This window comes from Rissa tridactyla, chromosome W (genome assembly GCF_028500815.1).
Source record: "Rissa tridactyla isolate bRisTri1 chromosome W, bRisTri1.patW.cur.20221130, whole genome shotgun sequence".
NCBI lineage: Eukaryota > Metazoa > Chordata > Aves > Charadriiformes > Laridae > Rissa > Rissa tridactyla.
The window spans coordinates 18,742,672-18,854,999 of NC_071496.1; the positions used below are offsets into that span (position 1 = coordinate 18,742,672).

Consider the following 112,328-nt stretch of genomic DNA (forward strand, 5'->3'; position numbering starts at 1 on the left):
TGTAGCAGATAGTGGGACATCATGGCATCCTCATTCGTGCATGGCTTGTATGCAAGCGGCTTTTGTGACGGCTGTGGATAACTCACTTAGAGATTTGATGGGGATTATGGAGGGTTCACCCCACTCCATGGTGTCGATTCCTCCAGCCCAATAAGCTACTCGGCTGGTGATAGAATGGGGGGTATCTGTCAGGTCAGGTCCTAAATTTAAGAAAACTCCCGGACCCCAGTAACCACTGGCTTCGTCCTGACTTGACATTATTTGGTTGCTGCCACTTCAGCATACTCTCCACAACTATTCAGTTTCAGTTTCCTGGGGTTTCTGCTATATCTCTCTCGCAAGTTCATCAATTGCAATGGATCCCAGGGGCTGGTTCGTGTAGTATGCCGCAGATTACCACCCCGAGGTCTCGCAGTGTCGTGGGTTTGGCCAAATTGGCCAATGGCCAGCGACAGATGCTCCCCCCCAACCTCTTGTACACGGAGAGGAGGAGGAGAGATAGATTTACGAGTTTAGAAGAAACTAAACTACTTTAATGAAATATTAATAATAAAATAAAAAGGAAAATAATGAAATAGATACAGTATATACAAAACCATATCAAGCTCCCAGGATGACGTCACTAGCAGGCACTGGGGAAGTCCCAGACTGGACTCAGTGATGGGTGGGAACTGGATTCCACAGATGGAGTCAGGAACACATGGATTGGGATCAAAGGCAGATGAACAGGCAGGGTCCTCCTCAGACGTCGGCCATTGAAGAAAGAGACTGACCCTTTGATCCCTCAGCTTTTATACTGAGCATGGGGCAGATGGGATGGAATACCCCTGTTGGTCAGTTTTGGGTCACCTGTCCTGTCCGATCCTCCCTGCAGGTGGGACCCCTCTATGCTTTTCTGTTTCCGGTCCTCCAACAGGGCAAATAACGAAATTAATGGCTGGGAAGATTATTGCCCTGCTTATTATATTCAGTATCTCTTTTAATCTCATCCCGTTTTGCAACTAGATGGGGTTTAAGAATTGCTGGGACTCCTCTAATTAGGGGTTTTAACACTGCAAAATCTACTGTAGCAGATAGTGGGACATCGTGGCATCCTTTTTGGTTTGATAGTGAATGTGATAGTATTTTATGAGATTCGATGGCAAGGTACACTTGGTTATTTACTGCATAGAGGAGAAGGTCAGACAAAACTGTCAGGGAGACCCTCCCATTGAGTCATGGTTTCAGAAAGGACCCCCTTGCTTTCTAAACTCCTTCTCAGAGAGGAGTCTAGGTGCATCTGGATCCAATCCTAGTCCCAGACTTGGTCAACGGTTTATGTCTAAAGGATTATATATGTGCAATCAATCCTTTATATCACTTAGCTAAGGTTTCACAGTTTAGCATGCTATTAACCACTTACCAAGAATCTGTTGCAGCAAGGAATCTCTAAACCTCGAGGAGTAATCTTGAGCGGGCGTCCCTGCTCAAGGGGAGATCCTATCGTGCAGTCCATTGCCATGCAAGAGAGCTCAAAGGGCTCTTGGGCTGTCCACTATTTATGGAGTAAGATAATTGACCTATAGTCATATTCTCATGGGAACAAGATACCTAGGTTCCCACTCCAGACAGTGTTTTGGTTATGTTGCCAGCCATTCCCCGTAGTTCAAGTGCAACTCATAACAACTCCCGCTGATGGCCATGGCTTGAGCAGGAGCTGGGGGGGTGGGGGGGGGAAGGGGAAAAGGGGAGAGCACACCGCCACAAGGGCTGGCTCCTGTGAGAAGAGATCAGGTGCTGCCTCTATGTCAGACTGAGCCAGTTATAGCCGGTTCCAAGACGGACCCACTGCTAGCCAAAGCTCAGTGAATCAGCAAAACTAGTGGCGTCTCTGTGATAACATATTTAAGAAAGGGTAAATAATGCTGTATAGCAGCTGTGAGAGAGAGGAGTGAGGAAAATGTGAGAGAAACGACTATGCAGACACCAGGGTCAGCGAAGGAGGGTGAGGAGGTGACTCAGGCACTGGAGCAGAGATTCCCCTGCAGCCCATGGAGAAGGCCATGGTGAAGCAGATTGTCCCCGTTTCATCCCTGAATGAGCAGACAGTGAGGTGGATTGAAAACTGGCTGAATGGCTGGGCCCAGAGGGTGATCAGCAGCACAAGGTCTAGTTGGAGGACAGTGACTAGCAGCGTACCCCAGGGGTCAATACTGGGTCCAGTCATGACCAAGGCCCTCAGTAATGAGCTGGATGATGGGGAAGAGCATACCCTCAGCAACTTTGCAGATGGCACCAAAACTGGGAGGAGTGGCTGATATGCCAGAAGGTCTGTCACCCAATGCTAAAGGGACAGACAGGTTCTTTTAGGGATCCTTGGCAGAATGATGATGGCACTAAATCATAGTTACAATTAAAGCTTTATTTTCTTAACAGGATTTTATGATTAGTATAGCACAGAATTTATGATTAGAATGGCACAGTATTTCTACAAGCAGAATCAATGTAGCACAACTTATAAGCAGCGTAATACAGAATTTATAATACAACTTAACTTATGATTTCTAAAAAGCTGGACAGTCTGCAGATTGGGTCAGATCTTATTATGTGTTTTGCTGTACCAATATAACAATCATAATCTAGACTCAAAAATCATATAAAAGAATACAAGTCACTCAGTCCTCAGAGGAAGCAGATGACAGTGAAGGCATCCCTGGCCACTGGGGATTCATGGGTCTTACTGCCCAGCAGCAGTTCCAGTTCAAGTTCCATACTTAGGACTTGTAACTGCTTGATTTTATAGACAGTGCTCTGTATGCTGTTATGCTTCCCTGTTCTGTGATGGGGTCATCAACAACACCTGGTTGGCTGGGTGTCTGGGACCTTCAAGGCTGATAAGGAGGGAAGAAGTCGGCCTGGCACCCAGGAATCTTGAGGCCAGTACAGAGGGGACGAAGAAATCTGTTTGGTTTGTCAACTTGGTTCACAGGACCTTCAGGGCCTGATAATGAGGGAAAGGGAACGAAAACATGACCTGCTCTGTCAGAGAGACTGGCTGCTTGCCTTATAAAATGGTGTTAGTTATGCTGACCGCATTACCAGGGGTCAGGAGCAGGGGGTACCGGTTACACCTGTGGAATAAATACTAAATTGGCTAAAAAATACAAAAATACAGCATTGTTCACACATTAAGGAAAAGTATAAAATCAAGAGGCTTCTGAGGTAGAAAATAGCCGCAGCTGGCATGAAGGACACAACATCTGTGGTTCCCTGATAAGCTACATGAGGTACGGGACGGGATGCAATTATTCCGTGGCTTTACCTTATGATGTATAGCGGATACAGGAATGGGATGATACCATGAAACAGATAAGCTGCCAATTAGCTGCCCGCTAGATGCTCAGAGCCAACATTTTGTCAAATTTTGATGAAATGCTGTCCTTTGTGCGAACTTTGCTCATTATAATGTCATTATAATACCAAAACACACCTCCATCCCGAAGGCTACCCGCCTCCAAGGTGCGACCACTCCTTCTTGAGTCTGCGCCCTGAATTTCTCGTAAACTATACCTTTAATTGTGAAGCGAGAGAAATTTACACCAATCATGATAAAAGTATGTATGACTAAAGTCACTCAAACTCCACCTTGAAGATAACAAATAGTATAAAAATAGCCCGAGAGAGGGGGGATACCGAGGGAAGACACCATCATAAAGAATTACATCACTGACTTCTGGGATCAGTCGACGGGCTGAGCCTCTCTTCCCCCCCATAGGGACGCCTTTGGGTAAGACTTAGATTATACCGAGTGCTTCCTCGGGAAACTTAGAAATTTCTCTAGAGACTCTCTTTTTCTACATTTAAAGCCAGGCTGTATCGTTTATAACTTTGTCGCGCGTTTTGTATATGTAACAATACTTTCATTTGCACGTGCTTTGCAGACAGTGTATTTATCACCGGCAATCCTAAGAACCTATATATCTGTTGTTTAAATAAACTGCACTTTTTTAAGTAGCTAGTCGTTTCGCTTTCTCACTGAACGCGACCAAAAACTCAAGAGTGGCCGTGCTAGTTCATGAGCACGACTAGACTGAAGGTGCAGTCCACTATTAGTGTATCCAAATCGTAATAGTTTAATATATATTAAACGCGATTGGACTGATAGTGCTGAATTGGGCATCACTCAGAATTTAAACCTAGCCGCACCTAGCCTCCCACCTCGGTGAGGAGTGTTAGAACGCAAGGGGGTTTATCTTCTGCTAAAACCGCTTTGCCCCTTTTCACGCAACAACACCCCACCCCCTGACACTGTCACAAACAGGGAAGGATGTCAGTGGTGGCGGTACTGTCACCTCTTGCCCATGGCCTACATTACAGTAATGGGGTCATAGGAGGACTCCACGGCAATAATAAGCTGCTTGTTGTCTGACTGTTATTCATCCGAGGAAGAAGGAGAGTATAAAACGTTGATTTTAGTAACTGATATGCATAAAGATTTAAAGCAAGATATAACACAAAATAATGTAATTCCAACAGCCTAAACAAGAGCTAACATTAACAAAACGCGATGGGCCCATGCTCTGAAGTCAGGTAACCAAGACCACAGCCAAAACCAAACAGTTGATAGACCTTCTGACAAGGGTTGTTCTTGTGTTATTTGCTGAAAGGTACAAACTTGTCTTTGAATAATGTTTATATCGTGTTCGATTTGTTTCATAGAATCATAGAATAGTTTGGGTCAGAAGGGACCTTTAAAGGTCATCTAGTCCAACCCCCCTGCAATGAGCAGGGACAAAAGCAGTTTGGCTTTGTTAGCATAAAAACAAGTGCTGTTTAACAGCGTACATACACGTCCTTCTGAAGCCAGAATCTAGGGCCCAGTGGTTTCGAATAGCTAATTGCAAAAGTGAACTAATTTCCAATTGCAAATTCTTTAAACCACCTACAGTAGCATTTTGGACAATTTCAAGCATAGCAGAAATGTTTACAATAGCTTTTTCCAACTCAATAACACCTAAAGTTGGAAACAACGCACGCATAAATTGATGGAATCTTGTTGATCTTTTTACCAGGGGATTGATCACAAAGCTCTTATGGCGTACAGGATAATGTTTGTGTAAAAAGGTAGTAATTGTAATGCATAGGGAGCAAGACGTGCTATGGTACAAGTACCTGCCCATTGTGGTGGTAGACTTTCATAGGCATTTGTGCCACAGAGCCAGAACCATCCAGATGCTAGAATGGTAGGCCACCAATTTGATTCCACAAGATTTCTAGGAAAATATTCCTTGCACCATTGATGAGCCTCTTTTTCATTGTCAGGATGATCAAATTTGAGTAGGCAAGTGTGTCTCATTCAAATGGTGTGAAAAGGAATTGGCATATATACAGCCGGTACAATTGTTATTAGTATTTAACCGACCGTTACTCCGTAGAATTAGGACCAGTGAGATTATAGTATCTTTGGCAAAATGCACTATTAATATTCCATGTGAGATTCCAGAGTGGTGAAACATTTAAAACAGCAGTGTTTGTAATCACTGATTTGTTTTTACAGATCCATGTGGTTCTTAAATTGGATTAATTACAAACTCTGGTTCGATTATGGCATATAAGCTGAAACCAGGTTTGTGTCCAATTGTAAAGCAGAGTATAGTCACAATGGCTTGTTTCCCCCACCATGTTTAATTTGTATATTCGGGCATTGTAATGCACCATGGCATTTTAACATAAGAATGTGCCTTAAAAGGTTGAGCTTGATAAACTGGAGGGTTGGGAAGTGAGTATGCCAATTTAGATTGGTACCAAGACGTTTCAGGAACAGGTACAGCTAACCATCCAGAATGAGTAGCTGTGGAGCTTGAATAATGAGGTGAAGTCTCCCTGCTCAAAGAGCAATTAAGACTGGCCTTGCTATCTCTTGTGCGACCCAGGAGAGTGGAGACTCAGCTGTGATATGCAGATAAGGAGGGAGTCCTGTGTAGGCAGGACAGCCCTGCTTTTTGTCAGCAAAGACATTCTCTTCCTCCACCCCAGGCAGGGATGCCTTTCCGGGTAAGCACTGTACCTTTCACCCTCTGGTGAATGTTACTCCCGGGTTGTTGTATTATTGTTATTTTTGCTAGCAATATTAACCTTAATTAGTAGTGCTATTGTAATTACTGAATTTATCAACAGCAATCTCAAATCTGTTATTACTCTCAATAACTAACTAATTTCAATTTTTGTGAATCTGACAGTGAAAGTCCTTAGCTGGGACTCTGACAGACAAATCAGTGGAAGTCCTAGGACTCTGACAGACAAATATTGAAACTACATTCCTTTTAACGTGACAGTATCTGAAGACTGAGGGTGGTGTAAACAATACCAGCAGTTTGATTCATTACCTATTTGTGAGATTATGATCATGAACTGAATTACATGATTACTGTTCCAGTCGTGAAATAAGGAAAAACAGGGTACAAATAAGGATAAGTACAATACAATGGGTGCTGTGATCATCATTTTCCTGCAGTTGGAATTTCCACAAAGGTAAAGTGATGATTCCTCAGGTGCCTTCTGGATTTATTCAGGCCAAAGAATTCATCCAAGTATGGTTCATTACCTGAAAGAATAAGAAAATTATCCAGTCTTGGAAATTATCCAAGCCTCGGCGATAGTTAGAGGGAGTCTCCATTTAGAAACAGTTTTCCATATGCCCTTTTCTTGGGGAGTTAGTAAAGTGACAGGTATTTTACCCATTGAAGAGCGGTCAATAAGAACAGTGTCACCCTGAGAAAAATGACAGGTTTACAATGAGGGTTTCAAAGGTTTTGTGGGTTGGAGAGCAGGAAAATGAACTCGTTCCATCAGACATCCGGTGAGTGTCTGCTGGTTATTTAAGTGTCAAACAGCTTCAGGTAGGGCTTTACCCCATTTTCCTGTATATAAATTTTGCCCTCGAGCTCATTTTAGAAAACTGTTCCATCTCTCAACCATGCCATTGCTTTGGGGTCTGTAGGACAGATGGAAAACCCACATGACTCCATTGCATTCACGCCATTCTTGTACGATTTTATTTTTGAAATGAGAGCCATCGTCAGACTGCACAGCACAAGGCATGGGAGTATTAGCAAACCATTGATTAATTCCTGCCACAGTGGAAAGACCATCAGCTTTCCTGCAAGGAAAAACTTTCCCTAACCTGATATTATTTCAGCTTCAGTAAGGATATAACACCACCCTTCGGATGTTTGAGGGAGAGGTCCAATGTAATCAATTTGCATGGGAACTTTACCGTCTCCAGGATTAGCAAAGCTCTGTTCTTCCTTGCAGTGTTTTCGGATTTCTGCACACATCTCACAGCTAGAAATCAAATCACACGCTTGTCGAGTTGTTAGTGGTCACCCCCTCATATAGAATCATAGAATGTGATGGGTTGGAAGAGACCTTTAAAGGTCGTCTAGTCCAACCCCCCTGCAGTAAGCAGGGACATCTTTAACTAGATCAGATTGCTCAGAGCCTCATCAAGCCTGGCCCTGAATGTCTCCAGGGACGGGGCCTCCACCACCTCTCTGGGCAACCTGTTCTTCGAGGAGAAGAACCTTAAGCGAGCGTCCCCACTCAAGGGGAGATCTTGTCGTGCAGCCCGCTGCCGTGCAGAAGAGCTCAAAGGGCTCTTGGGCTGTCCACTATTTATGGAGTAAGATAATTGACCTATAGTCATATTCTCATGGGAACAAGATACCTAGGTTTCCACTCCAGACAGTGTTTTGGTTATGTTGCCAGCCATCTCCCACAGTTCAAGTGCAACTCATAACAACTCCCGCTGATGGCCATGGCTTGAGCAGGAGCCAGGGGGAGGGGAAAGGGGAAAAGGGGAGAGCACACCACCACACTCCACCCCGTGACTATAGACAATTCATCTTACCTTCACAGAGTGGAGGTACGGTCACTTCTTGCCTCTGTGCCATAAATAGTATGCTAATAGTTTGTGCGCTTAGAGATTCACGGTAAGTAGATAGTGAAGCTATTTGTTATTTGTTAATTTGTATGTTTTGGGTGGTTGAAGTTGGGTTATTTGTTTGGTCAAGTACCAAACTTTTATATACAACATAACTATAAGCAACAAACATATTAAAATTAGAACTAGCAAGATCACAACTGGGTGAAGCATACAATTAAACAGTCCCGTTGCTGTTGGTGACCATCCAAGAAGAATTTCCCACCAATGGTGTTCTCCATCCTTTTTCACTCTTTCAAAGACACGGTGTATCTCTTCTGTATCATGCTGAACAGTGATTAAAGTTTTGCGTCCATTATTTCGAATTCGTTCCAGCAGCTGACACAGGTCATCATGCTGTAGTAGTTTCTTCACCAATGTAAGATTCATTCCGATAGGTGTAGGCAACAAATCTTGAATCAATGTATAATTAGATTGTAGCAACTGATAAGACATAACAGGAGCTAAATAATTGAAGTCACATCCCATAATTTTAGTGAAATTACAAATACAAACATTTGAGTGATTACTTGTACCTACAGTGACATTATCTACAAATATAGTATTACAAAGGGTTCTCATACAAACGCATCCTTTTCCAACATATATAAGTACAGTTTCAGGATTTTCATCAAGATGTATCTCAAAATGACAAACATTCTGTTCAGTGTCAAGACAAACATCTTGGGCTTTGATGGTGTTACTCTCACAAATAAATCCTTGTTGTTCTCGTACAACGCAGGCATTAACATCAATGGTCTGCCATTTGTTCCCATTCCATTGGGCCCACACTCTACGTTCTAATGGATAGAGTATAGTTCCATTGTGATTTAATCCTAGTGCAATGATTGGGTATATGGTGTATACCGAAGCATTGCGTATTGTTAGGACAAAAGCTGTAGCCTTGTTATTGATGGGGTTGTAAGTAAAATTGACTAAATACCACCAGGATTGAAATTCCCTTTCAAATTCAGTTGCATTATCCCAGATTACTTTTCGAATTTCAGTGGGTAAGGTACCTTCATCACCCTCTCGTACAATTGCTGCTACCGTAGATTGCATCCACAGCTGAGCTTGGATACAACTAAGAGCTAGAGAAACATTGGTTTGGGCTACACCAAGGGCATCCACAATCAATTGGTGATCCCTCTTATTAATTCTTTCCCACTGAGGCAACACATCAGATAAGAGCCATTGGTTAGTTCCCAGTGCTAATAGGGAGGATCACAATGGGTGTTCCAATTTGTTTAAATCACTTATTGTTGTGCTTAGTTTATTTGCAAGTACTTCAGCATCTATACTATTTAAGGCTCCCAGTCCTGTCCCTATGATACCAGTTGCATCTCTCCTTGTTCGTCTCGGAGAGGTGAATGTTCGCCCATGTAACCATGCTAACCATCCTGCATAGGATGTAGTCGGGAATGACGAACAGGCTGGTTTGATGGTGGAGATGTTAATTTGCATCACTAATTCTACTCGTTTAAGAGACCATGATGGATTAAATAACACTCGTTGTTGGCCTGTATATTTGATTACATATGGTCCAATTTCAGAAATTTGTGGGGATAGAGTTTTCTCATCATTTACAATTGGTGTGGATGTTGCTGTACAAGGCTCAGTAATGTCTATTTTAAATTTAAATGATAGTCCCACACTATGGCAAGCCCAGAGACAGACTACAAAAACAGGTTGTACTAAGGTAAAATTGTACCAACAGTCCAATCTTTCAGAGGCGCACTGTTTTGTACCATTGATTATTGGGTTTGATACAGTGTTATACACTGAAATCTGAGATGCTTTCTCATGGGTAGACCCATTGATCATCCGGCCCCCTATTTGAATTTTTTTTCCCTGCTGTTCCCTGAAGTCGGAGAACTCCATTAGTTCCATCTGTATCCCAGCTCCATTCCTTTTCTAAGTATACTTTGTTTCCATGCATGACTACAGTGGAAAGATTTAAGTCTCCCTTCCTAGAGTATATTCCCATACTCCCGGTATACTTAACATGAGCTTGAGACCATGGCCACTCTAGAGTTCTTCGACCACAGGTTAGAAGCAGCATTGCTGAGGTTTGGAATATTAACACAAACACAGCACTTCCTTTTGCCATCCTGCAGGCTGCTGTGAGAGAAAACAAAGACTTGTTTCGGTGGGGAGAGTATGAACGGGTTACCCCATTAACAAGAAGGAAAAATCCATCGTGCACTAATTCTGTGTTTTGCACCACTGCTATCAGTAGCTTCCCAGGCACGTGAGCCATGAGGTTTAGTTAAGGTCATAGGCACAATACCTAAAATCCAGGCACATGCTTCCTCCAATATCCTAAAGTTCCCATGAATTGTTGTAACTCCTTCCTTGATTGGGGCATTTGCAGCTCTTCAGTTTTTCTTAAGGTATCTGGAGGAATCACAGCACTGCCCAATATCCAGCAAGTACCTAAAAATTTTACTTCTTTACTTGGTCCCTGACATTTTCCAGGTGGAACCTCAATTTCTGCTTTATTTAGTGCTTGACACACTGCTGCTGCTGCTGCTTCCCCCGCTGTCTTAGGAGAAGTTTCTCCAATCAGAATATCATCTATATATTGGTACAGTTTTACACCTTGGGGGAGTGAGACTGTCTGCAAAAGTTCGGCAAGTGCGGCATGAGCAATTGTGGGTGAATGTTTATACGCCTGTGGGAGTCTGTTAAAGGTATATTGTATTCCCTCCCAAGTGAAAGCACACTTCTCTTTATCCTCCTTCTTCAAGGGAGCCATGAAGAACATATCCTTTACATCTAATGCCGCCATCCATGGGTGGGCAGCTGCTTGCAGAGTAGCTGTTAAAGTTGCAGTGTTTGGTACGGTGGCCGTTAGCGGGGCTGTATTAGCATTTAGACGGCAGTAATCGACTGTTAAATGCCACCTCCCATCGGCTTTCCGAACCGGACAGATGGGTGAGTTATACGGGGAGTGGGTTCTGGAGATAATTTGTCTTTTCTCTAAATCAGCTATGACTTCAGAAATGCCCTTTCGTGCCTCAGTGTTCCAGTGCCTCACCACCCTCATTGTAAAGAACTTCTTCCTAATGTCCAATGTAAACCTACCCTGCTCTAGTTTAAAACCATTGCCCCTTGTCCTATCGCTACATGCCCTTGCAAACAGCCCCTCCCCAGCTTCCTTGTAGGCCCCCTTCAGGTACTGGAAGGCTGCTATAAGGTCTCCCCGGAGCCTTCTCCTCTCCAGGCTGAACAGCCCCAACTCTCTCAGTGTGTCCTCATAGGAGAGGTGCTCCAACCCTTTGATCATCTTCGTGGCCCTCTGCTGGACCCCCTCCAACAGGTCCATGTCCTTCTTGTGCTGAGGGTTCCAGAGCTGGATACAGTACTCCAGGTGGGGTCTCACGAGAGCAGAGTAGAGGGGGAGAATCACCTCTCTGGATCTGCTGGCCACAGTTCTTTTGATGCAGCCCAGGATGCGATTGGCCTTCTGGGCTGCAAGCGCACATTGTTGGCTCATGTCCAGCTTTTCATCCATGAGTACCCCCAAGTCCTTCTCCGCAGGGCTGCTCTCTATCACATCATCCCCCAGCCTGTATTGATAATGAGGATTGTCCCGACCCAAGTATAGGACCTTGCACTTTGCCTGGTTGAACTTCATGAGGTTTGCTCGGGCCCACCTCTCTAGCTTGTCCAGGTCCCTCTGGATGACATCCCATCCCTCTGGCCTGTCAACCGCACCACTCAGCTTGGTGTCATCGGCAAACTTGCTGAGGGTGCGCTTGACCCCACTGTCTATGTCATTGATGAAGATATTGAACAGCACCGGTCCCAGTACGGATCCCTGAGGGACACCACTTGTCACCCCTCTCCATCTGGACATCGAGCCAGTTCCTTATCCACTGAACAGCCCACCCATCAAATCCATCTCTCTCCAACTTAGAGAGAAGGATGTTGTGGGGGACTGTGTCAAAGGCCTTGCAGAAGTCCAGGTAGACGACATCCGTTGCTCTTCCCTTGTCCACTGATGCAGTCACTCCATTGTAGAAAGCCACCAGGTTGGTCAGGCAGGACTTGCCCCTGGTGAAGCCATGCTGGCTGTCTCGAATCACCTGCCTGTCCTCCATGTGCCTTAGCATAGCTTCCAGGAGGATCTGTTCCATGATCTTCCCAGGCACAGAGGTGAGGCTGACAGGGCAGTAGTTCCCAGGGGCCTCCTTTCTACCCTTTTTAAAAATGGGTGCGATGTTTCCCTTTTTCCAGTCACCAGGGACTTCACCTGACTGCCATGACATTTCAAATATCATGGAGAGTGGCTTGGCAACTACATCAGCCAATTCCCTCAGGACTCTGAGGTGCACCTCGTCAGGTCCCATAGACTTGTGTATATTCAGGTTCCTCAGGTGGTCACGAACCTTGTCTTCACTTACAGTGGGAGGGACTTTGTCCCCCAGGTCCCCATCTTGCAGTCCTTCAACTTGGCAGGTGTGAGGAGAGAGGCTGGCAGGGAAGACTGAGGGGAAAAAAAGTTGTTGAGAACCTCAGCCTCCTCCTCGTCTGTTGTTACCAGTTTGCCATTCTTGGTCATCAGGGAGGGTATGCTTTCTTTAACCTTCCTTTTCTGGTTGACATACCTGTAGAAGCCCTTCTTGTTATTCTTAGCACCCCTTGCCAAGTTCAGCTCCAGCCGCACCTTGGCCTTCCTGACCTCATCCTTATACTCTTCCCAGGACACCTGATGCTGCTTGAACTGCCTGTGCAGTTCCTTCTTGCCTTTTAGTTTGACCAGCAGGTCCCAGCTCAGCCATGCTGGTCTCCTCCCTTTCTTGCTTGATTTCTTACACCTGGGGATCGAGAGCTCTTGTGCTCTGTGGAAAGCATCCTTGAAGATCTGCCAGCTGTGTTCTGCCCCCTTGTCCCTAAGGACTGTTTCCCAGGGGGTCCTATTGACTAACTCCTTGAAGAGCCAGAGGTTTGCTTTCCTAAAATTCAGGGTCCTGACTAGGCTCCTCATCTGGCACATATCCCTCAGGACTGTGAACTCCACCAGTGCGTGGTCACTGCAGCCCAGGCTGCCTCCAATCTTGACATCCCCAATGAGCTCACTCGCATTGGTGACTATCAGGTCCAGTATGGCATCCCCTTGGGTAGGGCTGTCTATTTCCTGTCTTAGGAAGTTATTGTCGAGGCACTCCAGGAACCTCCTGGATTGTCTACAGCTCACCATTTTCCAGCAGATGTCAGGGTGGTTGAAATCTCCCAGCAGGACAAGAGCCTTCAAGCACGATGCCTCCTGTAGCTGGAGGAAGAAGGCTTCATCAGTAGGCTCCCCTTGATCAGGCGGCCTGTAGTAGACACCAACCACAAGGTTCCCCATGTTGCCTTGGTCTCTAATGCCTACCCATAAGCTTTTGATTTCCTCTTGGCTGTTCTTTAGGGACATCTCTTCACACTCTATCCCTTGCTTAACATAGAGGGCAACACCTCCGCCCCTCCTTCCTTGCCTGTCCCTTCTGAACAGCCTGTAGCCATCGATAGCCACGTTCCAGTCATAGGATGTGTTCCACCAGGTTTCAGTAATGGCCACTATGTCGTAGCTTTCCAGCAGCATGGTAGCTTCCGACTCCTCCTGTTTGTTTCCCATGCTGTTTGCATTCGTGTAGAGGCACTTCAGCCGGGCTGTTGGCTGTGATGCCTTCTTGGAGGAGCACCCCTTGGGGTGTTTCCTGACTACCTCAGGAGCCCCTGGCTTGTCTCCATAAGACTTTGGCTGTGAAGTAGCATCCCCAGCATGCCTCCAGGCAACAGGTCGAAGGTCCTTACTAGTACCCCATCCCTCTAACCCTGACGTGTTATCCCACAGCCTGTCACAGACAAGCCTAATATTATTATCCCCCTCCCCCTTCACATCTAGTTTAAAGCCCTGTCGATCAGCCCCGCAATCTCTTGGGCAAAGACCCTCTTCCCCCTTTGAGAAAGGTGTTTCCCATTTGATGCCAATAAGCCTGGTGCTGTGTAGGCCATCCCATTATCAAAACCCCCAAAATTGTGGCGGTGACACCAGCCACAGAGCCATGTATTAATGGACTGGATGTGTCTGTTCCTTCCAATGCCACTGCCTGCAACTGGAAGGAGTGAGGAGAAAATAACCTGTGCCCCAGACTCCCTCACCAACCTTCCCAAGGCCCTGAAGTCCCCTTTGATTGCCCTTGGTCTACGAGTCGCAGCTTCCTCTCCACCTACATGGAAGATCAATAATGGGTAATAGTCTGAGAACTGTATCAAGCTAGGGAGTTTCCTGGTGATGTCCTTAACCCGGGCTCCAGGAAGACAGCAGGCTTCCCTGTGAGGAGGGTCTGCCCAGCATATTGGGCCCTCTGTTCCCCTCAGGAGGGAGTCACTAATGACTATAACCCTATAACTATAACCCTCCTTTTCTTCCTTGTGGGTGTGGTGACGATACAAGCAGTACGCCTTTCTGACTGTGGAGAGGTCTCTGGTGTAGATTGTCCACCATCCACATCCTTATTTGACTGGCCTTCCTCATCCAGTACCTCATATCTGTTGTTCAGAGGTATTAGGGGGTGGGCAAGGAGCAAGCTTGCCCACTGCCCCAACTGTGAACTCCCCTCCATTCACTCCCTTCATTTAGGCTTCTGCCTGACAGGCACAGGGGCCCCTTGATCCCAGTTACTTTCTGATAGGCACTCCTATTTCTGTTTCAAGGAGGGCAGAGCCTGGCTCCACCAGTCTATTTCTTCTTTAGCCTCCCTAATGCTCCTTAACCTTTCAACTTCCTCTCGCAGTTCTGCCACCAGGCTGAGCAGATCGTTCACCTGTTCGCAATGTACACAGCAGTTCTCATAGCTGCCTCCCATTGCCAGTGAAAGGCTCTGGCACTCCCTGCAGCCTGTGACTTGGACAACTGCATGTTCCTGTGGGAGCTCTGTCTGGGTTCCCACATCCATTCGGGCTAAGGCTGAATGCACAACTTTCTTCCGGGTGGATGCCGTAGCTAAACTCCTTGGCTCCTTAGAGAGTGTAAAGACAGCCCTTGTCGTGGTGGTGCTCCCAGGTACGCCCTGGACGACGCCCATTCACTGCTTACTTGCTTAGCGCACAACGACCTGGTTACTGCGTCCCTGAAAGGCTTCTTTTATGGGAGTGGGTGGGAGGGGAATTAACACCTCGTTTAGATCTGCCGCCGGGGGTGCTGGCTCCGCCCCACTCCTCCTCAGCTGTCACCACCCCCCGGAAGTGCCGGGTACCGGCCCGGGCTTGATGCTTTTCCCGGCTTCGAAAAGCCTCAAAAAACGAGCCCCTAGGCGGTCCTTTTTTTGCCGTGATTCCCTTCCCCAGTGCGGACTTACCTGCACTGGAGCTGGTCTCCTCGGGGAGATATATTGTTTATCAGAGACTTCAGACATTTCCCCTTCTATTTTATTATACTGCCTAGAGTAGTGAATCAAAAGGTGGATTTTTTTCTGTTCTGTTTGAACTATCTACCGCAGATGTAATGGGTAACATCTTAACACCTTAAAGGATTACATCTTAACACCTTTTCTCTCCTTTTCTCCCCTTACCCCTCTTATTTAGCAGAGTAATAGAACCCAAACAGCCTTGTTACAAAACTTGCACTTCTATTTCTGAAATGCTGGTTGGTGATTTTGCCAAACTTGAACAATTTTCTTTCCTTTCCCCAATATGAATGAAGCAAGCTGTGCAGAACATGAACTCAATTCAGAGAGCTCGCAATTTACTACCTCATCTCATCAGTATCAGTGCACATTTTCAACACACATATATCCTTTTTTTTTCACCAGTTCACAGATGAGAATCTAACAACCATCTTTTTACAAGATTCTCAAGAAAGGGTTAAGTGTTACACTCACAGAGTTTTAAAGGTGCTTTTTTTTAATCTGCTTTTCTGGCTTGAGCCTGTGCTGTCAGTCTGCCTCTCTCCTCCTCACACTCCAAAAAAATAATGCATTTGAACTTAGCTTCAACCTTTGCAGTTATTTCTAATTCAAACATGCAAAGTTATACAAGTTTGGAGAAGAATCAACAGCTGGGCAGAGGACAGAGATGTGAATGTGTCTCAACCAAGGGAAAGGCCAGAGAACTCAGGTGTGAGATACTCTGCTTGGCAGCTGCATGCATGCCCTTGTTGACCAAAGAGCACCCACAGACTAGCCACAGCATGTTCATACTTTTGTCAGCTTGGAGTGCCCCAAGAAACATGGGAGGTAACTGGGTATTCTGCACTGAAAAGAAATTAAGAGATCAGGAACACATACTCATAGGAAGTCAGACTTCATTAGTCTCTTGTTCATGGAACAACTTGTTTTTGAATGTCCTGGAATACATGTTTAAACATACATTATTGTAATTTAATTGGATAGACTGCATTTTTCAGTCTATTCAAATAAATTCATGACTTTCAAACTTTTTTTCTAGCCATGCACAAATACATAGAATGTACACACACCTCCCTGCTGCTCAAAATATGGCTATTATCTTTATGCTGTAATCATATGGTCAAAATTTTCCGGCCTGGTTTGTATTGTCATTTCCAAAAAAATAATTTGGTTTTCCCAATAGCATATGAGTAAATGGCTTCTCCTGACATTTACTCATATGCTATACTCTGTTATGCCATTCTGCCATACCAGAAATGACATTAACTAATTCCTGCAAGAGGTGATATGGACTATAGTTTTATGGATGCAATTGTGGATGTATGGTTTACGTATATATCTACAGCTATTTTACTATGTACTAGAACAATAAATAGTCACATGTATTTAAGAACTATGCAAGTGATTGGCATATGGGATGGGTTATCTGTCAAAGTGTAAGGTTTCCGATGGCTGTCTGAAATCAGGAGAGAGAAAACAGGCAAAAAGGAAGCCTCTTTCTATAGAGAGAAAAAAGAAATGGAAATCACAAGCAAATAGCAAAACAGACACCTGCATATGGCCAAGAAAGCTGAGTCTGAATGCCAAGAAAAATCTTCCTGTCACTTAATTTGTTTTCCTGGTGGTCTAGTTAGTAACAGGGGGCTAGTCCCAAACAATGAGTGCTATGTGGATATCTGCCTTTCTTAAGAACCAACAATGAGGGGTGAACTAGATACATCCATGTGACTGAAGGCATGAGCACACCACACTCGGAGGAAGAGTGGTCCAAAGTTGAGGATAGAAGGAAATGATTTGCATACAAAATTATCCCCACTTCTTTGGCTCATTCATCTAGGCTACAGTATAAAGGCAATGATTAGGCAAATATATGGAGATAGGGGAGGGATGAGAGGAGACAAAAGACTGAAGTAAATTAGGCAAAGATTACTGGAACACAAGTCCTTCCAAATTTGTCACCATGTGGGTCTGTGGATACCCTCATGTCCTACTTGAAATGCTTAGCAAAACAGCACGTTCAGATTTTGTATTGCAGTGATGTGGCCTGTTTCAGAATAAGCTCAGAACTGAACTTCTCCTCAGCACATGTAATGGTTACTTGGGAAGACAAACACCCTAACGATGAATATCTCCCCTTCCTCCTCCTTTCCCCGAGCTTTTATCGCTGAACACAATGTCATAGGGTATGGAGTATCTCTTTGGTACGTTTGGGTCAGCTGTCCCAGCTGTGTCCCCTCCTAACTTCTTGTTGTCCCCTCCTAACTACTTTTCCAGCCTATTCGCTGGGGAGGGCATAGTGAGACACAGAGAAGGCCTTGACAATGTGCAAGAATAGCTAAAACACTGGTGTATTATCAACACTGTTTTGATCACAAATCCAGAACACAGCACCATAAGGTCCCAAATGGTCAGGCATTTGCGTGTAGGAGGTGAGGAAAATACATGGGGTTTTTTTGTCTCTGTCAAATGTGTTACTGATGTTTCATTTTTTGATAAGTTCTTGTGCTTCCTTTAGGAACTTGGTATTTGTACTAGGGATAGGAGTTTTTTTCTGCCTCCACAAAAATAAGCCTAAACTTGATCATGCCATTAGTTTTAGCTAAATATCATTATGAGAACATCACAGGAGCTAAGCACCAACAAGATTTGAGAAATTCCAGAGTCAGGATTGAATATCGTATCTCAAGTCTATCTTCACATATTTAAATTACACATATTTCAGTTTTCTCTCTCACTGATTATAAAGAACACTATTTCAAATGATCTGTAACCATGTCATGTTCTGTGATTCCTGAGCCAGTACATCTTACTTTTGAGAGACAGTGGAACAAACATAGGCATTCCACATTTCTGGACAAACTATGTGCAATCTTTTGAGTAACTTTCTAGCCACACACTTGGAGATCTAAGGTACAAAAATATCATAAGTACATCCTGAAGCACGCACAAGTAAAAAGTTGATGAAAAGGGTTGAAGACTTAGTCATGAAACTCTGTAATTACCAGACTGCAGCTAATTGTAATAATGTAATACTAGCAGAATTAGTCACACGCAGTTCTGAAAAAAATGGTATTCCGTATTGCATGTGAGCCATCACCAAAATAAAATGTTTGGATGAAAAGTAATTGCTTAACTACGGTTGGTCCTTGACTCTCTTGCTTTTCATTCTTTGGAAAGCTTGCGATGCAGTTTCATGTTGGTGTTCTGATTATATCCTGCTTTGAGGAGGACGTCTCTTACAAACGGCCCCAGAACCATCTCTTCCTTTTTTTTCCTCAGTGCCCCAAAAGTGTACTTGCAAAGCAGCAGTGAATTGCCAACCTGAACTATTACTAGCAATAACCATTGCCCTTCGGAGGTGGCAGAGAACACAGCTTTGCGTACCTAAGGGAAGAAACGACACAGATTCCTGAAGCCAAGATGAAGCCGCCTCAGACAGAACAAACCTTTCCCCCGCCCCCAGCAGTCCAGGATCAGTACTTCTCAGCAGACTTTTCTCTCTGTTTCTGCACAGTTGTCGCCAGGAGCTGCCTGCGGGCTTCTGTCCGGGGCAGTTCCCTCCCAGGTAACTGCCTGCGCAAGCAGGTCAAACTTGCTAAGGCCAGTACGTCACAACCACTGCCTGGAATGGAGAAGTTACTAGACGAACATTGCAGTACTTAGTACATGCTGATCGTCTCTTCCCTCCGCCTTGCCTGAACGCAGCCGCCACTGCCTCCTCTACGGAAGTGCTTCTCTTTCCCCTATTCCCAACTGTGAGAAATACCACATCCCCTCCTCCTCTCCTCCCCTCCTCCCCAAGCAGCCGTGAAAAAAGGAATGAACGATTTCATCTGCTCTATAGGGGGAGAACACAAATTAGGGTATCTTTCCCTTCTCTAACGCAGGAAGACAATATCACTTCTTTCTTTTCCCCTTTAGCCTTCTACACGCCCACACGAGAAGGGATTAAGCTCCTTTCAGCAGGGCTTGCTTATTTTTATTTCTCTTTTTTCCTGTTTTTTTTTGATTGATTGTTTGTTTGTTTGTTTTTCTTTTCGCTCCGGTTAGTATCAACAAGCTTTCTAGAGGGAGAGAGGGAGCATAGTGGTATTTTCTACCGCAGACTGAAGTAAACTGTGGAACTGGACATGAATGTGGTAGAAACTAGACTGCAACGGTTGAAGCTATGGGGGAAGGGCAAGCAAAATTTTGTTTCTCCGCCCCTCTTCCCATTCTGGCGCGTGCGCATATGTGTGGGGTGGGGGTAGATGATACGGTGGGAGTACTGTTGGCTTCGGGGAAGCTTTAGTGGAGGGGTGTGTATATATATATATGTTGTATTTATATATGTATATTATATAAAGCACATTTATATGCGTATGGTGTTGATTGCATGGGGAAGGGGAGTGAGAGCACGAGCAGAGGGGGAAGTCACGTGTGTGAACGTAAGCAGGTTGGGATGAGGTTGGGGGGTGCTGTGCATGGGCGGAGAGGGATCTCTGGGGGTCAGAGATGAGGTTGGGTGGTGTCTGCGCTTGGAGGGGGTCTGTGCGCGTGAGTGTAGGTGTAGGTGTATTTGACAGCTTGGTTTCAGTATCCCTCTTCTAGCCAGAAGGTGGGAGGGGAGGATAATGACATGGGGTGGGGGCTGCCCTTGGTGGAGCGCTCTGTTGGCATCCTCTTCCTATCCCCTGCTGTTTTTAACCTCTAGCAGTGTGATCTTGAGCGGCTGGAAGCACCTCGGTGGCGGGAAAAAGAGGTGCAGATCCCTCCCTCCACCTTATTCGTCTCGTAGCAACAGGCGTCACATCGCTGTGAAAACATGAGTGGAGATTTCAAACCCGGAGACTTGATCTTTGCTAAGATGAAAGGTTATCCCCATTGGCCAGCCAGGGTAAGACACTCTCTCCTCTATATGCAGGCTGCTGCTACCTCTTTACCTGTCCTTTTTTTCCTCCTCATCACCTTTTCTGCTCTTCCAGTTTTGTGTCGAGAAGAGTGTTTTCAGACACCTATAGAGAAGAAAACAGATAAATTGTGTCATGCCTCTATCTTGCCAATGTGTGTGTGGGTGTGTGTCTGTGTGTGGTAGCACTGCTGTTGCTGAAAGTGACTTCTAAATCACACTGCAGATCCCACACTGTGGTTTGTTCTTGGCTTATGGTACTTTATAAGTCTCTCTTTTTTTGACATGTAGCACTGTCTAGTAGTCATTAGGTTTTTTAAGTTGTGGAAGGGCAGCTTGAATTCTATATGTGAAGATATGTATTTGGCTTGTGTTAAAGTCAAGTAGTAATTTTTGAGAGTCTTAAAATCTGGAAATGAATTAATAGCATTTTTAGGAGGAAAAAGCCCTACTGAACTTCGTATTTATTTCTTTAAAGCTTTCTATATGTCTGCAGTGGGTTGACCCTGGCCAGCAACTAAACACCCACCAGCTGCTTGCTCACTCCCCTTACAGCAGGATGTGGGACAAATTAGAAGAGAAAAAGTGAGGAAAAACATGTGGGTTAAGAAAAAGACGGTTTATTAAGTGAAGGAAAGGGAGGAAAAAAACCTGGAAGTGATGGAGAAGCAATCGCTCACCACCTCCCACCAGCAGACTGACACTCAGGCAGTCTCCAAGCAACGGCTACTTTGGAAAGACCAAACCCTCATTTTTTATTTTTTTTATTGCTGAGCATGACTTTATATGGCATGGAATATCCCTTTGGTCAATTTGTGTGAACTGTCCTAACTGTGTGTCCTCCCAAATGCTTGCCCACGTCTAGCCTATTCCCTGGGGGGGGAGACAGAGTGGGGAAAAAGAGAAAAAGCCTCCACGTTGTGCAAACGCTGTTCAGCTATAGTCAAAATATTGGTGTGTTATCAACACTGTTTTAGCCACAGATCTAAAACACAGCACCATACGGGCTGCTATGAAGAAATTCCCCATCCAGATCCAGTACAATGTCTTTTTGTGACGTGTAGATATTTTCAAATAGAAAATCTGATACTATGTTTTTGTGATAAATCAACAAAAGTACTTGAGTTTTCTCATAATGTAAGTTAATTTTTAGAAATGAAGACTGCTATACCATTAGCACAACAAATTCTGAGATTGTACAAGAATGAAATGGTACAGAAATGCTACTGCCAAATAGCCGATCCTTTGTGATAAAAAATCCTTCCCAAAATCTTAAGTTTTGGTGGGAGTACTCTTGACTATTAAAGTTAGCTATTCCTATTTCTATAGAGTAGGTTGAAGGAGCGAGTATGTAATAAGTCTTCCAGTTCTCTTTCCTGTTCTCCCTGCTCCCTTCAAGACTCACCAAAGCACAGCTAACAAAGTCAGTCAACAAGCACAGCAGTTTACGCAGAAGGGCGCAAAGAAAAGGGCCTTAGCTGAATTCATACCAGAGTAAACAGTTTCAAGTATGGTGGTTCTAGTCTAAGGCAATTTATACAGGAACAAATCCTGCTTCACTGCTCCCAGGAAACCAATTGACCCACCTTTGGGGAAATGTGCCACCTAGAAGGCTGTGCTAAGTTCTCACTAGTCATTGTGCCTGTGTCATATCATGCAGAAACACCACCATGCCATTCAGAAAGGTTCATCATATATTTTCCTCTGAAAGTGAATGCAATAGCGCTACTGCAATATTAGAGTACATGCATTTCACTAGGTTCATAGTGTAGTTTGCAGGGAAAACTTACATTTATTTACTTACAATGTCTATATAAAATAATTAAACATATAACAGAGGACAGAGTAGATATTCAATCAAACTGGTTTTGTAAGATACTCTGAAGGTGCTTTCATTCTGATCAAAAGGTCAGTGCTTTGTGTCCTGATCCTGCAGTCGCTTAACACTTGCTTATCTGAAGGTCATGATTATTCCACTGAAGCTCCATACCTGTGCATGTGTATGAGTTTGGAAAATGAAAGGCCTTACCTCCAGATTCATGGAAGCATCTTTATGCAAACTTGGAGTAAGTTCAACCCATTTAAATGCTTTCCTGATCCGGGATAGTGGTGATCGGCCTAGTTTACATATCAAATAGGCAAATCATGGCATCACTGAAGCCAGTGGCAATACCATTGCAAATTTCAAGGGGAACAAGATTTGACACATGGATATAAACATGGATATAGAATACTGTTCTTTTAAGAAAATGTACTACTGTATACCTTCTTATGGACAACGCAAAATAGGAGTTAGTGTTGAGTCACCAAACTTGCATGGGGTATGGTGGCTTTAAGCCATGATTTTTGCCCTACCAACCCAGGATGTTATTCAAGGGGTTGGAAATGCTACCAATATAAACTAAACTGAATGTACGTAAAGGATGTAGAGGTAGAATGGCACCTTGCATGTAGAATCTCTGTTATTCAATTTGATTAATTGTCCTTCCCTAACTTTAAATTAATGCTATTGCCTATTAAATATAAACACGCCTCTCTGTAGCTTGTATTGAAATACAATATTATTAATCAATGACAGCTTCTCAACAAAGATAGATAGTGCAGAAATATTTGCAAATTAACATATAACCCATCTCAGAGAATTAGACATGTATATGCTCATCAAGTAGAGAAGCTTTATATCATTACCATCTATGCAAAAAGTAATAGCACTAATAGGTAGAGAAATGCTAATTTCTGTAAGCAAGCCAACTGATACGCTAGAGCTGTCTCTTTGGAAAATTCCAACTAATTTATGGAAGGTGCCAGAGTCATTTTACATACTGTATTTGCACCATTTGTGTGCAGCTGCCAACAAACAAATGAAAAAGAAAATAGCCAAACATAATTTGTCTCTTTTTTTAAAACAAGAAAGAATATTCTGACATAACACCTTGGTGATGGTTCATTAAGAAACTCTTGAAATGTTTCAAGAGAAATATTCAAAGCTAATGCCTCGTGCTGTGTAAATTCCATATAATATTAGGGAAACTCAGTATAATTACAGCAATTATATCTGTAACTGGTATACAGCTCTGGGATAATTTTGCTTGTGTAACAGCATTCCTGATTAAAAATTAAAGAAAAAATTAAAAATTATGCCCTATGTGTCAGCCTTCCAGGGGATAATATTTTCTCTTAACAGAGCACTTATTGAGTGAAATTAGTCTGTATCTAGACTTCTCTGGACCAACTGTTCTAAATAAATGCTAAATTCTTCCATGGAAAGGAAGTATTAATACCTAACAGTTTCACAACAACAAATAAATTATGCAACCACCACAGGCAGAGAAATAACCCCTTGATATAACAAAAAGAAGCAGCTGTGTAAATAACACACCTGAGAAGCTTCCACAGGCTCTGAGTTATAGAGGCTTCTTTGTGTTAAAAAAAAAAATAAAATAAACTGACCATCAATAGGAGTAAGGTCAAGATTTCAGGCTCGGTGTGTGTATTTCACGGCATCATGCTGTAATGACTATAGATAATGTCCAGTGTTCACATGGCGATATTAGCACTCTCATTTTACACACGGAAAAGAAAAAACCCCAAACATAAATATATTTGGGTTCATCTCACTGCCCAATTTTCTGGTTTGGTTTGTTCATTTGAAATGTCTCATTCTTACTTGTCTGGCAGGCTCCTTGGTAAGATCAAAGAATCGCAGAATGGATCTTTCCACACTCTGAGAAGTGTGTTGCCTAGCACGTGATTCTGTGCATTAGTCATGGAGGCCTGGTTCCCATTCTCCAAGCTGCCTGTCATTAGTTAGAAGCCTCTGTATTTGGAACTACTTGGATAGATTATTCTGTGCAATCTGTCTTAATGTAATCATTGTTCTAGCTTAAAATTGAACAAAGCTTAAAATTCAATAAATTTCCTATTTTAGAATCATAGAACGGTTGAGGTTGGCTTTTGAATATCTCCAAGGAGGGAGACTCCACAGCCTTCCTGGGCAACCTGTTCCAGTGCTCAGTCACCCTCACAGTGAAAAAGTGTTTCCTGATGTTCAGATGGAACCTCCTGTGTTTCAGATTGTGATCATTGCCTCTGGTCCTGTCACTGGGCACCACTGAAAAGAGCCTGGCTCTGTCTTCTTTGCACCCTCTGTCCTGGTTTTAGCTGGGATAGAGTTCATTTTCTTTCTAGTGGTTGCTGTGTTTTCAGATTTGGTGTGAAAGGAATGTCAATAATGCATATTGTTTTAGTTGTTACTAGGTGATGTCTATACTAGTCAAGGACTTTTTTCAGCTTCCCATAGAAGCTGAGAAGGAGCATAGAAAGAAAAATAGAATGGCCAATGGAATATTCCATACCATAGACATCATGCTCAGTATAAAAATGAGAGTTGGCCGGGGGGCGGGAATCGGCAGTCACTGCTTGGGACGGGCTGGGCAACCAATTCACCAGGCGGTGAGAGCAACTTGTGCCTTGTATATTCTTTTACCATTATTATTGTTATTTTCCTTTTCCGTTATTGTTCTATTAAACTGTCTTTATCTCAACCCACGAGGGTTTATTTTTTTTCCCTTTCCCCTCCTTCTCTCCCAACCCTTCTGGGGGGGCAGGGGGAGCGAGCAAGCGAGCGGTCGTGTGGTCCTAGTTGCTGGCTGGGGTTAAACCATGACACCCTCCCTTCATGTATTTATATACATTTATCCCCCCGAGCCTTCTCTTCTCCAGGCTAAACAGACCCAGCTCCCTCAGCCTTTCCTCATAGGAGAGATGCTCCAGTCCCTTAACCATTTTCGTGGCCCTTTGTTGGACTCTCTCCAGTAGCTCTATATCTCTTGTACTGGGGAGCCCAGAACAGGACACTGTACTCCAGGTGTGGCCTCACCAGTGCTGAGTAGAGGAAAAGGATCACCTCCCTCGACCTGCCGGCAATACTTTGCCTGATGCCGCCCAGGATACCATTTGTCTTCTTTGCGGCAAGGGCACATTGCTGGTTCATATTCAACCTGGTGTCCACCAGGACCCCCAGGTCCTCTTCTGCAAAGCTGCTTTCCAGATGGGTGGCCACCAGCATATATTGGTGCATGGGGTTGTTCCTCCCCAGGTGCAGGACTTGGCACTTCCCCTCGTTGAACTTCATCAGGTTCCTGTCAGCCCATTTCTCCAGCCTGTCAAGGCCCCTCTGGATGGCAGCATGACCCTCTGGCATATCAGCCACTCTTCTGAGTTTTGGTGCTGTCTTCAAAGTTGCTGAGCGTATGCTCTTCCCCATCATCCAGCTCATTAATGCAGGTCTTGATCATGACTGGACCCAGCATTGACCCCTGGTGTACGCCGCTAGTCACTGTCCTCCAACTAGACTTTGCACCGCTGATCACCCTCTGGGCCCGGCCATTCAACCAGTTGTCTGCTCATCCAGATATGTTGGGGATCCCGAGTACAGTGCTCACAAGTTTGAGCTGCACATTTCTGGAGCAAGTGGATATTTCCCGAAGGAACTGTGGCCTGTGGAGAGCCCATGCAGGAGCAGGTTCTCCTGGCAGGAACTGTAGCCCGTAGAGAGGACCCATGCTGGAGCAGGAGAAAAGTGTGATGAGGTAGGAGTGGCAGAGAGGAACTGTTATGTACTGACCACAACCCCCCATTCCCCATCTCCACTGCACCACTCGGGGCAGGAGGGAGGTAGAGGACTTGGGAATGGAAGAGTGCAGTTGAGGCTGGGAGCAAGGGGTGGGGGGAAGATGTTTTAGGTTTTGTCTTTGTTTCTCACCATCCTGCTCTATAATTTCAATTGGCAATAAATTAAATTAGTTTTCCCCAGGTGCCCACCAAGCCGCGCTCTCTCTCTCACTCCCCCTCCTCAGCAGGACAGGGGGAGAAAATAAGATGATGAAGCTTGTGGGTCAAGATAAGGACAGGGAGTTTGCTCACCAATTACCGTCGCGGGCAAAATACACTCAACTTGGGGAAGATTAATTTAATTTATTGCCGATTAAAAATAGAACTAAAACCACCTTCCCCCCACTCCAGCCCTTCTTCCCAGGGTCAACTTTGCTCCTTCATTCCCAACTCTTCTAACCTCCTTCCTGCCCCATGAGTAGCGCAGTGGAATGGGAAATGGGAGTTGCAGTCAGTTCATAACAGTTCATCTCTGCTGCTCCTTCCTCATACTGTTCCCCTGCTCCACCGTGGGGTCCCTCCCACAGGATACAGTCCTTCACGAACTAATCCAAACTGAGGTGGGCCAATAACTCCACACAACACACCACCTCTCCTGAGCAACCACCAAATCATTGGACTAAATGAACTCAATGGACATTTTATATGGGTGGCCCACAAACTAAGGGAATGACGTCTGTGAGCGAGAATGGAGGGATGGTTAATGAGGATGTATTGGATAGTGTGGGTCTTGAGCATGGCACAAATGGTATGGAATAAGGGGCTAAGGTTGTTCTTGTTTTGGCTGGGATAGAGATAATTTTCTTCATAGTAGCTTGAATGGTGCTATGTTTTGGATTTGTGATGGAAACAGCGTTGATAACACACCGATGTTTTAGCTGTTACTGAACATTGCTTGCACAGTGTCAAGGCCTTTTCTATTTCTGGCTGTGGACATTGTCTACCTAGACTTTCGAAAAGCATTTGACACTGTCCCCCATAGAATTCTCATGGAAAAACTGGCGGCTCATGGCCTGGATGAGCATACGATCTGCTGGATCAAGCACTGGCTGGATGGGCAGTCCCAAAGAGTGGTAGTCCAATGGAGTTAAATCCAGCTGGCGGCCGGTCACAAGTGGTGTCCCTCAGGGCTCAGTGTTGGGACCATTTCTGTTTAACATCTTTATTGATGACCTCGATAAGGACATAGAGGGTATCACCAGCAAGTTTGCAGATGACACGAAGCTAAGCGGGAGTGTTGATCTACATGAGGATAGGGAGGCTCTACAGAGAGACTTGGATAGATTGGACCGATGGGCCAATGCTAATGGTATGAGCTTCAACAAGGCCAAGTGCCGGGTCCTGCACTTGGGCCACAACAACCCCATGCATCGCTACAGGCTTGGGGAAATGTGGCTGGAGAGCTGCCTGGCAGAAAAGGACCTGGGGGTTCTAATTGACAAGCGGCTGAACATGAGCCAGCAGTGTGCCCAGGTGGCCAAGAGGGCCAATGGCATCCTGGCTTGTATTAGAAATAGTGTGACCAGCAGAAGGAGGGAGGTGATTGTCCCCCTGTACTCAGCACTGGTGAGGCCACACCTTGAGTATTGTGTCCAGTTCTGGGCACCTCAATACGAGAGAGATCTCGAGGTGCTGGAGCGAGTGCAGAGGAGGGCAACGAAGCTGGTGAAGGGCCTGCAGAATAAATCTTATGAGGAGCGATTGAAGGAGCTGGGACTGTTTAGTTTGAGGAAGAGGAGGCTGAGGGGAGACCTCATCGCTCTCTACAACTACTTGAAAGGATGTTGTAGAGAGGTTGGCGCTGGTCTCTTCTCACAGGTAATTAGCGATAGAACAAGAGGGAATGGGTTCAAGCTGCAGCAGGGTAGGTTTAGGCTGGACATTAGGAAAAAATTCTTCACAGAAAGAGTGGTTAGACACTGCAATAGGCTGCCCAGGGAGGTGGTGGAGTCACCATCCCTGAGTGTGTTTAAGAGTCATTTAGATGTGGTGTTAAGGGATATGGTGTAAGGGAGAACTTTGTAGAGTGGAGTTGATGGTTGGACTCGATGATCCCAAGGGTCTTTTCCAACCTAAATGATTCTATGATTCTATTTTTCACACTGCCCCACCAGCAAGTAAGCTGAGGGTGCACAAGAAGTTGGGAGGGGAAAGCTGACCCCAAACTGACCAAAGGGATATTCCATACCATATGATATCACTCTCAGCAGTCAAGGGAAAAGAAGTAGGAAGGGGAGACACAGCTAACAGAAGCAGGAAACAGATGTAGCAGTTTGTGCAGCAATCTCTGCATTGTTCTTTGTGAGCTTCTAGATCTTCTGGGGACAGGGTACAGGATCATCAAGGGAACTCCTATGAAACCTCTAAGAAACTTGAGGTTTCCTGCTGCTGTCAGGTAAGGATGGGGTAAGGGGAGCAAAAAGGGTGTGGACCAGAGGAAGCTCTAGCAGCTTCTAACAAGCTTGGTAGCTGCCCTTGACCCAGGGTGCCTGGAGCCTTTGTTGCAGCTACACCCTGAGTAGGGAGGGTCAAGCACCTGCTTAGCAAGTACCAGGCAGAGGCCTCTGTAAAAGCCATGTTCAGTGCAGCAGCTTATACAAAAAGTTGCAAAGAAGGGGTTCTCCTTTTAATTCAGACCAGCCTAAGTGTTTTCACTTACAGTGATGTGTCATGGTTTGGGCCAGGTTGGCCAATGACAAGACAACAGATGCTCTCCCCCACCTCTCGCTCCAAGGAGAGGAAGAAGAGAGATAAAGAGATTTGTGAATTTAGAAAAAACTAAACTGCTTTAATGAAATATTAATAATAAAATAAAAAAAGGAAATAATTAAATAGATACAATATATACAAATATACACAAAACCATATCAAGCTCCCAGGGAGATGTCACTGGCAGGCACTGAGAAAGTTCCAGACTGGACTCAGTGACAAATGGGAACTGGGACACACTGACTGGGGTCAAAAGGCATGCGCATGAATGAATTGGACTCAATGATCTTTATGGGTCCCTTTCAACTTGAGATATTCTATGATTCTATGAATAAAAGAATTACTTTTGTAATTCTATACTTTGCATCCTAGCCTCTCTCCTCCATCAACACAGGCCACTTGCAAAATTTTCATGACAAAGGCAAGTAAAATAACACCAGCTTTTACCTGCCCTCTACTATAAAGCTGCTTAGGGAGACCCATACTGGAGATCCTTTTCTGCTAACTCCTATCAAAGCAAAACCAGACTCAGCCCTTCATAGGATATGAAGCATATGAGCTCCATACATTAGCTGTGCCTGTAAGCAGAACCAAGTAACATCTCTAGAACACCATACAGAGATGCAGAAACAGTATAAAACCAAACCACCTCTGGTAGATTTAATTTTATGGTTGGGTTGACCTTCTCTGGATGCCAGGTGCCCACCAAGCCGCTCTATCACTCCCCCTCCTCAGCTGGACAGGGGAGAGAAAATATAATGAAAGGCTCATGGGTTGAAATAAGGACAGGGAGAGATCACTCACCAGTTACTGTCACGGGCAAAACAGACTTGACTTGGGGGAAATTAATTTAGTTTATTACCAACCAAATCAGAGTAGAGTAATGAGAAATAAAGCCAAATCTTAAAACACCCTCCCCCCACCTCTCCCTTCTTCCCAGGCTCAACTTCACTCCCAATTTCTCTACCTCCTCCCCCTGAGTGACACAGGGGATGGGGAATGGGGGTTGCAGTCAGTTCATCACACATTGTCTCTGCTGTGCCTTCCTCCTCACGCTCTTCCCCTGCTCCAGCATGGGGTCCCCCCCATGGGAGACAGTCCTTCAAAAACTTCTCCAATATGGACCTTCCCACAGGCTGCAGTTCTTCACAAACTGCTCCAGCGTGGGTCCTTTCCACGGGGTCCCAAGTCCTGCCAGCAAACCTGCTCCAGCATGGCTACTCTCTCCATGGGGTCACAGGTCCTGCCAGGAGCCTTCTCCAGCGTGGGCTCTCCATGGGGTCACAGCCTCCTTTGGGCGCATCCACCTTTTCTGGCATGATGTCTTCCATGGGCTGCAGAGTGGATATCTGCTCCACTGTTAACCTCCATGGGCTGCAGGGGGACAACCTGCCTCACCATGGTCTTCACCACGGCCTGCAGGGGAATCTCTGCTCCGGCACCTGGAGCACCTCCTCCCCTTCCTTCTTCGCTGACCCTGGTGTCTGCAGAGTTGTTTCTCTCACATATTCTCACTCTTCTCTTCTGGCTACTGTCGTGCAGAAACTTTTTCCCCTTCTTAAATGTGTTATCACAGAGGCGCTACCACCATTGCTGATTGGCTCAGCTTTGGCCAGTGACGGGTCCATCTTGGAGCCGGCTGGCTTTGGCTCTATCAGACATAGGGGAAGCTTCTAGCAGCTTCTCACAGAACTCACTCCTATAACCCCCTACTACCAAAACCTTGCCACGCAAAGCCAATACAGTTACTCCAGATCCAACAGACCACACCTAACTTTCAGTCTCTGTCATGATAAAGGCAATGGTCTTGTAGGGCATCTAAGAGATCATAAAGCTGTAGGTGCACATATGCAGTAGTGAAGCACATTATAAAAATGTTAGTGTTACACTCCGGAGTCACATGTCCTTTGGAGTGCTTCCACGATGCAATGGATGCATCCTTATCAATAAAATCACAAGAGGACAAGTGGGAAAAAAGAGGTAACTACAATTTGCCTGTCTGTCTTAAAATGGTGCTTGGATCTCTGTCCAAATTTTCTCCACAGAGAATTTTAAAACGGTTTTGCAATTTGCTGTATGGCAGGGGTTTTCTTAATATGTTCAGGCCACAAAACGGCATCTTCTTTCTTCCTGTAATCTTCAACATATTTAGCTTTTTTGACATCATCTGTGTACCAGGCTGGGTAGCCTGCAGCTTCCTGCTTCTGGCAGAGGTGGAGTTTTATATAACATGAGAAAAGGCTGTTATTCCTCTGTTCAAAATGCTAAACTTCATAGACTTCCCAAACCCTGTAGCCCTTCTCCTGAAACTTTTTCAGTTCCAGGGAACATCAGGTGACCACAAAGGCTCACTCTTCACCACTGTGGGTGCCAAGGGCCTGGCAGGTTTCAGCACAAGTGCAGCACAAGGGAAAAAATAGCTTGCCATTGACCCTCATGGGAAGCACAAGGAAAAACAGCTCTCGATGCAGGTACACCTATTCTCACTCCTCTCTCCCAGCTGCTGTTGTGCAGCAGTTTTTACCCTTTCTTAAATGTTATCGCAGAGGCGCTACCACTGTCACTGATTAGCTCAGCTTTGGCCAGTGGTGGATCTGTCTTGGAGCCAACTTGAGCAGATTCTATCAGACGCAGGGGCTGCTTCCGGCATCTTCTCACAGAAGCCACTCCTGTAGCCCCCCGGTACCGAAACCTTGCCGTGCAAACCCAATACAGCAGTGTGCCCCAGCAGCCAAGAGAGCAAACTGCATCCTGGGGTGCATTAAACACAGTATAAGCAGACAGTCAAAAGAGGTGCTTATCCCTCTGTATTTAGTATTGATGCAGCCTCACCTTTAGTACTGTGTGCAGTTCTGGGCCCCACAATTTTAAAAGGTGTTGTGGTTTAACCCCAGTTGGCAACTAAGCACCACACAGCTGCTTGCTCACTTCTTCCCCACCCAGTGGAATGGGGGAGAGAATCGGAAGGATAGAAGTGAGAAAACTCATATGTTGAGATAAAGACAGTTTAATAAGTAAAGCAAAAGCCACACACGCAAGCAAAACAAAACAAGGAATTCTTTTACCCTTCTGATTCTCTTCCCCATCCCACTGTGGGGGGAGTTACCAAGTGGCTGTGTGGTGCTTAGCTGCCTGCTGGGGTTAACCCACAACATCAATGTATTTTTAAATGATAATATATGCATAGTGCAAAACAGATTAATAGAGCCCCACATACTTACCACCTTAATATCACAGGTTTTGCTTTAGATGATTTCTTTAATGATTCCTTTTCAGAAATTAAGCATATTCTGAATTAATCTTGCCTAGAAGTGTGAAGTTTATTAGCAATCAAAATATCTCGTAGTATGTTTGCTATATTTGCATGCAGTATGAACATACACTTATAAAATTTACCTGGAGCCAAGGCATGCATTATAACATTTGATAACAGAAATGTCTCTGCTATGTATGACACATTATTGCAGGCAATGGGAAAATATGGAACAATTCTTTCCTTGTTAGCACAAAATGGCTTATTTCCAGATAAAAAGGTATTGCAATCGTGTGTTTTCTTCATAGTATTGTCATGGGTGACTGCCCTGGTTTGGGGTGAAGCAGAGCCAACTTTCTGTTCAGTGAGAGAGGCTCTTGCTTACACTTGTTGCTGTGGCAACCAGGGTCAGCTGACTTGGTTGTTTACCCTGTGGAAGGGTTACACCTGTGGACAGGTCAGGTGACCCAAAACTGACCAATAGGGTATTCCATCCCATCTGCCATGCTCAGTATAAAAGCTGAGGGATCAAAAGAATGAGGTTGTCTCCTCTCTGAGGACTCTTCTTCAGTGGCGCGTGCTCTCTTCAGTGGCGCGTGCTCTCTTCAGTGGCGCGTGCTCTCTTCAGTGGCGCGTGCTCTCTTCAGTGGCGCGTGTCTGAGGAGGACCCTGTCAGCTCATCTGCCTTTTGATCCCAGCTGATTTGTTCCAGTTCCCATGGAAGATGCACCTTTTATTATTTGAAGTGTTTCCAAACACGATCATCAGAACTGTTAATGAAAGGTTTCTGTTAAGGTTTTTCTAGCTTTCTTTTTTTATTGTCATCTCAACAGTAAAACCTAGACACAAACGATTTCAATTATCTAACTTTTCTGCAGTACAGAAGGTTAGGCATAACACTCAGTAAAAAATCATCCCCATTATTGTTTTGCACATGAAATCAATGCCTTCATACTTTTAAAATTAATTATATCCTCTGTCAAGACAGGAGTGATGACATGCGGCCCAATGGCTTCATGTTGCTAGCTTTAAAGGTATACACAGCAATCTTGGAACTGAAATGATCACACTGCACGTATACCCATTCTTTTCTTTCAGACACCAATTTCCCCTTGCTATAATGTTATTTGCCTCAAGAGTTTATTCTAATTGCAGAGGCACTGGGTCCTTTTGATAGAATCATAGAATGGTTTAGGTTGTAAGGGACCTTAAAGATCATCTAGTTCCAACCTCTCTGCCGTGGGCAGGGACACCTCCCACTAGACCAGGCTCATCAAAGCCACATCCAATCTGGCCTTGAACACTTCCAGGGATGGACCTCAACAAATTCCCTAGGCAACCTGTTCCAGTGCCTCACCACACTCATAGTGAAAATTTTCTTCCTAATATCTAATCTAAATCTACCTTCTTCCAGTTTGAAGTCATTACCCCATGTCCTATCAATACATTTCTTTGTAAAATAGTCCCTCTCCAGCTTTCTTGTAGGCCCCCTTCAGATACTGGAAAGCTGCTATAAGGTCTCCCCGGAGCCTTCTCTTCTCCAGGCTGAACAACCCCAACTCTCTCAGCCTGTCTTCATAGGAGACAGGCTCTTCTTTTCCCTCAGCCTGCTGGCCACGCTTCTTTTGATGCAGCCCAGAATGCAGTTGGCTTTCTGGGCCGCAAGCACGCATTGCCGGCTCATGTTGAGCTTCTCATCCACCAACACCCCCAAGTCCTTCTCCTCAGGGCTGCTCTAAAGCCATTCTCTGTCCATCCTGTATTTGTGCCTGGGATTGCCATGACCCAGGTGCAGAGCCTTGCACTTGGCCTGGTTGAGCTTCATGAGGTTTGCACAGGCCCACCTCTCAAGCCTGTCCAGGTCCCTCTGGATGGCATCCCTTCCCTCCAGTGAGTCGACTGTGCCACACAGCTTGGTGTCGTCAGTAAACTTGCTGAGGGTGCACTCCATCCCAACATCCATGTTGCTAACAAAGATGTTAAATAGTATCGGTCCCAGTACTGATCCCTGAGGAACACCACTTGTCACTGGTTGCCACTTGGACATCAAGCCATTGACTGCAACTCTTTGAGTGCAACCATCCAGCCAGTTCCTTATCCACCGAGTGGTCCATCGGTCAAATCCATGTCTCTCCAATTTAGAGACCAGGATGTCGTGCGGGACAGTGTCAAGTGCTTTGCACAAGTCCGGGTAGATGATGTCTGTTTCTTTGCCCTTATCCACCAACACTGTAACACTGTCGTACAAGGCCACCAAATTTGTGGATGCCCCCCCTTCCAACTCTAACCACTCTATGCTTCCATGCTTCTTATCATAGAATACCAGATTGGAAGGGACATCAAGGATCGTCTGGTCCAACCTTTCTTGGCAAAAGCACATTCTAGACAAGGCGGCCCAGCACCCTGTCCAGCTGAGTCTTAAAAGTGTACAATGATGGGGAATCCACCACTTCCCTGGGGAGATTATTCCAATGGTTGATTGTTCTCATTGTGAAAAAATTTCCTCTTGTGTCCAATCGGAATCTCCCCAGGAGTAACTTGTACCCATTACCATGTGTCTATTCCATGTGACTCCTTGTAAAAAGGGAGTCTACATCTTCTCTGTAGCCACCCTTTAAATACTGGAACACGGTGATAAGGCCTTCTTTTCTCAAAGCTGAACAAACCAAATTCTCTCAGCCTTTCCTCATGTGGCAGGCTTCCCAGTCCTTTGGTCCTCTTTGTGGCCCTTCTCTGGACTGTCTCCAGCCTGTCCACATCTTTTTTGCATAGTGGGGACCAAAACTGAACACGGTATTCCAGGTGTGGCCTGACAAGCGCTGAGTAGAGTGGGATAATGACTTCTTTGTCTCTGCTGGTGATGCCCTTGTTGATGCAACACAGTATCCTGTTGGCTTTCTTTGCCACAGCAGCAGCACAGTTCACTCATATTGAGCTTGTTGTCCATCAGGACCCCCAGGTCCCTTTCCACAGAGCTGCTCCCCAGCCGGGTAGATCCCAGCCTGTGCTGCACTCCTGGATTATGTTTTCTCAGGTGCAAGACCTTACACTTGTCCTTGTTGAACTTCATAAGGTTCTTGTTAGCCCACTCTTTCGGCCTATCCAGGTCTTCCTGCAGGGTGGTTCTCCCTTCCGAAGTGTCCACTTCCCCACTCAGTTTGGTGTCATCAGCAAACTTTGTCAGGGTACACTTGATCCCATCATCCAGATCACTTATGAAGATATTAAACAGCGTTGGGCCCAGTATCGATCCCGGGGGGACCCCACTTGTGACAGGTTGCCAGTTTGAAAAGGAGCTATTTACAACCACCTTCTGGGTGTGGCCTGTCAGTCAGTTCCCCACCCACCGCACAGACCACTTGTCTAGACTGTAACGCATGAGTTTCTCTAGGAGGAGGCTGTGGGGAACCGTGTCGAAAGCCTTGGAGAAATCCAGGTAGACAGTGCCCGCTGCTTGCCCCTCAGGTTACTTTGTTGTAGGCGGCAATTGGGTTTGTCAAGCAGAATTTGCCTTTGGTGAACCCATGCTGTCTTTTCCCAATCACATGCTTCATTTGACCTGTGATAATACCCAGGAGGATTGGTTCCATAACTTTCCCAGGGACTGAAGTAAGGCTGATGGGCCTATAATTTCCTGGATCCTCCTTTAGGCCCTTCTTAAAGATGAGGGTGACATTAGCCTTCTTCCAGTCTTCTGAGACATCCCCTGATCTCCACAACTTCTCAAAGATTATGGAGAGAGGCCTTGCAACATCATCAGCCAGCTCTCTGAACACCCTCGGGTGGATATTGTCAGGGCCATTGATTTGTAGGGGTCAAGTTCCTGTAATAGTTCATGTGGAGCATGGATTCACGGACTCTGGCAGGGTACAGACCAAAGACCTTTATTGCAACAATCCGACAGGCTTTATAGCTATACACACTCTCCACGCGCAAGTTGTGTCCTGCTGACAGGTTGAAGGCTGACTGCCACGCGCTTCTCTGCTTCTTCCGATTGGTTTCTGCTGTCTGTTCACGAGGAGCAGCAACTTCATTCTCGCGTCCTGTTTCTTGCTGATTCTTACTTGTTTTTCTGTTCTCTCAAGCCCTCTCTCAAGGACGCAGCTTTATCTCATCAAGGTCGAACAGACCTATGCTGCTCTCTATTCCCACAATTCCCCCTTTTTGTTTTTCTACTACAAAAGCTTGATTAATCATTCTTTGCATTATTTTCTGTAGGCAGCCTAAGATACAGGGCACAACAAGCATTAAGGCACACATAAAGAATAGCAACAACAATCCAGCTTTTACAATTGATGATAGCCATCCAGAAATACCCGAACTGTGCAGCAGGTTGTTTAGCCAGTCCCATTCATTGTCAATCTGTAGCTGATTAAACCCTTTTTTTCAATTGCTGGATACTTTTATGGATAGACTCAGAGTGGTCAGAAAGATTCATACAACACATACCTTCAAAACCTTCACACCCGTGGCTTTGTGCTAAAAGCAAAAAATCAATGACAGCTCTATTTTGAAGCATAGCATGCCGAATAGCGTCTACATCTGCTAATAACCCACTTAATGCTAACGATGTGGCATTGGTCTGTTTAGCCAGCCAACACCCTATTTTATTCAGCATAATTAATGCCGTTGCTGTTCCTAGCGAAGGAAGAATACTTAGCCCTATTCTTTGTCCGAGATTCGGGAATGTTATATGGTCATCACAGGATGGAGTAAAGGTATGAACTGTTCTCTTGGCTCTGTGGTTACTGTGTGCTCTGCTCACTGTGTCTTTGGCCGTACGCAGGCCTCTGCTCGTAGATCTGCCACATCTCCCCCTTTTTTGTTTAACACCAGACCATTTATTAACAAGGTCGCCATGACTTGTGCTTCTACTCGTTGTGACGCTCTTAGCAGGTTATATACTAAACACAATTAAAAACAGAATCAAAAAGAACCCTGCTAAGGCAATAAATACCCAGATTCCTAAATTTAGCCCAGAAAGCCAATTTCTTTGGATTTACCCACGAGAAATCCTTTTGTAATATTTCAAATGCATTGCGGTTCATTAAGTCTTGAATCTTTAGTATTTGAGCTTTTAGCTGATCATGGAAAGGACGAATATTTTGTTGCAACGACATGTCAAAAGCACCTTGGAGATGGTGTTTAACCATTTCCCAGCCATGTAGCAACGTATTCCAGGGGAGAGATGTAACACAAAGTCTTCGAGAGTTGTACTCCCAATCCCAATACAGAGAAAGACGTGTTTTTAACGCATTTTGCCGATTCCCTATCCATAGTACTGCTGTTTTATACCTTACTCGCGTTAAATTTACACAATAAGATTGATTACATTCTTGTATACTTGCATTTTGAGCCAAAGCAAACATACGGATGAGAAGTACAAATCATTACAGAATTTTCTTGCTCACAACTTCTATTTGTTGCAGTGTTATCTGTGGTTAGCATGCACCCCGGTTTAAGGTGCTTATAGTACACCTTCGGTTCTTCAGGCCATTCAACAGTTCTTCCAAAATGTCGCTCTACTGCTGTGGATGACAAAGAAGACATGTTTAGAAAATTTAAAACATGAGTTGCTTTATACAATCACTCCTGAGGTGTCATACCTACGGGATTCCCCCTTTTTTGTTTAGCAAGCATGGTTTTTAAAGTATGATGCATACGCTCCACAATTGCTTGCCCAGCCGGGGAATGAGGAATACTGGTGACATGTTTAATACCCCATGTCTGTAAAAAAAAAAGGCCTGTACTTTAGCGGACACATAAGCTGGTTCATTATCAGTTTTTATAGTTTTCGGTACTCCCATGACTGCAATGCATTGCAACCAATGTCGAATAACATCACAAGCCTTCTCTCCTGTAGGAGCAGTAGCCACAACAAAGTGAGAAAACAAATCAACTGAAACATGTCCAAATTCCATAATGCGCGTAACATCGGATTGCCAAAGTTCATCAGGTGTAAGCCCTCGCAGGTTAACCCCTGCAAATGATGGCAGAGGAGCCAGCTGCTGACAATCGGCACAAGTTCACACAATACCATGTGCTTGTTGTTGTGTTAAAGAAAATTGCTTCCTCAATGCCTTCGCATTTTGATGAAAAAAATCATGCGACATTTTAGCTTGCTGCATAATGTTCGGAGTTGTTACCGACAGAGTGTGATAATCTGCAACTGTGTTTCCCTCAGTTAAAGGACCAAGTAAACAGCTATGAGAGCGTATGTGGACAATAAAAAAAGGAAACTGTCTTTTTCATAAAAGCAACATTAATTGCAGTAAGAGATTAAATAACAATTGGTTCTCTACTTGATTTATAAACGCTCCTTCAAGTCTTTGAACAATATCAGTAACATATTGAGAGTCTGCTACTACATTTAACGGTTCCTGTTGAAATAAGTCAAAAGCCTTTACTGTGTCCCTGAACCATCTACAAACACCGTACGGGTGCCAGCAAGAGGCTTTGGCCCTAGCAGGATGCGTGGCTGTAAAGGAATTTGTGAAAGTGACTGTAATAGTCTGTGCCAGGGCAAAGAATAATTTATTTGCCCAATATAATCTACTAAGGCAATTTGTAGGTTAAGACTTTGTGATAACCAAGGGTCAAGGTCGTCCTTTTTGACGGGGACATGTATGTGGCTTGGATCCATTCCAGAAAGCTGCTGACGGCACAAACAACCCTGGAAAAACAATCGTGGTAACATTTCAATCATCATAGCTACCGGTTTTGAAAAGGTATGTGGCAAAAATACCCACTCTAATGCAGTCAGGCTCTTTGTGAGTGCATCATCCCACTGTCCTATCAGGGCGTAAGGTTGAAATTCTTGATATATCACAAACAGTCAGATAGGAAGGTGTTCAATGCGTCTTGCAGCAGTAGTAGACTATATCGTATCTTGCAACGTGCTGTAATGCCTTCTGAGCTGTTGGGGTTAATGAACGTGGAACTTATTGGGGGGGGAGCAGGGGGGGGCCAGACACAGGGCTTCAGGGCGTCCCCTGTATCTTCAAAATGTGCTCATGTCTCTCCCCCTCTCTGACCCGAGACAGCCCCCTTACATCCTGCACTGGATTGAGTGGAGAAGTACAGGCTAGAGTCGCTGCACGCGTGGCCAGCGTATGCAGTGAGTCTCACCAAACTCATGATCCAGCTTTGCTAACAGCGGCTGTCTGATACCTGACTACACTGCTGTACTCCCTTCTTGTTATCTTCTTCTGTGAAGGTCAGGTTCTCATGGATACACACATAGTTTTTAGAGCAACATATTCTACAACTCGTACAAGGGTACGACGCAAAGCGGCATCTACAACTGATCGTATAATGCTTATTAAACACGGCAAACAGCATACTAAACATAACAGACAAATTCCTTCCACACAGGCGATGAGTATAATTTGCTTCAACCAACCCCACCCCCAAGTCCATCCAGCAAAGAGATTTCACCCAGTGGTCTCCACAAGTTGCTGGTTCGGTCGGTGCAGTTCCTGCAACTGGGCATGGATGGATTTGGAGTGGTCACTTAGATTCATACCATACAGTCCTTTAAAATCTTGACAACCATGTCTGTGAGCTGAAAGCAAAAAATTAATTGCAGCTCTGTTTTGCATGTCGAATACTATCTACATCTAGCAATAACTCAGAAATAGCTGTACTAGTAGCATTGTTAAACTTATCCTTGGCAGCAAGAGAGTCCTTGTTAGCAAGAATCCTTGGCAGCAAAAGAGTCCTTGTTAGCAAGAGCGCATGCGGACTCCCTGTTCTCGCTGGTACTGTGCTTTGATCTTCTTCCACAACAGGCCAAGATTCTCAAGCAGCTGGATAAGGTGTCTGTGAGTCCATTACAGGCTTATGTCATCCAAATGTTTTTCTTGCCAGCACCCGAGGCTGAATAACAACTGGTGTGATATATGTGTTTTCCAGCACCCAGGTGCGAGTCCCTTGAGTGTATTTACAATCCTCCTTGCCGATCTTCCATTGCTTTCCCATATTCCACCCCCTTGCTCAAGAGACCGCTTCTGCTGGGGTTCATTTTAGTCTCGCAGGGTATAACACAGAGCAATCTACTAAGGCATGCAATAACATAGACACATATAGGAAAAAAACCAAAAACATATCTCTATGGTACTGCTTTGAATCAGGTGTCCTATTTCTCTTTTTCTGCCGCTTTCTCGTAGCGCGTATGGCATACTTTTGTGCTAACGTGGCACATTTCCCATCTAATTGTTCCTGGGGTTTTTTTCCTTTTTTTTTTTCTTTTTTTCCTTTTTTCTTTTTTTTTTTCCCCCCATCACTTACGACTGACATAAAAATCTGCCTTTGCAACAAGAGCTCAGTTTCTCATTTTTCCTTAAGTTTCTCATTTTCCTACAGAGCATCCTATAGATTTTGGCTCAACTCCTTTTCCCAATCAACCATGATCTTATAGACAAACAACAAACAACTAGCCGTACGCCCTGCACGGGCGAGCCGTTCCCGAGAGCGTAAGCGTGTCGGCTGGTGAAAACTCCCCCAATATTTCAGGACTTCCATCGGTTCTACGGCCCATCCTGGTGTATCTACCTGGGGCGCGCTTGCCTTACGTCTATAAACATTGTGTATACACAAACTTCTTCACTTGACGGAGTGTCAGCCCTAGTCGCGTACGAGAACAGTACCACACCGGGCAGAACACCTGCTCAAGGGGAGTCACCTAACGACACTGCTCACAACAAAAAACAAACAGTAGCACAGATGCTGATCAGCAGGTATAAGCTGGCGCCCGCACACACTTACACAGCAGACATACAAAACCAGCACTTCTATCTCAGGGAGACAACTGGGGAGGGGAGGGGAGGGGCTGAGGCGGGCGGTGGCAGGAGCAAAACATCTCCGGCTCCATCCTTCTCTGCTGACATTCTGACAATACACCGCAATACCCCGATTCCAGCTGTGCACGTATAAGCGGTTGATAAGGAGGAACAGATGCAGCACCGGTTGCCCCAGATGGAGCAGCATCGTTATTGCTCGCAGCTTGTCTGATATCCTCCTGTTTCCTTATCATCTCTAGAATTTGCCGCCAATCTGTTTGATAAGAGATAGATCCCACTCGGTTGCAAGCTTCTGTCATATCTATTAAGCCTGGATTCTTTAAGGCTTGTAATATACGCCTACCCATAAAAAGAACTCGCTGTGTTGGGGTAGAAATAACTTCGGCTAGCTGCTTGATATCGAATGGAGTTAGTATGTGTCCTTTCATAATGTTATTTAATAGTCCTTGTGCATAAGGGGAGGTTAGTCCATGCTGCCTAATTGTTTTCCGCATTTCTCTAACCAGCTCCCACCTTATCGGTTCCCAGGTGTTCGGTCCGTTTTGATTAAACAGTACCGGACAGGCGATGTCAGCAGCGGCTTCCATATCGCCGTCCTGTAATGCCTGTTTACGTAAGTTCTGCCAGTGTTGAGCAGGATTATAAATTGCAGTGACCGCCGGACTTGGTGCCGGACTTGCCGGACCCTTGCTTTTTAGCCACGCCAGTAAAAGTTGAAAAGTTCCTTCATCGTATTGAATACCCCTTCTACTTAAAAACTTTTCTAATATACATACAATTGCTTTTTCCTCTGAGGAAATTTTCGATCCCATCCTCACACGTCCCCGGCTGCTCACCTTTTCCTGGTGATTATTCGTCCGGACTGCAGCTCTCCTTCCCGCTGCCTTTTTTCTCGTTCAGCCGGGCTGCTCCACCGGTCGTACGTTCCTACGATTTAAGTCCCTGTTCGGGCGCCATTTGTGGAGCATGGATTCACGGACTCTGGCAGGGTACAGACCAAAGACCTTTATTGCAACAATCCGACAGGCTTTATAGCTATACACACTCTCCACGCGCAAGTTGTGTCCTGCTGACAGGTTGAAGGCTGACTGCCACGCGCTTCTCTGCTTCTTCCGATTGGTTTCTGCTGTCTGTTCACGAGGAGCAGCAACTTCATTCTCGCGTCCTGTTTCTTGCTGATTCTTACTTGTTTTTCTGTTCTCTCAAGCCCTCTCTCAAGGACGCAGCTTTATCTCATCAAGGTCGAACAGACCTATGCTGCTCTCTATTCCCACAAGTTCACATACCAACTCTTCCATCACTGGTGGTGGGTCTGTGTTTGCATCAACCTGGATTTTTGTTCCCAGGGCCTGCGGCCCAACAGTGCTGGTAAAGACCGAGGTGAAGAAAGTGTTGAGAAATTCTGCTTTTTCAGCGTTGTTGGTGACTAATTCACATCTCCTGTTTAACAGTGGACCAATATTTTCCTTCTGTTTCTGCTTGTTTTTTATGTACCTGAAGAACCCTTTCTTGTAGTTTTTGACATCTCTGGCCAATTTCAATTCAAGCTCAGCTTTTTCTTTTGTAACTGCATCTCTGCACGCCCTGGCAATGCCCTTGTAGTTCTCAACAGGTGTTCGTCCGCTTTTCCATCTCTGGTACGCTTCTCTCTTGGTTTTGAGCAGACTCGGAAGCTTACAGTTAAGCCAAGAGGGTCTCTTGCTCCGCCTATTTCCCTTACCTTTAAAGGGGATGAACTGGTTTTGCGCTTCCAGGAGAGCGTTCTTGAAAAACTCTCAGCACTCGCTAGCTCCTTTATCCTCCATAGAAGCTTCCCATGGAATCCCTCCCAATTGAGCTCTGAGTGAGCTGAAGTTTGCTCTTCTAAAATCTAACACCTCTGTCTTCGTACTGACCTTCAGTGCGCTCAGCAGGATCCCAAACTCCACAATATTGTGATCACTGCAGCCAAGGCTATCACTAACTGAGATATTACAAAGCAGGTTTTCTTGGTTTGTGAGTAGCAAGTCCAGCAGTGCCTCGTTCCTGGTCGGCACATCTAACATTTGTATGAGGAAGCAGTCCTCTGCGCATTCCAGGAACTTGATGGATGACGTGTGAGCTGCTGTATTGTTCTTCCAACAAATGCCTGGGTAGTTGAAGTCACCTGTAAGAACCAGGTTCTGTTGACCTGAAGCTTGCTTAAGTGACTTGCATAATGCTTCATTGGCCTTTGCATCTTGGTTTGGAGGTCAGTAGCAAATGCCTACTGTAAGATCCCCCTTGGAGATGACCCCTCTGATCTTGACCCAGAGGCATTCGATAGGGCTTCCACAATCACTGTAGTTGACTTCTATACATTCAAGGTTCTCCTTACCATAGAGCGCGACTCCTCCTCCTCTTCTTCCCTGCCTGTCTTTACGAAACAGCCTATAGCCATCCGTTGCGATCCTCCAGTCATGTGAGTTGTCCCACCATGTTTCACTTATTCCTATGATATCATAACTTTCTGACTGTTCCTCCTGTTTGTTCCCCAGGCTCCGTGCATTGGTATACATACACTTGAGGTGGTTGATCTTCTGGTTCTCATCTTGGGAGGCAGCTAAGGAACATTTGTCACTGCTCTGCTTGGCCTGGTTTATTCCCCAGTTGGTTGCAGTAGCGTGAGCGTTGACACTTTGGACCCCACGCCCCAAGTCCTTCATTTTAAAGCCCACCTCACCAAGTTGGCCAGCCTGCTGCCAAAGATTCCTTTGCCCCTTCTAGACAGGTGGATCTCATCCCTCTCTAACAGGCCATATTCATCAAAGAATGTTCCATTGTCATAAAAGCCAAAACCCCCATGACAGCACCAGCCACGTAGCTGGGAGTTGATATGCATCATCTGCCCGTTTCTGGCTGCTTCCTTTCCTCTGACTGTTGAAATGTAGGAAAAGATGACTTGGACACTAATTTTTTTCACTTGCACCCACAGGGCTTTATAGTCTTCCTTAATTCTGCCCAGGTTCTGGTTTGCAGTGTCATTCCTGCCCACATGAAAGAGTAACAATGGGTAGTAGTTTGTGTTCTTGACGAGTTGTGGCACCCTCTCTGCAACACCTTGAATCTTAGCTCCCAGGAGGCAGCATACCTCACGTGACTCCCTGTCAGGACAGCAGATGGGCGTCTCAGTGCCCTTTAACGGGGAGTCACCCACTACTAGCACTCGTCGTTGTTTTTTACCATATCTATTGTGTGTGCTGGTGCAGGTCCTCCTGGCAGACCTTGCTCCTGGTTGTCTATAGCTGTTAAAGCTTCATATCGTTAGTTTGGTTTGATGCCAGAGGGTGGGGGCTGAAGCGTAGTCCTGCTTTTGTGGGTCACCAGGGTCCAAGGTGCCTCATTCTCGGTAGTATCCACTGCAGGAGCATGGTTATGAAACCACCTATCTATCTCTGTCTCAGCTCCTCTGATACTACACAACCTTTTAATCATTTCTTGCAACTCATCCACCTGACGTAACAGATCATCAACCTGTGCATGCCGTGTGCAAGTACTTACCTTACCGCCAGGAGAAGGAGAAGGGTCTGGGCACTCACTGCAGCCTACCACCTGTACTGAAGTTTCCCTCCTTACCAGTTCCATCTGGGTGGATGCATCACACATCCGAGGGGCCTTCTCTGTAGGAGCACCCGTTTTAGCTCTGAGGCGAGTGCCGACCATTTTGTCAGAGACCTTGAGCGCTTCCCTGGGCTGTGGACCAACAAGCAGAGTGCAGGGCCCTTCTGCGTGAACTGCCACGCAAATTGCTGCGCCACGCCCTGTTTTGCCGCCCTGTTTGCAGCACTCCTGGTCGCTAGTGCTTCCTAGGGCCATTTAAATGTCCCGTGGTTGCTTCCAACAACGTCCCCTCTGCCACTTCAACCTTGCTCGCATTAGCTGCTGGCTCCTGGCAGGGCTCTCTGCTCTTCCTTGGGTTTCCCTGGCTCTGGGAACCCCCTGTCCACCTCGATCTAGTGCCCAGCTGCAGAACTTACCATGTCCGCTGCTGTGTTCCGCGCAGACTGAATGTTACTTTTGGTTTCGCCACGTTTAATGAATGGCTCAAAGCTGCGTCAGGGGAGGTTCAGACTTGACATTAGGAAAGCTTTCTTTACCGAGAGGGTGGTCAAACACTGGAACAGGCTTCCTAGAGAGGTGGTCAATGCCCCATGCCTGTCAGTCTTTAAGAAGCTTTTGGACAATGCCCTCAATAACATGCTTTATCTTTCGGTCAGCCCTGAATTGGTCAGGCGGTTGGACCAGATGATTATTGTAGGTCCCTTCCAACTGAACTATTCTATTCTAGTCATGGTGGTCTGCTGAAGTTCCCACTGACTGGAAAAGGGGAAACGTAACCCCCATTTTCAAAAAGGGAAAAAAGGAAGACCTGGGGAGCTACAGGCCAGTCAGTCACACCTCTGTGCCTGGCAAGATCATGGAGCACATCCTCCTGGAAAATATGCTAAAAGTCACATGGAAAATGAAGAGGTGATTGGTAACAGCCAACATGGCTTCACCAAGGGCAAGTCATGCCTGACAAATTTGGTGACGTTCTATGACGGGGTTAAAGCGTTGGTGGATAAATGAAGAGCAACTGACATCGTCTACCTGGACTTATGCAAAGCATATGACACTGTCCCGCATGACATTCTGGTCTCTAAATTGGAGAGACATGGATTTGATGGATGGACCACTCGGTGGATAAGGATCTGGCAGAATGGTCGCGCTCTAAGAGTTAACGGCTTGATGGCCAAGTGGAGACCAGTGACAAGTGGTGTTCCTCAGGAGTCAGTACTGGGACTGGTACGATTGAACATCTTTGTTGGTGACATGGACAGTGGGATTGAGTGCACCCTCAGCAAGTTTGCCGATGACACCAAGCTCTGTGGTGTGGTTGACACGCTGGAGAGAAGGGATTCCATCCAGAGGGACCTGGACAGGCTTGAGAGGTGGGCCTGTGCAAACCTCATGAAGTTCAACGAGGCCAAGTGCAAGGTCCTGCACCTGGGTCACAGCAATCCCGAGCACAAATAAAGGTTGGGCGGAGAATGGCTTGAGAGCAGCCCCGAGGAGAAGGACTTGGGGGTGCTGGTGGACGAGAAGCTCAACATGAGCATCCTGGGCTGCATCAAAAGGAACTTTTGATGGGACTTAGGAATAAAAGGAGGGTTTACCACCTTTGGAAGAAGGGACAGGCAACTCAGGAGGAGTACAGAGATCTCGTTAGGTTATACAGAGAGAAAATTAGGAAGGCAAAAGCCCAGCCGGAGCTCAACTTGGCCACAAACCTTAAGGAGAACAAAAAAAGTTTTTATAAATACATCAACAAAAAGAGGGCCAGGGAGAATCTCCATCCCTTACTGGGTGCGGGGGGGAAAGTTGCAACCAAGGACGAGGAGAAGGCTGAGATACTTAATGCCTTCTTTGCCTCCGTCTTCAATAGTCACACCAGCTATCCCCAGGGTGTTCAGCCTCCTGAGCTGGAAGATAAGGATGGAGAGCAGAACAACCCACCCATAATCCAGGAGGAAGTAGTCAATGATCTGCTTCTGCACCTAGACGCACATAAGTCTATGGGGCCGGATGGGATTCACCCAAGAGTACTCAGGGAGCTGGCGGGAGAGCTCACCAAGCCTCTCTCCATCATTGATCAACAGTCTCGGTCAACAGGGGAGGTACCAGATGACTGGAGGGTGGCTAATGTGACGCCCATCTACAAGAAGGGTCGGAAGGAGGATCCGGGGAACTACAGGCCTGTCAGCCTGACCTCGGTACCTGGAAAGATCACGGAGAGGATCATCTTGAGTGAGCTCTCACGGCAAGTGCAGGGCAGCCAAGGGATCAGGGCCAGCCAGCATGGGTTTAGGAAAGGGAGGTCCTGCTTAACCAACCTGATCTCTTTCCATGACCATGTGACCCGCCTTCTGGAGGCGGGGAAGGCTGTGGACATTGTCTCTCTGGACTTTGGTAAGGCCTTTGACACCGTCCCCCACAGCATTCTCCTGGAGAAGCTGGCGAATCATGGCATAGACAAGTGTACTCTTTGCTGGGTAAAAAAATGGCTGGATGGCCGTGCCCAGAGAGTTGTGATCAATGGGGTGAAGTCCTCTTGGCGGCCAGTCACCAGTGGTGTCCCTCAGGGCTCAGTCTTGGGGCCAGTTTTGTTTAATATCTTTATCAATGATCTGGACGAGGGGATTGAGCGCGCCCTCGGTAAGTTTGCAGACGACACCAAGCTAGGTGGGAGAGTTGATCTGCTTGAGGGTAGGGAGGCTCTACAGAGGGACCTGGACAGGCTGGATCGATGGGCCAAGGCCAACTGTATGAGGTTTAATAAGGCCAAGTGCCGGGTCCTGCATTTCGGTCCCAACAACCCCAAGCAACGCTACAGGCTTGGGGAAGAGTGGCTGCTGGAAAGCTGCCCAGCAGAAAAGGACCTGGGGGTGCTGGTGGACGGCCAGCTTAACATGAGCCAGCAGTGTGCCCAGGTGGCCAAGGAGGCCAACAGCATTCTGGCTTGTATCAGGAATAGCGTGGCCAGCAGGAGTAGGGAAGTGATCGTGCCTCTGTACTCGGCACTGGTGAGGCCTCTCCTCGAGTACTGTGTTCAGTTCTGGGCCCCTCTGTACAAGAGGGACATTGAGGTGCTGGAGCGGGTCCAGAGGAGAGCTACCAGGCTGGTGAGGGGTCTGGAGACCAGGTCATATGAGGAGAGGCTGAGGGAGCTGGGCATGTTTAGTTCGGAGAAGAGGAGGCTGAGGGGAGACCTCATTGCCCTCTACAGCTACCTGAAAGGAGGTTGGAGAGAGGTGGGTGTTGGCCTCTTCTCCCAGGTGAATAATGACAGGACCAGAGGAAATGGTCTGAAGTTGCGGCAGGGGAGGTTTAGATTAGACATTAGGAAGAATTCCTTTACTGAAAGAGTGGTCAGGCACTGGAACAGCCTGCCCAGGGAGGTGGTTGAGTCACCATCCCTAGAGGTATTTAAGAAACGTCTAGATGTGGCACTTCAGGGCATGCTCTAGTGGCAGAGATTGTAGGGGGTTTTGTGTGTGTGTATGGTTGGACTCGATGATCTCAGAGGTCCTTTCCAATCATGAAGATTCTATAATTCTACGAAAAGAAGCGTGGCCAGCAGGTCGAGGGAGATGATTCTTCCCCTCTACTCCACTCTGGTTAGACCCCACATGGAGTACTGTGTCTAGTTCTGGGGCCCCCAACATAGGAAGGATGTGGACCTTTTGGAACCAGTCCAGCAGAGGGCCACGAAGATGACCAGAGGGCTGGAGGACCTATGCTATGAGGACAGGCTGAGAGAGTTGGGCTTGTTCAGCCTGGAGAAGAGAAGGCTCCAGGGAGACCTTATAGCAGCCTTCCAGTACCTAAAGGGGGCCTATAGGAAGGATGGGGAGGGACTCTTTATCAGGGAGTGTAATGATAGGACAAGGGGTAACAGTTTTAAACTGAAAGAGTGTAGATTTAGATTAGATATCAGGAAGAAATTCTTTACTGTGCGGGTGGTGAGGCAGTGGAACAGGTTGCCCAGGGAAGCTGTGGATGCCTCTTCCCTGGAAGTGTTCAAGGCCAGGCTGGATGAGGCTTTGAGCAGCCTCGTCTAGTGGGAGGTGTCCCTGCCCATGGCAGGGGGCTTGGAACTAGATGATCTTTAAGGTCCCTTACAACTCACACCATTCTATGTTTCTATGATATTCTGGAGTGTGGTAATATCTATTCTTTTGTTGTAATGTTATTTTGTGGGTACTGTAGGAAGTCTCTAGGAGGTATCTGAATAAGCATGGGGCAGACTGGCAAATTGGAAGACAGTCCTGTGTCTCTCAAATCTAGCACTTCTCAGGTCATTGTAGATGCTAATAATTTACATCACTGTGCAAATTGTGCAAGTATCCATTATAACCACAAACAGTCATATGTTTTTGCTTCCTCTCAACACAGAATTCATGTCAGCTTTCCAATATCCTCTTTGCCTCTTATTATACTGCTGTATTCTCCCAGAGTAGAGTGTGAGGTTCTTTTTCCTTTGAAATAATTTCCCATGACATTCTTAGACCTTGGTCACATTCCAAGTCTTCCCTAATCAATCTAGCATTGTAAAATGTCAGATTTCATTTTCTTTCCTATGAGCCTATTTGACTATACCTTTTATATTTGTAGCATAAGAGTAAACTTTCTGTTCCTGTCTCTTGTTCATTAGTTCCTTTCATACCCAAGAGATTTTCTTCTCTTATTCTTTGCCTTCTTACTGAATCATCACCACTTCCTTCCTCTGCATAATGTAGCTGTGAGAAGATTTTCACCTAAAGAGAAATCAGCAAGGTGTCTTTCCTGATGTTATTGCACTTATCAGAGGTTCTGTGCTCTGTCTTGGGAAAAAATGCATAAGAAAAGGGTCAGTCTACAATTTTATTTCAGGCCTGTTGCACTAAAGCCAAAAAAGTCATAAATCCAGAATAACAGAGAGCTTGTAAGTTTTCCTCTTGTGAAAAGGCTGGCACTGACTTTAGGGCTAGACCATGTCCTAGATGAGTTAGTTCCATGAAAGCTTAAGAAAAGGCCTTGGTTTAAATTTACTTTTCTTTCTTTCCTTCTTTCTTTCTTTGGCCAGCTCTTTCAGTATCCTGGGATGAATCCTATCGGGCCCCATAGACTTATGTGCATCCAGCTGGAGCAGCAAGTTTCAAATGAGTTCAGAGTCGACTGTGAATTTATCATTCTCCTAGTCCTCCAACACAGGGCTCCAGGGGTCCCAGGGCCCAGAATCTGTGTTAAAGACAGAGGCGAAGAAGGCATTAAATGTCTCTACTTTGTCTACGTCCCTATTTATGGGGTGACCGACCTCATCAAGTAATGGATCAATGTTATCTCTGATCCTCCTTTTGCTGTTAACATATTTTAAAAAGCCCTTTTTGTTGTCCTTCACAGTGCTGGCCAGCTTGAACTCTAATCGAGCTTTGGCTGCACGAATTTTCTCCCTACAGTGGTGAACAGCATCTATGTAGTCCTGTGTCACCTGTCCTTGCTTCCAATGTCCATACACTTTCCTTTTCCACCTAAAGTTCCAGAAGAAGATCCCTGCTCAGCCAGGTCGTCCTTCTGCATCTCTTGCTTGACTAATGACACTTTGGAATTGCCTGCTCCTGTGCTCTTAAGAGATGGCTCTTAAAAAGTAACCAACACTCGTGGACCCCAATACCTTCAAAAGCAGATTCCCAGGGGATCTTACTAATTAGCTCCTTCAGCAGCCCAAAGTCTGGTCTCCCCATATCCAGGGTCAAAATTTTGCTGGCAGAAAAAAAGATAAAGCAGAACCAAGAAAGACGTATTGTTCTCCCCACCCATACTTAATGTGCAGTGATTGCACACTCTAATACACAATGTAGTGATTATTTTCTTCTATGCTGTTGAGTGGTGGAGTTCATTGGCTTTATATTGGGAGCTTCTATGTTTCCTAGCTGATTTTGTAGGGATGAGATGAGTTAATTTTATAGAATCATCAGCCAGCAAGGGCTTGGTACAGCATATTCTGGCTGTGAACCTTTTCTGCTTTTTTCTTGGCCGAATAGAACTGGCAAAACCAAATATTTTCATTACTCTGTTTGTTCCCTCCACCATCCTTCTTTAATGTGTGTAAATAGTGGTTCTCAGGATGACAAACCTGACACAATCAAGAAAGGAACATCATGTTTTTATTTAAAGCAAGATTAAATTTTTTAAAAAATATAATATCTTCAAAACCTGGAGATTTTAAATTATGAAAAATGACGTTTGGGGATTTAGGTTGAAAAGTTGGTTTAGAAAGCCTTATAAATCAAACTAAACATTGTCTATAATCTATGAGCCAATCTAAGGCAACCCTATCGTGCATGGAACTCATTTATCTACATCCACTGGTATCCATCTGCCAAGATGCCAAATTCATCTTGTGTAGACTACTGACAAAATTGTGAAGATGTCCCAGAAAACCAACCTGGGAATGGTTCCAAGCTGCATCAGGGGAGGTTCAGACTTGACATTAGGAAACATTTCTTTACCGAGAGGATGGTCAAACACTGGAACAGGCTTCCTAAAGAGGTGGTTGATGCTCCATGCCTCTCAGTGTTTAAGAGGCATTTGGACAATGCCCTTAATAATATGCTTTAACTTTTGTTCAGCCCTAAAGTGGTCAGGCAGTTGGACTACATGATCATTGTAGGTCCCTTCCAACTGAACTATTCTATTCTATTCTATTCTGTTCTATTCTATTCTATTCTAAAAGGATGATGTCTCACATCTAAAACTTGATTTTTGAAGAGAAAAATAATAATTAGTTGGGATACAAACAACATAATGAAATAATGCTCTGCTCTTCTGGAACAAATTTTGTTAACAAACATTTTCACTTATCACAGGAAAGAAATAATTGCATCATCAGAGATAATTGCACCATCAGGATGTATCGAATAATACATTCATTCAAGAATATATTAATTATTTTTTTTTTAGAGTACTGCATTTCTTTTGATTTGAGCCAACATATATTTGCAGGGAATTAAGGGGAGGAAATGAGTATAAAGCAGAATGACTGGTCAATAAACACCATGGTGATCGTTTCTCTTCCTTGCTTAGTATACTGCATCACTGTACCCTGTATGATAAATTGTATTAAGGAGGACACAACTTTAATTGTAGTCACAAGAGGACACACATTCTTAGCAAAGCTGACATTTTGACAGAAAAAGAGATGAGGGGAGACATATGCCCATAGATGATGGTGGTTTTTGTTAGACAAGAGTTCAGTTTAAACTAAAAGAGGGTAAATTCAGACTAGATATAAGGAAGAAATTTTTTATGATGAGGGTGGTGAAACACTGGAACAAGTTGCCCAGAGAGATGGTAGATGCCCCATCCCTGGAAACATTCAAGGTCAGGTTGGACAGGGCTCTGAGCAACCTGATCTAGTTGAAGATGTCCCTGGTCATGGCGGGGGGAGTGGACTAGAATCATAGAATGGTTCGGGTTAGAAGGGACCTTAAAGATCATCTAGTTCCAACCCACCTGCCATGGGGTCCTCCATAGGCTGCAGGTGGATATCTGCTCCTGCTCCACTGTGGATCTCCATGTGTTGCAAGGGGACAACCTATGTCACCATGGTCTTCACCATGGACTGCAGGGGAATCTCTGCTCTGGCACCTAGAGCACCTCCTCTCCCCCCTCCTTACTGACCTTGGTGTCTGCAGGGTTGTTTCTCTCACATATTCTCACTCCTCTTTCCCAGCTGCTGTATGAGATTTAATAAGGCCAAGTGCCGGGTCCTGCATTTCGGTCCCAACAACCCCAAGCAACGCTACAGGCTCGGGGAAGAGTGGCTGCTGGAAAGCTGCCCAGCAGAAAAGGACCTGGGGGTGCTGGTGGACGGCCAGCTTAACATGAGCCAGCAGTGTGCCCAGGTGGCCAAGGAGGCTAACAGCATTCTGGCTTGTATCAGGAATAGCGTGGCCAGCAGGAGTAGGGAAGTGATCGTGCCTCTGTACTCGGCACTGGTGAGGCCTCTCCTCGAGTACTGTGTTCAGTTCTGGGCCCCTCTGTACAAGAGGGACATTGAGGTGCTGGAGCGGGTCCAGAGGAGAGCTACCAGGCTGGTGAGGGGTCTGGAGACCAGGTCATATGAGGAGAGGCTGAGGGAGCTGGGCATGCTTAGCTTGGAGAAGAGGAGGCTGAGGGGAGACCTCATTGCCCTCTACAGCTACCTGAAAGGAGGTTGGAGAGAGGTGGGTGTCGCCTCTTCTCCCAGGTGAATAATGACAGGACCGGAGGAAATGGTCTGAAGTTGCGGCAGGGGAGGTTTAGATCAGACATTAGGAAGAATTCCTTTACTGAAAGAGTGGTCAGGCACTGGAACAGCCTGCCCAGGGAGGTGGTTGAGTCACCATCCCTAGAGGTGTTTAAGAAACGTCTAGATGTGGCACTTCAGGGCATGCTCTAGTGGCAGAGATTGTAGGTTGGTTTTTTTGTTTGTTGTTTTTTTGTGTGTGTGCGTATGGTTGGACTCGATGATTTCAAAGGTCCTTTCCAACCATGAAGATTCTATGATTCTGTTACAAAACACCATCATTAATAACCTGGATGATGTGACAGAGTGTACCCTCAGCAAGTTTGCAGATGACACGAAACTGGAAGGAGTGGCTGATACATCACAGGGTCGTGCTGCCATCCAGAGGGACCTTGACAGGCTGGAGAAATGGGCTGACAGGAACCTGATGAAGTTCAACGAGGGGAAGTGCCAAGTCCTGCACCTGGGGAGGAACAACCCCATGCACCAATATATGCTGGTGGCCACCCATCTGGAAAGCAGCTTTGCAGAAGAGGACCTGGGGGTCCTGGTGGACACCAGGTTGAATATGAACCAGCAATGTGCCCTTGCCGCAAAGAAGACAAATGGTATCCTGGGCGGCATCAGGCAAAGTATTGCCGGCAGGTCGAGGGAGGTGATCCTTTTCCTCTACTCAGCACTGGTGAGGCCACACCTGGAGTACAGTGTCCTGTTCTGGGCTCCCCAGTAGTACAAGAGAGACATGGTCATGAAGGAAATAGGAGACCCGGTCACCCGGGATATGGAGAAAGCTCAGGTACTGAATGACTTTTTCGCCTTGGTCTTCACCAGCAAGGGCTCCAACCACACCACCCAAGTTGCAGGATGCAAAGGCAGGATCTATGAGAATGAAGAACCACCCACTGTAGTTAGAAGATCAGGTTCGAGACCGTCTGAGGAACCTGAAAGTGCATAAGTCCATGGGGCCGGACGAAATCCATCCACGGGTCCTGAGGGAGCTGGCAGACGAAGTCGCTAAGCTGCTTTCCATTATATTTGAAAAGTCGTGGCAGTCTGGTGAAATTCCCACTGACTGGAAAAGGGGAAAAATAACCCCCATCTTCAAAAAGGGAAAAAAGGAAGACCCGGGGAACTGCAAATCGGTCAGTCTCACCTCTGTGCCCAGCAAGATCATGGAGCAGATCCTCCTGGAATCTCTGCTAAGGCACATGGAAAATGAGGAGGTGATTGGTGACAGCCAACATGGCTTGACCAAAGGTAAATCGTGCCCGACAAATTTGGTGGCCTTCTAAGATGTTGCCACGGCATTGGTGGATAAGGGGAGAGCAACCGACGTCATCTACCTGGACTTATGCAAAGTGTTTGACACTGTCCCGCATGACATCCTGGTCTCTAAATTGGAAAAGCATGGATTTGATGGATGGACCACTGGAACTGGCTAGATAGATAAGGATGGATAAGGAACTGGCTAGATGGCCGCACTCAAAGTAAGTAATAATAGAATAATAAAAATTAAAGAAAAAAGCATACAATATATACAAAACCGTCTCCAGCTCCCAGGATGACGATTGCGTCACCAGCAGATACAGGGAAAGTCACAGACTGGAGTCAGCGACGGACAGGAGCTGAATTCCGGAACTAGAGTCAGGAGTGCTCGGATCGGGATCAAAGGCAGACGAACAGACAGTGTCCTCCTCAGATGTCAGCCACTGAAGAAAAAAAACATGAGCCAGAGCCCCCTTGCCCCTTTGATCCCTCAGCTTTTATACTGAGCATGATGCAAATGGGATGGAATACCCTGTTGGTCAGTTTTGGGTCACCTGTCCCGTCTGCTCCTCCCTGTGGGTGGGACCCCTCTACGCTTCTCCGCTTCCGACCCTCTAACGGGGCAAAACAGCGAAGTTAGCTGACCTTGGTTGTTATAGCAATAAGTCTAAGCAAGAGCCTTTGTGCATCCCATTCCTTGGTATAATCAGGCCTTATCACTCTGAGGGTGAACAGTTTCTGAACAATATGCTGTTCATTTCAGACTTTAGTCAGTTAGAAGAGGCCCAGCTAAAAAGTAAAATTACAAATCAGAAAATTGGTTCTGTTTTACCTCAAACCAGGACACCCACCAAGACGCTCTTTCGCTCACCCTCTCCAGCGGGACAGAGGGAGAAAATAAGATGAAAAAGCTCATTGGTCAAGATAAGGACAGGGAGATCTCTCACCTGTCACGGTCAAAATAGACTTGACTTGTGGAAATTAATTTAATTTGTTGCTACCAATTGAAAATAAAGTAGGATAACAAGAAACAAAACAAAACTGAAACCACCTTCCCCCCACCCCACCCTTTCTTCCCAGACTCACCTTCACTCCTAACTTTTCTACCTCCTCCACCTATGAGAAGCTCAGGAGGGATGGGGAATGGGGGTTGCAGTCAATTCATAACAGTTCCTCTCTGCTGCTCCTTCCTCCTCACACTTTTACCTCTGCTCCAGCATGGGGTCCCTACCACAGGAAACAATCTTTCAAGAACTGCACCAACATGGGTCCTTTCCACAGGGTACAGTCCTTCAGGAACAGACTGCTCCAGTGTGGATCCCCAATGGGACACAGTTCCTGCCAGACAACCTGCTCCTACTGGCTCTGGAACTGGCTCTGTCTGGCACAGGGGTGGCTCGTTTTCTCAGAGAGGTCACCCCTGCAGCCCCCGCTACCAAAACTTTGATATGTGTCACGGTTTAGGCCAGATTGGCCAATGACAAGACAACAGATGCTATCCCCCACCTCTCGCTCCAAGGAGAGGAAGGAGAGAGATAAAGAGATTCATGAGTTTAGAAAAAACTGAACTACTTTCATGAAATATTAATAATAAAATAAAAAGGAAATAATGAAATAGATAGTATATATACAAATATATACAAAACCCTATCAAGCTCCCAGGGAGATGTCACTAGCAAGCACTGGGGAAGTTCCAGATCGTACGCAGTGACAGATGGGAATTGGATTCCAGATCTTGATTCAGGAACCCACGGACCGGGATCAAAGGCAAACAAACAGACAAGGTCCTCCTTGGGCATCAGTCATTGAAGAAAGAGAGCCATTGAAGAAGCCAAACCATCGAAGAAGAGACTGACCCTTTGATCCCTCAGCTTTTATACTGAGCACGGCAGATGGGATGGAATACCCTAATGGTCAGTAACTAACCAGTTGGCTTGTGCTAAATGCTTGTCCCAGTTTTTAAAGGATCCACCACCCATTGCTTTCAGGGTAGTGTTTACCAATCCATTATATCGCTCGATTTTCCCAGAAGCTGGTACATGATAGGGGATATGATATACCCACTCAATGCCACGTTCTTTTGCCCAATTACTTATAAGACTGTTTTTGAAATGAGTCCCGTCGTCTTTCTGGAGTACCATGTCGCCACAAGACTTGCTTTTCAAGGCCCAGGATGGTATTCCTGGCAGTAGCATGGGGCACGGCATAGGTTTCCAACCATCTGGTGCTTTCTTCCACCATAGTAAGCACATAGTGCTTACCCTGGTGGGTTTGAGGGAGTGTGATATAGTCAATTTGCCAAGCCTCCCCATACTTATATTTTAACCATTGTCCCCCATACCAAAAAGGTTTTAATGTTTTAGCTTGCTTGATTTCGGCGCATGTTTCTCAGTTGTGGATAACATGCGCAATAGCATCCATGGTTAAATCCACCCCTCGGTCACAGACCCATTTATATGTTGCATCCCTTCCTTGATGACCTGAAGTGTCATGGGCCTACCAAGCTAAAAACAGTTCACCTTTATGTTCCCAGTCCAAATCTGTCTGGAAAATCTTAGCAGCCTGGTCCACTTGCTGATTGTTTCAATGTTCCTCAGTGCCCCGACTCATGGGTATGTGGGCATCTGCATGGCATGCCTTCACGACTAGTTTCCCTAGCCAGTCATCAATATCTTGCCATAATTCAGCAGCCCAGATGAGTTTACCTCTGTGCTGCCAGTTGCTCTGCTTCCACTGCTTTAAACATCCCCACAGAGCATTGGCTACAATCCATGAGTCAGTATAGACATATTGGCCACTTTTATCATTCAGCAATGTCTAATGCCAGCTGAATGGCTTTTACCTCTGCAAATTGACTTGATTCACCTTGTCCGTCAGCAGCTTCTGCGACTTGTCATGTAGGACCCCACACAGCAGCTTTCTACCTTCGATGCTTTCCTACAATACAACAAGACCCATCAGTGAACAAGGCATGCTGTTTCTCATTATCTGAGAGTTCGTTATATGGTGGGGTTTTCTCAGCAGGAGTCACCACCTCTAGTGGCATTGTGAAGTTTTTGCCTTCAGGCCAGTTAGTGATCACTTCTACGATTCCTGGCTGATTGGGGTTTCCTATTCGAGCTCGCTGTGTGATTAAGGCAACCCATTTACTCCAGGTAGCATCGGTGGCGAGATGAGTAGAAGGAACTTTACCCTCGAACATCCAGCCCAGCACTGGTAATCAGGGCACCAGGAGGAGCCGTGCTTCAGTACCAATTACTTCTGATGCAGCTCTAGCTCCTTCATATGCTGCCAAGATCTCTTTCTCTGTTGGGGTATAGTTGCCCTCGGAGCCTTTATATCCTTGACTCCAGAATCCTAGGGGTCGACCTCGAGTCTCCCCTGGTGCTTTCTGCCAGAGGCTCCAGGTAGGGCCGTTGTCCCCGGCTGCAGTGTAGAGCACGTTTTTAATGTCCTGTCCTGTTCAGACAGGTCCAAGTGCTACTGCAAGCACGATCTCTTATTTAATTTGCTCAAAGGCCTGTCGTTGCTCAGGACCCCACATAAAATTATGTAAAATCATTTTTCTTTCGAGTCACTTCATAGAGAGGTGTCACAATCTGACTCTAACCTGGAACGTGCATTCTCCAGAAACCCACAACGCCTAAAAAGGCTTGTGGTTCCTTTTTGTTAGTAGACGGGGACATAGCTGTTATTTTGTTAATCACATCCATTGGGATCCGGCGACGCCCATCTTCCCACTTAATTCCCAAGAACTGGATGTCTTGTGCAGGTCCCTTGACCTTACCTCTTTTTATAGCAAAACCTGCTTTCAGAAGAATCTTGATTATTTTCTTACCTTTCTAGAAAACTTCTTCTGCTGTATTACCCCACACAATGATGTCATCAATGTATTGAGCAACTGACGTCATCTACCTGGACTTATGCAAAGTGTTTGACACTGTCCCGCACGACATCCCGGTCTCTAAATTGGAAAGGCATGGATTTGATGGATGGACCACTTGATGGATAAGGAGTTGTCTAGATGGCCGCACTCAAAGGGTTGCAGTCAATGGCTCGATGTCCAAGTGGAAACCAGTGACGAGTGGCATTCCTCAGGGGTCAGTACTGGGACCGGTGCTGTTTAACATCTTTATCAGTGACATGGACAGTGGGATTGAGTGCACCCTCAGCAAGTTTGCTGATGACACCAAGCTGTGTGGCACGGTCGACACGCTGGAGGGAAGGGATGCCGTCCAGAGGGACCTGGACAGGCTTGAGAGGTGGGCCTGTGTGAACCTCATGAAATTCAACCAGGCCAAGTGCAAGGTCCTGCACCTGGGTCGTGGCAATCCCAAGCACAAATACAGGTTGGGCAGAGAATGGCTTGAGAGCAGCCCTGAGGAGAAGAACTTGGGGGTGCTGGGAGACGAGAAGCTCAACATGAGCCGGCAATGCGTGCTTGCAGCCCAGAAAGCCAACCGCATCCTGGGCTGCATCAAAAGAAGCGTGGCCAGCAGGTCGAGGGAGGTGATTCTGCTCCTCTACTCCGCTCTGGTGAGACCCCACCTGGAGTACTGCATGCAGCTCTGGAATCCTCAGCCCAAGAAGGACATGGACCTGTTAGAGTGGGTCCAGCAGAGGGCCACGAAGATGATCAGAGGGCTGGAGGACCTATGCTATGAGGACAGGCTGAGAGTTGGGCTTGTTCAGCCTGGAGAAGAGAAGGCTCCGGGGAGACCTTATAGCAGCCTTCCAGTACCTAAAGGGGGCCTACAGGAAGGATGGTGAGGGACTCTTTATCAGGGAGTGTAATGATAGGACAAGCGGTAATGGTTTTAAACTGAAAGAGGGGAGATTTAGATTGGGTATTAGGAAGAAAATCTTTACTGTGTGGGTGGTGAGGCACTGGAACAGGTTGCCCAGGGAGGTTGTGGATGCCCCTTCCCTGGAAGTGTTCAAGGCCAGGATGAATGAGGCTTTGAGCAGCCTCGTGTAGTGGGAGGTGTCCCTGCCCATGGCAGGGGGGTTGGAACTAGATAATCTTTAAGGTCCCTTCCAACCCGAACTATTCTATGATTCTATGATTCTATTGCAGGTGTTCTGGAGCTCCACCCTTCTCCAGTGCTGTCTGGATCAGCCCATGGTAAATAGTAGGGCTGTGTTTCCACCCCTGGGGCAGTCAGTTTCAGGTGTGTTGGACGCCCCTCCAAGTGAAGGCAAACTGTGGCCTGCACTCTGCTGCTAAAGGAATGGAGAAAAATGCATTAGCAATGTCAGTTGTAGCATACCATTTGGCTGCCTTTGACTCCAGTTCATATTGGAGTTCTAGCATGTCTGGCACAGTAGCACTCAGTGGTGGTGTGACTTCATTCAGGCCACCAGAGTCTACTGTTAGCTGCCAGTCTCCATCAGACTTTTGCACTGGCCATATAGGGCTGTTAAAGGGTGAGTGAGTCTTGCTGATCACTCCTTGGGTCTCCAGCTGATGAATCAGGTTCTGAATGGGAATCAGGGAGTCTCGGTTAGTGCAATACTGTCATTGATGCACCGTGGCAGTAGCAATTGGCACCTGCTGTTCTTTAACCTTCAGCAGTCCCACCACAGAAGGGTCATCTGAAAGGCTGGGTAAGGTAGACAGCTGTGTGATATCCTCAGTCTCTACAGCTGCTATACCAAAAGCCCACCTTTTGGGTCTTTGAAATACCCTCTCTTGAGGCAGTCTATGCCAAGGATGCACAGAGCATCTGGGCCAGTCACAATGGGGTGCTTCTCCCATTTGTTCCCAGTTAGGCTCACTTCAGCCTCCAATACAGTCAGTTCTTGAGACCCGCCTGTCACACCGGAAATAGTGATGGATTCTGTCCCTTTATGATTCGATGGCAATAGGGTGCACTGTGCACCAGTGTCCACAAGGGCTTTATACTTTTGTGGCTCTAATGTGCCAGGCCATCAAATCCACACAGTCCAATAAACTCGGTTATCCCTCTCCTCCTCCTGGCTGGAGGCAGGGCCCCCCTAACTTTGAGGACAACATCTACCATTAGCAGATGAGTTCCTGTCTGGACCAGAGAACTGCTTACCATGGACTGTATCAGCCACCCTCCTGAAAAAATTCTTTTTGTTGCCACAGCAACAAGTATAAGCAAGAGCCTCTCTCACTGAACAGAAAGTTGGCTCTGCTCCATCCCAAACCAGGACAATATGTAAATCTAATACATGTGCCTACACCCTCGTTCTGACTCTAGTAGCTGACACTTAGTCCTTGCAAGAAACATACACATGGGATAGAGAGTGGGATTACGCAGAGAGACAGTTGAGAAAAGATTTAATAAGAAGATAGGACAGACTGCAGTGGTCAGGCACAGGGCTCAGCTAGACAAGCATACTGACCAGCCCTGTATTTAACCCTTTCTTTCTATCCTCTTCTTTGTTTCTCCCTGCTTTCCATTTTCCCAACATGTCCCTTTATGGGTTTGCATAGTACTATTGATTCCCTTACCCCTCCCAGTCTGGTGTCCAGGATCTACCCTGGTTTATAATCTTAGTCCTCCTGGAAGTGGCGCCCGTAGTTTCTTGTTAGCCTATCAATTAGTGTGAGTGGCAAGGTTTGTTTCTTCTCACTCTTTCCGTGTTTGTTTTGTCAAGTCTGCCTCTTTGCATATTTTGTTTCTGGCTTCCCCCTTTTCCTTAGTTTCCCAACTGACAAGGTCCCTGATTAGATAACCTTGCTGGAATAAACATTCTCACACTCCACATGTCCTCATCAATTAGTATGACTTACCAGGTTTGGTTCTCATCACTGCCTTCCTTATTATTTGTTAGTCAGGTTTGTGTCCCTGTATATTCTTGTTTATGGTTTCCTCCTTTACTTATTACACCTTTTTTGCATTGAAAAGGTCCTTGACCAGATACCCTTAAAGGAACAGACACTCTCTTTCTACATATGCTTACAAATATCACTCATTTTTTTTGTATATAATCCTTGAGACTTGTTTTGTTTACATCTCTCTCACTTTTTCAATAGTATTTTGTTTCTTCAGGTTAATACTTAACACTTAAGTGTTTTCCCCTAGAGTGTTTTTAATTGTTACTAAACTTTAATTCTAGTTTCTCTTTCTCTTAGGTGGATGAAATTCCAGATGGAGCAGTAAAACCTCCTGTGAATAAAATGCCTATATTCTTTTTTGGCACTCATGAGACGTAAGTCCTTTAGACTAAAGGGCATATTGTTTTCATTGCAGGATGTCTTAACAGTAGCTTAACAGTTTGCATCGTGTGTTTGAAAATTATGTGATTCAGTAGCAGACTATATTTTCTTAAATTAATCTCCAGTGGTAAGATAGGCAGCTTTCTTTCCACATTTGCTATGAAATGGTGTGGTTATAGTCTACTATCCCCTGCAACACGCACTTTTTCCTGCTCAGTAAAAAAGCAGGAGCCTACCCAAAGTGGTATGATTGATATATCTATCTTTTGTAAGGGATTTTAACTATAGTCCCGTGTATCCTCAAAACTGTGTTCTAAGGGTAGATGAAATAAAGCTGAAAAATCAAAAATATGGAATAAGTAGCATTTGAGTCCTTTGAGGGGGAGAAGGGGAAGGTTTGAGAATAAGTCAAGAGGTGCATTTGAAGCCCAGGGTCTCATCCCAGTTAGTTTCATGCCTGCTATTATGTTAAGTATCCAAGAAAGACAGAACACTAACATTTTGGTAACACTAACATTTTGCAATGGAACATGACATTTCCTTTGAAAGAACCTGATTTTTCCCACTTCTAAATATGTTTTTATGCTATTCTCTGACTATTATAGTGAAATTTGTCATGCTACTTCATAATGTTGTTCTACTGTAGATTACAGAGATCTTTAATTCAGTGTTAATTTCCTGTTTGACTTTTGGGGGAAATGCTGTTTTTATTCCCTTTTTTTAATAAGCTGCAAATAGTATTGTAAAGCAGGTCACAGAGCTAGTTGTTGTCTGTATAATTGTTTCATTTCTTGTACAGCTTGCAGAAAGCTTTTTTTGTCCTCCTTAAGACCATTAAGAAATCTATAAAAATCTCTCTAAGGTGGTACTTCCTACCTATCTTTAAAAATAGATGTGGTAGAGAAAACACAGCATTCTTATGAATTAAAAATAAAGCACTATCAGCCCTCACTGACACTACTTTCTATTTGACTCTCTTTAAGAAGTGACTTCTCTGTCAGTGAGCTTTGTGCATGTTTGACTCCTATAACCATGCATTTCATTGACTGTTCACATCACTCCATATAGTTCTATATAGGTTCAATTATTTTTTGTGGTTTTGTGGGGAGAGGAAGCAAGACAGAAATGTTGAGCATTTAATGTAAAGCATTTAATAAAATTGTATATTTTTTGTTAGATTTCCGTGTCTTTCAGGATAAACTATATATCATTCTTACAAAGATCTAGGCAAATCATTCTATTCCAACTTTGTTTTGTCATCCCAGTCATACTGGTTTTAATTTAATAATTTTGAAAGATTTTTCTTTGGCTTGGAGCCATATCTTCTTATACTTGTACTCATCTTTCATTATGTTTCCAGGATTTAAGGAATCTTTATTTCTTCACATTTTAGCTTGGTTTGCTAAGGAAGCAATGGCTCTTTCTGTACATCAGTCAGTTGCTCCATTTTTAATCATTGTTTGACAGTGGTGGGTGGCTCTGTCAACTGTGATCTTAACAAGACTTAACATTCAAGACACAGCATTGGCTGTTTCTTGCTGGAACACTGAACACCGAACACCTAGGAGAGAGCAGTGGGTGTGGCAGTACTAATGGAAAACTGGATTTGTTGAAAGCAAAAGCTTAGAAGGCTAAAGACGCTTCAGTAGCAGCACTTCGCTGATTACAGACTATCACTTCAGATGCCTCATTAATGAATATTATTATTTTTTATAATATCTGGTACTAAAGTTAATTTGAAGAGTAGCAATTTAAAAATGTGATGTTTCTGGTAACTAATGTTTTAATCTCTTGAAGGGCATTCCTGGGACCAAAGGATATATTCCCTTATTATGAAAATAAAGAAAAATATGGCAAACCAAATAAAAGAAAGGGCTTTAATGAAGGATTATGGGAAATTGACAACAATCCCAAAGTGAAATTCTCTCATCAGCAGGTAAGTGATTCAGAGTCTGTGAATACTTTAATCTGTTTTGTCATATTGTTGTAAAAAAGCAACAATGGCTTAGCTGCTATAGGGGAATAATTTATTGATCTGCATCACTGAGTTGCAAGTTGGACTGATGTTGCTATTGTTATTTACAATTTACCTCAGATTTTCTGCAAAATAGGAGAAAATTGCTCTTCTGTATAATTGTGGATGCCATTTTATTACAGTAAAGTTAAGGAGAGATCCTGTTAATAGCTTCAGGACATAAGGATAAAGTTACGTTAGTTACCAGGGAGGTCCCAGTTGACTGGAGGTTAGCAAACGTGACGCCCATCCACAAGAAGGGCCAGAATGAGGATCTGGGGAACTACAGGCCTGTCAGTCTGACCTCAGTGCCTGGGAAGGTTATGGAACGGATCATCCTGAGTGCCATTATGCAGCACATGAAGGACAACCAGGCGATCAGGCCCAGTCAGCATGGGTTCATGAAAGGCAGGTCCTGCTTCACTGACCTGATCCTATGACAAGATGACCCGCTTGGTGAATGAGGGAAAGGCTGTGGATGTTGTTTACCTGAACTTTAGTAAAGCCTTTGACACTGTTTCCCACAGCATCCTCCTGGAGAAACTGGTGGCCCATGGCTTGGATGGGTGTATTCTTCACTAGGTAAAAAAACTGTCTGAAGGGTCGGGCCCAGAGAATGGTGGTGAATGGAGTTAAATCCAGTTGGCAGCCAGTCACAAGTGATGTTCCTCAGGTCTCAGTATTGGGGCCAGTTCTCTTTAATATCTTTATCAGTGATCGGGACGAGGGGATCGAGTGCACCCTCAGTAAGTTTGCAGACGACACCAAGTTGGGTGGGTGTGTCGACCTGCTGGAGGGTAGAAAGGATCTGAAAGAGGGATCTGGACAGGCTGGATCGATGGGCCGAGGCCAATGGTATGAGGTTCAACAAGGCCAAGTGCCGGGTCCTGCACTTGGGTCACAACAACCCCATGCAGCGCTACAGGCTTGGGGAAGAGCGGCTAGAGAGCTGCCTGGCAGAAAAGGGCCTGGGGGCGTTGGTCGACAGATGGCTGAATATGAGCCAGCAGTGTGCCCAGGTGGCCAAGAAGGCCAACAGCATCCTGGCCTGTATCAGGAACAGTGTGGTGAGCAGGACTAGGGAAGTGATCGTCCCCCTTTACTCGGCACTGGTGAGGCCCCACCTCGAGTACTGTGTTCAGTTTGGGGCCCCTCACTACAAGAAAGATATTGAGGTGCTGGAGAAGGACAACGAAGCTGGTGAGGGGTCTGGAGAACAAGTCTTATGAGGAGAGGCTGAGGGAGCTGGGATTGTTTAGCCTAGAGAAAAGGAGGCTGAGGGGAGACCTTATCGCTCTCTACAACTACCTGAAAGGAGGGTGTAGAGAGGTGGGGGTCGGTGTCTTTTCCCAAGTAACAGGTGATAGGACAGGAAGAAATGGCCTCAGGTTGCACCAGGGGAGGTTTAGACCGGATATTAGGAAAAAAATTTACACTGAAAGTACAAATCATTACAGAATTGTCTTGCTCAGAACTTCTATTTGTTGCAGTGTTATCTGTGGTTAGCATGCACCCCGATTTAAGGTGCTTATAGTACACCTTCGGTTGTTCAGGCCATTCAACAGTTCTTCCAAAATGTCGATCTACTGCTGTGGATGACAAAGAAGACATGTTTAGAATATTTAAAACATGAGTTGCTTTATACAATCACTCTTGAGGTGTCGTACCTACGGGATTCCCCCTTTTTTGTTTAGCAAGCATGGTTTTTAAAGTATGATGCATACGCTCCACAATTGCTTGCCCAGTCGGGGAATGAGGAATACTGGTGACACGTTTAATACCCCATGTCTGTAAAAAAAAAAAGACCTGTACTTTAGCAGACACATAAGCTGGTTCATTATCAGTTTTTATAGTTTTTGGTACTCCCATGACTGCAATGCATTGCAACCAATGTCGAATAACATCACAAGCCTTCTCTCCTGTATGAGCAGTAGCTACAACAAAGTGAGAAAACAAATCAACTGAAACATGTCCAAATTCCATAATGCGCGTAACATCGGATTGCCAAAGTTCATCAGGTGTAAGCCCTCGCAGGTTAACCCCTGCAAATGATGGCAGAGGAGCCAGCTGCTGACAATCGGCAAAAATACCCACTCTAATGCAGTCAGGCTCTTTGCGAGTGCATCATCCCGCTGTCCTGTCAGGGCATAAAGTAGAAATTCTTGTAGGAAGGTGTTCAATGTGTCTTGCAGCAGTAGTAGACTATATCTTATCTTGCAACATGCTGTAATGCCTTCGGAGCTGTTGGGGTTAATGAACATAGAGCTTATGGGGGGGCGGGCGGGGGCAGACACAGTGCTTCAGGGCATCCCCTGTATCTTCAAAGTGCACTCATGTCTCTCTCCCCCTCGCTCACGTCTCTCTCCCCCTCTCTGACCCGAGACAGCCCCCCTATATCCTGCACTGGATTGAGTGGAGAAGTACAGGCTAGAGTCGCTGCATGCATGGCCAGTGCATGCAGCAAGTCCCACCAGACTCTCCTGCACTGGATCGAGTAGAAAAGTACAGGCCAGAGTCGCTGCACGCGTGGTCAGCGTATGCAGCGAGTCTCACCAAACTCATGATCCAGCTTTGCTAACAGCAGCTGTCTGATACGTGACTACATTGTTGTAATCCCTTCTTGTTATCTTCTTCTGTGAAGGTCAGGTTCTCATGGATACACACATAGTTTTTAGAGCAACATATTCTACAACTCGTACAAGGGTACGACGCAAAGCGGCATTTACAGCTGATCGTATAATGCTTATTAAACACGGCAAACAGCATACTAAACATAACAGACAAATTCCTTCCACACAGGCAATGAGTATAACTTGCTTCAACCAACCCCACCCCCAAGTCCATCCAGCAAAGAGATTTCACCCAGTGGTCTCCACAAGTTGCTGGTTCGGTCGGTGCAGTTCCTGCAACTGGGCATGGATGGATTTGGAGTGGTCACTTAGATTCATACAATACAGTCCTTTAAAATCTTGACAACCATGTCTGTGAGCTGAAAGCAAAAAATCAGTAGCAGTTCTGTTTTGCAACATCGCATATCGAATACTATCTACATCTAGCAATAACTCAGAAATAGCGGTACTAGTAGCATTGTTAAACTTATCCTTGGCAGCAAGGGAGTCCTTGTTAGCAAGAATCCTTGGCAGCAAAAGAGTCCTTGTTAGCAAGAGCGCATGTGGACTCCCTGTTCTCGCTGGTACTGTGCTTTGATCTTCTTCCACAACAGGCCAAGATTCTCAAGCAGCTGGATAAGGTGTCTGTGAGTCCATTACAGGCTTATGTCATCCAAATGTTTTTCTTGCCAGCACCCGAGACTGAATAACAACTGGTGTGATATATGTGTTTTCCAGCACCCAGGTGCGAGTCCCTTGAGTGTATTTACAATCCTCCTTGCCGATCTTCCGTTGCTTTCCCATATTCCACTGCCTTGCTCAAGAGACCGCTTCTGCTGGGGTTCATTTTAGTCTCGCAGGGTATAACACAGAGCAATCTACTAAGGCATGCAATAACATAGACACATATAGGAAAAAACCAAAAACATATCTCTATGGTACTGCTTTGAATCAGGTGTCCTATTTCTCTTTTTCTGCCACTTTCTTGTAGCGCGTATGGCATACTTTTGTGCTAACGTGGCACATTTCCCATCTAATTGTTCCTGTTTGGTTTCTTTTTTTTTTTCTTTTTTTTTCTTTTTTTTTTCCCCCCCATCGCTTACGACTGACATAAAAGTCTGCCTTTGCAACAAGAGCTCAGTTTCTCATTTTTCCTTAAGTTTCTCATTTTCCTACAGAGCATCCTATAGATTTTGGCTGAACTCCTTTTCCCGATCAACCATGATCTTATAGACAAACAACAAACAACCAGCGATACGCCCTGCACGGGCGAGCCATTCCCGAGACCGTAAACATGTCGGCTGGTGAAAACTCCCCCAATATTTCAGGACTTCCATCAGTTCTACGGCCCATCCTGGTGTATCTACCTGGGGCACGCTCGCCTTATGTCTAAACATTGTGTATACACAAACTTCTTCACTTGACGGAGTGTCAGCCCTAGTTGCATACGAGAACAGTACCACACCGGGCAGAACACCTGCTCAAGTGGAGTCACCTAACGACACTGCACACAACAAAAAGCAAACAGTAGCACACATGCTGATCAGCAGGTATAAGCTGGCGCCCACACACACTTACACAGCAGACATACAAAAACAGCACTTCTATCTCAGGGAGACGACTGGGGAGGGGAGGGGAGGGGGCGAGGCGGGCAATGGCAGGAGCAAACAGCTCCGGCTCTGTCCTTCTCTCCTGACATTATGCCTCCTCCCTCGGCCTCAGGTGGAGCAGAGGGGATCAGCAGGGGATCGTCCCAGACCTTCGGACCTGGCCTGTTCGATCCCCCTCCCGTGGGTTGTAATGCTGCAAAAGCCCCGGCTGCCGTGGCTCGTTCCGCCTTCATATCTTGTAAGGTCGATAACACCAACCACCATGTCATCGCTAACGGTGATGCCTCTTTGTCTCCTTTACTTAGCACTTCCCACAGTTTTTTCCCAACAGCCTCCCATATTTCTGGTTTAAAAGCTGTCTGGGGCTCTGGTGCGAATCCGTTCTCTCTGCACCAGGTTAACAAACTTCGGAGCATACGCTCATTGTATTTCACCCCTCTCTTAGAGAGGATATGCAGGAGAAGTCTTAATATAGCCCCTTCTTCTTTTGTTACTTGTTGCCCCATCTCCTGCCCCGGCTGCTCACCTCTCTCTGGGTGTCCGTGGCCACGTCGTCTGTTTATTCCGGATTGCCGCCCAATCCACCCGGTCTCAGTCCAGCTGAGCCGTCCTCCAGCCGGTGCATCTCCTTCTGGGTCTTCCGCCCCTCGCATTCCGTTGCTCAAGCCAAGCGCCGATCGGTATCACGTCAGGGTCACCATCTGAGGAGAAATAACTGGACTCCAGACGATCCAATGTGAATCAACAGAAGCCGTTTATTAAGCACAGATCATCATCTTTTATACCCTGTGTTGTAGCCGTACACGCGACTCGCCTATTTCTGATTAGCTAGTTACACTGTCCACGCGCTGTCCATGCAGTTCATTCACAGATCAGATTGGTTACAAGAATTCACATAGTAAATTGCTTAGTCATTAGCACAACATGTTTTCTACCTTCTCAGTTCCCGTTTTTCCCATGTACTAATTCCATCTTCTGCCACCTGTTTTGCCCTTAATCTAATCTCTCATAGTAGGGAGGCTGGCTCACATGGCCATTTTCTCTCAGATACATTCCTATACTGAGTGGGGATCTTATCACTGCTTATAAATACTTAAAGGGTGGGTGTCAGGAGGGTGGGACCAGGCTCTTTTCAGTGGTGCCCAGTGACAGGACAAGGGGTAACGGGCACAAACTTAAACACAGGAAGTTCCACCTAAACGTGAGGAGGAACTTCTTTACTTTGAGGGTGTCAGAGCACTGGAAGAGGCTGCCCAGAGAGGTGGTGGAGTCTCCTTCTCTGGAGATAGTCTAAACCCACCTGGACACGTTCCTGTGCAACCTGCTCTAGGTGACCCTGCTCTGGCAGGGGGGTTGGACTAGATGATCTCCAGAGGTCCCTTCCAACCCCTACCATTCTGTGATTCTGTGATCTTATTACCACCAAAATTGTCACATAGCCTGCTTGAATCAGTCCTTGTCTGTCAGTGATCCCCTGTTTCATAGCCATCTGATAAACTTTTTGGGCTTAATTTATAGCCAGCCAGCCATCAGAAGCCCCAAAGTTACTCTAAAGACAAAGAAATTGTCCTCTTGCTGCTTATTTTGTTTATACTTACCTGCTCAGAACATTGTAAAGACTACAGGCCATTTTTGTGGACCTTGATCACAATCTAGGGCCTCTGGATAATACTGTAATACAAATAAGAATAATTGGTCTCTCTGAATGTTTGTCATTACTTTCACGTGAAATTCTAGATATCCTTTTTGCATTTGTAGTCTCCTCTTCACAAGGCTTCTCTAGTTACTGTGTGTCTAGTTTAAAGAAGAATATGGCTAAAGAAAGAGTTTGAGTTTCCGAAGTAAGACCAGCAGATCAGATATCCTCTTCTGGATGAGTATTTTCTCTGCTTATATATACAGAAAGGTGTTTATCCGCTCATGGCAGTGGAGAAGGACTGTATTAATAAGGGACATGTATTTTTCCCTATTTGGAAAAAAGGAGTCAGTATACTTTTTCACCATTACCTTGTGTCATGGATGGATTGATGCACTTCACTCGTAAAAGAGAAGCAGCAATATATTTATTGATATAAAACAGTGATTTAACAAAGTTTGATAATAAATGTGACAGGGGTTTAACAAGATTCGATGGCAAGGTACACTTGGTTATTTACTGCACAGAGGACAGGGTCAGACAAAATTGTCAGGGAGACCCTCCCATTGAATCATGAGATTCAGAAAGGACCCCCTTGCTTTCTGAACTGCTTCTCAGGGAGGAGTCTAGGTGCAGCTGGATCCAATCCTAGTCCCAGACTTGGTTAACGGTTTATGCCTAAAGGATTATATATGCGCAATCAATCCTTTATATCACTTAGCTAAGATTTCAAAGTTTAGCGTGCTATTAATCACTTACCAAGAATCTGTTGCGGCAAGGAATCTCTAAACCTTGAGGAGTAACCTTGAGAAGCATCTCTATTCAAGAGGACATCCTGCCATGCAGCTCCCTGCTGCGCAGGAGAGCTCAAGGGGCTCTTGGGCTTTTCACTATTTATGGGGGTAAGATGATTGACTCATAGTCATATTTGCATACCAACTAGATGTTAGTTTCTTCCAAATTTGGCTTGAATTGGACATTGATTGACCAACACTATGGTTAGGTGGGTGCATTGCCATAAATTAGCCCTTGGCTATTGTGTTGTTAACTGTCTCCCCGAATCCACTTTGACCAGACACATCCATCATGACTGCCACTGGTGGTTATTGCTTGAGCAGGGTTACAGGAAAAGGTCAGGTCGGGGCGAGGGAGAGCACACCGTCACACCTTGTGAAGTAAAGTAGTAACAATTTCAGTTCACACTGCAGTACCACCCAGCAACCCTAGTCATAAAGAAAAACCTTTATTGCATATGGCATTCTACAAGTGCAGAAAAGAATGATAGCCCTTTCTCTCTCTTCAGAGAGAAAACAATGGGTGAAGGGAGCATGAAAAAGGATGGAAGGATGTTCATCATCCTGACTGATAGGCCATAATCTCTGCATCTGGCATAATTAACAATTAACCTGTTTCTTTTGTTTTGTTTTCTTCTTAGTGGGGGAAGGTAAATAAGTTCAAATAAGAATTTGATGCAAGGTAGTTGTGTGGTTTTATGGATATTTATGAGGAAGCTTTTGCTCATTTTGGTAGCAGCATAGGAGGAAACAAAATTGGTTGAAAGTGGCAGAGGCAGAAGCTGAGACCTCGGTAGCTGATGAGGAGGGGTCCAAAACAGGGTGAAAGTAGGAAGTGAAAGGTCTTGAAAGCTAAAGGCATGCAGTTTCTCATGAAGAATGAAGAATCAGTGGAAAAGTGATGTGGACAATCTGACAAGCTAGGAAAATTGATTTTTCCAGCAGTATTCAAAGTAGGACTGTGTATAGCCAGTACACTGTAGTAATCACTACTTGTGTTTATGAGTAGACTGGCAAGGTTTTTAGCTGTGTTGTTGGAGAGGAAAACACACATATTAAAGATGTTATTTGATCTACATATGCATATATTTTTTTTAAAGTTTGTACCTACTTAGAGGAGGCACAGCTTTTGGGACAGTAGCAGGGAAGACAATGTAGCTATCCCCAGTGTCTGGAAAACGAAGGATGAATAGAGAACTCTGGCCATATGCAGAATAAGTTAATAGTGGGATATTCAGACTGAGATGTCAGAATAATTTAATTTTTAATTTGGATGTGATATGGGCTTGGAGTAAAAGGATAATACATTAGTCATTACTAGGGGATGATTAATTTTTATTTCACATACTTTATTGTTGTTATTATTTCTCCCTTCCCTAAGCATACTTTATGTTGATAAGTCTTTGAGAGCTTAATTTTATGTTGAGCTGACAGAAGTAGCTAGAATGTTCCAAATGCATTATTTATACTTTGCAGAGGTAATTGTAATTGTTAGGGAGGTGGAGGGTAAAAGGTAGCTTGTGGCTTGGGTTTTAAGCTAGAGCCACTTTCTCAAGGGGAGGAAAAAATTAAGAGTTGAGGAAGTTCTGACAGTTTTATGAAAAAGAGCTAAGATTTAATAATGAGAACATTATTCATAAAGTAATCTAATTAAAAATAGTAATTTTGCCTTCTCCTCCTCTACTTCCATGTCTTTTACTTCAGTTCTTCAGACTTTTGAAATATTAATCTACTAATGTTTTCAGGAAAAGAATAATTGCTTTCTGTGCTCACTTAGTATTGACAGCTAATTAAAAAATTGATTCCTTGGCCAGGAAGAAGGTTAAGCATGCCTTTTGGTATTATTTAAAATAAAAAAAAAACCTGTACAAAAGTTTTAAATAGTGGATTTTGGTTTCTTGCATTTGTTGATGATGAACTGCTGATTGACTCATTTATAGATATATACAAGAATGCACTTGTGGAGTTTGCCATATGTTTGGAAAAGGCACCCCATGGTGAATTTATTTCTAGTGTAACTTCATCTCTTGCCCAAAAATCTTGACAATTCATGTTTGACTTGGAGCTCTTCCATTTATAAAACTGAACTTCAGAAAATGTTCCCCTGCAGTATTTATAACATAAATATAAGCTGCTGTTAGTGCATGAGAGCTTGAAAGGTAGATAATGAAAATACTGTCACTTCTCAATTTAAATTGAGAATTAATAAATTAGACAAGATGTTTTAACATTCTTGCAGCTTTAACCAGAGGTTACTTAGATCTGCAGGTACAGTGCAACTTTTAATATCATTATTCTGTAGTTTAGGAAGGTATTTAGATTTCAAGTGTGATGTTTTTGTATTTTAGTCCCATCCAGCTATTAAAAGTGCTGTCAAAGAAACTATTTGCGAGAGTTGTCAAGAGCCTACTGAGGGCAATGAAGAAAAAGGAGAAGCCAAAAGGAGGAAGTCTGTTATTTCCAGAGTGAGTGGCTATTTAATTAGGTTTGTTTTATCAGAAAATCTTTCAAGTTTAAAAATGTATTGTTAAAGTCATAATTACTTTAAATTAGCAGCACATCAGTGTTGTGACTGTTCTTTTTTCTTGTTTTCAGGCTGGAACATTATAACATTTTTGTCCTTCTGTAGTGCTTTTCAGATGCTATAAATATTTGTGAAACTGAATTACCGATCTAGTTTTCTAAATCAGAATACACATAATGAAAACTTATACAGCATTTTTAGCTAAGTGAAAGGGGAAATGACTGTCAAGATTTAGTATTGTTTCACAATTTCTTTCTGAAGGCTGTTTAATAGCTTGAACAGGTAGGGATCTCTCTGTGACAACTTTGGCTTAAAAATCTACAACAACATTAGATTCCATTTAGGCTAAAAGAGCACTCTTTCACTAAATAGATTTTTTTTAAGAGTCAATTTAAATTACTACAAATCTTCATATAAATGCATATAAGGGTTTTCATACTCTTATCAAACTTTTGTGTCAGGAAGTCTATCAGTAACTGGTATATGCTAGTTTATGTAGACAAAGTTTTTCTTTTTGGCTTGCATAAGCATGTATTGTTTTAAAATCCTACTGAAACTAGATTGTGTCCTTTTAAAATATATTGTATTTGAACTTAAACTGCATTTATCTGAAATGTCTGTTGTTTATTGCTGCTGTATGTAGTCTCTACTACAAGGGAGAGAGGGAAAACCTTTCTACTTCACTATGCATTTGGTATTACAGTGTATCTTTAGATTTACATCCTTAGTTTTTTTAGCTCTGTTCATGTGATGTACACATGCACTCACACACACAGGCACATACATACACAGAGTAATGAAGAGAGGTGTGTGGTCTCTTTTCATGAAGTTGTTGGTGGTATGTGTGGTCTAAATAACCCTGAAAGCACAAAACTAGGTGAGGATGGTAGTGATACATCTGTAGTATCTCAGTTATCTCTAACTAATTTCTGGAAACTACTATATTACAGGATATCAGTGTCCTTTTATTTTAGGAGTTCCGTTCTCAACAGTTTTAGATACTACATTGATGGATGTTGTCAAGAGTTCTTTTGTTACAATGAGTTGGTAGTAGGAAGGAGACCATAGGTATGTCAGGATTTCTTATTTTCTAGATTATCTCCTAACTTCTGGTTGCTTTGAGGTTTTTCTTTAATGCTTCTGACCCATGTTTCTAAGGACAGTATGATTTGGCTTCTCTGCTACACATTAGGGGCACAGTTTGATAAGTAACTTCATGGTAGTATTACTCAGCCTGTTGCTGCTGCTCTTTCCTGCCATTGTACTGTGCTGGTAAAAGCATTTGTTCATTGATGTAAGGAGCTGACCCTGCTTTTGGGAGTGGAGGAAACAATTTTATTTATTTTTTTAAGCTGGACTGCTTAGCTGGGAAGCTGTGCAAAAGCTTGTGTGGTGCTGGAGGTGGCAGTGGGCTTAAAGCCACAAGTGTTTTTTCGAACTGTCTCAAGTTGGTGCCACCAAGGTAAATGGGCAGAAGTATATGGAGAGCCCTTGAAATGAGAAGATGGGATGATAAAAGCCTAATTCGTCTTTTAATCAGGTAATCAAGGGCAAGTTAAGGACCAGTTTTACTAGCTGTCTCTCTCTCTCAGTGTGGGTGTATGTGTGGCTGCCTCTCTCATTGTGTGTCTGTCTCTTCGTTGTCTCTCTCTAGTTCTGTCTGTCTCTTGTCTCTCGCGCACCTCTCGTTCTGTCTCTCTCTCTCTCTCTAGTTGTGTGTCTGTGCCTGTCTCTCAGGCCTGTCTGTCTCTTGTCTCTCGCGCACCTCTCGTTCTGTCTCTCTCTCTCTCTCTCTAGTTGTGTGTCTGTGCCTGTCTCTCGGGCCTGTCTGTCTGTCTCTCATGTCTGTCTCTGTCTTTTGGTGCCTGTCTCTCGGGCCTGTCTGTCTCTTGTCTCTCGCGCACCTCTCGTTCTGTCTCTCTCTCTCTCTCTAGTTGTGTGTCTGTGCCTGTCTCTCGGGCCTGTCTGTCTGTCTCTCATGTCTGTCTCTGTCTTTTGGTGCCTGTCTCTCTCATTGTGTCTCTCTCATGTGTCTGTGTATCTCATGTGTGTGCCTGTCTGTCTCGTGTCTCTTGTTCTTCTCTCTCTAGTTCTTTCAGTCTCGTCTGTCTGGCTCTTGATGTGGCCGTCTCCCACTGTCTCTCTCTCTCTCTCCTTGCTCTATCATGCCTGTCCCATTGTCTCCTGTGTCTCTCTAGTTGTGGGTCTGTCTCTCATCTCTCCCTCCCGGCACTCTCTTGTTGTGTCTCATATCTGTCTTGTGTCTCTTGTGCTCACTCTCTCTCATTGTGTCTCTCCTGTCTGTCTCTTGCGCCTCATCTTTCATCTCTCTTGTTATGTGTCTGTCTTGTGTGTTTGTCTCATTGTGTGTCTCTTGGCTCTTGTCCAGTGTCTCTCTTCTTGTCTCTCTCTCGCTAGTTGTGTGTGGCGCTCTCATCGTGCGGGTCTCCATCTCGCTCTGGAGGTCCGTCTCTTGCTGTGTGCCTCTCTCACATCTTGTTCTGCCTCTCTCGTTTGTCTGTGTCTCTGTCTCATTGTGTGTGTCTCGTGTGTCTGTCTCATCTCTCTTTCTTGTGTCTGTTTCTCTTGTGTATCTCGTTCAGTTGCGCTCTCTAGCTGTGCCTGTGTCCATCTCTCGTGTCTCTCTCATCTCACGTTCTGTCTCTCTATTTGTGTGTGTGTCTCTGTCTCATTGTGCCTGTCTTGTGTCGGCCTCGTGTGCTTGTCACCTCTCGTTCTGTCTCTCTCTTGAGTTGTGTGTGTCTCATGTGTCTGTCTCTCGTGTGTCTGTCTCTCTCTCTCATGCATCTCTTGTGCCCACCTCATTGTATGTCTGTCTGCCTCTTGTCTCACGTTGCCTCTCACATTTTCTCATGTTGTCTTTCATGTTGTGTGTGCCTCTCAAGCTCGCACGCTGTCTCTCTCCTGCTGTCTCTTTTTCACATTGTCTGCGTGTCTCTATCTCTCATGTTGCGTGTGCACGCCTCTCATGTTGTCTGTGTGTCTCCCTCCCAACTTGTCTCTCTTCCTCCCTCCACCTTGTCTCCCCCCACTTGTCTATCGCACCTTCTCTCTCACCTTGTCTCTCTCCCTACCTTGTATGTCTCCCCTCTCTCCCTCTCCCTGCTTCCCTCCCCCTCTCTCTCCCCCTCCTCCCCCCCCAAAGCTCTTTATGTCTTTTGACCACTCTCTCAGTGTCATCCAGTCCCGTCCAGTCCCCCGTCCCCCGTCCCCCCGCCTCTCTCTTGCTCTATTTCACAGTCTCTCAATTTATCTCACTCTCAGGCCTTTGGTCTCTCTCTCTGTTGGGCTCTCACCCCAGCTATCCCTCTCTGCCCCTCCATGTCAGTCTCTCCCGATCTCTCTCTCTCTCTCTCTCACACACAGTCTTACTCTCTCAGTCTCTCTACCCCTCTTACCTTCCCCTCTGGCTCTTACTGTTTCTCACAGTCTCTGTCTCTCTGTCTCTCTGAGTCTCTCCGAGTCTCTCCCCTGCCCCCATCTGTCTCTTGCCATCTCTCCTCCCACTCCCCTCGTCTCTCTCCCCCCCACCCCCACCCCCTCCATGCATGCTCCCTTTCCCCACTCTCCTCACCCCGCTCGGGCTGTCCTCTCCCCCTCCTCGAGCTCTTGCCCCATCTCTCTTGGCCCTTCTCTCAGACTCCCTCTCACTCACTTTCTTTCTTCCTATCTCTCTTTCTCAGTCTTGCTCACACTCTCGATCTCGGTCTGTCTCTTGCCCCCAGTCTCTCTCCCATACTCTCTCTCGGTCTCTCTGCCTCTTTCTATCCATGTATCTCAGTTTCACTCTCTGTCTCTCTGGCTTTCTCTCTATCAGTATATCTCTCTCAGTGTCTTTTGGTCTACCCCACCGCTCAGTCTCTCTCTCTCAGAGCCTCCCTCAGCACCTCTCTCCCTTGTTTTCGGCCTCTCCCTCGCTCACTTTATCTCTCTCCATCTTGCTCTCTTGGGGTCGCTCTCCCCATCTCTCTCAATTTCTCTCTCTCATTCTCAGTCTCAGGACCCCCTTCCCCCATCATTTTCTCAGTCTCTCTCACATGCTCTTGATCTCTCTCACACTCCCTCTCAATGTTGCCTGGTCTGTCTCGGTGCGCCCCCCCCCCCCCCCATCTTAGTCTCTTTCTCTCTCTCCATCTCCATCTCTCTGTCTCTCATTCATTCATTCTCCTTCTCCCTTTCCTTCTCCTGGTCTTAGACTCTCTTTCTCTGACTCTCTCCCTCTCTTTCTTGTTTGCACCCATCTGACTTTCTTGGTCTCCGTTTCAAAAGCTCTCTTGCGCTCTCACACCCTCTCTCACTCACCACCTTGGTACCTCCTCCCTCTCCCCCGCCCTCGGTCTCCCTCTGTCTTGGGCTCGGCATCTCTATTTGTCTTGATCACTCTCTCAGTCTCTATGTGTGTGCGTGACTCTCAGCCCCCTCCCTTTCTCTTTTGGCCCCCCCTCCTCTCTCAGACTTGGACACCCCCCCCTTCCGGTCACAATCACACGCTCTCAGTCTCCCTCTGACTTGGTCTTAGCCCCCCCTCCCTCTCTGTGCTACCCCACCTCTCTCTCTCCCCATCGTCTCTGTTCCCCCCCCTCCCCCCCCAGCTTTTTTTGGTCTCGATAACTCTCTTTGCCTACCTGCTTCTCTCTCCCTCTCCTCCATCTCTCCCTTCACCCTCCCCTCTCCCTTTCCCCCTCTCTCCTTCTCTTTTCCTTTTCTATCTCTCTTTCCTTCCCTTTCTTTCTCTCCCACTCTCTTTTTTCTTCTCTTTTCCCCTCTCTCTTTCTCCCTAAGGTGATTATTTCCCAGTATTACAAACTCTCGATCATCAAACTTAGATATATCTCTAAAATAGATCTAAATATATATCTCTAAAAACCAGCTCATCTAAAGTTTTTTTTTGTTGTTTTTAAAGCATAGCATTGTCAAAATACAGTTACTGATGATCACTGTTACCAGATTTTAGCTCATAAACCATTAAATACCTTGTTTGTAGTCTACTGCATTTTGTTTGTACACCTTTACATTCATAACGTTTACTCGTTCTGATCCATGACTCTTATCCATATACATAGATAAGCAGTTGTCCAGATGAATTCTCTTAGTATTGGTTTGAACATTTAGAAGTACTGATATGAAGAAATGTAATGATGTTATCACGAACATAAAATGGAATAAAATAAGTGCTGGTGTAATTTTTTATTATATTTTTTTTAGTTCTGTCATGGTATGTTGCAATATTTTTGACCTGCTCTGACAACTGTCTGTAAATATGAAAGAAATGTAGAGAGCAAGAGGTACACATATGAAAATGAACATGCTTGATTTGGGGGGGTATTGATGTCTATCTAAAGAAGCAATGTGCATATATATGCATAAACTATTTAAACCGAAAGTGCAAAGCAGTCTGATAGTTGAGTTCCTCTTTTTCACTTCTGTTTTTCTATAAATTAACTAACTCCATGTTAATTTTTCCATTTTCAGTCATCAAGTAAGCAGGATAATAATGTACCTACAGAAGACAAAGAGATGGATACTGTCAAAGAAGATGACGTCCCCTTTGAAAAATTCAGTAGCAAAGTATGTGGAATGTTACTCTTTTTAACCTAAAGAAGTTAACTTTAATACTGTGTACTTTGACTTGCAACTGTATCTTTAAATACTTAGAAGCTACAGTTGCTAGCACTGTGACTGTCTTGGGAGTGGTTTAAAATGTAAAGTTTCATATGAATTCAGATATATTTATACCACTCATTGAAGCTAATGGGAATTAGAGATATCATCAGAGAGCAAACTTTAATGTAATGATAAGGGGTCGGAAGGAGGATCCGGGGAACTACAGGCCTGTCAGCCTGACCTCGGTACCAGGAAAGATCACGGAGAGGATCATCTTGAGTGAGCTCTCAGGGCAAGTGCAGGGCAGCCAAGGGATCAGGGCCAGCCAGCATGGGTTTAGGAAAGGGAGGTCCTGCTTAACCAACCTGATCTCTTTCTATGACCATGTGACCCGCCTTCTGGAGGCGGGGAAGGCTGTGGACGTTGTCTCTCTGGACTTTGGTAAGGCCTTTGACACCGTCCCCCACAGCATTCTCCTGGAGAAGCTGGCGATTCATGGCATAGACAAGTGTACTCTTCGCTGGGTTAAAAACTGGCTGGATGGCCGTGCCCAGAGAGTTGTGATCAATGGGGTGAAATCCTCTTGGCGGCCAGTCACCAGTGGTGTCCCTCAGGGCTCAGTCTTGGGGCCAGTTTTGTTTAATATCTTTATCAATGATCTGGACGAGGGGATTGAGTGCGCCCTCAGTAAGTTTGCAGACGACACCAAGCTAGGTGGGAGTGTTGATCTGCTTGAGGGTAGGGAGGCTCTACAGAGGGACCTGGACAGGCTGGATCGATGGGCCAAGGCCAACTGTATGAGGTTTAATAAGGTCAAGTGCCGGGTCCTGCATTTCGGTCCCAACAACCCCAAGCAACGCTACAGGCTCCTGGAAAGCTGCCCAGCAGAAAAGGACCTGGGGGTGCTGGTGGACGGCCAGCTGAATATGAGCCAGCAGTGTGCCCAGGTGGCCAAGGAGGCCAACAGCATTCTGGCTTGTATCAGGAATAGCGTGGCCAGCAGGAGTAGGGAAGTGATCGTGCCTCTGTACTCGGCACTGGTGAGGCCTCACCTCGAGTACTGTGTTCAGTTCTGGGCCCCTCTGTACAAGAGGGACATTGAGGTGCTGGAGCGGGTCCAGAGGAGAGCTACCAGGCTGGTGAGGGGTCTGGAGACCAGGTCATATGAGGAGAGGCTGAGGGAGCTGGGCATGCTTAGTTCGGAGAAGAGGAGGCTGAGGGGAGACCTCATTGCCCTCTACAGCTACCTGAAAGGAGGTTGGAGAGAGGTGGGTGTTGGCCTCTTCTCCCAGGTGAATAATGACAGGACCAGAGGAAATGGTCTGAAGTTGCGGCAGGGGAGGTTTAGATTAGACATTAGGAAGAATTCCTTTACTGAAAGAGTGGTCAGGCACTGGAACAGCCTGCCCAGGGAGGTGGTTGAGTCACCATCCCTAGAGGTATTTAAGAAACGTCTAGATGTGGCGCTTCAGGACATGCTCTAGTGGCAGAGATCGTAGGTTGTTTGTTTGTGGTGGGTTTTTTTTGTTTTGTTTTTTTTTTTGTGTGTGTGCGTATGGTTGGACTCGATGATCTCAAAGGTCCTTTCCAACCATGAAGATTCTATGATTCTATGATTCTATGATTTACTAACAGAAAGCATCTTGATGTGATGAAAGTTTTTGCCTGTCACATATCAGAAGCTTCAGTTATGTGATTTCCCTGAGAAATTCTCAATCATTTAAACTATATCTTAAGTTTGCTAAGACACTTTATTTTTTCTTATCTTCATAGGATGTGATGAAAACAAATGATATATGCATTCCTAAAGTTGTTAGAAGAGGAAGGAAGAGAAAGGTAACAATATATTTAACTAACTTAAAGAAAGATGCAGCATTTGTATGTCCTTATGAGAATTACTTCTCTTTTTTAAAGAACAGAGTTTAAATAAATCCAGTCTCCAACCTAGGACACTGAGGAGCCAAAAAGATTGTGTGGGTGTGTTGGGTTTTTTTAACTTCCCAAAGGGACAAAAACCTCTCAGATGACACTCTGAAAGAGAGATCTCATTCTTGAACTTTTTAAACACTCGAGCTTTCTGGTTCTTTGGCCTCAAAATGGCTTCCAGGCCCAAGATGTTTTTCTCTGTCAGGCATGTGCAGCTCTGCTCAGATGAAAAAGGTGTTTGAAAACTTCTCCCATAAGTTCTTTAAAATGAATTAAAATTTTTATTTTTTTAAGTCTGAGCCTGACCGTATTCATATAAAACTAGACTAATTGCATCCATCCCCATGTCAGTGGTATGAGCTAGAACTAGTTTTGATACTTTTGGTACGAACAAGGCTACAAGTATATGTAGTGGACAAAGATGTACAAAGGGGTACATTTTCTTTAATCTTCCTTTTCTGTCCAACGTACCTGTAGTACGTGTGACAGTCAGGTTTGTCTCTGTATGTCCTTGTTTATGTCTCCTTTGACCAGATACCCTTAAAGGAGCAGACACTCTCCTTCCACATATCCTTAAAAAGACATGCAGCTAACTGCCCGCACTAACACAAGTGCTCACAGCCAAGTTCTCTTGTCAACTACACTTGCTGTTTGCAGCCCATTCTTGCGTTGCAAGACAAGAGTTTTGGCTACAAGACAAGAATGGGCTGCAGAAGGGAAGCGTAGGCAGGTAGGAGAATTTGTCTGTGAATATTGTGTTGGCATGGGCAGTGTCTGCAGGTCATAGAATCACAGAATTGTCTAGGTTGGAAGAGACCTTTCATGTCATCGAGTCCAACCATCAACCTAACACTGACAAAAACCATCACTAAACCATATCGCTAAGCACTATGTCTACCCGTCTTTTAAATACCTCCAGGGATGACGATTCCACCGCTTCCCTGGGCAGCCTGTTCCAATGCTTGACAAACCTTTCAGTGAAGACATTTTTTCCTAATATCTGATCTAAACCTCCCCTGGTGCAACTGGAGGCCATTTCCTCTTGTCCTATTGCCTGTTACTTGGGAGAAGAGACCGACAGCCACCTCTCTACAACCTCCTTTCAGGTAGTTGTAGAGAGCGATAGACAAGGTCTCCCCTCAGCCTCCTTTTCTCTAGGCTAAACAATCCCAGCTCCCTCAGCCGCTCCTCATAAGACTTGTTCTCCAGACCCCTCACCAGCTTCGTTGCCCTTCTCTGGACACGCCCCAGCACCTCGATGTCTTTTTTGTGGTACAGAGGGGCCCAAAAGTGAACACAGTACTCGAGGTGGGGGTCTCACCAGTGCCGAGTACAGGGGGACGATCACTTCCCTAGTCCTGCTCACCACACTATTCCTGATACAGGCCAGGATGCTGTTGGCCTTCTTGGCCACCTGGGCACACTGCTGGCTCATATTCAGCTGGCAGTCGACCAACACCCCCAGGTCCTTTTCTGCCAGGCAGCTCTCTAGCCGCTCTTCCCCAAGCCTGTAGCGCTGCATGGGGTTGTTGTGACCCAAGTGCAGGACCCGGCACTTGGCCTTGTTGAACCTCATACCATTGGCCTCGGCCCATCGATCCAGCCTGTCCAGATCCCTCTTTCAGATCCTTTCTACCCTCCAGCAGGTCGACACACCCACCTAACTTGGTGTCGTCTGCAAGCTTACTGAGGGTGCACTCGATCCCCTCGTCCCGATCACTGATAAAGATATTAAAGAGAATTGGCCCCAATACTGAGACTTGGGGAACACCACTCCTGACCAGCCACCAACTGGATTTAACTCCATTCACCACCATTCTCTGGGCCTGGCCATCCAGCCAGTTTTTAACCCAGCGTAGACTACTCCCATCCAAGCCATGGGCAGCCAGTTTCTCCAGGAGGATGCTGTGGGAAATGGTGTCAAAGGCTTTACTAAAGTCCAGGTAAACAACATCCACAGCCTTTCCCTCATCCACCAAGTGGGTCACCTTGTCATAGATGGAGATCAGGTTTGTCAAGCAGGTCCTTGCACAGTCAAGAGAACAGCTTGTTGGTAAAGATGGCTTTTGGCTGGTGAGCGAGGAGAATGCCCGGAGCTTCAGTCAGAAGTGCAACAAGAATTAGCTGCAGAAGGCAGTTGTAGGCAGGAAAGAGAAAATGTCCGTGAGCACTTGTGTTGGTGTGGGCAGTGGCTGTGCGTCCTTTTTAAGTGAGCAGTTGAGATGAGCGCTTAGTGGTAGACACGAGTTTCAGCTGTCAAGCAAGGGGAAGCAAGGTGCTCGACTACAGTCAGAGTGCAACAGAATGGGCTGTGGAAGGCGAGGCACATGCAGGAAAGAGAAGTTGGCTCTGGGGACTTATGCTGGCGTGGGCAGTGGCCGTGTGTCCTTAAGTAGTGCACAGTTCAGATGAGAGCTTATCAGTAGAAGTGAGTTTTGGCTGGTGTCTGTGGGGAAGCCCAGAGCTTGGGTCGGCGTGTGAGAATTTACTGCAAAAGGCATTGTAGGTGCTCAAGAGAATTTGACTGCAAGATTGTGTTGGAGTGGGCAAGGGCTGGCAGGGAGGATAAGGGTTGGTCATGAGAGGAGTGGGCTGGTAGGGTAGGGTTTTGGCTTGGAGGAGTTGGTGTGCAGGGTAAGGGTTGGTCTTGGAGTAGTTGTCAGGTAGGGTATGGGTTGGGCTTGGAAGAATTGGTGGGTAGGGTAAGGATTGGTTTTAGAGGGGTTGCTGGTAGGTTATGAGTTGGGATTGGTGAGCAGGGAAAGGACTGGGCTTGGAGGGGTGGGTGGGTAGGAGAAGGGTTGGAGCTGGAGGGATTGGGTAGAGTATGGATTGGACTTGGAGGAGATGGTCTTGGAGAGGTTTGGCTTGCTTTGAGGGGTTGGGTGTGGAATGGTTAATGGGAGGGATAGGCTTGGAGGGGTTGGTGGGAAGGGCAAGGGTGGGCTTGGAGGATTTGGGGTTGGGGTGAGGGTTGGGCTATTTGGGTTTGGAGGGTTTGGCGGGCAGGGGTTGGTGGGTAGGATAAGGGCTGTACTTGGAAGGGGTGGGGTTGAAGGAGCTGGTGGGCATGGAAAGGGTTGGGCTTGGAGTATTTGGGATTAGGGAAAGTGCTGGGCTTTGACAGGTTGACAGGCAGGGTAAGGGTTGAGCTTGGAGGGGTTGGCAGCAGGGCTTGGAAGCATTGGGCTTGGAAGGCTTGGTGGTTAGGGGAAGGGTCAGAGTAAGAGGGGTTGGCATTTGGGTTGGGTAAAGTGTTGGAGTTTAAGGAGTTGGGGGGTCAGGCTGAGGGTTGGGCTCAGAGGGGTCGGCGGTTAGGGTAAGGGTTTTGGTTAGAGGGGTGCAGTTAGGGTAGAGTGTTGGTGTTAGCAAGTTTGGTGGTTAGACTAGGCCTTGTGTTTAGAGGGGTTGGGGGTTAGGCTGGGGGTTGGGTTTGAGCTGCTTTCAGTTGGGATTAGAGTGGTTGGGTTTTGGGCTAAGGGTACAGGTTGGGCTTGGAGGAGTTAGCAGGAAGGGTAAAAGTTGGGGTTGGAGGGTTGGCTAGGCCCTGGGCTTACAGGGGTTGGTGGTTAGAGATGTTGGCAGTTAGAGGAGTTCGGGTTTAGGCTAGAGGTTGGGCCGAGAGGGGGCTGGTGGATAGGGTGAGGTTTGGGCCTAGAGTGCTTGGTACTTAGGGTTAAGAGATGGGCCTGGAGGGGTTGGGCTTTGAGAGGTGAGCAGCTAGGTTTAAGGGTAGGTCTTGAGGGCTTGACCGTCTGGATATGGGTTGAGCTAGGAGGGCTTGATGGATAGGGTAGGGGTTGGGATTGGAGGGATGGGTAGACAGGGTAAGGGTCGGGCTTTGAGGGTTTGGGTTTGGAGGGGTTGGCAGGCAGAATAAAGGTTGGGCTCGGAGGGGTTTGCTGGCAAGGTAAGAATTGGGCTTGGAGGGGTTGATGAGCTTGGATGGGTTGGGCTTTGAAGTCCTTCATGGGTAGGGGGAGGGTTGGAGCCAGAGGGGTTGGCAGTTAGGGGATGTGTCAGGGCTTGGAAGAGGTTGGTGGGTAAAGGAAAAGTTGGGGTTGGCTATTAGTGGAAGTTTTGGGCTTGGATGGGTTGGCGGTTGGAGTATGTTTGGGGGTTAAAGGACTTGGAGGTTAGGCTAGGGATTGGGCTTGGAGGATTTGGGGTTGGGGTGAGGGTTAGGATTGGAAGGGTTAGTGCATAGGGGAAGGGTTGGAGAGATGTATTGGGCATAATTGGCAAGGTTTTGGTAGCAGGGGCAGGCTGCAGCGATGACCTGTGTAGGTCATGGACTGCCCTGTGCTGGTCATAGCCAGTTCCAGCCGGCTCAGCAACAGACAAAATGGACTGACTGTGCGCCGATACTGAACCACTCCGATGACTTTACAGCGCCTGTGCAAAAATATATTTAAGGGTGGTAAATGCTGAGAAAACAATGCCAGAGCAGGATGACCGGCCCGTGGGGAACCCATGATGGAGTAGTTGTTCCTGAAGGACTGTACCCTGTGGAAAGGATCCACGCTGGAGCAAGGGAAAAGTGTGAGGAAGGAGCAGCAGAGACAAACTGTTATAAACTGACCACAACCTCCCATTCCCCGCCACCCTCCCCTGCACCGCTTGTTGGGGCAGGAGGTAGAAGAGTTGGGAACAAAGGAGTGAAGTTGAGTCTGGGAAGAAGGGGCGGGATGGGGAGAAGGTGTTTTTAGTTTTGTCTTTGTTTCTCACCATGTTTTTAATTGGCAACAAATTGAATTATTTTTCCCCAAATCGAGTCTGTTTTGCCCATCATGGTAATTGGCGAGTGATCTCCCTGTCCTTATCTCAACCCATGAGCTTTTCCATCTTATTTTCTCCCCTTGTCCTGCTGAGGAGAGGGAGTGAGAGAGCGGCTGGGTGGAGATCTGGTAGCTAGCCAAGGTCAGCCCACCACAGTGTGTATGTTTATTTGTATTGTATACCTCTGTTTGTTTGTGTGCCTACTGGGAATACATGCTTAGCCTTGCTACTGTCGGACCTGGGGACATGGAGCTGTGGCAGCCTCGCTTCTCTCAGGCTGTCTGATTCAGAAACCCCTAACATTGGGGAGAGAGAGAGAGGGGGGGAGGGCAGAAAGAGGGGGAAGATAGAGAGGGGCAGAAAGAGAGAGGGGCAGTGTCGTGGTTTAGGCCAGGACAGACTAAATGCATGCATTAATTACTATGCAATAATTGTATCCATGTGAAGGAGTTTGGCAATTTATTGCCTCTGTGAAAGAGGGATTATTAATGCATAGAACCCTATCTCAAATGTCTACAGGGACAATTTTGATTTGTTCACTGTCTATTCATAGCCATGGAGATGTCAAGCTATGTGTCCATAACTGACCAGCCATTATGCCTGCTAATTCCACTCCTTGGACGTATGTAGCCCACACAGGTTATTTTTTCCACCTAATTCTTAGAAGTACCGTCCTGGTTTCATCTGGGATAGAGTTAATTTTCTTTCTAGTGATTACTGTGTTTCAGATTTGGTATGAAAGGAATGTCAATAATGCATATTGTTTTAGTTGTTGCTAGGTGATGTCTATAGCATTCGAGGACTTTTTTCAGCTTCTCATAGAAGCTGAGAAGGAGCATAGACAGAACAATGGAATGGCCAATGGAATATTCCACACCATAGACATCATGCTCGGTACATAAATGGGGGTTGGCCAGGGGGTGAGAATGCGCGATCACTGCTCGGGAGGGTGTGAATTCACCAATTTACCATGTGGTGAGAGTGATTTGTGTCGTTGTTATTATTGTTATTATTGCTATTTTCCTTTTCTGATATTGTTCTATTCAACTGCCTTAATCTCAACCCACGAGGTTTTTTTCCTTTTCCTTTCCCCTCCTTTTCTCCCTCTTCTCCCTACTCTTCTTGGGGGGGAAGGGGGAGAAATGCATGAGTGGCTGCCAGCTGGGGTTAAACCACGACAAGTGCCCTCACATCTTAGGTGTGCAGCTCACAGCTAAGTACTTCTCCTATTGAGGTATTAGGAAGATGTAACACATGGGCTCTGCTATCCCAATGTTTTCCTTTGCAGATTAACCGTACTTGTTCATTATTAGTAAAGCGGCCAGCTGCATACTTTGGCAGGTAGTGTCCAAAGAGTCATTCTGAACAGCAGTAGTAATAGTCTTGGATACATTTTTCATGACTTCCCAGGTCTTTCTTTTCAGTGCAATTGGAGGTGAGACATTTCTAATCGGATAGCAGCTTTAGCTAGCCCCTGAAGGTGCTGAGAGGTTAGTTGTCCAACCAGTTGCAGCTGGGCTTGGAGGGCTTGGATATCCATGTTGTTTAGGGCAACTCCTCCAAGTCCTAGCATTCCTGATATGTCTCTTAGTTCTTCTGCGGATGCCTTATTCAGGGAACATGGCATGTTGAAACCTTATAATAAAAGGCGCACAGGTGGCATTGTGTCAACTTACATTCCAGTCCCACTTGATGTGGTACTCTTTGTCTTATTGGATTGCTCCAAGTAAAGTTTGCCACTTGCCTACGGTAAACATATCGGAGGGTGGTATTACAAATTGTGGGGTTCACCATGTTCTTTGTCAAGATAATATTGAGGTTAATTCACTAGTGTTGGTTTGTGTTTCTTCCATTAGATACGGTCTCATATTTAAATTCTAATCTTTGGTTGTTTTGGCTACATTTATAAATACTTGTGAAGTTGGTGGTCCAATTAAGTCTAGTCATCATACTGGTGAGAAGTCCTTTATGTTCACTAATATCGCCTACATACCAGGCTTCGTTTTTACCTGCTCCGCTCTGGCTGCTATTCTGAGTTAACTGGGTTGTATTATCATTAGGGATTATTATACAGTAACACATTCCCCTTCAATTTCCTACCATACCGTGAATCCTCCAATATATTTTTTTTTGTTACGGTTCATTTGATATGATTCCCTCTCATTCCACGGTGGCGTGGTGGCTTGTGACCAGCACTGAGGGGTGGCTGTGCCACTGTTAAGGTCAAAGTCCAGACTGCTGCCCATACCAAAATAGGGTTCATCTTCCTTTGTATAATGAGGTTCACAGTGGGTTAATTACAGTTAGTGTGTGTGTAGGTACACATTTAATTTTTCTGTTTTGTAATATTACTCATGTTGTATGTCCCAGTCCATGTGCAAACACCACCAACCCCCCCCCCCCCCCCGTGTTTTCCCTTTCCCTAAGGGAGTGACAGTCCAAACAATCATGTTTCCCTCTGATGGGAACCAGAGGTGTGATGAAAACTCTTCAAGGGCCGAAGTATGGTGTGAGCACTAACTGGGTTATATCGTTGCTCTGGTATGCAAACTGCTTGTGCTTAATTAGGAGTAGGTAGGAGTATCAAGGCTAAAGTAAGATAATTCTGTCCAAAAAGCATATAATGGAAACGAAATATAACCAGCATGGACCATAGAGTGAGAAGGGAGTTGTTGTGAGTTAACCCCAGTAGGCAGCTAAGCACCACACAGCCACTCGCTCGCTCCCCACCCCACCCCCCCACCCCCAGTGGGATGGGGGAAGAGAAAAAGAAGAGTAAAAGCAAGAAAACTCATGGGTCGAGATAAGAATTAATAAGCAAAGGAGAAGTGGAAGAGGAGAGGAAGAAAACAAAACAAAGCAAGTGGCAATCACTCGCCACCTCCCATGGGTAGACCGATGCCCAGCCAGTTCCTGAGCTAACCTACCTAAACCCCTCTCCTCCCTGTTTTATTACTGAGCATGATGTTTTATAGCATGGAATATTTCTTTGGTTAGTTTGGGTCAGCTGTCCTAGTTGTGTCCCCTCCCAACCTCTTGCGCACCCTCAATCTGTTCACTGGGGTGGGGGGGGTGAGGGCGGTCAGAGTGAGAAACAGAGGCCTTGACGCTGTGCAACCACTGTTCAGCAATAGCTAAAACATTGGTGTGTTATCAGCATTGTTTTGGTAACAAACCTAAAACACAGCACCATACAAGCTGTTATGAAGAAAATTAACTCCATCCCAACCAGACACAGTACAGGAGTCTTGGGATGCAAGGCCACCTTCATCTAGGTAACTGTATCAGTAATACCGTAATACCATATTAGGCTGAAATTGCCTAGGTAACAGTGTTGGAAACACTGAATTTGGGTACAGATGTAACAGAATTGGGACCAATGAGGAAAAAGTAATTAGGGGTGTGTTGTTTGTTTGGGATGTGTTTGGGTGGAGAAAAGGAGGTTGCGGGGGTGGTTAAAAGGTGTGTTCAGGAAAAGAATAAATGGGGAATAAGGTATAAAATCAGGCGGAGGACAAAGAACTGGGGGATTTTGCAATGGTAGAAGTGCAGAGGCCTACAGACGGTGGTGAAGCTGACCTGCAGACCCAAGCTCCCCAGGACACTGGAGGGAGCCCCCTTGGACAACCTGCTGGACTCTCCATCAGGCCTATGTCCAGAAGACTTGGTGTGGGAGGATGGAGTAAGAAGGAATAAACTTGTATGGAGGGATAGACTTGTGCCTTACTACTAAGTGCAGGAGGAAAGGCAATAAAATTGCAACTTAATAGTACTTATATGTGTGGTTTATGTTTTCTTTATAGTAATATAACTGTGTATCAATAATAAGCAATAGAATCGTAACTCACTATTACTTGCAGTGATATAATTGTGTACTAATATTACTAATAATAGTGGTGAGTTTGTTAGCCAACTAAGGTATTATTAGCTTTTTAAAGGTGTGTCGCTTGATCAGTAAATCTAACCATCTTGATCACCTATGTCTCACGTCTCCAATCTAAAAAGGGGGGAGTTGGACTTAGGGAGGTAATGCAGGTCTAGCCTGGCCTGGGCCTGGTTGGGATGATGCCTCTCCAGTGTTTACAAGTGATGCAGTGAAATGCCAAAGTTAAGACTCAATAGCCTTGGTGACTATTAAGCAGGTATTCTTTATTGCAGCGCCGGGCGCACAGGGGATTGCTCCACCTAATGTGCGCGCCGACTGATTTAGTTGTACAGTTTAAATACATACTATGTATGCATATTCACTAGTTTTCCAAGAAATGACTACCTATTCATTAACTCATTATTACAGGTTACTGCCCACTCCCGCATGCGCACTAGAGTCTCTCGGTGGTCTTCAGAGACATCTGGTGGTCGTTTACTTCCTCCACTCCTCTTCATCGTTGTGACCTTCTGGTGAACTGCAGGCCTCTACTCTACTTCTTTATTCTTGCTGGCACATCAAAAGTGTTAGCTTTGACTAGTCTCTGCATTCCTCAGTAATCCTGGGCCCCTTGTTTTGAGAGATAAGCTTCTACTGCAAGGTTATATTGTCCTAAAGCATTCTGTCTTAAAAAATAAGAGATAAGTTCTGACATTTAGCACTACAACTGTTGCATCTGCTCTTTGTACAGCCTTAAAGCGCCTGGTCTCCTAAATTAAGCTCCTACTCTAATTTACAGTTCTAATGTATTAAGCCCCTACTTCAATTATTTTACAGCTTTAATATGTCAAGCCCTACTTCACAAGCCAAGTGGCTTCTGCCAAATGAACATCCCAATTTCTCATATCCCCTTTTCCCCAGGCTTGTAGCATGGTTTTCAGGAGTTCATTATGCCATTCTACCTTTCCCAAGGCCTGGGGATAATAGGGAATATGGTATATCCAGTCAGTTCCATGTTCAGCTGTTCCTAACTTCATAATTTCATTTTTGAAATGACAGCCATTGTCAGACTCAGTTCTTTCAGGTGTACCATGTCTCCACAAACTTTGTTTTTCGAGACCTACTACTCTACTGTGCTTTTAGTGGTGACACGGGTCACTGTGTAAGTCTCCAGCCAGCCTGTAGTCATTTCTACCATGGCTAGGACCTATCAATGCTCCCTAGTAGTCCTGCACAAAGGTCCAATGTAGTCTACTTGCCACGCATCTCCAAATTGGTGGTTTAGATGTCATCTTCCATGCCTCAATATTTTTTGTCGTTTAGCTTTTTCACTAGTGCACAAATTTCAGTCCTTTGTTATTTGTATAATAGAGTCTTTCGAAAAGTCCACCCCTCGGTCTCTTGGCCAGCTATAGGTGACATCTCATATGTCCTGACGTTTCATGAGCCCATCGAGCTACACATAGTTCCCCTTTATGTTCCCAGTCCTGGTTGCCCAGGGGAGCTGTGGATGCCTCTTCCCTGGAAGTGTTCAAGGCCAGGCTGGATGGGGCTTTGAGCAACCTGATGTAGTGGAAGTTGTCCCTGCCCATGGCAGGGGGTTTAGAACTAGATGATCTTTAAGGTCCCTTCCACCTCTAACCGTTCTATGATTCTATAATATGCATTCTCCAGAAACCCACAAGGCCTAGGAAAGCTTGTGTTTCTTTTTTGTTATCTGGTAGGGACATAGCTGTTATCTTATTGATCACATCCATTGGGATATGACGATGTCTATCTTGCCATTTTATTCCTAAAAACTGTATCTGCTGTGCAGGTCCTTTGACCTTGCTTTGTTTTACGGAAAAAACAACTTTCAGAAGGAAACACAAACACTTCCTCTGCTGCGTTGTGCCACGTGACGATGTCATCAATGTATTGCAGGTGTTGAGGGGCTGCACCCTGTTCCAGTGCAGTCTGGATCAGTCCATAGCAAATGGTAGGGCTGTGCTTCCACCCCTGGGGCAGTCGATTCCAGGTGTACTGGACACCCCTCCACCACATGAAAGCAAACTGTGGCCTGCACTCTGCTGCTAAAGGGATCAAGAAAAATGCATTGGCAATATCAGCTGAGGCATATCACTTGGCCACCTTTGACTCCAGTTCATATTGGAGTTCTAGCATGTCTGGTATGGCAGCACTCAACGACAGTGTGACTTCGTTCAGGCCACTGTAGTCCACTGTCAGCGTCCACCCTCTGTCAGACTTTTGCACTGGCCATATGGGACTATTAAAGGGTGAGTGAGTCTTGCTGATCACTCCTTGGCTCCAGTCGATGACAAAAGAATTCATGGATGGGAACCAGGGAGTCTCGGTTGGTGCAATATTGCTGCCGATGCGCCATCACGGTAGCAATTGACACCTGATGTTCTTCAGCCCACAGCAAGCCCACAACGGAGGGATCCTCCAAGAGGCCGGGCAAGGTAGACACCTGTTTAATCTTCTCTGTACCCATGGCAGCTACACCAAAGGCCCACTGGTACCCTTTTGGGTCTTTGAAGTACCCACTCCTGAGGTAGTCTATGCCAAGGATGCATGGAGACTGAAGGCCGGTCGCAATAGGATGCTTCTGCCACTTGTCCCCTGTTAAGCTCACCCCAGCCTCCAACACAGACAACTGTTGGGATCCCCCTGTCACTCCAGAAATCCAGATGGGTTCTGCCCCCTTGTACCCTGATGGCATTAGGGTACGCTGTGCACCGGTGTCCACCAGAGCCTTATAGAATCATAGAATCATAGAATCTTCATGGTTGGAAAGGACCTTTGAGATCATCGAGTCCAACCATATGCACACACACAAAAAAAAAAAAAACACAAAAACAAAAAGACCCACCACAAACAAACAACCTACGATCTCTGCCACTAGAGCATGCCCTGAAGTGCCACATCTAGACGTTTCTTAAATACCTCTAGGGATGGTGACTCAACCACCTCCCTGGGCAGGCTGTTCCAGTGCCTGACCACTCTTTCAGTAAAGGAATTCTTCCTAATATCTAATCTAAACCTCCCCTGCCGCAACTTCAGACCATTTCCTCTGGTCCTGTCATTATTCACCTGGGAGAAGAGGCCAACACCCACCTCTCTCCAACCTCCTTTCAGGTAGCTGTAGAGGGCAATGAGGTCTCCCCTCAGCCTCCTCTTCTCCGAACTAAACATGCCCAGCTCCCTCAGCCTCTCCTCATATGACCTGGTCTCCAGACCCCTCACCAGCCTGGTAGCTTGTTGCGTGAAAAGGGGCCAAGCGGTTTTGGCAGAAGATAAACCCCCTTGCGTTCTAACACTCCTCACCGAGGTGGGAGGCTGGGTGCGGCTAGGTTTAAATTCTGAGTGATGCCCAATTCAGCACTATCAGTCCAATCGCGTTTAATATGTATTAAACTGTTACGATTTGGATACACTAATAGTGGACTGCACCTTCAGTCTAGTCGTGCTCCTGAACTAGCACGGCCACCTTCGAGTCTTTGGTCGCGTTCAGTGAGAAAGCGAAATGACTAGCTACTTAAACAGTGCAGTTTATTTAAACAACAGATATACAGGTTCTTTAGGATTGCCGGTGATAAATACACTGTCTGCAAAGCACGTGCAAATAAAGATATTGTTAAGTATACAAAACGCGCGACAAAATTATAAACGATACAGCCTGGCTATAAATGTAGGGTAGAGATTCTCTAGAGAAATTTCTAAGTCCCCGAGAAAGCACTCGGTATAATCTAAGTCTTACCCAAAGGCGTCCCTATCGGGGGGAAGAAAGGCTCAGCCCGTCCACTGATCCCAGAAATCAGCGATGGAATTCTTCGTGATGGTGTCTTCCCTGGCATCCCCTCTCTCTTGGGCTATTTTTATACTATTTTTTTTATCTTCAAAGTGGAGTTTGAGTGACTTTAGTCATACGTACTTTTATTATGATTAATGTACTCAAGGAGGAGTGTTCGCACCTCGGAGGTGGATAGTCTCCGGGATGGAGGTGTGTTTTGGTACATTGTAGTGAGCAAAGTTCGCACAAAGGACAGCATTTCATCAACATTTGACGAAATGTTGGCTCGGGTAGCGTGTAGGCCGCTTATCTGTTCCGTAGTACCATCTCGTCCCCATATCTGCTATTCGTCACAAGGGAAGGCCACGGAACAAGCGTGTTCCGTTCCATCCCTCGTGTAGTTTCGCAAACAACCTTGTACAGGGAATCACAGATGTTGCATTCTTTGCGTGCCAACTGCGGCTGTATTCTACCTCAGAAGCCTCTTGATTTTATGACTTTCCTTAATGTGTGAACAATGCTGTATTTTTGTATTCTTGGCCCATTTAGTAATCATTCCACATAGCTCTCCTCTGGACACGCTCCAGCACTTCAATGTCCCTCTTGTACAGAGGGGCCCAGAACTGAACGCAGTACTCGAGGTGAGGCCTCACCAGTGCCGAGTACAGAGGCACGATCGCTTCCCTACTCCTGCTGGCCACGCTATTCCTGATACAAGCCAGAATGCTGTTGGCCTTCTTGGCCACCTGGGCACACTGCTGGCTCATGTTAAGCTGGCCGTCCACCAGCACCCCCAGGTCCTTTTCTGCTGGGCAGCTTTCCAGCAGCCACTCTTCCCCGAGCCTGTAGCGTTGCTTGGGGTTGTTGGGACCGAAATGCAGGACCCGGCACTTGGCCTTATTAAACCTCATACAGTTGGCCTTGGCCCATCGATCCAGCCTGTCCAGGTCCCTCTGTAGAGCCTCCCTACCCTCAAGCAGATCAACTCTCCCACCTAGCTTGGTGTCGTCTGCAAACTTACCGAGGGCGCGCTCAATCCCCTCGTCCAGATCATTGATAAAGATATTAAACAAAACCGGCCCCAAGACTGAGCCCTGAGGGACACCACTGGTGACTGGCCGCCAAGAGGACTTCACCCCATTGATCACAACTCTCTGGGCACGGCCATCCAGCCAGTTTTTTACCCAGCGAAGAGTACACTTGTCTATGCCATGATTTGCCAGCTTCTCCAGGAGAATGCTGTGGGGGACGGTGTCAAAGGCCTTACCAAAGTCCAGAGAGACAACGTCCACAGCCTTCCCCGCCTCCAGAAGGCGGGTCACATGGCCATAGAAAGAGATCAGGTTGGTTAAGCAGGACCTCCCTTTCCTAAACCCATGCTGGCTGGCCCTGATCCCTTGGCTGCCCTGCACTTGCCGTGAGAGCTCACTCAAGATGATCCTCTCCGTGATCTTTCCAGGTACCGAGGTCAGGCTGACAGGCCTGTAGTTCCCCGGATCCTCCTTCCGACCCTTCTTGTAGATGGGCGTCACATTAGCCACCCTCCAGTCATCTGGTACCTCCCCTGTTGACCGAGACTGTTGATCAATGATGGAGAGAGGCTTGGTGAGCTCTCCCGCCAGCTCCCTGAGTACTCTTGGGTGAATCCCATCCGGCCCCATAGACTTATGTGCGTCTAGGTGCAGAAGCAGATCATTGACTACTTCCTCCTGGATTATGGGTGGGTTGTTCTGCTCTCCATCCTTATCTTCCAGCTCAGGAGGCTGAACACCCTGGGGATAGCTGGTGTGACTATTGAAGACGGAGGCAAAGAAGGCATTAAGTATCTCAGCCTTCTCCTCGTCCTTGGTTGCAACTTTCCCCCCCGCACCCAGTAAGGGATGGAGATTCTCCCTGGCCCTCTTTTTGTTGATGTATTTATAAAAACTTTTTTTGTTCTCCTTAAGGTTTGTGGCCAAGTTGAGCTCCGGCTGGGCTTTTGCCTTCCTAATTTTCTCTCTGTATAACCTAACGAGATCTCTGTACTCCTCCTGAGTTGCCTGTCCCTTCTTCCAAAGGTGGTAAACCCTCCTTTTATTCCTAAGTCCCATGCGAAGTTCCTTATTCATCCAGACTGGCCATTTTCCCCCGCCCTTTAGACTTGTGACACTTGGGGACGGCCTGCTCCTGGGCCTTTAAGATTTCCTTCTTGAAGAGCGTCCAGCCTTATACTCCTGTGGGTCCAATGTGCCAGGCCATCAAATCCATACTGGCTGATAAACCCCATTGTCTCTTTCCTCCACCTGGACGGAGGCAGGGCCCTTCTATTCCTGGTCGGAGTATTCATTACCTGACTCCTGTAACTGTAAACCAGAAGTCCCTTCATTAGGATCAGGAGGAGGATCGGCCCTTCTACTCTGCCTGGGGAATTGCTCAACAGCAACCGGGGCAGTAATCTTCCTGGATGGACCCTTTTTGGCCCCTGTTTTTCCTCGCAAGCCACTTACCTGATCTTCTAGGTTCGAGGTAGGTGCACCATCCCACTTTCTCATGTCCTCCCTGTGGTCGTGCAGATAGAACCACAGAGTGGCATGAGGCGTGCGCCCACAGTACCCTTTCCCTTGAGAAGAGAAAGGCAGGCCAGTCTAGCCACAGTTGGTTCCTCGATGTCCGCCTAATCCATTATCACCAGGGTATTGGCATATGATGTTGCTGCACTCCGTACAAACTTCCGCCACATGGACCACATGCACTGGACTTCATCCGGGTCTTTGGATCCCTGGTCATTGTCCAGGTTGCTGTAGATCACCTCCACCACTGCTTATTCCCTCAGATACTGGATGCTGCCCTCAGTGGTGGCCCACTTGCCTTGGTAGTTTACAAGATCTTCCTTGAGGGGATACCTTGCCTTCACGCTCGACAGGAGCTGCCTCCAGAGGCTGTGGATTGTTGCCCCTCTTCCAATCCCTTTGTCAATACCCCAGTCCCTAGCGAAGGATCCCAGCTGCTGGGCTTCCTTGCCCTCTCATTCCTGACTGTTGGCCCCAGTATCCCATCATCGGAGCAACCAGGTGATAATTTGCTCACCTGGATGACAGCCAAAATCTTTCTGCATATCTCGCAGCTCACTCAGGGATAGGGACCAGGTGGTTTCTGACTCGCTTATGATTTCTGTCTCTTCCCCCTCCTGTTCTTGTGACTGCTCTGCTGCAGAACAGGCTGTCTCTTCTGATTCTTCCTCTCCTGCTCCCTCTTAGGAGAAGCTTCTTCCTCCCTTAGTAACTGAGTTGACTTCCCTTTCCATTATTTCTTCTTGATTATAGGAGCGACAGTTGAGGGTTAGGTCTCTGGTTTAGCCACAGTGTCCATTTGTATGTCTTCAGATCCAGAGACCCTCTCGCCCCCTTGAGGGTGCTGAACAGTGGCTTGGTAGGCATAGGCCAGGCCCCAGCACAGTGTGAGAAGTTGTGTCTCTTTGGCATAGCCAGGGCATCCTTTTTTTGAGTGTTCCGTTACTTCATCAGGATTCCGTACTCGTTCGGGAGTGAAGTCCCAGACCATCGAAGCTGAAAATCGCTCTAGCTACCTGCCCATATTCTCCCACGTACCTTGCCACCCATGATCAGACTGCGTCTGTGTGATATTCCTAAATAGTCAGTTAATTTTGCTTTTTCCAGAAGAGCCGGAAACAGATTCTTGACCATACTGATTTTGGCCGGGATAGAGTTAGTTTTCTTCATAGTAGCTTGTATGGGGCTATGTTTTGGATTTGTGCTGAAAACAGTCTTGATAATACAGGGATGTTTTAGTTACTGCTGAGCAGTGCTTACACAGCGTCAAAGCCTTTTTTGCTTCTTACACTGCCCTACCAGTGAGTAGGCTGGGGGGTGTACAAGAGGGGACACAGCTGGGCCAGCTGACCCCAAATGACCAAAGGGATATCGCATACCATATGACTTCATGCTCAGCAATAAAAGCTGCAGGGAAGGAGGAGGGAAGAGGGGGACGTTTGGAGTGATGGCATTTGTCTTCCCCAGTAACCATTACACGCGATAGAGCCCTGCTTTCCTGGACATGGCCCTAAACACCTGCCCGCCGATGGGAAGTAGCGAACGAATTCCTTATTTTGCTTTGCTCGCGCACACAGCTTTTGCTTTACCTATTAAACTGTCTTTATCTCAACCCACGAGTTTTCTTACTTTTACCCTTCCGATTCTCTCCCCCATCCCACTGGAGGGGGGAGCGAGCAAGCGTCTGTGTGGTGCTTAGTTGCCGGCCGGGATTAAACCACGACATTGACACGCACCAATATGAGCATTCTGATTACCCAAGGATGTTCAAGAAACTGAAGAGCCATTGTAACAAGGCAGAAAACATCTACCCCACAGGAGAAGGCGGCGAAGGTGCCATTTTTTGTTTCCTCCACAAATTGGCTCTGGGAGAAGAGGAAAAAGGTGTAATTGTTAATTCTCTCCACCAGATGGTTCCCGAAGTACTGGGACAGCAGCATTGCCGGGCCCAAATACCTGATTAGGCTCAAGGCCAGTGCTTTTATCATAACCCTGCCAGGCAAAACACAACAAAGTAATAAACAGCACAGCAAACTGCAGAAGCCAAAACCAGCCTTTAACAAGCCCTCAAATTTGATGTACAGAAAGAGAGGAAGTATCCCATGGATACATGGTAAGGGAACAAATAAACCAGTGTCAAGAACAATTAAGTCAACATCGTGGCCAGCAACAGCAAGTAACAACTTGTCAAGCAACAGCTAAACAGGTATAACAACTGTAAATTCCATCTAGCATGCTAAGGTCAAATCTGTTGTTATCTCAAACCCCTCAAGCCCCATGTTAGGTGCCAAAAAGGACCGTGGTGGGTTGACTCCAGCTGGGGGAGATAATTGGAAGGGCCAAAGTGAGAAAACCTGTGGGTCAAGATAAAGATAGTTTAATAAGGGGCGGAGTGAGAAATTAAAAACAAAACAAAACAAAACAGTGATGCAAAAACAATCACTCGCCACCAGCAGACCAATGCCCAGCCAGTTCCCAAGCAACAGCTACTTTGGAAAGACTCCCTCCACCTCCCCCCCCCAGCCTTTTATTGCTGAGCACGTCGTTATATGGTATGGAATAACTCTGGTCAATTCAGGTCAGCTGTCCCGTCTGTGTCCCCTCCCAGCCTCTTGCCCACCCCCAGCCTACTCCGGGGGAGGGGGGGCAGAGTGAGAAACAGAGAAGACCTTGACACCGTGTAAGCACTGTTCAGCAATAGCTAAAACATCGGTGTGTTATCAATCAGCACTGTTTTGGTCACGAATGTAAAGCACAGCACCATAGGGGCTGCTATGAAGAAAATTAACTCCATCCCAGCCAGACCCAGTACATGCATCAACGTGTCACGCTGGTACATTAAGTTTTTCCAAATCCTGTGTGATGTTTTCCCTTGAGTTAGCCATCCAAATAGGTTTTCCTTGTCTCTGCCACTTCCTCTGTTTCCTCTGTGTGAACCAGCCCCAGAGGGCGTTGACCACCATCCGGGAGTCAGTATACAGGTATAACCTAGGCTATTTCCTCTCTAATGCTACATTGATGGTATATTTGGAAGGAGTATGCTGTCACCCTGGCAATTCCAGGGAGACACAAATCACTGCAATGTGCTGGGGCCTGGCCCATGCCTACCGAGCCCTGTTCAACACTATTCGGTAGCCTCAAGGGGAAGAGAAGGTCTCTGGATCTGATGACAAAGCAACAGGCACTGTGGCTACTCCAACCCCCACGACAGACACTGCAGCTGAACCAGAGAACCAACCCGTGCCAGTATCGGTCACCCCTATACACAAGAAGAAATCTTGACTATATCAGGAGAGGGTATTTCAAGGACCCAAGAGGGTACCGGTGGGCTTTTGGTATAACCACTGTGGAGATGGAGGAAATTAAAACAGTTTTCTACCTTGCCCGGTCTCCTGGAGGACCCTTCTATTGCGGGGCTGCTGAGAGTCGAATAACAATGGGTGCCGATCGCTACCACAACGGTGCATTGATGACAATATCGCACAAATCGGGACTCCTTGATTCCCATCCATAAGCTGATTCGTCGACTGGAGAGCCAAGGAGTGATCAGCAAGACTCGCTCACCTTGCGAAAATCTCATGGAGACTGGAGACTAACGGTAGAATATTGCGGCCTGAATGAAGTCACGCCTCCGCTGAGTGCTGCCGTGCCAGACATGCTAGAACTTCAATACAAACTGGAGTCCAAGGCAGCCAAGTGGTATGCCATAATCGATATCGCTAATGCATTCTTCTCAATCCCTTTGGCGGCAGAGTGCAGGCCACAGTTTGCTTTCCCGTGGAGGGGCATCCAGTACACCTGGAATCGACTGCCCCAGGGGTGGAAACACAGCCCCACCATTTGCCATGGACTGATCCAGACTTCACTGGAAAAGGGTGAAGCTCTGGAACATCTGCAATACATTGATGACATCATCATATGGGGCAACACAGCAGAAGAAGTTTTTGAGAAAGGGAGTAAAATAGTCCGAATCCTTCTGAAAGCCGGTTGTGCCATAAAACAAAGTAAGGTCAAGGGACCTGCGCAGGAGATCCAGTTTTTAGGAATGAAATGGCAAGATGGACGCTGTCAGATGCCAATGGATGTGATCAACAAAATAGCAGCTATGTCTCTATCGACTAGCAAGAAGGAAATACAAGCTTTCTTAGGCGTTGTGTGTTTTTGGAGAATGCATATTCCAAATTACAGTCCGATTGTAAGCCCTCTCTATCAAGAACCGTTTCAAATGGGGCCCTGAGCAATGACAAGCCTTTGAACAAATTAAACAGGAAATAGTTCACGCAGTGTCGTGGTTTGGCCTCAGACAGCAACAAAGAACCACGTGCCGCTCTCTCGAGCTCCCCCCCACACGGGGAAGAATCGGAAGAAAAAGGCAAAACTCGTGGGTTGAGACAAAGGCAGTTTAACAGAACAGCAAAGGGAACAAGCAAACAACAACAGTAACATGGACAGAGGAATATACACGCTTACGGTACCACTGCTCACCGACTGGACCCGGGACGCCCCAGCCCGCTCCCAAGCAGTGACTTCCTGCCCCCTCCCCCGGCAGCTCCCGGCTACAGCCTGGGCATGGCTCACATGGGATGGAATACCTGTGTCCCTGCCAGAGCCTGGGGAGAATTAACCCTATCCCCACCGGAACCAGGACACACAGTAGCCCTTGGGCCAGTCCGGAGAGGACAAGATGTTAAAAATGTGCTCTGCAGCACAGCCAGGGAGAATGGCCCTACCTGGAGCCTCTGGCAGAAAGCACCAGGAGAGACTAGGGTTTTGTAGTCAGGGATACAGAGGATCCACGGCCCGTTATGCTCCAACAGAAAAAGAGATATTGGCAACATATGAAGGGGTTTGAGCTGCTTCGGAAGCGGTTGGTACAGAAGCACAGCTCCTCTTAGCACCCCAACTGCCGGTGCTGGGCTGGATGTTCAAAGGAAGAGTCCCCTCTACACATTATGCAACTGATGCTACGTGGAGTAAGTGGATTGCACTGATCGCACAGCGGGCTCGAATAGCTTGAAATTCCCAGTCGCCCAGGAATCTTGGAAGTGATCATGGACTGGCCAGAAGGCAAAGATTTTGGAATATCACCAGAGGAGGAGGTGACACATGCTGAAGAGGCCCCACCGTATAATAAACTGCCAGAAAATGAGGAGAAATATGCCCTGTTCACTGATAGGTCCTGTCGCATTGTGGGAAAGCATCGGAGGTGGAAGGCTGCTGTATGGGAGTCCTATACGACAAGTCATAGAAACTGCTGAAGGAGAAGGTGAATGGAGCCAATTCGCAGAAGTGAAGGCCATCCAGCTGCCTTCAGACATTGCTGACCGAGAAAAGTGGCCAGTGCTCTCTCTCTCTAATACTGACTCATGGATGGTGGCAAATGCTCTGTGTGGATGGTTACAGCAATGGAAGCAGGGCAACTGGCAGCGCAGAGGCAAACCCATCTGGGCTGCTCCGTTGTGGCAAGGTATTGCTGCCCAGGTAGAAAACTTGGTTGTAAAAGTACGCCACGTAGATGCCCGCGTACCCAAGAATCGGGCCACGGAGGAACATCAGAACAACCAGCAGGTGGATCGGGCTGCTAGGATTGAAGTGGGTCAGGTGGATCTGGACTGGCAACATAAGGGTGAACCATTCATCGCTCGGTGGGCCCACGACTCCTCAGGCCATCAAGGAAGAGATGCGACATATAGATGGGCTCGTGACCGAGGGGTGGACTTGACCATGGACACTATTGCACAGGTCTGTGTTAGGGATAACAGAGGATGGTCCGAGCGAGACACGACGGAAAATTACTAGTTGAACCAAACCCAGTATACGTGCTGAGAAAAAGGACCTCAGTACTGTTGCTGCAAAAACTATGTGTGTATCCGTGAGAACCTGACCTTTGAAGAAGAAGATAACAAGAAGGGAGTACAGCAGTGTAGTCAGGTATCAGACAGCCGCTGTTAGCAAAGCTGGATCATGAGTCTGGTGAGGCTCGCTGCATGCGCTGGCCACGCGTGCAGCGACTCTAGCCTGTTCTTTTCCACTCAATCCGGTGCAGGATATAAGGGGGGCTGTCTCGGGCCGGGGAGGGAGAGAGAGACATGAGCGCACTTTGAAGATACAGGGGACGCCCTGACCGTGCTGTGCCTTGCCTTCCTCTGCGGTAACGATGCGTCTCCTCGTTATCCTGCTGCTCAGCGATGCTACTACGGTCTATGAGGTTGGTAAGACTCTTGAGTAACTTTTGGGACATTTGGGAACTGCTTAGCAAGGCTTCGCAATAAAGCTGAATTCACTGCTTTTTTTTTTCCTGTAGCAAGGCTTCACAATAAAGCAGAGTTAACCTTTTTTTTCCTTTGTGTGGGCTCCAGTTTGTTCGTCGGAATCTTTAAAAAAGAACCGGTTACAAGGTCATCCATGAATGTGAGACATGCGCTGCAATCAAACAAGCCAAGCGGTTAAAGCCTCTTTGGTATGGAGGACGATGGCTGAAATATAAATATGGGGGGGCCTGGCAGATTGATTATATCTCACTGCCACAAACCCGTCAAGGCAAGCGCCATGCGCTCACAATGGTGGAAGCAACCACCGGATGGCTGGAAACATATCCCGTGCCCCATGCCACCGCCCAAAACACTATCCTGGGCCTCGAAAAGCAAGTCCTGTGGCGACATGGCACCCCAGAGAGGACTGAGTCGGACAACGGGACTCATTTCCGAAACAGCCTCATAGACACCTGGGCCAAAGAGCATGGCACTGAGCGGGTATATCACATCCCCTATCATGCACCAGCCTCCGGGAAAATCAAACGACACCATGGACTGTTAAAGACTACACTGAGGGCAATGGGTGCTGGGACCTTCAAACATTGGGGTGCGCATTTGGCAAAGGCTACCTAGCTAGTTAACACCAGGGGATCTACCAATCGAGCTGGGGCTGCCCAATCAAAACTTCCACGTACCGTAGAAGGGGATAAAGTCCCTGTAGTGGACATAAAAATATGTTAGGGAAGAGAGTCTGGGTTATTCCTGCCTCGGGCAAAGGCAAACCCATCCGGGGGATTGCTTTTGCTCAAGGACCTGGGTGCACTGGGTGATGCGGAAGGATGGGGAAGCCTGATGTGCAGTCAAGGGGATTTGATTTTGGGTGAGACTAGCCGATTGAATTGTATGATGTTAATTGCTATATAATACTGTATGTCATCACTACTGCATTTGCCATATCAATGGTGCTACAGTAAGAATCACCCAGATTAATGGAGAATGAACTTTGATGAAATCGAGCAAAGTGCAGCGATGATAGAACCGGACAAGCACAGCGATAATGGAACCAGAACTGGCTTCAGCATGCAACAGTTCAACACCACACACCATCTCTCCTGCCCTGAAGGACTTATGACAGATGGAGCCAAAAGTCATGGGCTAAATGAACTCAACGGACATTTTAGAGGGATGGCCCATAGACTAAGGGACTGATATCTGTGTGTATATATCAAAAGACAGGAAAAGTGGTGGTGATTAATTGGAATGGATTGGAAAGTGTGGGACCTGGGCATGACGTAGGTGGTATAGAATAAGGGGTGGATATTGTCCTGGTTTCGGCTGGGATAGAGTTAATTTTCTTCTTAGCAGCTGCCATAGTGCTGTGTTTTGGATTTAGTATGAGAATAATATTGATAACACATTGATGTTTTAGTTGTTGCTAAGCAGTGCTTGCACTAAGTCAAGGACTTTTCAGCTTCTCATGCTCTGCCAGCAAAAAGGCTGGGGGTGCACAAGAAGCTGGGAGGGGGCACAGCCAGGACAGCTGACCCAAACTGGCCAAAGGTATATTCCATACCCCATAACATCATGCTCATCATATAAACTGGGAGGAGTTGACTGGGGGGTGGCTGCCGCTGCTCGGGAACAGGCTGGGCATCGGCCAGTTGGTGGTGAGCAATTATTTTTCATTTGCATCACTTGTCTTCCTTGGGTTTTATTTATCTCTCTTTTTGTTATTTTCCTGTTCATCACAATTTATGATTTTTATTTTATTTTATTTTATTTTATTTTATTTTATTTTATTTTAATTCAATTATTAAACTGTTCTTATCCCAACCCACAAATTGTTCCACTTTTAGTCTTCTGATTCTCTCCCTTATCCCACGGGGGGGGGGGGTGAGCGAGTGGCCATGTGGAGCTTAGTTGCTGGCTGGGGTTAAACCACGACAGATGACCATTCTTATGGCTTGGACTTCAGCAAACTGACTCAATTGTCCTTCACCTTCATCTGTTTTTATCACCCATTGGACAGGATTCCAAACGGCAGGTTTCTATCTTCTCTAATTTGTCAAGAGCTGCCAGTGAACAGGCCATATTGGCGCTCTTCTTCAGATAGCTTGTCATATCCTGAGGCTACTCGAGCATGTTGGTAATACCCTGGGCGAGATGCCAAAATCACAATTTTTCAGGCCATTCCATCAACTCTTCTATCAGGCCCGGACATCTCTGAGCCCACTGGGTAATCAGGGCTGTCCGTTTACTCCAGGTAGCACATGTTGAGCCGAGGGCATTTCTCCTTTCAGCATGCAGTGAAATACTGGTAGCCGAGGTGCCAGCAGCAGTTGTGATTCCGTCCCCACCGCTTCAGATGCTGCCCACATTCCCTCATAGGTGGCTAATATTTCTTTTTCCGTTGGGATATAGTTTTTGTCAGCAGCTTGGTAGCCTCGGCTCCAGAATCCAAGGGGTCTTCCTCTGGTCTCTCCTAGTGCTTCCTGCCATAAACTCCACTGGCTTGTTTTGTCCCCTGCTGATGTGTATAGTACGTTTTGGACATTTGGACAGGTTCTTGATGGGCCCCGGGGCAACCGCATGTGCTGCTTCTTGTTTTACCTGATCAAAGGCTTGTTGTTGCTTGGTTCCCCACTCAAATGCGTTCTCTTTTCTGATGACTTGGTACAGTGGGTTCACAAGCTGACTGTATCTGCAGATGTGCATTTGCCAAAACACTACCATTCCAAGAAACATTTGTGTTTCCTTTTTGTTGGTTGGTGGTGCCGTTGCCACAATCTTGTCAATCATGCCAATAGGAACGAGACGGCACCCATCTTGCCATTTGACACCCAGAAAATGTATTTCTTGGTGCAGGTCCTTATTCCTCTTGATCACAAATCCTGCATATAGTAAAATTGCAGTGATCTGTTTGCCTTTGCTATACACCTCTTGGGTGGTGTTTCCCTATACTATGATGTCATCAATGTACTGTGAGTGATCTGGGGCATTGCCCTCTTTCAAAACCTTTTGTATAAGTCCATGACGGATGGTGGGGTGTATTGGGTTTACATGGCAAGGTTTTGGTAGTGGGGGGGGCTGCAGGGGTGGTCTCTGTGAGAAGAGGCAAGGGGCTGTCCTGTGCCGGACACAGCCGGTTACAGCCAGCTTGGCAACAGACCCACTGCAGGCCAAAGCTGAGCCAGTGTGAGAGTAGCGAGGAAAAAAAGGTGTGAGAAACAACACTGCCAATACCAAGGTCAGTGAAGAAAGAGGGGGAGGAGGCGCTCCGGGCACCAGAGAAGATATTCCCCTGCAACCCGTGGGAGAGATCGCAGTGGAGCAGGTATATCCCTGCAGCACATGGAGAGGACCACACCAGAGCAGGTGGATATTTCCTGAAGGAACTTGGCCTGTGGAGAGCCCATGCAGGATCAGGTTCTCCTGGCAGGAACTGTGGCCCATGGAGAATCCATGTTGGAGCAGATTTTTTTCCTGAAGGTCTGCAGCCCATGCTGGAGCAGGGGAAAAGTGTGAGGAGGAAGGAGTGGCAGAGAGGAACTGTTAATGAACCTCCCATTCCCCATCCCCCCTGTGCTGCTCTGTGGGGAAGCAAACTGTCATTTACACTCCAGTGTCAGGGGAATTGAGAAAAAAACACGTTAGCCATGTCAATGGTCTCTTGCCAGGCAGCATCACTTCCTTGTGCTTCGGGCATTCTTTTCTTATACGCTTTTTTAAAAACTGTCTTAAGTTATTGGAAAGGAGTTTTAGTAAAGACAATTGGGAAGCTTTCAACATTGTTCTGCTTTACTAATAAGAGCTAACAATTAATCTGGATGATATGCTGTTAAGAGTATAAAAGCCTTTTCTTCTCAAATGACAAATTCCTTTATGTTACACTGCCCAGTAGTGCCTGAACTACACTGTTGTGATACATGTTCAATTAAGTGGCACGCAGATGGCAAAAGCTGATACTCCTTCTAATGCCACAGACCGTAGTATGACTGTTAGAGAAAAGGTGAAAGTACAGGCTTCCTCAAAAGGTGGAAGGTAACATTTAAGAGGATATTCTACATACTGTTTAACAGCTTTTCACAAGATAGAAAAGTTAGGATTTTTAATTTCACTAAATTTTTTATTCTCACTTTCTCTCCTTATTTTCACTTTTTGCAAGAGCCCTTCTCTTCAGTCAACAACAATAAGATAGACTCAGAAAACATACACACAGTAATAAATTTTACCCTTAAACTTGATACTTGGTCATAAGAATACTATCTCTGAATATTTCAAATAGCCTAAATATTTTGATAGACGGGTGAAACTCTTACAAGACTGCTTCAGGCATCATTTGCGCAAGGGTATGTGGAAGGAGAGTGTCTGCTCCTTTACAGGTATCTGGTCAAAGGAGCCATAAACAAGAATATACAGAGACAAACCTGACCAACACATGATAAGGGAGGTTCTGGTTAGTCACTCTAATTGGTAAGGGTATGCGGGGTGTGAGAATGTTTATTTTTTCAGGAAAGGGAGGGAGACAAATACACCTTCATAAAATCTAACCAATTAGCATTAACAAAGACAATAACCAGAAACAAACCTGGTCACTCACACTAATTGATGGGCTATCAAGGAACTGCAGGCAAACCCAGGACTTTGCAACTGATAAAGATGCAAACCTGTGGGTCCAGGAGGGGGTCGTCCAGGGGAAGGGGGAGCAGGGAGGAACAAAGAGGGGGGTAGACAGAAAAGGGTATAAAAGGGGCCAGTCGCATGTAAAATGGGGCTGGTCAGTATGCTTGTCTGGCTGAGCCCTGCTCCTGATCACCACAGTCTGCCCTATCTTCTTATTAAATCTTAACTCTCTCTCTGTGTAATCTCACTCCCTATCCCCTGTGTATGTGTGCTGCAAGGGCTAAGTGCCAGCTACTGGTGAGACCTCTGTGACTGGATTTAGTGCTATGTACTGGAATCAGACCAAGGGTGTGGGCACCCCCGGCCTGTGGTGTCAGCTACTGGAGCAAGTGAGGGTCCTAGCATCAGTAGTTGAAGGGGCCATAGATCTCTGGATCTAGGGATGGTCCTACAGACTTTGAGCCCGGAGTGCCAGTGCACTGGGTCTGGCTGGGATGGAGTTGACTTTCTTCGTATCACCCCGTATGGTGCTGTGCTTTGCATCTGTGGCTAAACCGATGTTGATAACTGTGTGAGCTGACACGGGCAGGACACAGGAACAACCACAAAACCACGGATGAAAGGCAAAGAACAAATTTAATCTCGATACCTCGCAGACCGGGGAATCTCCGAAGCAGCACCCAGGCAGAGGCACGCAAGCGGGGGACGCAGGCACCATGGGGCAAGAGAGTCCTTGATAGCGAGTGAGTCCTTGTTAGCGAGAGAGAGAGTGAGAGAGTGCCCGAACCTGCTGTTCTCGCCTGTATTTCAGGGATTCAAGCAGGCGTAGTTTTTCACTGTGCTTTGATCTTCTCCGACAGCAGGGCAGGAATCTCAGGCATGTTTGATAAGGTGCCTCTGAGTCCATCACAGGCCTATGTTGTCTAACTTGTTGAGCACATAAGACTAAACAACGATTAGTGCGATATATGTGTTTTCCAACACCCCATGTGCGAGTCACTTGAGCGTGTTTACAATCCTCCTTGCTGATCTTCCGTTACTTTCCCACAATAACACACTAATGTTTTGGCTATTGCTGAACAGTGCTTGGACAGCATCAAGGCTGTCTCTCCAAACCCTGCCCCCGCCCCCCCCAAAGGCCAATAGGCTGGAGGATGGGCAAGAGGTTGGGAGGGGACACATCCAGGACAGCTGACCCCCAACTGACCAAAGGGATATTCCATACCATATGATGTCGTGCTTGTGGTGGGTTGACCCTGGCTGAACGCCAGATACCCACCAAAGCTACTCTATCACTCCCCCTCCTCAACTGGACAGGGGAGAGAAAATATAACGAAAGGCTCGTGGGTTGAGATAAGGACAGGGAGAGATCATTCAGCAATTGCCATCATGGGCAAAACAAGTCTGGACTTGGGGAAAATTAATTTAATTTATTACCAATCAAATCAGAGGAGGATAATGAGAAATAAAACCTAAATCTTAAAACACCTTCCTCCCACCCCTCCCTTCTTCCCAGGCTCAACTTCACTCCTGATTTCTCTACCTCCTTCCCCCGAGCGGCGCAGGGGGACGGGGAATGGGGGTTGTGGTCAGTTCATCACACGTTGTTTCTGCTGCTCCTTCCTCCTCGGGGGAAGGAGTCCTCACACTCTTCCCCTGCTCCAGTGTGGGGTCCCTTCCACGAGAGACAGTTCTCCATGAACTTCTCCAATGTGAGTCCTTCCCACGGGCTTCAGTTCTTCACGAACTGCTCCAGCGTGGGTTCTTTCCATGGGGTGCAGTCCTTCAGGAACAGACTGTTCCAGCGTGGGTCCCCTATGGGTCCACAAGTCCTGCCAGGAGCCTGCTCCAGCGCGGGCTTCCCACCAGGTCACAGCCTCCTTTGGGCATCCACCCGCTCTGGCGTGGGGTGCTCCACGGGCTGTGGGTGGATATCTGCTCCACCCTTAACCTCCATGGGCTGCAGGGGGACAGCCTGCCTCACCATGTCTTCACCACGGGCTGCATGGGAATCTCTGCTCGAGCACCTCCTCCCCCTCCTCCTTCTCTGACCTTGGTGTCTGCAGAGTTGTTGCTCTCACATATTCTCACTCCTCTCTTCCCCTGCAGTTTTTTCGCCCCCTTCTTAAATATGTTATCACACAGGCGCTATTACCGTCGCTGACTGGCTCGGCCTTGGCCAGCAGTGGGTCCGTCTTGGAGCTGTCTGGCATTGGCTCTATCAGACATGGGGGAAGCTTCTAGCAGCTTCTCACAGAAGCCACCCCGCTACCAAAACCTTGCCATGCAAATCCAATACAGTGCTCAGCAATAAAAGCTCAGGGAAAGGGGGAGGCTGGGGTGGACAGTAAATCCTGTTATCCTCTGTAACATCTTCATCATCCCTTTTCCCAACCTGGCCAGGGCCAGGGCTTCCCTATGGGAGGTTTATCAGAGCCAGTTCTTCCAGGAGAAAGGTTTAGGAGGAGTCTTCCGCTGGTGGGGCTAATGGCATGAGGCCATTCTCAGCCTGATGTGGCTTGGCGGATGTCCTTTGTTGCTGTTGGAGTTCATGTACCTGGGCGGCAAACTCCCTGGTGCTTCTGCAATGCCACTGGGCCATGTCCTTCCCTTGCTCTTACAGCCATGCCCACAGAGCTCCGTGGGTCACTCTGGGGCATTTGCTCCTTCAGTCCATCAGCAGGTGGCACCGGGCCCCCTTGTTCTCACATGGCAGCCAACCGCACCTTCACAGGGGAGGAGGCAGAAACTTCACAGATGGACTGCATCACCTACTTCCCCCAGCAGGGCCAAGGGATCGGTTCCTAAGATCGTCCCAGCCATGGTACTGGCTAACCGAGGGGGGCCCCCGTGATGTACAGCAGAAAAAGGGATATTCTACTTTGTAATAAGTAAGCGTGGCTACTTTAGCAATGCACGCCTTACTAATGACTGTATCCTTGAAGAGGAACTGAAAGGCTGATAAAGAAGAACTAAAGACTGATAAAAACCTTATGAAATTCAACAAGGGCAAGTGTAGGGTCCTGCACCTGGGGAGGAATAACCCCATGCATCGGTACAGGTTAGGGGCTGACCAGCTGGAGAGCAGCTCTGTGGAAAGAGACCTGGGAGTCCTGGTGGACAACAGGATGACCATGAGCCAGCAATGTGCCCTTGTGGCCAAGAAGGCCAAGGGCATCCTGGGGTGCATCAAGAAGAGTGGTGCATCAAGAAGAGTGTGGCCAGCAGATCGAGGGAGGTCATCCTCCCCCTCTACTCTGCCCTGGTGAGGCCGCATCTGGAGTACTGTGTCCAGTTCTGGGCTCCCCGGTTCAAGAAGGACAGGAAACTGCTGGAGAGGGTACAGCAAAGGGCTACAAAGATGATCAGGGGACTGGAACACCTCTCTTATGAAGAAAGGCTGAGGGACTTGGGTCTTTTCAGTCTGCAAAAAAGACGACTGAGGGGGGATCTTATCAACGCTTATAGATACTTAAAGGGTGGGTGTCAGGAGGGTGGGGCCAGGCTCTTTTCAGTGGCGCCCAGTGACAGGACAAGAGGTAACGGGCACAAACTCAAACATAGGAAGCTCCATCTCAACGTGAGGAGGAACTTCTTTCCTTTGAGGGTGGCAGAGCACTGGAAGAGGCTGCCCAGAGAGGTGGTGGAGTCTCCTTCTCTGGAGACATTCAAAACCCGCCTGGACACGTTCCTGTGCAATCTGCTCTAAGACGACCCTGCTCTGGCAGGGGGGGTTGGACTAGATGATCTCCAGAGGTCCCTTCCAACCCCCACAATTCTGTGATTCTGTGATTCTTCGATGCTTCCTCTTCTTCCAATGTACCCCCAGAGGTGGATGGGCCACCATGACCCCCGACACTGTCACACACCGCCCCACCCCCCCCACGTTGGCATTAGTCATTCTGTTCCCTTCCTTTTCCATTGCCTAGTTTGGTCTAAGGGGGCAACTGCAGCTAAGTAAGCCATTACTGCGCTGTAGAGCGGCTGCTCAGCTCTCTGCTTCTCACACCCGCAGCTGGCCTTTACAACTCCATTCTAAAAGAGGCCAGCACGCAAAGGCACATCCTTACATCAGTGTGGTGCATTTTTCATCATGCCCTTGTAGGCATGTGGTGGTTTGATCCCAGCCAGCAGCAAAGCACCCACCAGCTGCTCACTCCCTCCCCCTCCCCTCTGAGAGATGGGGAAGAGAATTGGAAGAGCAAAACTGAGAAAAAACTTGTTGGTCGAGATAAAAACAGTTTAATAGATGAAGGAAGGGGGCCTACTGAAAGATGGGGAGGGACTCTTTATCAGGGAGTGTGTCCTGGGTTGAGCGACACGGGACTAATTTCTCTTCTAATGCTGGGGACAACGGCACTTTTGGAAGACTCTAGTGTCTGAATTTGTCAAAATATTTACTTTATAGCCAGCTAGGGTATGTGGGATTCAAGGTCTCAGCGTTTTCAAGCCTTGCCAGGTGCAGGGATGAGGAGGAGCGAGGCCTGGGCATTTGACCCAGGCTGGCCAACAGAATTATTTCATACCATGAACGTCACATTTGATATAAATTAGAAAGTTTGCTGCGTAGTCTCTCTCTCTCTCCTTTGATGGCGGCAGTCCAGAGAAACTCCCTGCCCTGGTGCCGGACCCCTGAGCCCTTCCCTTCCTCCCGAAGCCGTTGTGCTCGCAGTGTCCGACATTTACTGGCCACTGCTGGGAGTGCACAGCTTCTTACTGATGTAATTGGCTGAGTATAATTCTTGTATATCTTATATTAGTATCGGGATTAATACTGGTTCTTTAGTATTATTGTTAATTATTTAGTCTTATCCTATTAAATCTATTTATATTTCAACCCTCGTGTTTCCTTGCTTTCCCCGATTCCCCTTTCCGGGTGGGGAGGGGTCATCGTGTGATAGAATAATTGTCTAAACGACAATAAATTGTTATGGATTTTCTCAAACCATAACAGAGTGTAGTGATAGGACGAGGGGTAATGGTTTTAAATTGAAAGAGGGGAGATTTAGATTAGATATTAGGAAGAAATTCTTTACTGTGAGTGTGGTGAGGCACTGGAAGAGGTTGCCCAGGGAAGTTGTGGATGCCCCATCCCTGGAAGTGTTCAAGGCCAGGCTGGATGAGGCTTTGAGCAGCCTGGTCTAGTGGGAGGTGTTGTAACCGGTTCTTTTTTAAAGATTCCAACGTACAAACCAGAGCCCACACAAAGGGAAAAAAAGGTTAACTCTGCTTTATTGTGAAGCCTTGCAAAGCAGTTCCCAAATGTCCCAAAACTTACTTCAGAGAGTCTTACCACCCCATAGATCGTAGTAGTATCTCTGAGCAGCAGGACAACGAGGAGCTACATCGGTACAGCAGAGGGAGGTAGGCACGGCCCTTGCTAAGCAGTTCCCAAATGTTCCAAAAGTTACTTAAGAGAGTCTTACCACCCCATAGATCGTAGTAGCACCGCTGAGCAGCAGGATAACGAGGAGCTACATCAGTACGGCAGAGGGAAGGCAGGCACAGTGCTTGTTCAGGGCGTCCCCTGTATCTTCAAAGTACGCTCATGTCTCTCTCTCCCTCCCCGGCCCGAGACAGCCCCCCTTATATCCTGCACCGGATCGAGTGGAAAAGTACAGCTTTGCTAACAGCGGCTGTCTGATACCTGACTACACTGTTGTACTCCCTTCTTGTTATCTTCTTCTTCGAAAATCAGGTTCTCATGGATACACACATAGTTTTTGCAGCAACAGTACTGAGTTCCTTTTTCTCGACACATAGACTGGGTTTGGTTCAACTAGTAATTTTCCGTCGTGTCTCGCTCGGCCCATCCTCTATTATCCCTAACACAGCTGTCCCTGACCATGGCAGGGGGGTTGGAACTAGATGACCTTTAAGGTCCCTTTCAACCCGAACCATTCTATGATTCTATGATTCCATGAAAAAAAACACGTGATGCAAAGGCAATCACTCACCATTTCCCATGGGCAGAACGATGCCCCAAGCAACGGCTACCTTGGAAAGACTCCCACCCCCTCCACGTTTTTATTGCTGAGCATGACATTATATGGCATGGAATTTTCCTTTGGTCAATTTGTGTCAGGTGTCCCAGCTGTGTCTCTTCCCAACCTCTTGTCTACTCCCAGCCTACTCCGGGGGGGGGGGGGGGGGGGGGGGGGACGGGGATGGGGACGGGGGGGACGGGACGGGACGACGGACAGGGACACGGGACGGGGCAGGCAGGAGGGCAGTGTAATAAACACAGAAGGCTTTGATTTTACAAGTGTAGCACCTCTCTGTCTCCTTCCTTTCTTGCCTTCGGAAATCTTTACAAGGTTTTTGGTTTAAAACCTAAGTTCTGAACCCCTCAAGTTCATGCCAAGGAAAAGTTCTTAACAGCATTGATTTAGACATTCCAACAGTTATGGCCTTTATGAATGCCTTAATTTATACAATTTGAACATTAAACTCATACAAAGAAGTTGATTCTTAAAGACTCTAATTTTTTTTTTAAAAAGCATTCGAGACTGTTTTCTAACCAATGTGCATCATCAACAGGTTCAGTGAAAACACCAGATTTCTTCCTAGTATGACATCTATAATACCAAAAGCATACTACGAGAATTCACGTAGCATAAATTGGTACAATTGGTACATAGCATCACTTGGTACAATGTTTTACAAGAACAAAATTAAACTTTAACATTAACTGCTATAAAAACAATGTTTCCAACTCATACAAAGCACATTAAAAAGCCATCCTGACACATGTTGAAAAACTA

General features: G+C 46.2%; 1 protein-coding gene across 1 annotated transcript; it reads left to right on the forward strand.

Moving 5' to 3' along the window:
* The first annotated feature begins 19,621 nt into the window (after positions 1–19,621).
* LOC128902118 (lens epithelium-derived growth factor-like) lies at positions 19,622–88,967 on the forward strand. The gene is made up of 7 exons (XM_054184509.1): positions 19,622–19,655; positions 20,051–20,233; positions 60,880–60,956; positions 62,761–62,899; positions 71,975–72,091; positions 77,644–77,739; positions 88,775–88,967. The coding sequence occupies exons 2-7, from the start codon at positions 20,162–20,164 to the stop codon at positions 88,880–88,882; spliced, it is 609 nt and encodes a 202-aa protein (XP_054040484.1). The 5' UTR covers positions 19,622–19,655; positions 20,051–20,161; the 3' UTR covers positions 88,883–88,967.
* The last annotated feature ends 23,361 nt before the right edge of the window (positions 88,968–112,328 follow it).

Coding starts and splice junctions, on each gene's coding strand:
- LOC128902118 (XM_054184509.1), top strand. CDS start 20,162: ATGAGTGGAGATTTCAAACCCGGAGACTTGATCTTTGCTAAGATGAAA. Junction 72,092..77,643: donor GGAAGTCTGTTATTTCCAGA/GTGAGTGGCTAT, acceptor TTCCATTTTCAG/TCATCAAGTAAGCAGGATAA. Junction 77,740..88,774: donor TTGAAAAATTCAGTAGCAAA/GTATGTGGAATG, acceptor TCATTATTACAG/GTTACTGCCCACTCCCGCAT.